General features: G+C 42.1%; 9 protein-coding genes and 1 long non-coding RNA gene across 11 annotated transcripts; 6 read left to right on the top strand and 4 right to left on the bottom strand.

The window, feature by feature from the left end:
* Positions 1–9,841: 9,841 nt before the first annotated feature.
* LOC131467037 (nidogen-1-like) lies at positions 9,842–31,886 on the bottom strand. Its single transcript, XM_058640724.1, has 19 exons — positions 31,132–31,886; positions 25,045–25,335; positions 24,670–24,893; positions 23,250–24,010; positions 23,029–23,169; positions 22,285–22,530; positions 21,968–22,168; positions 21,650–21,883; positions 20,388–20,525; positions 19,935–20,078; positions 19,549–19,677; positions 16,344–16,589; positions 16,082–16,254; positions 15,513–15,639; positions 13,592–13,763; positions 13,344–13,501; positions 12,746–12,869; positions 12,544–12,656; positions 9,842–12,214 (listed from the first exon to the last, which is right to left on the bottom strand). Exons 1-19 carry the CDS (start codon positions 31,357–31,359, stop codon positions 12,093–12,095), a joined length of 3,972 nt encoding a protein of 1,323 aa, XP_058496707.1. The 5' UTR covers positions 31,360–31,886; the 3' UTR covers positions 9,842–12,092.
* On the top strand, positions 31,303–36,907 carry gpr137bb (G protein-coupled receptor 137Bb). Its single transcript, XM_058640806.1, has 8 exons — positions 31,303–31,391; positions 32,420–33,088; positions 33,519–33,568; positions 33,672–33,894; positions 34,807–34,956; positions 35,041–35,169; positions 35,252–35,373; positions 35,515–36,907. The coding sequence occupies exons 2-8, from the start codon at positions 32,660–32,662 to the stop codon at positions 35,627–35,629; spliced, it is 1,218 nt and encodes a 405-aa protein (XP_058496789.1). The 5' UTR covers positions 31,303–31,391; positions 32,420–32,659; the 3' UTR covers positions 35,630–36,907.
* A 324-nt stretch (positions 36,908–37,231) lies between these two features.
* On the bottom strand, positions 37,232–49,718 carry ero1b (endoplasmic reticulum oxidoreductase 1 beta). The gene is made up of 16 exons (XM_058640857.1): positions 49,194–49,718; positions 46,071–46,190; positions 45,855–45,938; positions 45,735–45,776; positions 44,421–44,503; positions 43,748–43,821; positions 43,345–43,465; positions 42,871–42,917; positions 42,269–42,280; positions 42,143–42,169; positions 41,865–41,957; positions 41,506–41,752; positions 40,571–40,640; positions 40,352–40,438; positions 39,409–39,542; positions 37,232–39,154 (listed from the first exon to the last, which is right to left on the bottom strand). The coding sequence occupies exons 1-16, from the start codon at positions 49,362–49,364 to the stop codon at positions 39,094–39,096; spliced, it is 1,473 nt and encodes a 490-aa protein (XP_058496840.1). The 5' UTR covers positions 49,365–49,718; the 3' UTR covers positions 37,232–39,093.
* Positions 49,719–49,837: 119 nt separating this feature from the next.
* Positions 49,838–51,036, top strand: LOC131466777 (E3 ubiquitin-protein ligase TRIM21-like). The gene is made up of 2 exons (XM_058640218.1): positions 49,838–49,846; positions 50,107–51,036. The coding sequence occupies exons 1-2, from the start codon at positions 49,838–49,840 to the stop codon at positions 50,638–50,640; spliced, it is 543 nt and encodes a 180-aa protein (XP_058496201.1). The 3' UTR covers positions 50,641–51,036.
* A 619-nt stretch (positions 51,037–51,655) lies between these two features.
* gtpbp2b (GTP binding protein 2b) lies at positions 51,656–58,188 on the top strand. Its single transcript, XM_058640770.1, has 12 exons — positions 51,656–52,047; positions 52,991–53,017; positions 53,242–53,426; positions 53,970–54,081; positions 54,165–54,362; positions 54,607–54,781; positions 54,919–55,138; positions 55,429–55,564; positions 55,932–55,990; positions 56,269–56,440; positions 56,567–56,731; positions 56,810–58,188. The coding sequence occupies exons 1-12, from the start codon at positions 51,853–51,855 to the stop codon at positions 57,002–57,004; spliced, it is 1,839 nt and encodes a 612-aa protein (XP_058496753.1). The 5' UTR covers positions 51,656–51,852; the 3' UTR covers positions 57,005–58,188.
* Positions 58,189–58,842: 654 nt separating this feature from the next.
* Positions 58,843–72,524, bottom strand: LOC131467041 (apoptosis-stimulating of p53 protein 2-like). 2 transcript variants are annotated; one of them, XM_058640731.1, is made up of 18 exons: positions 72,050–72,524; positions 67,758–67,908; positions 67,384–67,497; positions 67,214–67,284; positions 66,608–66,688; positions 66,165–66,354; positions 64,705–64,910; positions 64,007–64,171; positions 63,445–63,649; positions 63,241–63,363; positions 62,921–63,048; positions 62,392–62,779; positions 61,425–62,200; positions 60,978–61,115; positions 60,762–60,895; positions 60,511–60,677; positions 59,597–59,796; positions 58,843–59,224 (listed from the first exon to the last, which is right to left on the bottom strand). In XM_058640731.1, the coding sequence occupies exons 1-18, from the start codon at positions 72,056–72,058 to the stop codon at positions 59,183–59,185; spliced, it is 3,288 nt and encodes a 1,095-aa protein (XP_058496714.1). In that variant the 5' UTR covers positions 72,059–72,524; the 3' UTR covers positions 58,843–59,182. The 2 variants fall into 2 exon arrangements, with proteins under 2 accessions (XP_058496714.1, XP_058496715.1); XM_058640732.1 differs by having other exon boundaries at positions 62,921–63,027; positions 72,050–72,522.
* Positions 72,525–73,554: 1,030 nt separating this feature from the next.
* rrp36 (ribosomal RNA processing 36) lies at positions 73,555–77,459 on the top strand. The gene is made up of 8 exons (XM_058640821.1): positions 73,555–73,705; positions 74,873–75,243; positions 75,749–75,884; positions 75,974–76,040; positions 76,175–76,279; positions 76,376–76,453; positions 76,732–76,849; positions 76,949–77,459. The coding sequence occupies exons 2-8, from the start codon at positions 74,892–74,894 to the stop codon at positions 77,089–77,091; spliced, it is 999 nt and encodes a 332-aa protein (XP_058496804.1). The 5' UTR covers positions 73,555–73,705; positions 74,873–74,891; the 3' UTR covers positions 77,092–77,459.
* Positions 77,460–81,684: 4,225 nt separating this feature from the next.
* LOC131467126 (uncharacterized) lies at positions 81,685–83,469 on the bottom strand. The gene is made up of 3 exons (XR_009241474.1): positions 83,196–83,469; positions 82,361–83,036; positions 81,685–82,197 (listed from the first exon to the last, which is right to left on the bottom strand). It is a non-coding gene; the product is annotated as an uncharacterized LOC131467126 (long non-coding RNA).
* Positions 83,470–84,727: 1,258 nt separating this feature from the next.
* On the top strand, positions 84,728–99,037 carry LOC131467039 (protein jagged-1b-like). The gene is made up of 26 exons (XM_058640730.1): positions 84,728–85,101; positions 86,273–86,578; positions 87,687–87,744; positions 88,811–89,080; positions 89,209–89,269; positions 89,834–89,964; positions 90,057–90,176; positions 90,854–90,967; positions 91,048–91,161; positions 91,507–91,623; positions 92,263–92,309; positions 92,664–92,837; positions 93,041–93,191; positions 93,727–93,891; positions 94,011–94,124; positions 94,203–94,316; positions 94,768–94,881; positions 94,954–95,070; positions 95,811–95,838; positions 95,936–96,021; positions 96,401–96,514; positions 96,609–96,718; positions 96,869–97,099; positions 97,417–97,548; positions 97,628–97,787; positions 98,261–99,037. Exons 1-26 carry the CDS (start codon positions 85,036–85,038, stop codon positions 98,785–98,787), a joined length of 3,741 nt encoding a protein of 1,246 aa, XP_058496713.1. The 5' UTR covers positions 84,728–85,035; the 3' UTR covers positions 98,788–99,037.
* Positions 99,038–103,307: 4,270 nt separating this feature from the next.
* Positions 103,308–106,097, top strand: tmem187 (transmembrane protein 187). The gene has a single exon (XM_058640833.1). The coding sequence runs from the start codon at positions 104,036–104,038 to the stop codon at positions 104,822–104,824; it is 789 nt and encodes a 262-aa protein (XP_058496816.1). The 5' UTR covers positions 103,308–104,035; the 3' UTR covers positions 104,825–106,097.
* The last annotated feature ends 3,393 nt before the right edge of the window (positions 106,098–109,490 follow it).

Here is a 109,490-nt window from a genome sequence, read left to right as displayed (position 1 = left end):
AAAAAAAGTCATAGTTTAGTACGTCGTCCAAAAATTGACAAAAAAGTCATAGTTTATTATGTCGTCCAAAACGTTATAAAAAAGTCATAGTTTAGTATGTCGTCCAAAAATTGACAAAAAATGTCATAGTTTAGTATGCCATCCAAATTGAGACAAAAAAAGTCATAGTTTAGTATGTCGTCCAAAATGAGACAAAAAAGTCATAGTTTAGTGTGTCGTCCAAAATGAGACAAAAAAGTCATAGTTTAGTATGTCGTCCAAAACGTTAAAAAAAAAGTCATAGTTTAGTATGTCGTCCAAAAATTGTCTAAAAAAGTCATAGATTAGTATTTCGTCCAAAATGAGACAAAAACGTCATAGTTTAGTATTTCGTCCAAAATGAGACAAAAACGTCATAGTTTAGTACGCCGTCCAAAATGAGACAAAAAAGTCATAGTTTAGTACGCCGTCCAAAAATTTACAAAAAAGTCATACTTTAGTATGTCGTCCAAAACGTTATAAAAAAGTCATAGTTTAGTATGTCGTCCAAAACGTTATAAAAAAGTCATAGTTTAGTATGTCGTCCACAATTAGACAAAAAAAGTCATAGTATAGTATGTCATCCAAAATTAGACAAAAAAGTCATAGTTTAGTATGTCGTCCAAAAATTGACAAAAAAGTCATAGTTTAGTATGTCCTCCAAAATTAGACAAAAAAGTCATAGTTTAGTATATCGTCCAAAATGAGACAAAAAAGTCATCGTTTAGTACGTCGTCCAAAAATTGACAAAAAAGTCATCGTTTAGTATGTCGTCCAAAATGAGACAAAAAAGTCATAGTTTAGTATGTCGTCCAAAAATGGACAAAAAAGTCATAGTTAAGTATGTCGTCCAAAATTAGACAAAAAAAGTCATAGTATAGTATGTCATCCAAAATTAGACAAAAAGTCATAGTTTAGTATGTCGTCCAAAATGAGACAAAAAATTCATCGTTTAGTATGTCGTCCAAAAATTGACAAAAAAGTCATAGTTTATTATGTCGTCCAAAACGTTATAAAAAAGTCATAGTTTAGTATGTCGTCCAAAAATTGACAAAAAATGTCATAGTTTAGTATGTCGTCCAAAATGAGACAAAACAGTCATAGTTTAGTATGTCGTCCAAATTGAGACAAAAAAGTCATAGTATAGTATGTCGTCCAAAAAAAGTCATAGTTTAGTATGTTGTCCAAAAATTGACATAAAAAGTCATAGTTTAGTATGTCGTCCAAAAATTTACAAAAAATGTCATAGTTAAGTATGTCGTCCAAATTGAGACAAAAAAGTCAAAGTATAGTATGTCGTCCAAAATGAGACAAAAAAGTCATATCTTAGTATGTCGTCCAAAATGGACAAAAAAGTCATAGTTTAGTATGTCGTCCAAAAATTGACAAAAAAGTCATAGTTTATTACGTCGTCCAAAATGAGACAAAAAAGTCATAGTATAGTATGTCGTCCAAAATGAGACAAAAAAGTCATAGTTTAGTATGTCGTCCAAAAATTGACAAAAAAGTCATAGTTTAGTACGTCGTCTAAAATGAGACAAAAAAGTCATAGTTTAGTATGCCGTCCAAAAATTGACAAAAAAGTCATAGTTTAGTATGTCGTCCGAAACGTTATAAAAAAGTCATAGATTAGTATGTCGTCCAAAAATTTACAAAAAATGTCATAGTTAAGTATGTCGTCCAAATTGAGACAAAAAAGTCATAGTATAGTATGTCGTCCAAAAAAAGTCATAGTTTAGTATGTTGTCCAAAAATTGACATAAAAAGTCATAGTTTAGTATGTCGTCCAAAAATTTACAAAAAATGTCATAGTTAAGTATGTCGTCCAAATTGAGACAAAAAAGTCATAGTATAGTATGTCGTCCAAAAAAAGTCATAGTTTAGTATGTTGTCCAAAAATTGACATAAAAAGTCATAGTTTAGTATGTCGTCCAAAACGTTATAAAAAAGTCATAGTTTAGTATGTCGTCCAAAACGTTATAAAAAAGTCATAGTTTAGTATGTCGTCCATAAATGGACAAAAAAGTCATAGATTAGTATGTCGTCCAAAAATGGACAAAAAAGTCATAGTTTAGTATGTCGTCCAAAATGAGACAAAAAAGTCATAGTTTAGTGTGTCGTCCAAAATGAGACAAAAAGGTCATAGTTTAGTATGTCGTCCAAAACGTTAAAAAAAAAGGTCATAGTTTAGTATGTCGTCCAAAACGTTAAAAAAAAAGTCATAGTTTAGTATGTCGTCCAAAAATTGTCTAAAAAAGTCATAGATTAGTATTTCGTCCAAAATGAGACAAAAACGTCATAGTTTAGTATGTCGTCCAAAATGAGACAAAAGTCATAGTATAGTATGTCGTCCAAAATGAGACAAAAAAGTCATAGTTTAGTATGTCGTCCAAAAATTGACAAAAAAAGTCATAGTTTATTACGTCGTACAAAATAGACAAAAAAGTCATAGTATAGTATGTCGTCCAAAAATTGACAAAAAAGTCATAGTTTAGTACACCGTCCAAAATGAGACAAAAAAGTCATAGTTTAGTATGCCGTCCAAAAATTTACAAAAAAGTCATAGTTTAGTATGTCGTCCAAAACGTTATAAAAAAGTCATAGTTTAGTATGTCGTCCAAAACGTTATAAAAAAGTCATAGTTTAGTATGTCGTCCACAATTAGACAAAAAAAGTCATAGTATAGTATGTCATCCAAAATTAGACAAAAAAGTCATAGTTTAGTATGTCGTCCAAAAATTGACAAAAAAGTCATAGTTTAGTATGTCGTCCAATATTAGACAAAAAAGTCATAGTTTAGTATGTCGTCCAAATTGAGACAAAAAAGTCATCGTTTAGTACGTCGTCCAAAAATTGACAAAAAAGTCATCGTTTAGTATGTCGTCCAAAATGAGACAAAAAAGTCATAGTTTAGTATGTCGTCCAAAAATGGACAAAAAAGTCATAGTTAAGTATGTCGTCCAAAATTAGACAAAAAAAGTCATAGTATAGTATGTCATCCAAAATTAGACAAAAAGTCATAGTTTAGTATGTCGTCCAAAATGAGACAAAAAAATCATCGTTTAGTATGTCGTCCAAAAATTGACAAAAAAGTCATAGTTTATTATGTCGTCCAAAACGTTATAAAAAAGTCATAGTTTAGTATGTCGTCCAAAAATTGACAAAAAATGTCATAGTTTAGTATGTCGTCCAAAATGAGACAAAAAAGTCATAGTTTAGTATGTCGTCCAAATTGAGACAAAAAAGTCATAGTATAGTATGTCGTCCAAAAAAAGTCATAGTTTAGTATGTTGTCCAAAAATTGACATAAAAAGTCATAGTTTAGTATGTCGTCCAAAAATTGTCTAAAAAAGTCATAGATTAGTATTTCGTCCAAAATGAGACAAAAACGTCATAGTTTAGTATGTCGTCCAAAATGAGACAAAAGTCATAGTATAGTATGTCGTCCAAAATGAGACAAAAAAGTCATAGTTTAGTATGTCGTCCAAAAATTGACAAAAAAAGTCATAGTTTATTACGTCGTACAAAATAGACAAAAAAGTCATAGTATAGTATGTCGTCCAAAAATTGACAAAAAAGTCATAGTTTAGTACACCGTCCAAAATGAGACAAAAAAGTCATAGTTTAGTATGCCGTCCAAAAATTTACAAAAAAGTCATAGTTTAGTATGTCGTCCAAAACGTTATAAAAAAGTCATAGTTTAGTATGTCGTCCAAAACGTTATAAAAAAGTCATAGTTTAGTATGTCGTCCACAATTAGACAAAAAAAGTCAAAGTATAGTATGTCATCCAAAATTAGACAAAAAAGTCATAGTTTAGTATGTCGTCCAAAAATTGACAAAAAAGTCATAGTTTAGTATGTCGTCCAATATTAGACAAAAAAGTCATAGTTTAGTATGTCGTCCAAAATGAGACAAAAAAGTCATCGTTTAGTACGTCGTCCAAAAATTGACAAAAAAGTCATCGTTTAGTATGTCGTCCAAAATGAGACAAAAAAGTCATAGTTTAGTATGTCGTCCAAAAATGGACAAAAAAGTCATAGTTAAGTATGTCGTCCAAAATTAGACAAAAAAAGTCATAGTATAGTATGTCATCCAAAATTAGACAAAAAGTCATAGTTTAGTATGTCGTCCAAAATGAGACAAAAAATTCATCGTTTAGTATGTCGTCCAAAAATTGACAAAAAAGTCATAGTTTATTATGTCGTCCAAAACGTTATAAAAAAGTCATAGTTTAGTATGTCGTCCAAAAATTGACAAAAAATGTCATAGTTTAGTATGTCGTCCAAAATGAGACAAAAAAGTCATAGTTTAGTATGTCGTCCAAATTGAGACAAAAAAGTCATAGTATAGTATGTCGTCCAAAAAAAGTCATAGTTTAGTATGTTGTCCAAAAATTGACATAAAAAGTCATAGTTTAGTATGTCGTCCAAAAATTTACAAAAAATGTCATAGTTAAGTATGTCGTCCAAATTGAGACAAAAAAGTCAAAGTATAGTATGTCGTCCAAAATGAGACAAAAAAGTCATATCTTAGTATGTCGTCCAAAATGAGACAAAAAAGTCATAGTTTAGTATGTCGTCCAAAAATTGACAAAAAAGTCATAGTTTATTGCGTCGTCAAAAATGAGACAAAAAAGTCATAGTATAGTATGTCGTCCAAAATGAGACAAAAAAGTCATAGTTTAGTATGTCGTCCAAAAATTGACAAAAAAGTCATAGTTTAGTACGTCGTCCAAAATGAGACAAAAAAGTCATAGTTTAGTATGCCGTCCAAAAATTGACAAAAAAGTCATAGTTTAGTATGTCGTCCAAAACGTTATAAAAAAGTCATAGATTAGTATGTCGTCCAAAAATTTACAAAAAATGTCATAGTTAAGTATGTCGTCCAAATTGAGACAAAAAAGTCATAGTATAGTATGTCGTCCAAAAAAAGTCATAGTTTAGTATGTTGTCCAAAAATTGACATAAAAAGTCATAGTTTAGTATGTCGTCCAAAAATTTACAAAAAATGTCATAGTTAAGTATGTCGTCCAAATTGAGACAAAAAAGTCATAGTATAGTATGTCGTCCAAAACGTTATAAAAAAGTCATAGATTAGTATGTCGTCCAAAAATTTACAAAAAATGTCATAGTTAAGTATGTCGTCCAAATTGAGACAAAAAAGTCATAGTATAGTATGTCGTCCAAAAAAAGTCATAGTTTAGTATGTTGTCCAAAAATTGACATAAAAAGTCATAGTTTAGTATGTCGTCCAAAAATTTACAAAAAATGTCATAGTTAAGTATGTCGTCCAAATTGAGACAAAAAAGTCATAGTATAGTATGTCGTCCAAAAAAAGTCATAGTTTAGTATGTTGTCCAAAAATTGACATAAAAAGTCATAGTTTAGTATGTCGTCCAAAACGTTATAAAAAAGTCATAGTTTAGTATGTCGTCCAAAACGTTATAAAAAAGTCATAGTTTAGTATGTCGTCCATAAATGGACAAAAAAGTCATAGATTAGTATGTCGTCCAAAAATGGACAAAAAAGTCATAGTTTAGTATGTCGTCCAAAAATGGACAAAAAAGTCATAGTTAAGTATGTCGTCCAAAATTAGACAAAAAAAGTCATAGTATAGTATGTCATCCAAAATTAGACAAAAAAGTCATAGTTTAGTATGTCGTCCAAAATGAGACAAAAAAGTCATCGTTAAGTATGTCGTCCAAAAATTGACAAAAAAGTCATAGTTTAGTATGTTGTCCAAAAATTGACAAAAAAAGTCATAGTTTAGTATGTCGTCCAAAACGTTATAAAAAAGTCATAGATTAGTATGTCGTCCAAAAATTTACAAAAAATGTCATAGTTAAGTATGTCGTCCAAATTGAGACAAAAAAGTCATAGTATAGTATGTCGTCCAAAAAAAGTCATAGTTTAGTATGTTGTCCAAAAATTGACATAAAAAGTCATAGTTTAGTATGTCGTCCAAAAATTTACAAAAAATGTCATAGTTAAGTATGTCGTCCAAATTGAGACAAAAAAGTCATAGTATAGTATGTCGTCCAAAAAAAGTCATAGTTTAGTATGTTGTCCAAAAATTGACATAAAAAGTCATAGTTTAGTATGTCGTCCAAAACGTTATAAAAAAGTCATAGTTTAGTATGTCGTCCAAAACGTTATAAAAAAGTCATAGTTTAGTATGTCGTCCATAAATGGACAAAAAAGTCATAGATTAGTATGTCGTCCAAAAATGGACAAAAAAGTCATAGTTTAGTATGTTGTCCAAAAATGGACAAAAAAGTCATAGTTAAGTATGTCGTCCAAAATTAGACAAAAAAAGTCATAGTATAGTATGTCATCCAAAATTAGACAAAAAAGTCATAGTTTAGTATGTCGTCCAAAATGAGACAAAAAAGTCATCGTTAAGTATGTCGTCCAAAAATTGACAAAAAAGTCATAGTTTAGTATGTTGTCCAAAAATTGACAAAAAAAGTCATAGTTTAGTACGTCGTCCAAAAATTGACAAAAAATGTCATAGTTTAGTATGTCATCCAAATTGAGACAAAAAGTCACAGTTTAGTATGTCGTCCAAAATGAGACAAAAAAGTCATAGTTTAGTATGTCGTCCAAAACGTTATAAAAAAGTCATAGTTTAGTATGTCGTCCAAAACGTTATAAAAAAGTCATAGTTTAGTATGTCGTCCATAAATGGACAAAAAAGTCATAGATTAGTATGTCGTCCAAAAATGGACAAAAAAGTCATAGTTTAGTATGTCGTCCAAAAATGGACAAAAAAGTCATAGTTAAGTATGTCGTCCAAAATTAGACAAAAAAAGTCATAGTATAGTATGTCATCCAAAATTAGACAAAAAAGTCATAGTTTAGTATGTCGTCCAAAATGAGACAAAAAAGTCATCGTTAAGTATGTCGTCCAAAAATTGACAAAAAAGTCATAGTTTAGTATGTTGTCCAAAAATTGACAAAAAAAGTCATAGTTTAGTACGTCGTCCAAAAATTGACAAAAAATGTCATAGTTTAGTATGTCATCCAAATTGAGACAAAAAGTCACAGTTTAGTATGTCGTCCAAAATGAGACAAAAAAGTCATAGTTTAGTATGTCGTCCAAAACGTTATAAAAAAGTCATAGTTTAGTATGTCGTCCAAAGCATTATAAAAAAGTCATAGTTTAGTATGTCGTCCATAAATGGACAAAAAAGTCATAGTTTAGTATGTCGTCCAAAAATGGACAAAAAAGTCATAGTTTAGTATGTCGTCCAAAAATGGACAAAAAAGTCATAGTTAAGTATGTCGTCCAAAATTAGACAAAAAAAGTCATAGTATAGTATGTCATCCAAAATTAGACAAAAAAGTCATAGTTTAGTATGTCGTCCAAAATGAGACAAAAAAGTCATCGTTTAGTATGTCGTCCAAAAATTGACAAAAAAGTCATAGTTTAGTATGTTGTCCAAAAATTGACAAAAAAAGTCATAGTTTAGTACGTCGTCCAAAAATTGACAAAAAATGTCATAGTTTAGTATGTCATCCAAATTGAGACAAAAAAGTCATAGTTTAGTATGTCGTCCAAAATGAGACAAAAAAGTCATAGTTTAGTATGTCGTCCAAATTGAGACAAAAAAGTCATAGTATAGTATGTCGTCCAAAAAAAGTCATAGTTTAGTATGTCGTCCAAAAATTGACATAAAAAGTCATAGTTTAGTATGTCGTCCAAAAATTTACAAAAAATGTCAGAGTTAAGTATGTCGTCCAAATTGAGACAAAAAAGTCATAGTATAGTATGTCGTCCAAAATGAGACAAAAAGTCATAGTTTAGTATGTCGTCCAAAAATTGACAAAAAAGTCATAGTTTAGTACGTCGTCCAAAATGAGACAAAAAAGTCATAGTATAGTATGTCGTCCAAAATGAGACAAAAAGTCATAGTTTAGTATGTCGTCCAAAAATTGACAAAAAAGTCATAGTTTAGTACGTCGTCCAAAACGTTATAAAAAAGTCATAGTTTAGTATGTCGTCCAAAACGTTATAAAAAAGTCATAGTTTAGTATGTCGTCCAAAAATGGACAAAAAAGTCATAGTTAAGTATGTCGTCCAAAATTAGACAAAAAAAGTCATAGTAAAGTATGTCATCCAAAATTAGACAAAAAAGTCATAGTTTAGTATGTCATCCAAAATGAGACAAAAAAGTCATCGTTTAGTATGTCGTCCAAAAATTGACAAAAAAGTCATAGTTTAGTATGTTGTCCAAAAATTGACAAAAAAAGTCATAGTTTAGTACGTCGTCCAAAAATTGACAAAAAAGTCATAGTTTATTATGTCGTCCAAAACGTTATAAAAAAGTCATAGTTTAGTATGTCGTCCAAAAATTGACAAAAAATGTCATAGTTTAGTATGCCATCCAAATTGAGACAAAAAAAGTCATAGTTTAGTATGTCGTCCAAAATGAGACAAAAAAGTCATAGTTTAGTGTGTCGTCCAAAATGAGACAAAAAGGTCATAGTTTAGTATGTCGTCCAAAACGTTAAAAAAAAAGGTCATAGTTTAGTATGTCGTCCAAAACGTTAAAAAAAAAGTCATAGTTTAGTATGTCATCCAAAAATTGTCTAAAAAAGTCATAGATTAGTATTTCGTCCAAAATGAGACAAAAACGTCATAGTTTAGTATGTCGTCCAAAATGAGACAAAAGTCATAGTATAGTATGTCGTCCAAAATGAGACAAAAAAGTCATAGTTTAGTATGTCGTCCAAAAATTGACAAAAAAAGTCATAGTTTATTACGTCGTACAAAATAGACAAAAAAGTCATAGTATAGTATGTCGTCCAAAAATTGACAAAAAAGTCATAGTTTAGTACGCCGTCCAAAATGAGACAAAAAAGTCATAGTTTAGTATGCCGTCCAAAAATTTACAAAAAAGTCATAGTTTAGTATGTCGTCCAAAACGTTATAAAAAAGTCATAGTTTAGTATGTCGTCCAAAACGTTATAAAAAAGTCATAGTTTAGTATGTCGTCCACAATTACACAAAAAAAGTCATAGTATAGTATGTCATCCAAAATTAGACAAAAAAGTCATAGTTTAGTATGTCGTCCAAAAATTGACAAAAAAGTCATAGTTTAGTATGTCATCCAAAATTAGACAAAAAAGTCATAGTTTAGTATGTCGTCCAAAATGAGACAAAAAAGTCATCGTTTAGTACGTCGTCCAAAAATTGACAAAAAAGTCATCGTTTAGTATGTCGTCCAAAATGAGACAAAAAAGTCATAGTTTAGTATGTCGTCCAAAATGAGAGCTTTAGCGTGAACCCTGGTAATGATTTTCCTGCCCTGTGCAGTGTATTCATGTTCTTATAGCTTGAGATTAGAACAGCGATATTCAATATTTAATTTCAGCAACCACCAATGTTTAGTTTCTGCAATATTTTATTTTCACCTTACAAAGGAGATTTCAATCTATGGACAGACCTTTAGTGAACGGTTTATTGTCCCTCACATGGTCACCATGGTTCACATGGTTCTGCAGCCCACAGTCTAACTGACTTTCACCAGAGTTTTCTTCTGCAGCATCAGTCTTTATAAACCAGCAGCGACTCATTTCATAAATGTACAGTTTATACAGAGGCAAATTACCACGGGTGCGCCTGTGGCACAGATCTGTGCCACATGAGCACTAAAGGTTAAAATCCCAAACCTGTGACATGTTTTCACCAAGGTTCATGAAACTTGGTGGAACTTATTTTCTGCTTCGTCCGCGTCTTCTTTCCGTCTTTTCTTTCTTTCTGTGACGTTTTACTGACACTGAACAGAAAAAAGACTCACATGAAAAACACCAGACGAGTTTGTTAAAATGTTTTATTGAGGCTGTACAGGTGGTTAACGAGGGTAAGTAAACATGTCCAGAACTGCACAACATAACTCACTACTGCCCCCACAGGACAGGAGGCGCAGGTGAATGGGTGAATATTTATTTCTTCACAAGTGATTTAAAAATGATTTTCCTCCCTGAAAGATTTTCATGAAAAAACAAACCTGAGCTAAGTTTAAATCTTCTGTTTTTAAAACAATGAAATGGTTAAAGGTTTGTGATGCGAGCTAAGATGGCCGCCACCCCCCCCCCCCCATGCATGACTCAGCACTTTCAGAGACCACAACAAGGTAAATGCTTTAAAAACAAGTGACTTTTTAAGTGGTCATATTAGATACTGACACAGTGCTGACGAAGCTGAGAGCGCCCCCTGGCTGCCAGCAGAGACACAAGGATAAAAAACTGATTTTAGCCATTTAATGAAAAACTCCTGTAATAAAATCTACATCAGTTTAAGTTTCTACGATATCTACGTCACATGATCACGTCTTTATCTCACTGTTAGACAGACTTTTCCAACAGGAAACTGACGTTTATAAACCAGTGATTTTAGCTGGCGTGGACACAGGAGTTGCTGGTCCTCTACTGCCTCGTGTGGTCACTTTGTGTTTCTGAGGTCAATCTGAACAAAGGATTTCAAACACTTAAGTGACAAAATAAGACATTTGAACTTAGTGACGGAGGCAGCAGTGGATCAACAACTCCTGTGTGTGATGTTAAAATCACTGATTTTCTCTATGAGGTTTGGTGTGTGAGAGTGAGTGATTTACAAACTTCAGTTTAACAGTGAGATGTGACGAAGATATCAGAGACTTAAACTGATGTAGAGTGCTTTTTATTAAGTGACTAAAATCTGTTTAATATAATAAACATCCAGATAATTGTCAGGAAAAAATTTGGAAAATTATTGGAAATTGAAAAAGAAATTAACTTCTGTATTTCTTACAGTTACAGACCTTTAATAACGTGTTTTGTGTCCAAACTGTTTTTTCTTTGGTATTTAATTAACAAATTAATCCTGAAACCAGACCATCAACATCATTAGTTAATGTGAGGTGAACATCAGCACCATAAAAAAAATAAAATCAGAGAATATCAGGTAATTATTTACAAGTTCATATAAAAAATACAAACAAAACAATAAAAAAAACACTTTTTTAGTCAAATATCAGTTTTGTGAAAGGAAAAAAGAAAACTTGTGTAAAATTAAAATATAGAATAATTTAAGTGAAAAACTTCATTAGTGTTTGATTTTATATGTATTTGGATACAAAAGTGTCTCAGCCAATCAGATCACACACGTGACCTGTGACATCACATGTTTAAAGCACCGCAGGTCAGCTGACGTGACGCAGGTAAAAATACAGCCCACTGTATCCACTTCCTGTTAAAGCTCCGCCCCCAAATCTCAAGTTCTTTTTGGTAAAATTCATGTTTTTTTTGTTTTTTCGTTCATTGTGTTTTTGTAACATCAACATTTTGTAAAAAAAAATTAAAATCATCACGTTAACATCGAGTACGGAAGAAGGCTCCGCCTCTTTTTGTTTATAGAGATAATGTTTAAGCTAAACTTAACATGGATCAGTGACTTTTTTTATAACTTTCATGACAAAAGTTTTTAACGTTACAAAAATTTGAAAGATTACGCTCCGACCTTTTCTACTTTATGAACAAGCCTTCAAGCTCGCGTCAGTCACTGTGGAAATGCTAGTATTCCCTCCCATCAGCCCTCTGGTCAAAGCTCCGCCTACTGGAGGTCGTTTTTTTATGTTCAGTGTTTTTGTAACAAAATTTGTAATTTTTTGTAAGTTTTGTAAAAATGTGAACAAAAATATATGTTAAAACAAAAAATTTAATTATTGAAGAAAGTTTGTAAGAATTGCAAAAAATTGTAAAAAAAAAAAAATTGGGAAGATTTTGGGAGGTAACTTCAGTGATATTGATAGACAAACGTTTTTAACGTTATAAAAACATAACTGACAATACAAAAATATCTAAATCAAAAAATTTAAAGATTACGTACACGCACTGAACACGTGACCTGATATGTGACATCACGACGAAGTCACAAAGACATCACAATGACGCCAAGACGACATCACCATGACGTCATAAACAGTGTGAGGTCTGACCAGCGTTCATTGTAAAAACGTTCAGTTCGAGTAAGAAAAGTAACAAAAACGCAGATTCAGTTACGTGTTTTTTTTCAATTTTTCTTGTGGTCTCACGGGTTTCTCTCTTCGCATCGGTCGTTGGCGGCGACGGCGTCGGGGCAGCGGCAGGTGAAGCCACCGTGTCTGGGCAGACACAGGTGAGAACAGCCGGCGTCTGCGCAGTAATTATAAACTGAAGGAGACAAAGAAAATCTGATCACATGATCAATCACAGGGAAAAACAAACATCTGATCACATGATCAATCACAGTGAAAGTCTGTGGTTTTTATTGCGATTATTGACAAATAACGAGTTTCAAAACAAAGGGGTGTGGTTTAATCTTAATTTAATTTAATTTAATCTGTTTTATTTAATTTATTATTTATTAATTTAACCTAATCTAAAGTCATTTTCGGTAATAATCTAATCTGGATTCACGTTTTCTAGTATATATATATACTGATATACTATCATCATAAAAAAGACAATCATGAGTGATTAAAGGTTGAGGCGACTCGTACCTTGTGGACAGTGTGTGGTTGCCGTGGCGATTCCGTACAGACGGGAGCGTTTCTGTGGCAGGAACTCTTCTGTCTCCGTCTCTGAGCTACGGTCTACGGCGACCACGGCCTCCCTGTAAACAGCAACCATGACGTTACACACCTGAGCGCGATGCTGTTAAATGTGAGCGTTTCCATGGAAACCATGTGTGTGTGTGTGTACCTCCTCCAGTCAGTGTAGTAAAGTTTCCTTCCAAAGGAAACGAGACCAAACGGGTACTGGATCCCGTCGAGGATCCGCCTCCTCTGCCGCTGGTGGAGATCAAAACACTCAACCACACGAGTTCCTGTCGAGCAATCAGAGAAGAGCCACGACGTCACATGACTAACGGTCGCTTTTATTCAACCATTTCTGAAGGTGTTTCTCATATCGCTCACACACCAAACCTCATAGAGAAAGGAGTTGTTGATCCTCTGCCGCCTCCATCACTAAGTTCAAATGTCTGATTTTGTCACTTCAGTGTTTAAAATATTACATTTAGACTTAACTCAGTGACACAAAGTGACCACACGAGGCAGCCGAGGACCAGCAACTCCTGTGTCCCCGCCAGCTTAAATCACTGATTTTCTCTCTGGGCTTTGGTGTGGGAGAGTGAGATAAAGACGTGATCCCGTGACGCAGATATTGTAGAAACTTAAACGGACATAGATTTTATCACAGGAGTCTTTTGTTATCTTTAAAAACCCTGAACTATCCCTTTAAAAACACAATAACAGTGACAGTACGTGTCATGTGACCTCTGAACCAGAATATTCCTCACCTGCGTCGGCCCAGCACAGCTGTTGGGTGTCGAGGTCAAAGGTCAGGCCGTTGGGAAGGCCCAGGTTGTCCTTCACCAGGATCGTCCGCTCTGTCCCGTCCATGTTGGACATCTCGATTTTGGGTCCGTCCCTGTCCCAGTCCGCCCAGTAGATCCGCCTGAACCCAACAGAACCAAAACCACATCAGAAAAACAAAACGCTGTCGCTTAAAAAACATCGTAAAGTCATCGGCGTGTTGGCGACTCACCCGTATGCCGGGTCAGCGACGATGGGTCGAGGGTTGACCAGGTCGCTGTGGAACAGGACGCGGCGGTGGCTGCCGTCCAGCCTGGACACCTCCACCGTGTCCCGCATGGAGTCTGTCCAGAAGAGGAGGCGGGACACTGGGTCCAGGGCGAGGCCTTCTGGACTCTGCAGCTCTGAAGACACAAAACACGGAATTACATCCACTTCAGGACCGGAGTTCAGAACCACGCGTCCAGATTCTATCATCGTAGTTTTACGTAGACTCATTTCACAGATTTGTTCCCGACATTTTCCACAGTTTGTTGACGTGATGAACGCAACAGGCCAGGGGGCGGAGCCTGAGCCTTTTACACATATATATTTTGTTTGGTACATATATCATTAGTTTAGTATGCGTATATGTTGTTTATTTTATGTATCTATGTATAATATAACATATGATATAAGGTGAATATATAACGTGAATATACAACGTTAATATATAAGGTGAATATATAACGTTCATATATAAGGTGAATATACAACATTAATATATAAGGTGAATATACAACGTTAATATATAAGGTGAATATACAACGTTTATATACAACATTAATATATAAGGTGAATATAAAACGTTAATATATAAGGTGAATATATAAGGTGAATTTAATATATAAGGTGAATGTATAACGTTAATATATAAGGTAAATATATAAGTTGAATATATAAGGTGGATATAAAAGGTGAAAATATAACGTTAATATATAAGGTGAATATATAAGGTTAATATATATAAGGTGGATATATAACGTTAATATATGGTGAATATATAAGGTTAATATATAAGGTGAATGTATAACGTTAATATATAAGGTGAATATACGTTAATATACAACATAAATATATACGGTGAATATATAACGTTAATATATAAGGTGATTATACAACGTTAATATACAACATTAATATATAAGGTGAATATATAACGTTAATATATAAGGTGAATATATAAAGTTAATATATAAGGTGAATATACAACGTTAATATACAACATTAATATATAAGGTGAATATACAACGTTAATATATATGGTGAATATATAACGTTAATATATAAGGTGAATATAATATATAACGTTAATATATAAGGTGAATGTATAACGTTAATATATAAGGTGAATATACACCGTTAATATATAAGGTGAATATACACCGTTAATATATAAGGTGAATATATAACGTTAATATATAAGGTGAATATACAACGTTAATATAGAAAATTAATATATAAGGTGAATATATAACGTTAATATACAAAATTAATATATAAGGTGAATATATAACGTTAATATATATGGTGAATATATAAGGTGAATGTATAACGTTAATATGTAAGGTGAATATACAACGTTAATATATAAGGTGAATATACAACGTTAATATACAACATTAATATATAAGGTGACTATATAACGTTATTATATAAGGTGAATATAATATATAAGGTGAATATATAAGGTGAATATATAAGTTGAATATATAAGGTGGATATAAAAGGTGAATATATAACGTTAATATATAAGGTGAATACATAAGGTTAATATATAAGGTGGATATATAACGTTAATAAATGGTGAATATATAAGGTTAATATATAAGGTGAATGTATACGTTAATATATAAGGTAAATATATAAGTTGAATATATAAGGTGGATATATAACGTTAATAAATGGTGAATATATAAGGTTAATATATAAGGTGAATGTATACGTTAATATATAAGGTAAATATATAAGTTGAATATATAAGGTGGATATAAAAGGTGAATATATAACGTTAATATATAAGGTGAATATATAACAATATATAAGGTGAATATAAAAGGTGAATGTATAACTTTAATATATAAGGTGAATATATAAGGTGACGTCTCTTGTACCTTTAGTGATGACAGGAAGGACGTCTCCTCCGCTCAGACTGGCTTTACTGATGGACGGCCCGGTGATGTCCGTCCAGTAAACCATCTTCTCCACACAGTCGTAGGCCACAGCGATGACCACACGGTCCTGCAGGACACGAGAGGACAAAGACACGTTCATTCACGAGGAGACATTTTCAAAGAGTCCTTTGTCTGGAAGGACAGAGACGAAGACGTTTAACGACATTCCTGAGCAACACTGACTGCGTTTGTCCGTCAGCTGCTTCCCATACGACATAAAGCCAGGTGCACACAGGAAGTCGCTGGTTGCTAAGCAACAGAAAGTCCTCTGAGGGAGGGAGTTAAAACGCTTTGATCAACACTAAAACACATGAACTTTTCAAAATAAAAGTCTCAGTTTCTGTTGGCCCACGCAAAAAAAAACAACCTATAGTTTTCAAAATAAAAGTCTCAGTTTCTGTTCGTCCATGCAATATCACAAACTATAGTTTTCAAATAAAAGTCTCAGTTTCTGTTCATCCACGCTAAAACACAGTGCAGTTTTCAAAATAAAATGTTCCCAGTCTCACAGGAATGTGCAGCAGAGCTTTGGCCTCGTCCTTCTTCATGTCGTATCCGTCCAAAGGAACGTGTTCGATTTTCCCGCTCTGAGCAAACAGCAGGGCACTTCCTGGGGCGACAGGGTGGACGTCAGGCCGGGGGGTCGGTCCCACAGGGGGCGGAGTCACGGCCTGGTCAATACCTGTGAAGGAAGAGGGCGGTGTTTACAGAGGTCAGATGTGAGTTTAGCTCAGCTTCATGATTCTCATGAGTGTTATCGTGAAGACTCACACAGAGGCGTGCTGCCCGGTCCGGTCCGGGTGTTCGGGATCTCCTGACCGTTAGCGTCCACACACCAGCACTGCTGGATGCTGCTGTGACACTGTGTGGACTCAAAGGAGCCGTGTTCGTCACACTGTGGGATGTACTGAGAGATGGCCGGCTGAGGACGGAAGAAGGAAAAGAAGCGGGAGGTGGAGGCTGAGGCGGAGGCAGAGGCGGAGTCTCTCTGACGCTCACACAGCGTCTTCTCTCGCTCTGAGGAAACAAAATCACAGTCAGAGTGAGATGTCTGCGCTTCATCAGCAACACGAACGTCTTTGTACTACAAAACCGTGGTTTTAGACACAGTTTACAAAATAAAAGTCTTGGTTTCGGTTCTTCATTTTCAAAATAAAAGTCTCTGGGTTCCCAAATCCATCTTATTTGTTAGTAATAAGAAAGAAAGAAAGAAAGAAGGAAAGGAAGAAGAAAACATAAATATTTGCTAATTTCTTTTTAGTAAATATTCTAAAATTCAATATTAATGTTTTCATAATTTATATATATATATATATATATATATATATATACATATGTATATATTATATACATATATATAGAATAGAATAGAATCTAAGAAAACTGGATTCAAGTGTTAATATAAATAATGTGTGTGTGAGCAGAGATCAAAGACTCAGGAAGCTCTTCATGTCACTCTTATCCTCGGGGCATCGACAGTTTGTGAGACACAACAATCATGTCTGACAGACGAGGAGACACAGAGAGGACGAAGATCAAAGGCAGACAAAAGCAAACAGAGTAAATGATAACGTTCAGGATCATAAAGACACGAGTGTGGAGTGAAGCTGTAATGAGCCGTTCTGAGCTCTGAGTGCTGAGCTCGTGACACCTGGAAGACACACGACCACGAGGACAACGACACCAACAACAGTTCAAACACGACGGTGATGACACAGTTTTCAAACTGTCTTTCTCTCAGCGTTAAACTGAAGTTTGTAAACCACTCATTCTCCCACACCAAAGCCCACAGAGAAAATCATCTTCACTTAAACTGATATGGATTTTATTTTGTAAAGTGGATCAAATCAGTTTTTTTAACATTTAACCACAGGAGGCAGCAGAGAAGCAGATAAACTTTTCTGGACTCATCAGGACCAGAACCCCCTGCAAAGAGGCGATCATGATATTCTATCTATTCTCCTGATCCCCCTAACAGACCACTTAGGTCCCAAAATACAGTTTTACTTGTGATTCCCAGAGTCTGTAAGAGCCAAATGGGAGGCGGAGCCTTCAGTTACCAGGCTCCTCCTCTCCTGTGGAACCAGCTCCCAATGACAGTTCAGGAGGCGGAGCCTCTCTCTGTATTTAAAGTTAGACTTCAAACTTTCCTTTTTGATAAAGCTTATAGTTCGAGTTAGTTCAGGGAAACCTGGACCATCTCTTAGTTCTGCTGCTATAGACCTAGACTGCACTCTCACACTCAGGGTATGAATATGACTTTTTATATGTCCTTAACTGTGTTCTTTCTCTCCTTAGTTTGTGTCTTTCCGTCCTTTCCTCCCTCTCTCTCTCTCTCTCTCTCTCTCTCTCTCTCTCTCTCTGTGTCCTCATCTTGCAGGTTGCAGATCCAGTTTGGAGGCTATTACTATCCTACATATCATCCCCATTATTAATGTGCTATAATTAAAAGTCGACATCAGTATAATTTTTTATCAACAATCTCTGCTGCTGCTAATATTAATGACATCATAGTTGTATAAACATCATCACTGAGTCAGAACTGCTCTGTATAAACGTATAACTTGATACAGTTGTTGTGTATCTGCCCCTGGTCTCTCTCTTCTGTCTCTACCTCACCTCTCCTCTCTCCCCCATTTTTCCTTTCACCCCAACCCAACATCTGTGGCCGTTTCTCAATACTCAAGTAAGCAAGTATGTACTTGCTTACTTGGGAAGTATATACTTGAGAAGTACGCTGGGAGTATATACTTGCCAAGTACGGGAGTACACAAGTATGTGGTTGTTTCTCAATACTCAAGTATGCAAGTATGTATGTATTGTTCTGCTGTTTGAATGGTGGCTGGCGCCAAGTGCTGCAGCCTCATTACCGCCACCTACAGTGTTGATAAATGAACATATGAAATACTTTTAATAAATACATATATATGTTGTTATTATTTTTACATTTTAAATATTTAACTTCATTTATTAATTTATTTCTATTAAAATACACATTACAAATAATACAATGTGGAAAATAGATATATTACAGCATTGTAGAGTAGTATATATATATATACAGTATATGTATGTATGACATATATGTACGTGTACAAATATATACTACTCTACATACTATACTATACATATCTAATATTTACATATTATATTTAAATATAAATCTCGACTTTAATATAAATCTAAAATTCAAAGTTAAAATAAATAAAACATTAACAATATACAAACTTTCTAACTGTCAGGTCAAAACGTTTCCATTAAAAACAAAATAACACGTCAACAACAAATCTATGGATCACACCAAACATCTAATGACAGCGACGTCTGAGCCAGCGGATCATTTCTTCAGGATAGGCCGAGGTAACGCTGCTCTGTGCCGGGCACAGTGAGCGCCGAACGTCCGCAGAGGCGGAGCTGATCACCTCCGACAAACGTCGCTGCCAAACTATAAATACGTCATATCTTCATACACAAACCACATGTTTGAATTCTATATGACTCATTTCTCGCCTCAAATGATGTTAAAACTTTGTTCCGGGACACAGAAAAATATTTATTTCAGATTTATATTTCTATTATCTGCTGCTATGCTCCGCCGAAATGTATTCTGGGATACATGGCCATCGCAAGTACGCTTAAGTCACCTCCGATGCATACTTGGTAAAAATGGGCGGAGCGAGAACATTTCCGGGTTTGAGAACCGTCCTCGCTGTTCGCTTACTTGAGAATTGGAACAGCACTTGGACTGAGGCTGATGACGTTTTCACAAGTACGGGAGTACGCAAGTACGCTCAAGTACGCACAAGTATGGATATTGAGAAACGGCCTGTGAGTCTGGTTCAGAGATTTCTTCTTCTGTTAAGAGGGAGTTTTTTTCTCTCCACTGCCCCCTAGTGTTTGCTCATTGTGATTATGATTTGGTGCTATACAAATAAAAATGAATTGATTTGAATCCTCTCTGTTTGTGATAACTCACCTGTGGACATGGGGCTGCACTGGAGTCCGTCGCCATGGAAACCAGGGTGGCAGCGGCAGACGTAGGAGCCCGGCGTGTTGGAGCAGAAGGCGTCGCGGTGACATGGACCGTGACGACACTCGTCTTTGTCTGACAGAGAGAAGACAACACTTATTACACTTCCTAATAAAGATAAGTTTCCTCTTAACTGTCAACCAGGAAGCTGTGAAAGTGACTTTAAAGTGGTTAGAAGAAGAAGAAGAAGAAGAAGAAGAAGAAGAAGATTCTGATCTTCTGTTTGATCTGTCAACGTCTTTTTCAAACCAAAACATTTGTGACTTTGTCTCATCTTCTTGGTTAGTCTGCACTCTGACACCAGTCATAACAACACACACACACACACACACCTCGACAAACCCGTCCGTCGCCCTCAAAGCCCGGCAGACAGGAGCAGGAGTAGGCGGAGCCTCCACTGTAGGTGCAGGCCGCTCTCTCAGGAACGTCGCAGTCGTGACTTCCTGTCTGACAGTGATCGACCGCACGAACTTCCTCTGCAGGAACAACACAAAACACTTTTTACTCTGATCCTGATCCTGATCCTGATCCAGATCCGGTCTCTGACTTTATTAACAACACAAACCTTAATTTAACTGAAACTGAAACAGTGTTATTTAGTGTTTCTGCCTGTAGGGGGCGTGTTTGAACAGCAGGTAAAAAAAAAGTTGTGAATTTTTTTATTCCCGTCAAAGAATTTTACATAAATTATTTAAATAAATTGAATAAAATAATTGTTGAAAAATCAAGGATGAAAGAAACAAAAAACACAAGATTCACATGTATTTTGTGTGTATGTGCGTTACCATGACAATAGCGTCCGTCTCCAGTGAAGCCGCTCATACACACACAGGTGAAGTCCAGTCCGTCACCTGACCTGCATGCGGCGTTTATGTCGCAGCCGTGACGACCTGTGAAACACGGATTCTGCTCCGGAGCGCCACCTGTAGACAAACATACAAACTGCTTACCACCGTGATGACCACTGTGTGGCGCCAGAGAGAGAGAGAGAGAGAGAGAGAGGGAGGGAGAGAGAGAGAGAGAGAGAGAGAGAGAGAGGCCAACAATAATCATTGATGTCAGCACAGGTGGAAACTGAAGGTACTTCCTGTTTCCAGCAGGTGGCGCAATCACAGTTTATTATCGAACCTGAGAGTTTGAGAATACGAAGAATAAAGTTACAAAGCTACGGTTCACGTTCTCTGTTGTTTGTCCGTCTGTCGTTTGTCTGTCAGTCGTGTGTCCGTCTGTCGTGTGTCCGTCTGTCGTTTGTCCGTCAGTCGTTTGTCCGTCTGTCGTTTGTCCGTCTGTCGTGTGTCCGCCTGTCGTTCAGAGTGAGTGTGCTGAGTGTCCAGCATCAAAGCAGGACAAACAGAGTCTGTTGGTGTCGTCTGTTTCCTCAGCTGTGTCTGTGTTGGCAGGAGGTAAAGGTCAGAGGTCGTGGAGATACCAACCTCCGGGAGATTTGGGGGGAGGGGCTTCAGTGCTGTGGATTAGGAGTGCTGGAGGTAACAGAGCAGGTGGGGGTCGTTTACAGGAAGTTCACGAGTTACACAAACAAACACGAGGAACATCTGTGTCCAGTTTCCCGAGGAGGAAACTTCAGAATCACAGCGATGAACGCCAGTTTCTGTCAGAACTAAAGCACAACTACAGCCTGGAACCAGAACCACTATGATCCTGCATCCTACACAGGAAAGAGCTGACGATGATGTCACAGCCAACAAAAACGACAAAGATGGTGTTTTAGTATGGATAAGACCTTAGTTAATGGTAACTAGTCTCATGAGGTAACGACAACAAACTAACTAACCACTCAGTGTGTGTGTGTGTGTGTGGTCAATTTGTATTTAAAAGAAACTCAGAGCTTATTTAGACAACAGTTTTTTTCCATTTACACATTCACTCACACATTCATACAGCTGAATGTAGACTAGCGGAGCTGGGAATCAAACCCACAACCTGGGACCTGACAGACGACACACCGGCCCCCAACATTCACCTTAAAGAGACAGTTCAGGTTTTTTTGAGGTTGCTCTGTGAGCGCCCTCCTGCTGTCTGAACTCACTGTGGATTTGGCCGATCTTATTAGTCATGGCGTAGCGGATCAGCTCGTTCTGCTCGTCGAACCACGCAAAGATCTGGTCCACGCTGAGCTGCTGGGTGGACAGCGCCGCCCTGGTGGCCTCATTGTGTGGGCAGGTCTGGAAGGTGATGGTCTGGCGCCACTGGTAGGTTCTGGCCTCGACGGTGCCGTCGGGGAAAGTGACGGAGTAGTCGCGGTTGGAGGAGGAGGTGATCACTTGAGGAGAGGAACGTCAGAAAAACGGTGAAAACCTCATCAGCTTTTCCATTGTTTTTAGTTTCAGTTGTTATTTATCCTCACAGTTCCGGTCGTAGTGGTAGATCTCTTTGTACGGGTCGATCTGGACTGACGACCCCAGCGGTAGGGCGGGTAGGCTTCCATCCAGCTCCGTGCTCACCACCAGGTGGTCGTGTTCGTCGATTCCTTCAAACTTCTGCCTGATACTCAGACGTTCGTTCCCGGGCTGAAAGATAACATCAGCCTGTCGCGAAAACACGGCACCTGCGCGGAAACAACACCAGCGATATTTTAGCTGCTGCTATTCTACAAAAAATATTTACAGTCCAACTGTGCTAAACATGTTAGCTTAGTAAGAAAACAACAAAAGACCTCCTGACCAATGAGACTGAAGCCGTTCTCTGACTCAGGCTGCTCCAGGGCGAAGGCCCAGCCGATGACTCCGCCCAGTGAGGACAGAGGTTGCAGCGATGGTCCCACACTCTTGGGGATGTTACTGATGGCCACGTAGGCGCGTCCGTCGTTGATCACCACATACGAGTGAAGGTCGTTGTTGCTGAGCTCCACCGGAGTCCCGCCTACAAACATGCGACCGTTCACCTTCCCGTTCATCCTCTGAGGTTTGCCTGGAAAACAAACCAGAGTCAGAGTCCATGTAGTTTGGTGTTAACGACTAGTTAACAGTGATCAGGTTAAGCGACATCAAGAGACAGTCAGGGGAGGTAGCTAGCAATGAAAAAACATACTCTTTAAATGCGTGATGTCACAAAAGCTTGTCGAGATTCTGCCAACATCCTGATGTTTGGTCAGAAATGAAGACAGTTGGTGTATGTGTGGGCGTGGCCAAAATAAAGGTGGACTACCTGCTAACATCTGAAAACATGTGTGTGACCGTGAACGTAGCTAGCTGTAGCATTAGCCACAGGTGACTAGTCACACTCGTACACGTAATCAACGATGTTCAACCAGAAACCAACACTGTTGTTTTCTTCATGAAAATAATAAATAATAATAATACTAATAAATTAATAATAAATAAAATAAAAATAGAGCTCGTATGATCTGTCGTCTACAAAGGTTACAAGGTATATTTGTTATTTGCTAGCGCTGAAGATGCTCCTTACCGTCTGGAACACAGTCCTTCCCGTTACCATAGTAACCGGGCCGACAGTGGCAGCAGTATCCGTAGCTGTAATCCTGACAGTCTGCGAAGGCGGAGCACTTGTGCCTGTTGTGGACACACGTCTCCGAATTGTACGCAAATACTGCGAAAAAAAGATGGAAAACTTAATCAGCGCCAACAGAAACAAGTGAAGGAACTTGTTCTGAATCGTTAGTGATTTACCGTTTACGTCCAGATCTTCATCTTCATCCACCACGATGATCTGGGGGTGATAGGGATGGGAATGAGGTGGCACTGGTCGGGCTGGTTCAGGGTTGATGTGTCGTGGTTGGACAGGATCCGAGTCAGGGTACCATGGCTTGACTGTGGAGTATTCAGGTTCACTGGGTTCAGGACTGGTGTATTGTGGTTGGACCGTATCAGGATCAGGGTACCCCAGCTTGACTGTGGAGTATTCAGGTTCAGTGGGTTCAGGACTGGTGTATTGTGGTTGGGTCAGAACAGGATCAGGGTACCCTGTCTGGACTCGGGGATATTCTTGTTTACTGGGATCAGGGCTGGTGTACGGCGCCTCAAATGTGGGGACTTTAGTCTCAGTTGCATAAGGGTCTGTCAACTCAGTTTGGTCTGAGTAACTTGGGCGAACCGTTTCTGTGTTGCTGTATGTTGGTTTGACAGTCTTGAATCCTGGGAATTCTGTCACAAACTGGTCCAGTTCATCCTCTGTCTCTGGTCTGCCATTCCCAGATGAGATGGTCTCGTCTTCTGGGTTATCAGTTTGGTCCTTATTGGGAGTCTCAGTTTCTTCTGGCATTTGGTAAGTTGTGAAGTCAGTCTCTTCAGGTTGCCTTGGCAACATTGTCATAGGAGATTCAGTAGTACCCTTCTCCTCCTCCAGAACAATTCCTGGTATAATGGTGGTTAAATACCCTGAGGGACCAATCTCATACACCCAGACTCCTTTTCGACCAGAGTTTGTCTTCCTGGTTGGATGTAAAAAGTAAATAAAATCAGTGTGAGTGAAGGAAATCATCAGAGACATTCTGTCTGTCTTATGTTAAGTCTTTCAAGGGACAGAAAAGCCAGGAGTTTGGAGTCATGAGACCACAGTCTTAACAACGTGGATGACAATTAACTCCTGACAAGAACTTCAGCCTCAAAAAACTTGTTTGGTATTTCAGCCTCTGGTTCAATGACCAACCTTCTAAGGGTCATACCCTGGGCAGGTCCAGTCCAACGTATTCTCACCTACAGTCAATTTAGAGTGTCCAACCGCTGCATGTTTTTGGACTGGATTTTTTGGCGAGATCATGCAAACTTGACAAAGACAGGCCAACGGTCGAACTGGATTCAAACCAGTGACCTTCGCACTATGAGCAAAAAATGCTAGCAACTGCCGTGCCATGTGGCCCTCAGACAAGAACTTCAGCTTCTGGTTGCTTGTTCAAAGACCAACCTTCTCAAGTTCTAAGAGACTCTGAGGATTCAAGCAGTCAACCTTTCCACTGTTCTCACCATTAGATGATTTAATTCGTAGATTATACATCTACCAAATAGTTTAAGACCTCGCAATATGGCATCGTAATATTTATCCAGCACAAAACAAACTAACAGCTGTTAAAAAGTAACAACAGATTCATACTTGGTAAGTTCCCTGACGGAGGCCTCTTTGTCGGTGGTGGTCTGGAAGTATGTCCCCTTGGGATTAAACCAGCTGTTCACTAGACCTTGATTGAATCCAGCTTCTAGGAGCTTCCTATCACCCCCAATGGATGTGTAGAGGAACTGCAGGCCGTCTGTGGGATACAGGAGAATGGCGCAGGAGGACGACTCCATGAGGACCACGACCAGCTGGAAGGTGTTTTTCTGAAAGTACAAACAAAATGTTGCTAAACAGCAGTTCTTAGTTTTGGCCTTTGGATGGCGTAGTCATTTAGTTCACACTGGACCAGGTCTCTAAGACGACTGGTTTACTGGTTCTAAGCTAAAGTACTCAAAGAAACTCAACATGGCTGACCTTAGCGTCTGGTCCAGGTGAACCCTGAGCGGTCATGTTGACCCATGTGACCACGAGGACACTGTGCGGCTTTGCTTTGTTGTCTCTGGGGAAAGCTTGAGCGATGTGTCCGCTGGCTCGGCTCAGAGCGTCCTCGCTGCTGTCCAGCCTGTAGAAGACGCTCCCCTGTCCATCGCTGTGGTCCAGGTCTCCCAGCAACGCTGCCATCATTTGGAACTTGGCCGGCATCTTCCCCAGGTACTCGGTCTCTGCCGCAGGTTTGACCACCGACACAAATCCATTAGTGTTAATCTGTAGAACAACAGAAGGTTCATGGTTTTTATTAAAACTACTTTGTTTTCTTATCATTTTACTTATAAAACCTCTTTGTGCTCCATGTTAAACACATTTGTCCAAATTTTGAACAAATGAAGGAATTATTTAAGTGAAGGATTTTCCATCGGCCGCAGAAAAGTAATGTCAAGGTCATTAATCAATTTGTGTTATGTATTAAAACAGTAAAAGTGAGGAAAGGAAGTGAGGAAACAGAGAATTAAATCAGTGCATCAGTAGAAGTGAGTGAATCCATGAGTTGCAGTCATGCAGGGATGAATGAGTTAATGTTTTTCTCCAGTGGAAACTGCAGTGAGACGTTCAGGACTCTGTGTCCACCCACAACAATCCTGCACAATAACGTCTCATTCACTCAGAAGAAAAGGATCTTTTAACCTCGTCAGCCTGAAAAATGCCTCTGATTAAGGAACAGCTGTGACCATGAAGTGTGTCCTCTGTGTGTCGGAGGACGAGGACGAGGACCAAATACACTCACTTCATGTCTCATATCAGCTCTGAATAATCAGACTGTTCCTTTAACTGACGCAAACACTCAAACTCCAGCTTCTCCAGGTCACATGAACGTTTGTATTATTTTCTCTAACCACACAAGCACATGATCGGTGAAAACAAAATGGCTGCCAGTAGAGTAACGTGGAAAAAAACAGGTTTTAGCCACTTCACAAAACACTTGAATTTGCGTCAGTTAAAGTCTGCGATATCTGCGTCACATGATCACGTCTTTATCTCACTGTCTGTAAACCACTCACTCTCCCACACCAAACCTCATGGAGAAAATCATTGATTTTAACATCACACACACACACACAGGAGTTGTTGATCCACTGCTGCCTCCATCACTAAGTTCAAATGTCTTATTTTTTCAGTTCGGCTTTAAAAAATCCTTTGTTCAGATTGACCTCAGTGACACAAAGTGACCACACGAGGCAGCAGTAGACCAGCAGCTCCTGCGTCCCCGCAGCTAAAATCACTGATTTTCTCTATGAGGTTTGGTGTGGGAGAGTGAGTGGTTTATGAACTTCAGTTTTCTTGTTAGAAAAGTCTGTGTAACAATGAGATAAAGATGAAGTTACTCATGTGTAAAAACACAACAACAACAAAACCAAACTTGTAAATCAGTCCTGATACATTTCTGTTTTCCATCGAGTCAATAAACACTTTAACCACATATTTAAATATTTGACGTTGACTAACAGCTGAGTGTAAACAGTGGTGTGGTCGACAGTTAATGTCCCACATGATGATTATTGTCATTACTGCTATTATATTTACTGGAGGATGACGGGACTGTGTTTTCCAGAACGGCCTCAGGGGGCGTGTCTCTTCACACAACCATCCATCAAACTGAGGGCGACGCCCACATCTCACGCGCTGTCACTTCACGACACCAAAGTGTTGGAGTGAGCAGTGTCAACACGAGGTGAAAGAGTGAAGTGAAGCAGTGAAATCAAACCCAACAACATCTGCTCTTATTGTTTGTTGTCTTCAGTCCAACGAGAGTCTTATAGGATATTTATTATAGTTTGAGTGCAGCTGTGCAAACATCTGCAGCTCCTTTCTCTTCGTGTTCAAACTCACTTTTCACTCTTTCATTCAGTTTAACTCAACACAAACTAGTCACCATTTTCATCATCAGTTCATCTGTCCACGATTTTTTCCATTAATCCATGAGTTGTTTGGTTCAGAAAACGTCATCAAATTTTATTTAAAACTATGTTCTCAACCTAAAATAATTCAGTTTGAATGATTTATTTGTTTTAGGAAAGCAATTAGAATATAGTGACATTTAACAAGCTGAAAATCACAGAAACTTGATTTAATTATTAAAAACACAAACTGATTCATCGATTCATTTAGTAAAGGATTAATAATCAGTTCATCATTGCAGCTTTACATGTTTTAAATGAGAGGGTTAGTCTCTGTGTGTCGCGCTGGTTCTCAGCAGCAGGGGGCGCTCACCCACAGCACATTCAGTACTGACTCAAACAAACAGATGAACTCTGACTCTAAAGGAGTTCCACAGGGCTCCGTGTTTGGTCCCCTGACAAAGACGCTCACATCTGTTTGTCCTCATGTTCTTAACATTTGACTCCAGGCGTAAACTGTTGATCTGAAACTCGTAAACATTTCACTGCTGTCAAACAGGAAGTGATGACACCACCACGACTGGGGTTTTACATTTAAGCATTTACCAGACACTTTTATCCAAAGCGACTTACAACAGAGGAATAAACTACATCTTAGAAAGAACTCCACTAGATAAGAACAGTGACAGAGGGTGAGAGAGCAGAGGTGGATCCAAGTGCAAGGGAGGGGGAGGGGCTAAGGTAAGTGCTAGGACAGAAGACTCCTGGAAGAGCTTGAAGACAGAGATGTCCCTGTTCTGGTAAACGGGGGTTAGATCAGAGAAAAACATTCAGATATTCAGGACTCAGTTCATACAATCCTTCATATATATATATAAACTGTATATATATATACACATTATATATATATGTATGTGTGTGTGTGTGCGTACATTGACGTGTCAAACAGAAGGACAGAGAGGACAGAGGACGATGAACAGACTCAGCTTGAGCTTCTCTGATGTTTACATTCACGTTCACTTTCGAACGTAAACATGAGCGTAAACATCGCAAACTTTGTCTTTCACGTGTACGAACGAGACGCCGTCACGTGTCGCGAGGCTCCGACGTCTGGCTAACGTCAGTGTTTACGTTTTTCCCGTTTACATTTTTCTGTCGTTTCTGCAGCGTCACAGATTTTGCGATCGCTGACAAAAAAGTCAGATTTTTAAAAAACAACAACATTGATCGTTGTGAAGTTTGCAAAAAACAATCACGGCTAACGGTTTTGCTAACAGCTGAACGTGTGCTTTTGCGTTATGACACGAAATGTCGCAGAAACTCGGCCAAAGTGAAGCAGAGGAAAAACAAGTTGGCGTTCAGTCTGGACTTGTGTTCAGACTAATGTCGATAAAAAACAGACGAGTCATTGCTGAGTCATCTGAGCCGGTCATTCACTCTGGTTTAAACCAGATTAAACTGGTTTTTGTGCAAAGGAAGTGTGCTAGCTGTGTAAGCTAATGCTTGCGCACGCGCAGTCACTGAAACACAGAAATGTAGTCAGACAATACTGCGACGTGGGCGGGGCTTCGTGTCATTTCCGTGGTTGTGACAAAAATACAAGACTCCCTTGACAAAACCAGTAATTCAGCCTCACAGGAGACAGGGGGCACTGCTCTGCAGTTTCTAGGCATTCGTTTTTTTGCTTTTGTTGTTGTTTGAGTTTCGGCCGAGGACAAAACGATCGGAATGTTTTTACGACGCACAAACCCAAACAAATCAACAGCTGTGGAACCAGAACTACTGTGTTTGTGAGCTAAAATCAGTGATTTTGTGAATGGAGTCTGGCACAGCACTGAAAAACAGCTGCATCATGTTTTTCTTCTCAGGCACAACAAAGAAACACAGAATATTTGCCGAGTCATTATATAGTTGATGAATTGACAAATTGTTTCTGGTCTTAAAGACCTTCAGTTATTAATCATGACTCATCAATATTTGATCATTAAATCAGTGAGTTTTGGTTTGGGATAAAGGTGACATGTCATTTTATTGTATATGTGTCCTCCTCCTCCTCCTCTCCTTCTTCTTCTTCCTCCTCCTCCTCTCTGGAAACTTGCCAGGACGCCGCTGACATCACACATGTCTGACCTCTGAGGTCATGGTTATCAGCGTGAGAACGGAGGAACATCCTGAACGCTGCCATCTGCTCTGTGGAGGACAGATGTCTCTCGTCTGTCTATGAGTTCCAGATGTGGATGCCGCGGCGCCGACGCTGCGTCAACGTCCCACTGATGATTAGTGAGTGTCAATCACTGTGTGTGTGTGTGCTTTACAGACGCCACACACACACACACTCGTGGAAACACCTGATGTTTTGTACTGACAATCTCTACACTAACATTCTTTAGAGAAGGGAAATCTAAAATATCTTCAAAGTAAAAGCCTTAAGTTTTTACTATTTTCTTTGCTTCATTTAACAAAACAAATTCAACTGAATCATTTGGAATTTTTTTCTTTATGATTATTCAAAGTCAAAGTGAACAGATTCAGCAGCAGAACTTTAATATTTAATGATGATGATGATGATCACAGAAGAGAAGAAGAGTCACGACACAACGAGACGTCGCAAAACTGTCGTACAATTCAAATTCAGACAGGAGGTGTGTGTGTGTGTGTGCTTCCTGTTCGACATGTGAACGCGACCTGGCATCACACCTCTATGTGTGTGTGTTGACGGGGGAGGGGAAAACAAATGGTGAGGGAGGGGCTTAACTGTTTCAATCTGTTTCAACAGAGAGTGAAGGATTTTAAATGCCAAAATAAGACATTTGAACTTAGTGATGGAGGCAGCAGTGGATCAACAACTCCTGTGTGTGTGATGTTAAAATCACTGATTTTCTCTATGAGGTTTGGTGTGGGAGAGTGAGTGGTCCTGGGACGAAGGCTCCTCCCACAGACGACTTAAGGTAACAGCTACTTGTCTGAAAGGCTCCGCCCACATTGACAGCGTTTTACTCTATTTTACTGTTTGTGTTTGATTAAGATGCAATCAGGATTAACAGTCACATGACCTGAGGAATGCACTAACACACTGTGTGTGTGTGTGTGTGTGTGTGTGTGAGGAATGTGAGTCATTGCAGATAAGGCACACACACACACACACACACACACAGATAAATAAGTTTAAACAATGAATGCAGGTTTAATTACATTAACAGAAACTGATCAATCAGATCGAATAGAAAACCTTATCAGGTGTCAACACACACACACACACACACACACACGCACACACTGATAATACTCAATGACAAAAAGCTTCACAATGAAATTCCCTGAGAAAACAATCCGAAGTAAAACAAAGAGAAAAAAACACTGAAACTCACTTAATTGATGAGTAAAAACAATCAAATGTTAAAGCCAGGTGTTTTTCTTTGTTAACGTCATGTACGAGACTCCATCGACAAAAACAGCGACAGAACGCGTTTGTTTGAGTTTACTGCATCATCATCGACAATCTGGACGTTTGACGCAACCAAACAACAAGAGGAGCTAAATTACTAGTTTTGTCAATGGAGATACACTGTGATATAAGAGCCACAAAAATGATTTTAGTCTTCAATGACGACAAAATGTTCTGCAACACTTTTGTCACTGCTCACGACTCCGCCAAGTGGACAGAATTACATTTCATGTAATTGTCACTCATGATATTATGGTAAAAACTCGAATGTCTCATAATTTCCACTTTTCTAATAGTTTAATTTTAAGATTTCCTCAAACAACACATTTTTTTGACTTTCACAGTTTCTCTCATGTTTTTGACTTTTATTTTATGAGATTAAAGCAGAAATTGGCGGGGGGGGGGGGGGGGGGGGGGTTGTTATTTTAAATTAGCAGAACAGAGTTTTTTTACCAGGGCCCCTAAAATGCTTTGAAGGGGCCCTGCTGAGGAGAACGCACGGTTTCGTGCTCATGGAAACAAATAAATAATCGATAGTTGCTGAACTTTTAAGAGTCAAAGTTAAAGTTGATTTGAATGAAAGAGATTTTGATTCTGTTTTGAGTTGATGTTGTAAAGTTAAATTGCTGTTAAAGTGAATGAAGTTTCGTTTGTTTGATAAGTTCATTTAATGTGGATTGAAATCATTTAAATGTAACGTTAATAAAGTGGATCTGGACTCACGTAGACCCGCTGGTGCTGGTCGCTGAAGAAGAACAGCGATCCGTTGAGACGCAGCTCGGCGGTTGAATCCTCCCCGGGATGAAGCTCCTTGTCTCCGGCTTCTATGCCGAACTCGAACAGGTCCTGAAGATCCAGAGCTGAGCTCAGGTTCAGGTTCAGGTTCAGGTTCAGACTCAGGCTCAGCAGAAACCAGCAGAACCAGAACCGGCTCCGGGACCCGGGACTCATGATGATGCAGCAGCAGATACAGCGGGAACCAAGTGAGTGAGTGAAGGAGAGAGAGAGATGAATGAAGGGATGAAGGGGGAGGAGAGGGGGGGGGGGTCTAACTTTAGTTTCAAAATAAAAGTCTTTGTATTCAGAAAGTTTTCAGTAATTTAAAAAAAAACGTTTTATTTAGTCACAGATAAAAGTGTCTGTGTGTGTGTCTGTGTGTGTGTCTGTGTGTATGTCTGTGTGTATGTCTTGGTTTGTGTGTGTGTCTGTGTGTATGTCTGTGTGTGTGTCTGTGTGTATGTCTGTGTGTATGTCTTGGTTTGTGTGTGTGTCTGTGTGTGTGTCTGTGTGTGTGTCTGTGTGTATGTCTGTGTGTGTGTCTGTGTGTATGTCTGTGTGTATGTCTTGGTTTGTGTGTGTGTCTGTGTGTGTGTCTGTGTGTATGTCTGTGTGTGTGTCTGCGTGTATGTCTGTGTGTATGTCTTGGTTTGTGTGTGTGTCTGTGTGTATGTCTGTGTGTGTGTCTGTGTGTGTGTCTGTGTGTATGTCTGTGTGTATGTCTGTGTCTATGTCTTGGTTTGTGTGTGTGTCTGTGTGTGTGTCTGTGTGTATGTCTGTGTGTATGTCTTGGTTTGTGTGTGTGTCTGTGTGTATGTCTTGGTTTGTGTGTGTGTACGTCAGCCTCAGGCACCGCCCTCGACAGCTGATCAGTGTCTGTACTGCCCCCTGCTGGACACACACATGTTATACAGCACTGACTGTTTCCTTTTTTAACGGATTATAATTTAATCTACAGTCAGATTATTATTAATATTTATGTCAGCTGTTCCTAATGAACTGAGCATCTGTTCAAACTTTAACACCTGACAACTGATGAGGAGGAGGAGAAGGAGGAAGAAGATGATTGGCCTTCATTGACTTCTTTGTTTTCATGATTTATTTATACAATTCTTTAATTAATAAAAAAAATTACATTTGACCATAAGAGACTCTATCCCGCTCTCTCTCTCCCTCCCTCTCTCTCTTCCTCTCCCTCTCTCTGTCTCCCCCTCCCTCTCCCCCATCTCTGCAGCATCCTCCTCCAGCTCAGCCAATCACGTGCTGCGCAGTCTGTCATGTGACCAGCTGCCGCCGCTCACACTCCACGAGGCACCGGCAGAAAAGTGGGCGGAGCCTGTGACCATCTTCCCTGAGTGTGATGATGATGACGGATCCCACTTTTATTCTTCATCATCATCTTTAGACCTCACTCACACACACACACACACACACACACACGCACTCTCTGATGACTGAGTGAGTGAGTGAGTGAATGAACGGTGAGGTGATGGAGGGAGAGCCGGCACCGCAGCAGCAGCAGCAGCAGCTTCTCTCCTCCTCCTCCTCCTCCTCGTCGCTCGCGCTCCTCCCGCCTCCTCCCACTATCTCACCGGCGGTTCCTCCGGTCGTGAAGCTCGGTCTCACCGTGGTCTACACCGTGTTTTACTCGCTGCTCTTCGCCTTCGTGTACGCGCAGCTGTGGCTCGTGCTGCGTTACCGCCACAAACGCTTCAGTTATCAAACTTCGTTTCTGTTTCTGTGTCTGCTGTGGGCCGCGCTGCGCGCGCTCCTCTTCTCCTTCTACTTCAGAGACTGCGTCACCGCCAACGCGCTCGCGCCGTTCGCCTTCTGGCTGCTCTACTGTTTCCCGGTGTGTCTGCAGTTCTTCACGCTCAGCCTCATGAACCTCTACTGCGCACAGGTGAGAGGGGGCGGGGCGGGGGCGGGCACGTGACGTGATCAATGTTCGTCTACTTGACTTGATGTCTACCTGTTACAAAGGCTGTTTCCATGGTTATGTTTAAGGTGAGGGGTTTCACCGGTAGTAGCCACACCCACTACTGACTCCGCCTCCGTGCATTTAGGAAGGGAAACGAATGACTCAGCATTATTAAATCATGGCGTCTGTACGTACAAAACCAAAGAATACAGCTAAAAAACCCTTTTAATAAATAACATATTTTGTTGATTGTTTCTTGCTGTGGCCACAGGGCGGTGCCACGGCACAGCATTTGATTGATGTGTGTCGCGTGTCACTGCCCGACGTTTGGCAGAATCCAGATTTGTTTCACGTGTTCAGAGCACAAGGTGCAGATCTTTGTCCCTGAACTAATCCTTCTCTTTTCTTGCAGGTTTACTTTAAGGCTAAGTCCAAGTATGCGCCTGCTCTGCTCAAGTACAGGTAAGTTCTGCGAACTCCGCTAGCTTCGATTGTAACTCTAGTGTTCAGGAATTAGCAATTAGCCAAGTTTGATGTAAAGACTTGCACTCCGTCCGTCCCCCAGACTCCCTCTGTACCTGGTCTTCCTCGGCGTCAGTCTCCTCTTCCTGGTGGTGAATCTGGTCTGTGCCCTGCTGGTGAAGATGAGCACCACCGACGTCAAGACCATCGTCCTGGTGAGGGTCACCATTAATGACAGCCTGTTTGTCCTCTGCGCCGTCTCGCTCTCCGTCTGCCTCTACAAGGTCGCCAAGATGTCGCTGGCCAACATTTACCTGGAGTCAAAGGTAACAAACCATGAGATATTATGGGGGGGGGGGGCAGTCACACCCTGGACAGGTCGCCAGTCCATCACAGGGCACGTACTCAGAGTGTCCAGAGTCTCCAGGTAAAACCCAGAGAATATGCCTGGTCCTTGTTCTGACCGGGTCGCAAACCCAGGTCTTTTTGCTGCAAGACGACAGTGCTGCTGCCACTGCACTGTTCCAAAGAACTGATTCAAAAGAACTGATCTAAAAGAACTGATTCAAAAGAACTGATCTAAAAGAACTGATCCAAATGAACGGATCCAAAAGAACTGATCTAAAAGAACGGATCCAAAAGAACTGATCCAAAAGTATGACTCCAAAAGAACTGATCCTAAAGAACAGATCCAAAATAACTGAGCTAAATGAACGGATCCAAAAGAACTGATCTAAAAGAACTGATCCAAAAGAACAGATCCAAAAGAACTGAGCTAAAAGAACTGATCCAAATGAACTGATCCAAATGAACGGATCCAAAAGAACTGATCTAAAATAACGTATCCAAAAGAATAGATCCAAAAGAACTGATCCAAATGAACTGATCCATATGAACAGATCCAAAAGAACTGATCTAAAGGAAGGGATCCAAAGGAACGGATCCAAAAGAACATCTAAAAGAACTGATCCATATGAACGGATCTAAAAGAACTGATCTAAAGGAACAGATCCAAAAGAATAGATCCAAAAGAACATCTAAAAGAACTGATTTAAAAGAACGGATCCAAACAAACAGTTTCAAAAGAACTGATAAATTGTGCCACTTTGAGGCTCCAGTCTCTAGGGGAACCTGTCCTGGAGTGTCCACAGTTTGCCGGACATTTTTCAGAGCTCACATCTGAAGTGGTCGATGTTTCTTCCATCACGTAAGTTAATTCGGACACTCCTGTGTTTCAGGGGACCTCGGTGTGTCAGGTGACTCTGATCGGCATTATGGTGGTGCTGCTTTACGCCTCCAGAGCCTGTTACAACCTGGTGGTGCTCGCCCTCGCCAACATCGAGACCGTCAACTCCTTCGACTACGACTGGTACAACGTCTCCGACCAGGTGAGGGTCACGTGTTCTTCGCGTATTCTATGATTAAACTCCCTGACCTCTGACCTCTGACCCCTGACATGTTTCTGCCTACAGGCGGACTTGCGTTCGTCACTGGGAGACGCCGGTTACATTGTGTTCGGCGTGATCCTGTTTGTGTGGGAGCTGCTGCCGACCTCGCTGGTCGTCTTCTTCTTCAGGGTCCGGCGTCCTCCTCAGGACCGGGTCAGTCCTCCTGACAGGGTCACATGACCGCTTTTTTTTTTGTTTTATTACATTTTCTTTTTCTGATCTTGTTTTGTCGCAGAGTTCAGCCGGGATACCGAACCACATCCTCTCCTCCCGTGGTTACTTCTTCGACAACCCGCGCCGCTACGACAGCGACGATGACCTGGCATGGAGCATTCCTCCCCAGAATGCATCAGCGAGGTAGCAACATTAGCAATTCACACAATTTTACTGTTTTTTCAAAAGTTCATGGCTATGAATTCTGGGTGATGGATGGTGTGAAAAAGAAAAGCGACTGCGATGTGCGTGATTTTTGTTGAACGTCTGTCTTTTTTCTGACAGTCTTTCGTCGGACTGTTACGACTGGAGCAGCCGCCACAGCAGCTTCACCGTCCACATCGGCACTGACGACCAGCACCTGACCGCCACCGCTGGAGAGCTCCACCCCTACCCGTGACTCTGCCCCCCTCTGCACTTCTCGTTTGTTTATCGTCACTCACGTTTGTCGCAGCGTAGAAAAAAACGTAGAAAAGATGCGAGGATGTTTGAAGAGGTTTCCTACACGGATCTCACACACACACACACACACACACTGCAGCGCCACCATCAGGCCAACAACTGCGGTGTAAACTTGTACCGATTGTAGTGGCGGGGCTAATGTGTGATTGACAGCTAGTACTGTAAAAGTGGGGCATTGTTGCAGGTCATGTTTGTCAGGCTCCACCCCTCTACTTCCAAATATGGTTACTTCTATACTTCTCCAAGACGTCACTGATTAAAATATTTGTGGGCGTGGCTACACTGTGACTGACAGAGCGTTCCAGTTTCACAGATGCTAATCGGGTCAGGTGCTTGCTAATCTTAGCATTACAGCTAGTTTTGCTAACTAGCAAGCAAATCTAGCCAGTGTGCTAATGTTAGCATGTTAGCTAACATGATTAATATTAGCAAGCTAATCTGGTTTAATAAACAGTGTTCGATACAGAGAACAGGGTTAGATGGAGGAGTTTCATTCGCTGTGGTGACCCCTGAAGGGAGCAGCCGAAAGGAAAAGAAGAAGTTAGCATTACTGCTAGTCTGCTAGTTAGCGAGCTAACTTGGTTTGATAAACACTGTTAGCATTGAAATGTTTATCGTAAACTCACTGTAGCAAAAGCAGCTGTTAGCCGTTGATTCTCAGGGCAGCCATTTTGAATTGCAAACTGCAAGCTTGAAGAGCGTGAGCTGCACCTTTAACCTGTGTTTGCAAAACATTTGGTGCTATGATGGAAAAATTACAAATGAAAGACGAGTGAACGTGTGGTGGTTTCCATGGTAACGCCGTGTAGGAACTCTGCTTCATAGACGTCCATATTTGTGTAAAAAAAAAATTACTTATCGCAATGAACGTCACTCACTCATTCATGTGAAATAATGAACTAAAGTGTTTGTTGAGTGTTTGTTTTATTTAAAAAGGATAGAATTAAGTGTGTAGAAAAGAACTCAAGAATCAAAAATAAAAGTAAAAGTAAATATTTTTAAAATAAAAAACTACCTGACGCTGAGGAAAGCAACGGATTGGTAGAAAGGCTGAAGGGGGCGGGACTTGTAGTATGTGGTTAAAATGGACTGAGAAAATGACGTAAACTCTATATTTGTAACAGGTTTTTGTAAATGATTTGTACAGTTTGTGTTTTTCTGTGTGTTTGGTGATTCCCAAAAACAACAATAAAAGGACAACGTTCTGTCATGTCAACCATGTTTTCATTCTATAAACCACTGACTATAGTAGTATATCTATCTATATATATATATATGCACTGTATATACTGTGCATACATATTGAAAATAGTATGTAGGATGAATGCCTACATATATACAGATATACGTGTACATATATGAATGATTCAGTATATAGACAAATTTATATATATATATATATATATATATATATATACATACATATATACATACACACATATATATATACATACACATATATACATATACACATATATATACATACACATATATATGGATGGATATATAAGGATGAATGAGTGAATATAAAAACAATCAGTTGTGTCCAGAAATATTTATTCATCTTTTCAAATAAATATAATCAACAGGTTCACACATTTACATGGTGAAACGTATACATATATATATATATATTTGTATGTATATACTCGGGGGATCTGAAGGGGGGGGGAAACTGGATAGATTTGAATGAAAATGTGGTTTGTAAAGTGTTTTAGTTTTTAAGGCTGATGTGCACACGCGCACACAATGACGTAACATTAACAAACTTAAATTTTAAGCATTTATTTGATACTTTTTAAACTTGATTCCGTGTTTTTTTAAACTAACTACAGAAATGCGACGTATACGAGAAAAAAAATCTTATTTCATCATCATGACTCTTTCTCCGAACTGTTCAGAACATGTGGTTAAAACGATCAATAAAGTTTTTTGCTAGCATCACGAACAAAAAAGTTTTTCAAATAAAATTCTTTGGTCCATTTTTGTTTTTCGTCCACAGCAAAAAAAAACAACAAAAAAATAAAATGAGAAAAAAGCAGAATGGACTGAAGCTGCCTTTACAAACGTGACCGAAGTTTACTTAAATCTTCCCCCATTTTTAAATCAGTTTCTGAGAAATCTCAGGATTTGATTGACAGGTGTCTCAGCTAATCACAGCACGTTTCTGTGCTTTACCTGCAGGGGGTGCCACTCACTTTTTTGTCGTTGCTCAGACTTCGTAAATGTAATCTGCAGGTTCATCGCGATCGTCACATTGCAGATGAAATGAAGGAACTTCGTATTTTTCGTTGCGTAAAACAAAAACAAGTTTCGTGATCAATACAAAACTATTTACGTTTTTTTTTTATCATAAAGACGACGCTGAAATAAAATAGGCAGCACGCGGTAACGTCATGAAAAACACTGGAAAAAGCAATTTTAAAATGATTATTTGAGATTACAAACACAGGGGGCGCTGCAATGAAAATTATAGCAACTGGAGTCTATCAAACTGGGCGACAAAGTGAACATAATTAGGGAAAAAAAAGGCAACCTTTTTTAAAATAACTATTAAACAGAGTTAGCGTCAAACACGAGCAGAATCTTTAATCTGTAATCGATAATAACTTACAAGTAAAACTATTGTTACATTTTTTAACGATAGAATCAAGTCATAGTCCATGAGATTATAGCTGCAACTGCTGACACACACACAGGCTCCGCCCCGTCACTACGTTAAATATTTGAGTTTTATTGTCAAACAAAAAAAACGTCTGTTTGTCGTAAAGAGAACGCATTGTTCTGAAAGCCAACACCGTTAACACTCATGCTGAATAAAACAACGTACAAAGCAGATGCAAATTTTGTATCAGTCGACGCCGACTGCGACCAATTCGCTCCAATCGGACGTCAGCTAAACTTCAGCGCCACACACACAAACACACACACACACACACACACACAGACCTAGCTAGCTAACATAAACAGGCAGATCGGGCCAAACAGGGAATGGTGGAAAAAAAACAAAAAAAGAAACGGGCAGCGGTGGCGTCACAACATTTGGACGCTAGACAGTGAATGTTGAGTCACAAACGTCTGAATCAGGGTCAAGAGGTCAAAGTCAGACCGGATGTGATGTCAGCAGAGGGGCGTGATCAGCAGAGAACGACTCGGTCACTTCGATGACTCGTCCAGACGTCTGCAAAAAGACGGACTGCTCCTTTAATCACACCTCAAAGAGGGAAAAAAACTAACCGGATCAGAATCAGGAAGTGGACGTTAGGGAGGGAAAATGAGAATTATGGGAACGCCACTGCTGATCCCCTCATCCAGAATAATATTTTTTATTTTCTCCCCGGCTCAGGTGCAGTTCTCCGTGCGCTGGCGCCACCTACTGGCCAGGTAAAGCAGCAGCTCCTGTTACCTCTCCTCCTGCAGCAGCTGGCGGAAGGTGTGGAGCTGGTGGATACTGGTGGACAACCTGAGGACAGAGACGGATGAGATTCAGGATTCTGATTCCACGACATTTTAGATTTGTTTGGGAAAAAGAAGCGAGTTCATCCTGAGGCAAAGAAAAATCCAGCGTCACAAATCTGGTAAACGTGACACACGTGAAACTCCTGTTACGTCTGCGAGGAACAATAAAGATTCACTCAAGAATTCAACGTCTGCGTTTGTTATTCAAACTTCTCGGCGACAGCGCCGTCACGTTGACGCAGAAGTGAACGCACAAACCTTCCGAAGGCGTTCATCAGCGCCACGATCTCCTGCCGCGTGAGCTGGAAGCCTTTCGACAGACTGTGTTCCCCAAGATTCTTAATCTCTTTCTCAGAGAAGAGGATCTTCAGAGCCGTGCCCAGACCCTGAATCTGCGAAAAAATACAAACATGTTTACTCAAAAAAACAAATATAATAAGATTAAAAAGGTACTATTATAAGGGTAAATGTGTTGTAATGAGGTTGTCTTTTTAAAATAAATAATAAGAAGTATTTAATAGGAATTTTAAAGCGTATACATTTTTGGTCTTAAAGTGCCGAGTGTTACAATAAAACAGTCTTTGCTGGTGAAAGAGCAACAAGATTAAAAAAACAGTAAATAAAAATGTAGTAATAACCAGTGTTTGGAATAACACCGTTTAAAAGAACAAAGTTATTTTTTCAGTAACGGGGTAATCTAACTAATTAATTTTCCCGTCGTTACAACGCCGTTAACGTTACTGGACGTAAAATGCGGTGCGTTAATATGCATTGATTGAATAAACTGTGTAATCCCAACGCACCCCTGGCTCACAGCTAGTGAGGAGGCGGGTTAATAACGAGCTAAGCGATTATGATTGACCAAGGCAGAATCACGTTTCCAGCACCATTCAACTGACTTGTGAAAACTACACAAAAAAATCCAAATTCTTTGACATATAGCAACTTTTCTTTTTAACAGTAAGGCAAATAGTTACTTTCCCTGGTAAAGAGTTACTTTCAGTAAAGAGTAATTCAGTTACTAACTCCGTTACTTTTTGGAACAAGTAGTGAGTAACTATAACTAATTACATTCCCAACACTGGTAATAACGGTGGTGACGGCGTCAAAACTTGCTCCAAATTTTCTGAATTGTGTCGAGTTTCCTATGTCAGCACCTAGTGGCCGTTTGAGGAAGTGCAGCCGTGGTTTGGAGACCCACCTGCAGTTTCCCCCACAGACGACATTTGCTGCAGCCGACACAGTCCATGATCCTGGAGATGTTTTTAAAATGGAGGCGAAATTCCTCCTGACGACAAACCAGAGGAGAAACCACGACGTTAGCACGGGAAGACAATCCACACAGAACAGTTTTCAAATAAATAAACAAAACAAAACAGGAAGTGTTTTCTCTTGTTGACGCGTTGGACGCTGCTCTCACCTTCAGTGTTTTGGCTTCTATTTTGTGTCCAGCGAACATGGACTTCTCATCAAAGTGCATGGGAAAAGCTCTGGAGAAGAAAAGAACTAGTCAAATTAACTTGACTAACTTTTCACAAGAGACATCACTTAACGAAAGACTTGGCGAATAAAATCTACGACAGTTTAAAGAGGAACTAAACCCCTGTTCTGAAGCTGACTCCGCCCAATGCCTGATTTTATTTTCTGCTTTATTCTGCTGAATTTATGCACCAGAATTCGAGTGCTGCATATCCACTCCGAGTCCCCCCCCCCCACTGCTGTGTCTCTGGGGGTGTGGCTAGAGGAGGACAGTTAGTGGCGACAACATGGGAAGAGCCAGCTAATACGAAAATTCATATGTAATGGGAGGTGTTTATCCAGAGAAGGCAGTATACGCCCATTTTTAACACAAAATATGTAATTCAAATACTTACCAAGAGTTGGACCTGGATCAGTGAATAATATTATTAGATCACCTTATGCACTAGTTTTAACCTGAAAAAAGTAGTTCAAGTCCACACCAAACCTCATAAGAGAAAATCAGTGATTCTAGCTCAAGGGGACACAGGAGCTGTTGGTCCTCTGCTGCCTCGTGTGGTCACTTTGTGTCACTGCAGTATGTCTAAATTAAATATTTTAAATGCTGAATTAAAAAAATAAGACATTTAAACTTAGTGATGGAGGCAGCAGTGGATCAACAACTCCTGTTTACTGGGATGTTAAAATCACTGATTTTCTTTATGGGGTTTGGTGTGGGAGCGTGAGATCAGTCTTTTATTAAGCGACTAAAATCTGCAATGTTCTCACTGAGTGAGCCTCAGTGTATGAGGCTGGTTTTTAGCAGCAGGGGGCGCTCACGGCTCAAAAATCTGTAGCCCAGGGGACTGGCGAGAGAGTGCTCTGTGTGTTTCTTACTTGATCTCGTTGAAGACCTGCAGCAACAGCTCCTTGGTGTCTCCGTCCTCTTGAGCGTTTCCAGTGTACAGGTTGACGATGGCGCGCTCAAAGTACGGCGCCACCTTGTAAAGCGCCCGCAGCTCAATCAGGTACAGGAAGTAGAGGTTCTTCAGGCGCCGCGTGCCCTCGCCCTTCGTCTCGGCGTTATCGAAGCGCTGCCGGAACTCACGGACATTTGATCCCCACACTGAACGACCCCAGCCCTCTGAGGAGGAGGAGGAGGAGACACACACACACACACACACGTTTACCATCTTTAACCACGTCGTCATTTAGTCTTTGATTCCATGTGAATGACAGATTAGGATTAGTCGTACCGTCCAGCAGGTACTGAGCACACAGGTGGATGTTGATGCTGCTGTGGAGGCCGGAGATTAATCTGTAAAACACTCTCTTCTCCAAACACAAACCTGGAGACAAAACGAGATTTAATTCCGGGATTAAACCCAGGAACATGGGTTTTTAATGTCAGGATTAAACCCAGGAACATGGATTTGTAACATTAGGAATAAGGAAGCTTTTATTACATTTAATAAAAGTCAGGTTTTAACAGAAAAGTTTGACATGTGTCAGACAAAAGTGAAGTGAAACTCACCTTCGAGCCACTTGTAGAAACCTTCTCCTGCAACAGCAGATTAAATCATTAATATTACATCAACACACACACACACACGCACACACAATATTATATTATATTAAAGTCAAGTGGTGTTTGACTCACCGTCGTCGTCTCCTGAAGACACAGAGACAAGAAAACACAAGAAAATCAGGTCAAGTGAAACTTTTTCATTATGAAATGATGGACAGATGAATGGATTATGAGAGAATGATAGACAGATGAATGGATTATGAGAATGATAGACAGATGAATGGATTATGAGAGAATGATAGACAGATGAATGGATTATGAGAATGATAGACAGATGAATGGATTATGAGAGAATGATAGACAGATGAATGGATTATGAGAGAATGATAGACAGATGAATGGATTATGAGAATGATAGACAGATGAATGGATTATGAGAATGATGGACAGATGAATGGATTACGAGAATGATGGACAGATGAATGGATTACGAGAATGATGGACAGATGAATGGATTATGAGAATGATAGACAGATGAATGGATTATGAGAATGATGGACAGGTGAATGGATTATGAAATGATGGACAGATGAATGGATTATGAGAATGATAGACAGATGAATGGATAATGAAATGATGGACAGATGAATGGATTAAGAAATGATGGACAGATGAATGGATTATGAAATGATGGACAGATGAATGGATTATGAGTATCTTGTGTATAGACTGACCTCTGCTTGGAGCCAGAGGGTTCAAAGGTCGGTACACTGATCTGGGTCTGTCCACACAAAAACACAAACATGTCAACACAACAACATTTACACTGATGATTACATGCATTCATTAACTACATTAATAATCAATTCCTCTGTGATGAAAAAGAGAAGGCTCCGCCTCCTCAACACTGATCTGGTCAGGACCAGTCATCCTCATGGAGACCAAAACCTGGTCCTAATGAGAAAGAACCTTGTTTCTGAGGAGCTGGTTAAGTTTAGGATGAAGGAAACATTGATAGTGTTCACATTATTAATGTCTCTGTGACAAGTCTCTTCTAACTGTCTCTCCATCGCTCTTTTCTTCAGTTTAGGGTAAAGGTTAAGGTTAAGGTAAGGGGTTAGAGAATGCATTATGTCTATGAGTGTCTACACAAAGAAAGTGAAACCAGCGTGTGTGAGTGAGTGAGTGAGTGAGTGAGTGAGTCTCACTTGAAGCAGTTCTCCTCATAGATGCTGTTCCAGACTCTCCAGGCTGAAGGACCTTTGTATCCAGTGAATCGTTCTGGGTTCAGCAGCAGATCCACATACTCAGCGTCTGGAGACGTCTCATCTGTGTCAAACAGAGACAAACACACACAGTCTCAGAGTCTGCAGTCATGACAGAGGACTTGTTTGTCTTTCCGTTTTCTTGGATTATCAAATGCACCTGAAACTGTTCTAACACATGAAAGTTTCTTGTATTATCATAAATATCAACATAATTAATAAATATACAAATGAATCACCATAGGCTGTTTATATATACACAGACTTCTATGGCATTGGGGGCAGGGTTAGCCTCAGAAGAGGAGGAGTTTAAGTTAGCGTTCAATGAGAAAGAAACCATCCTCACCATCGAGTTCACAGAAGTGATCCTGGGCGTCGTCGTGTCTCGCCCAGTCAACAAACGCCTCTTTACTCTGATTACTGAAAACACACACAACCATGACTCAGCAGAATAATAAACAACAAGAAACAGAAATAAAACAGGGTCTAAAAATCACACCACACTCATGACTACATCAAGGACAACCATTAAAAACAATCTATGTGTGTAATGTGACTGTTTCTCCAGCAGGGGGCGTAATGAGAGAGAGAAATCGGATCAATTAGGGTCAAACTAATGTATAAAGCATTCTAGAACAACTCATTATTTGGCAGTCAGTCTCATGGTGGATGTGTAGAAGAGCTCATTATTTGGCTGCATTTTAGTCTCCAATGATTTTCCCTTGCGGTCGTTTGAGACTTTCATGATAGTGTTTCCTCATTTCCTCCTGTTCCTCAATTCTTTTCTTTTCACTTCTTCACTTCCTCTTCACTGTTTTACGAGCAGCCATTTGACTGCCAAATAATGAGCTCTCCTATACACCCACCAAGAGACTGACTGCCAAATAATGAGCCGTTCTATCCACCAGATTCTCAGGGTGAGTGTGTCGTAGCAGCAGCACAAACAGGTGTTTAACCATCAGCTGCTGAGTGTGTGTGTGTGTGCGTGCATGCGTGTGCATGTGTGTGTGTGTGGTTACCTCAGTGTGCTGTTGATGGCGCCGAGCTCCTGCGCCTGCTCACAATCTGACATGTCGGCTATGATGTTTGCTGCCTGAGAATACTGAGACAGACAGAGTGTTAGCATGTCAGGCTAACAACAATGCTAACCTTACAAACATGACCCCACACTTTTCAAAGTAAAAGCCTCAGAATGTGTTAAATCACACTAGATTCTGCTCATGCATGATAAAAACAACTCATCAATTTTCAAAATAAAAGTTTTAATTCATGTTCATCCCCACTGAAACACAAACCTGCAGTTTTCAAAATAAAAGTCTCAGTTCATGTTCATCCACACTGCACACTGAAACATAACCCTAATGTTTTCAAAATAAAGGTTTCCATGGTTGTTCATCATCCAGGTTTTGAAACTAAAACAGGAAATCAGGTAGAACCAGTTTAGGTCACGGTTGAGCTGTTGAGATCCACATGGGTTTGTTAAGATTTTACATTCTGAGACTTTCCTCACACACACACACAGACACAGACACACACACACACTATAGCTACTGACTTTTCAAAGTAATAGACTCGACCTTGATGAGTTCAAATGTCCAAACAGGTTTGATTCATGACAAGACAAACATCAAGCTGTGGCAAACACTCGCTCACTGCCTGGAAACTGTTCAGAGATAAGCTGTATGTGTGTGTATGTGTGTGTGTGTGTGTGTGCACATGTGCACTTCACTGAATCAGCTGATGACACGAAAAACACTGGAACAAAAGCAGCTGCTTCAAACTCGACGTGAAGAAATGAACAGGAACAAACATCACTTTGGCTCGGCATTGACGCTGCGTTCACTGTCGGCAGATTTCTATCCTTATTACCAATTCAATGTGACGTTAGTTGAACATTAACGTAATTTAACCCAGTTACTGTGCGTTTACCTTTACTCTGGCGTACAGAACCGGGTGCTTATCCCGCACATGGTCAAACATATGACTCGTATTTCCTCCTATGATTTTCGTTCCGGGCTTCCGGCATAATGTTTTCTGACGGTATTGAGGAAACATTGCGATTAATATCCCGTAACATTTAATACCACAATTAATAGTAAAATCAAGTCATCGTGACATCCCCAGCACATGATCATTTCCACTTCTATCGTGTGTGAACACTCTTCTCCTTTAAAATAACACACTTCCTTTATGACATAAAGTTTTTCAGTGAAAACTTTGTTACAGGCTTATTTTCCACTGATGACAAAAGAAGCACGAACACCTGCTCAGGTCGGAGATACAGTCGTTATTAAACTACTTTGTTGAAAACATTCTGACGGTTGACCTCTCACCTTGTTGTAGTTCCCAGACTTGATGCCAACAGGAATCTTACTCTGGAGAAACAAACATACATGAGATATTTATATAAACAGAGGAGAAGTTTATCAACTTTGACATGGTTGACCTCTGACCTCAGGACAGGGCTCCACATGACAGTCTTTGATGGAGCAGTGTCCGTCATCAGGCCAGAAAGGACAAGGTCTCTTCAAGTTCACCTGCAGAAGAATAAGAATAAGAAAGAAAATCAGACGTTCAAACACAGCACTAAAAACAGTGTGTGTGTGTGTGTGTGTGTGTGTGTGTGTGTGTGTGTGTGTGTGTGTGCGTGTGTGTGTGTGCGCTCTGACCCTGTAATATCTGAAGTAGTCTCTCTCCGTCAGTTTCCTGACTCGAGGGTAAAGCTTGAAGTTGTTGAAGACGTCGATGCTCTCGACGTCACAGAAGCAGTCGTCCAGAACACCAGTGAGCTGAAAGACAACATTAAAGGGACTAAATATACAAATAAAATATATATATACAGTATATATATATATATATATATATATATATATATATATATATATATATATATATATATATATATATATATAATATTGTGATAATATCGTATCGGGACTTGAATATTGTGATAATATGGTATTGTGACTTAAATATTGTGATAATATGGTATCGTGACTTAAATATTGTGATCGTTATTTTTATTTAAAACACAAAAACGTGCAATATTGCAGACTGAGCAGTCAATATGTTTATATTATGTCAAATACAGGTGTTATAGAAAACCCCAGAGAGACATCAGGAGACCAACACACAGCGCCACCCGCCTCTCCTCTCACACATTACACATCCACCTGTCACACTCTGCTGTATCTGTGTGAAAAACAGAAGCTGCACCAATGTAAATCTGATTATATTACTATGGTCTGTCAACACCAAAGACCTGAGACTGAGTTTCAGAGTAAACACCTGAGAGCACCTGCTCTGAACACACACACACACACACGATAACAAATTTTGCTGGACGATATATTGTCCCCGAAATTATTGATATGGATTGATAATACTGTCGTTCTGAGAACATTTCATCAAATATGATGATACAACTTTGGTGTGGGAGAGTGAGTGGTTTACAAACTTCAGTTTCCTGTTGGAAAAGTCTGTCTAACAGTGAGATAAAGACGTGATCATGTGACATAGATATCGTAGACTTAAACTGACAAAGATTTTACTACACGGGTGGTTTACAAACTTTTATTGTAAACCACTTTCAAGAAAAATACATATGTGAACTATCCCTAAAAGAAGAACATCAGTGTCTGTGATGAAGTTTGTTGTATTAAGACATTTTGATGCCATTAAAAAACAATAATAATATAAAGTTTGTTCTGTGACGTTTATAAAGCATCTGTTCCACCTTTGTCTCCTGAGCAGATAATCAAACTGACATCTGAGCTCTGACACTGTAAAAGGACCTGATTAGAGTTTTTACATGTGTGTAAAACAGCCTGAACATTAGAATAATCAAATATAAAACGACTTCACTGCAGCAGATTGTTGTTCATAATATAAGCTAAATGTAAATTAAATGAGGAAAAATCACATAAACTGGTTTAATTATTTATAGAAGATTCATAATAAAAATAAAAAAAATCATGAAATTGTAAATCGTAAATGTTCCTTAAAATGAGGAAAAGTTGTGTTCTTATCACAATCATGTAAGAAATGTTTACTTCAAATCAATCTCCCTTTAGTTGAGTGGACTTAATTTGAGAATTTATACCTTACAATTGCACAATCTGTGATAGTGAATTTTACTTTAAGTTTATAATTTCTTTCGGAAATTAGATTTCTTCTAGTGCAAAACTTGCTTGTTGTGATTCATCTGTCTTATTTTTTATTTTTGTCATGTCCGTCACAGCTCAGCTTCAGGCCAAATGTAACATATGGAGGCAACACGAGGTCATTTCAGCTGTTTTTAAGAGTTAAAACACAAACTTTTCTCCAGTATTTTGGTTTAAAATAGGGGGGGGGGGTTCTTGGTTATGTCTAATTTAAGGCAATATTTTCATAATCAATGAATCTGTCCATTATTTTCTCGATTAATCGCACTTGTGCAGTCCATAAAATGTTGAGCAGTGTTTGTCAAACCTGGAAGTAAAGATGTTCTTAAATGTCTTGTTTTTGTCCACAAACCAAAATGATACAATTTGAATGATTTCTTTGTTTTTATGAAGCAAAGAAACCAGAAAATATTCACATTTAAGAAGCTGAAAAATCACACAAACTTGATTTGAATTGGTTAAAAAAAGAACCTACCTGATAATCACTTATCAAAGTAGTTTTAATAATGGAATAATCATTATTTGAAGCGTTTACATGTAAATTTGAACTAAAAAGTCAGAACGTTATGTTTGGGTGGGGGACCCAAAAATCGTCACCCATAAACCATATGGGGGTAACAACCCAGACTTTGGGAACCACAGAACACAAACGTGAGCTGACCTGTAAGTGCAGCAGCTCGCCGAGCGTCACGAGAGACAGCAGGAGTCCCAGTCCTGCCAGCGACGTCAAAATCAGCCTCATCTCTGCGGCTTCTCTGCCACTGAGTGTGTGTTCATCACTGTACCACATGTGACCCCGCCCCCCAGCTGTCATAACACTAGCCCCGCCCGGTACTTTCCGCTGTGTAGTTCTCTGCTGTGATTGTGCTGCTGAGAGCAGCGACGCACAGGACTACAAGTCCCGCCCAGAACCCGGAAGTGGCAGTGCTCCCGGCGCAGCCAATCAGAGGACACCACGCTTTTCTAGTCAGTGTTCAGCTCAAACCTTAAACCATCACAAACGTGTCCTAGAAAACTTGAGTTTCCACGCTTTTTTTCTTTGTTTAATTTGTTTGCTTTCAGATTTCCCCGTGAAGCCTCAAACTGGTGAACGTGTTGACATGTCTGAACTGAAGACTGTGAACTTGTGAACGTTAAACCCATTCATTGAGCATTCGTCCGACACCACTGCACTTTTCACGTACTTTCCAAACAGTGGATTGTTTGTAGTGCATCATTTAAATATTCATTCAATATTCACCGCTGACGATGATTTTTCCGCTGTAACAAGTGACTAACACCAGACTACATGCTTTTACTTCTGTCTAAATACGTTCATATTGTTTATAATTGCACTATTTAACATACTTTGTTTTCATATTACACAACTTGACTTATATAGTTGAAATGAGCTCGGTTTGTTAATTGCGGAGTTGAAATCAAATTTGAGCTAGCATCACACACACACACACACACATAAACAAGGGCGGTGACGTCACATGAACGTGACAGTAGAAAATGCTAGAAAACTTCCTGGATTGAAAAAAATGTCGTGTCTGCATTAACACGATACAACCCGGGATTTTAAAAAACAAGATTAACGGCGGGTTTGGTTTAGACGGAGCCCCGGGAGGGGGCGGTTACACTCACGTGGCAGAGGCAGCTCTGCTCCGGCCTCACCGACTCTGAGCCGCCGCTCGGATGAGCGCTCTGCGGGGCTGGGGGTTCTACGTTGTCGCGTTGAAACCAGCCCCAAACAAAGTTCCCGAAGAACCAGGCCAAGAGCAAAACAGCGAACGCCCGCAAAGCTGCTCTCCACATCACTTCCTGTGCTGGCGGGCGCCGGTGGAAAAATAAAAACAGAGAAAAAACAGCGAGACTTCAGCAGCTCGTCCTCCAGCTGCTGCCGCTGCTGCTGATGCCGGGGAAGCTAAACACAGGCGCTTCTTCGGGCTAGCTGACACTAGCATCCGCAGGCTAACGGTGTGTGAGCGCCCTCGAGCGGACACTTGGAGCTCTAACTCCCGCCTCACAGAACCGAGGTCACCGCATTACGATGCTAACGTGTCCTGGAGAAAAGTTTCCGTCTAGGCTTCAATTTCACCCAAGTAGTCACATTAGCATAACAACCCCTGCTGCTCCTTCCGCCCGAAACCGTCAAAACAAAAGTTTCTACGGAAGCCCAAAGAAAGCAAAAAAAAAAAAAAGTAAATGATGAGATCATTACATCATCAGGAAGTTCTGACTAAAGTTTAAAGATAGATTCTACTTACAGAATGTAATGAAATGTTGAAATGGTGCATGTCAAATTAAAACGAAACTATGACAATTTAGATGATGATCTCATAAAATCCATGGAAATTATAAACAATAATCATCTGCAGTTGTTGTGTGAAGTCATTTTGTATTTGATTATTAAATATTCAGGCTGTTTTACACACATGTAAAAACTCTAATCAGTAAAGTTGGTTAGTTATGCATCTGTGGAGTTGCTCTTCATTGTAGTAAAGCTGCTGTAGACATATGGGCTGACCCTTGGCTAAAGGACATTTAACAGGTGTAGTTTAAGTTGAGTGATCCTGATACAGCATATCCCAGGCTCATCCTGTCTGATGATGGAAAACAAGTCACATATGGTGACGTGATGAAGAACATTCCTGACAACCCAAAGAGATTTTCCTCTTATCCAAATGTCTTAGGAAAGCAAAGTTTCTCCTCAGGCAAATTTTACTTTGAGGTTCAGGTCAAAGGAAAAACCGAGTGGGATTCAGGAGTCGCCAGAACATCAGTCAACAGGAAGGGAACGATCATACTGAGCCCCAAGGATGGATTCTGGACGATTTGGTTGAGAAAGGTTAATAAATCTCTTCTTGGACCTGCGGGCTGCTTCTCTCTGAGGCCTCAGCCCGAGAAGGTGGGTGTGTTTGTGGATTATGACGAGGGTGTGGTCTCCTTTCATGACGTAGGTACTGCAGCTCTGATCTTCTCCCTTACTGGCTGCAACTTCACTGACAACCTCCACCCCATCTTCAATCCCTCCATGCAAAATGAAAACTCTGTCCCTCTGATCATCTGTCCTGTCAATCAAACTACCTGACATCAACCTCGAAAAGCCTTGTTTTCACAGAGTGGAACTGTTCAGTTTGATATTTCTTTGCGTTTCCTCTCGGAACAGAATCAAAAAAACCAGCACCCTTCCCTTGGGGTACCAGAGTAAAATGGTATGGTACGGAGCCAGTCTAGCTCCACCCATGACAGTTAGCTGCTGGATATCCTCCATTGTTGTCTGCTGTGACGTGCTCCATGTCGTTGTTCGTTGTCAACGCACCGGTACAACGTCACACAATGCAGCCATCGGGCACAGTCCACCACCCGCCTACCAAATAAAGATACTGTTCTCAGTCGAAACGCAAGTCTATCCCAGGACTTTACCATTCCAAACCGAACTGTACCATAATTGAAACACAGCATATCAGATGATCACATTACCTTTACGCCCTACATCTTCTCCTTTTTGATAATCGATTAATCGGTTTGAAGCTTTTTTCATGATTAAAACAATTTTTTTCGATTTGTTTAAGCTTCTTAAATGTGAATATTTTCTTCATTTCTTTGCTCCACATAACAAAGAAATCATTAAAAGTTTATCATTTTGGTTTGTGGACAAAACAAGACATTTGAGAACATCATCATTTCCACTGATCAACATTTAAGGTTTTTTGATATTTTATGGACTAATCGAGAAAATAATGGACAAATTAATCGATTATGAAAATAATCGTTAGTTGCAGCGCTATACTGTATGTACATGTGCATGTCTTTCATGATCATTGATGTGGTTAGAAGTTATAACTTGTTTTTTTGACTTGGTCAAGCTGTAGTTTAGAGCAGAATTAGCTGTTAATGTTGAGCTAATGATGCTAAATCTAAATGTTAAAACTACACTTCTATCAAAATTTTAAATGTTAATTTTAAAACTATACTTAAATCTAAATAATCTAAATGTTTAAAATTAGCTGTTAGCGTTTGCCGAGTTGTGTTTTTTTATTTTGAAAGTCCTGACCGGAAGCAGGTGAAGCGGCTTGGACAGCGGTGATGGTGCTGAGGAGAGAGAGAGAGAGAGAGAGCGCATCCTCCGCTGTCGCTCCACACACACACAAACACACACACACACACACGGGTCGTGTGTGTCGGTAGATGTGATGTCACCGTTGCCGGTACATGTTATTTTATTACCGTGACTCCCTGCCTCCCTCCTCCCTCCCGGTGACCTCCGGCCCCGGCTCCCGCTCCCGCTCCGGCCGCAGAGATGGTGGATTTGTCCCAGACTGGCGCAGTGTCGCCGGGACACAGTAGAGGCGGGCAGGGCTGCTCCGGCTCCGGGAATAACGGGAAGAAAACGTCGAAAAAGTCGAGAGCAAGAAGAGGCAAACGAGGCAGGAAAAGACGGAACAAGAAGAACAACCGGAACAACAAAACTCCACCGCCGTATTTACCGCCGGAGGTATTTACCTGCCGCGCGTTAGCGTTAGCCCCGGGATTAACGGGACATCCAGCCCGCTAGCTACTTAGCATGCTAGTTAGTAGTGCCGCAGTAAACGAGCTACTCGTAGAAGGCTAAGTTCTGCTAGCGCGCAATAACACATTTATTAAAACATTTATACATATATAATATATATATGTATAAATATGTTAGTTTATACACATCATTACCCCACACCGCTAACACTTGCTCTTCTCTGTGCTGCTGAATACGTCACACCAAAACTCCACTCACATATCTGACAATTAAACACATTTGTGTCTCCGTGATAAAGGCGCAGAGTTCACAGACGTTTCAAAACATGTTTTCTAAAACTGTGACTATCACTGAATAATTCGGCACATACTGTGACATCTCATGTGTTACCAGTTACCAACTGTAGCTTCTCACTTTTTAAGGGAAGAGGGTTGTCAGTGAAATGCTGCTACTGTACCTTTGTCTGAACGAGGTGGACACATTATTTTATTTAAATCATACTAGATTAATTAATTGTAAACCGAATTGAGAGGTTAATCCTGTTGGTGTATGACAAGGTTTGATTCAAGCATTAATTACTAATAATATTTTCCTTGTTATTTTGTTGTTGCCTTGGAATGAGCCCCCTATATACTGTTGTACTGGCAGGTTTGTAAAATAGCACAGCATGAAGAAATTAAAACTGGTTCAGATAAGGGACTCTTGGGTTTTTATGCAGCTTGAAGTAGTTTTTCATACACTCATATTTTTGGCGGACAACACAGACACTGGGATTGTGGATCAGTGAGTTGCAATGTGCAATTTCACCCCTAGATGTCACTAAATCATACACACTGACACTGTAATGGGAATACACTGGATTCACTGCACACCTTACTTGATGACATGAGTTTAACTAACGTCCTCTATCTTCTGTCTCTGTGTCCAGGCTGAAGAAGGAAACATTGAATATAAGGTAATTAAATCATCACATTAATTAAAATTAACCCCAGAACACGACAACAAAAGACTCTACTGCTGCGTCGTGTGGTCACTTTGTGTCACTGAGGTCAATCTGAACAAAGGATTTTAAATGCAGAATTTTACAAAATAAGACATTTGAACTTAACTTAAACTTCAGTTTATACCACTCTCACTCTGTGGGTGTTTGCTCTTCTGCATCATCTTGTGTCGTCACAGCTGAAGCTGGTGAACCCCACTCAGTATCGCTTTGAGCATCTGGCCACGCAGTTAAAATGGCGGCTGCAAGAAGGCCGCGGCGAGGCCGTCTACCAGATCGGAGTGGAAGACAACGGCCTGTTGGTCGGTCTGACTGACGCCGACATGAAGGCGTCACTCAAGACTCTGAAGAGGATGGCAGAGAAGTAGGTCTCCTCGTGTTTGCCCCTAACCACTGCTAACCATCGCTAATCACCACTAACTATCACTAACCACTGCTGATCACTACTAACTTTTTGTCTCTATTGTACTAGAAATGCCTCTTTTTAATCTTGTCTATGATGTTCCTTGTGTCATTTGTCATTGTCTTTTTAAGGTGCATGGTGGCTCTGTACCTGTACAATGACAATAAAAGACTATTTTATTCTGACCATCACTAACCACGCTAACCAGTGCTAACCACTGGGGGGTTGAAATCACCAGGGACACCACGGTATTTGTGAAATCATATAATCTGATTATACTCACACAACAGCTCTAGTGAGAGTGAGCACTTGGCTCCATCTAGTGGACGGAAACGACACAAAAATCTTTTAAAAATTATATTAAAAGAAAATACAAAACACAAAATATCGCATTGTTTTACTGTATCGACCCTACCACTACTAACCACTGCTAACCATCACTAAACATCACTAACCACCACTGCTAACCAGGATAAATAAAACTGCGTGAGTTTGTCTCGTCAGAGTCGGAGCTGACATCACTCTCCTCCGGGAGCGGGAGGTCGACTACGACTTGGACAGAAACAGTCGTAAAATCGCAGAAGTTCTCGTTCGAAAAGTTCCAGATGACCAGCAGGTGAGACTCTTTCCTCCAGGTTTGTCCTTTGATCACATTGGACCCACCTGATGGTTATCATGTGATCTGTCTCCTGCGGACAGTTCCTGGACCTGCGGGTGGCCGTGCTGGGGAACGTGGACTCGGGTAAGTCCACCCTGCTGGGTGTCCTGACGCAAGGCGAGCTGGACAACGGGCGAGGACGAGCGCGTCTCAACCTCTTCAGACATCTTCACGAGATCCAGACTGGACGCACGTCCAGCATCAGCTTTGAGATCCTGGGCTTCAACAGCAAAGGAGAGGTAAACACACGTCCTCGCATGTCCTGTTTCGAACCTGCGGACAGACGGACGTGACCTTTGGTCCTCTGACCGTCCATCCACTCGTCTACACAGCACATTCCAGAATGTTCCATGTTTCCAGAGGATCAAACCATTTTATCAGAGGAACTGAGAAGACCTTATTTACGTTTACGTTGCCAGAACATTCTAATGTCCTCATCGTCCTCTCCTGTCCTCTCCTGTCCTGTCCTGTCCTGTGGTGCAGGTGGTGAACTACAGCGAGTCTCGGACAACTGAGGAAATCTGCGAGAGCTCGTCTAAGATGATCACGTTCATCGACCTGGCCGGACACCACAAGTACCTGAAGACCACCATCTTCGGTCTGACCAGCTACTGCCCCGACTTCGCCATGTTGGTGGTGAGCGCCAACACGGGCATCGGTGAGCCCTGACCACACCCACAGGAAGTACCAATATCAGACCAGTTCCTGTGCATCAATAGTAGTCAGTCATTAGAGAAGAACAGTAGAACCTGTGTGGTGTCCTCTGGGTCATGATGTGGGTTCTCCTCCGTCCAGCTGGAACCACGCGGGAACACCTGGGTCTGGCCATGGCGCTGAAAGTTCCCATCTTCATCGTGGTCAGTAAAGTGGACCTGTGTTCCCGTGGTACAGTGGACAGAACAGTCCGACAGCTGCAGCGAGTCCTGAAGCAACCGGGCTGCAACAAGGTTCCTATGGAGGTCTCAAACCCTGACGACGCCGTGACCGCCGCACAACAGTTTGCACAGTCCACCAGGTTAGTACTGGTGCTAGTACTGATTCCAAGTTCCGACTACAAATGGAATGCACCCCGAGGGCCCAGTGCCACTACAGATAAGAACTTCCTGTGTTTGGGGGGCGGAGCTTTGACCAGGATGTTAGCGGTTGTAACCTGTTGTTGTCGTTAGCTTCTGTTAGCTCTGAGTCGTACTAAAGTTCAGGTGAAAACGTAAACAAAAACATGATGATTTTGGGGGCGGAGCTTTGATGTATGTTGTTTCCAAACTTACTGACCCTCTCTGTGTGTGTGTGTGTGTCTGTGTGTAGCATCACGCCCATCTTCACTCTGTCTGCTGTGTCTGGAGAGAGTCTGGACCTCCTGAAGGTTTTCTTGAACATTCTTCCTCCACTGAGCAACAGCAAAGAGCAGGAGGAGCTGATGCAGCAGCTCACAGAGTTCCAGGTACACACTCACACTCACACACACACTTATTAACCCTCTCATGAGCATCATGAGGATTTATTTAGATCTTCTAAATAAATCTGCTCCATAACTGTCAGTTACTCACCTGTTTACTGAGAAGCTGATGTCACAAACGTGTGATGGTGAATCTCGTCTGTGATTGGACGCTCGTTCCTCTGAAGTCTTGAGGTTCTACCGTACTATATGAGAACATGAGGGCCACAGGGGGCGCTGTGTCAATCTCAGCTGACATAGGGCAAGAGGCGGAGTCACAAAGCTACAAGTTAGAATGTGGTCTTCACCAAATTCCTGTGTGTGTGTGTGTGTGTGTGTGTGTGTGTGTGTGTGTGTGTGTGTGTGTTCACAGGTAGATGAGATTTACTCAGTTCCAGATGTTGGGACTGTGGTGGGAGGAACTCTGTACAGGTGAGATCACACCACAAAAACACTGAGTTCATCCACTGAACTAAAAGACTTGTGTAATAAACTCTACGTCAGTTTAAGTCTACGATCTCTAAGTCACATGATCACGACTTCATCTCACTGTTAAACTGAAGTTTGTAAACCACTCACTCCCCCACACCAAACCTCATCAGTGATTTTAACATCACACACACAGGAGTTGTTGATCGGCTTTTAAAATATTTAATTTAGACTTAACTCACACTGTGTGTGTGTGTGTGTGTGTTTGTGCGTGCATACAGTGGAGTGTGTCGGGAGGGTGAGCGGCTCGTGGTCGGTCCGACAGACGAGGGTCGTTTCCTGCGTCTGAAGGTCGGCAGCATCCAGAGGAACCGCTCGGCATGCAGAGTCCTGAGAGCCGGACAGGCGGCCACACTCGCTCTGGGAAACTTTGACCGTTCACTGCTGCGTAAGGTCAGAGGTCAAAGAGTCTTGTTCTTAGTGGATGATTCCACATTGTCGTTGGGTTGTGCTCTGCAGAGCTGTGGTGCGTGACACCGCTGTCATGTGACACTGCTGTGCTGTGATTGGCCGTTGCAGGGCATGGTGATGGTCAGCCCTAAGATGAACCCGACCATCTGCCGTCAGTTTGAAGCCGCCATCGTCCTGCTCTTCCACGCTAAGACGTTCCGCGGCGGCTCCCAGGTCACGGTGCACGTCGGCAACGTGCGGCAGACCGCCACCGTCGAGTGTCTTCACGGGAAGGTCCGTTTGTAGATTAACGTGAAGTGTGCGAGCATGTGACCACATCACATGACCTCTCTCTCTCTCTGTGTGCTGCAGGACGAGCTGCGGACAGGTGAACGAGCCGTGGTTCGTTTCCGCTTCATCAAACATCCCGAGTATCTGCGCCTGGGCGCTAAGCTGCTGTTCAGAGAGGGCGTGACCAAAGGCATCGGCCACGTCGCCCGCTTGCTGCCGCCCTTCCAGAACCATGACCAGAACCAGAACCTTGACCAGAACCTGCCGCTGCATTAACTCCGCCTCCTTCACCGACAGGCGTCACACTTTGCGGGAACTTTGACCGCTCAGATGTGTTCGTCAGATAAATCCGTTGTTGTTTCATCATCATCTCCGTTTTAATCCCGCTTGTTTAATCTGATCGATTTCAGAGGATTCAGTTGAGGGAGAAGAGACTTTGTTGTCAAACATGACACAGGAAGTGTTTACGTCTGAAATCTGAAGACGATTTAACTCAACATTTCCAACTCTGACCATGTTTTTCTGCACTTTTCTCCAGTCGTGGATCTGTTGTCATTTTAAATGAAACGCTGGCTCCGCCTCCCACTGAAATCTCACCCACCGTTAGCGTGTTCAGGACACTAACGTTTTTAGCCGCGACATCGTTCGCCCACTGGAGTAGAAACTGCTCTTTCACAAAAACCCACGTCTTTAAATCTGAGTTCAGTTCAAATCACTTTGAAAACGTGACGTCGTAGTTAGCATCAGTTAGCATCTTCACTTTTCATGCAAACTTAAAACTCGTAGATTATATTTTCAGTGACTTTTCCTGAAACTTTATTTAAAAACAAGCAAGTTTAAAAAAGAAACAACAGATTTTTGGACGGAACAAACCACGAGGTTAAACATGAACTTTTATTCCACGACATTACTCCGCAGTTAGCTTTGTCGCGATGCTCTGCCTTTTCTTTTGCACTTTATTGCGTTTTAATAATTTTTACGAATTCCCGATGTTCAGTGACAGTGAACAAACACCGACGTTTGTTCCTTTACTAAAGTTTATGTTCATCGCAAACAGCACAGTTAGCATCATCGGGTAAAGGTGTCAGTGAATCAAAAATGTTTTTTCCACCTCGCCTTACGTTGACCGCGGACGCCTGCGTGTTCGTGTTTACACTGAAATATTTGCAGTTTGTTACGACTTGTGTGTTTTTTGGCAAACGTAAACGTGTGAAGCTGAACGTTGGCTGCATGCTCCTCCTCCTCCTCTAACTCAAACGTTGTTTCCTGTGAATCCTTGGACGTTTTCTGTTCAAACTGAGTCACTGATGACTTTGCACTTTTGATTCTGACTCTGCATGTGTGGGTGTGTGTGTGTGTGTGTGTGAGGTCAAAGTGTCTTGACCTCAGAGATGCTAAATAGTGACATCATCACGTTGTTTTCCCTCTGATCAATAAACTGCAGTGAAAATAACATGAAACACCCGTTTGTTTTGAAGCTGAATTTGTTTTCAAATCAAAATGATTTGAACGTCAACGTACTCCCATCATGCCTTTCGCTGTTTATGGACGCGCCGAGCAAAACGAGAACGCGGACAGCTCGTTCACAGAGCCGAAAGGCATTATGGGAGTAACACTACTGCACATCCTCTATGGGCCGCACACCCGGAAATAAACGTGGAAGTAACTTTTTTGGCATATGCGCTGGGTGAGCAACTGAATGAATGAACAGAGCCAAAGGGGCGGAGCTCTATCCAGATCTTATAATACATCCATGGTTCATCCCCCTTTTCCCTGTTGGCGGGTGGAGGGTAAAGCCTCTCCTCATGAAAGGCCCCACCCCTAGTGGGTGGTGATCTCCCTAGAATTGTCCAACATTCAAACTAAACTGCCAGCTGGGGCTTTTTGTACATTTTCCCTCTGCCTTTAAATGTGTTTAAAGGCAGAAGGTATCTTTGGCCTATGGACTTTGGTGAGGGAGAGTGAGTAGTTTACAAAGAGATATCTACGATAAATCTAAGATATCTTAAACTGACACAGATTTCATTACAGGAGACTTTTGTTAAGTGGATCAAATCTGACCCTCAACCTGAAACAACCGGAAAAATCACTTAAGAAGAAAGAAATCCATGCTCCTTTTAAATCAAGTGCTTTATACTGAAATGTTTGGTTTCAGGAACATTAATGACATAAATATGAAAAACAGGAACAAACTCAAGTTAACGCTGCAGAACAAAAAATGAGCCCAGCAAAAAAAACATGGACTATTCCTTTAAATACTCAAATAAAGGAAAACAGTTGACTCAGCAACATCACAAAATAAAAGTGTAAAAAAGAAAAATCTACTTATGTGTCGGCTGTTCACGACACTTTGTGCTGACGTGGAGAAGATGCTCCGCTGAGCGCTAACATCGCGTCCACAGGCGTAAACAACCAAAGCTCCGCCCTCATTCTCGTCCATTGCTGCCGTCGGGTTTAAGCGAGGCTCCTCTGTCGTGGTTTGATCCTCAGGTACAGCTGCGAAAATCAAACACAAGAGTTTAAATCAGGAAGAGTTCACTCAACGCTGTCGCTTAGCAACAGAGCTGCTATTTTTATTGAAAGTATTTTTGGGGGGAATTTTGTGAACATTCTACGAAGGATCCACTTGTTTCCAAGTCACAGTGGTTTGTGTTGCAATTGTCCTTTAAAAGCAACCCCCAAAAGAAGGCGGGGCCTGGATTGAGACACAGCCCACCTGTGAGAGGCGGTCTGGTTTCATTAATTTGACAAAATATTTTTGTTTCCTTCACCAATAAAAAATCCAGAGAAATCTGAGAGAGTGAAAGTTTGATCTGAGGTGTTAGCAGTCGAGTGTGAGCCGCCTGCAGGTAAACCGGGTCAGCTCACCCCCAGCAGGTTTCGGGGGATGTAGCCCTCGTGGTCGCCACATCTCGCCCACCACCAATCCGCCTCCACCTCGTCCTCCCGTCTTAGCACTGTCATGCAGTCGCCGACGCTGAAGCCAAGCTCGTCGTTGCTCTGAGGCTCGTAGTCCCACAGGGCGTAGACCACACCACGGTTCATCACGCCCATCTTCTCCTGAACGCCTACCGAGAAGAAGACAGAGGGAGAACCACTCAAAACCTGGACCGTCCAAACAATATTTAACAGTGCTGTACAGTTAAATCCTGGAACCTCCTGACAGATCCTGGAACCTCATGACTGACCTTGAAACCTCTTGAAAGAACCAGAAGCCTTCTGACAGACCCTGAAACTTCCTGATTGACTCTGAAACCTTGAAAGAACCAGAAACCTCTTCACAGACCATAGAACCTCTTCACATACTCTGAAACTTCCTGACAGACCCCAAAACCTTCTGACAGACCATGAAACCTCCTGATAGACCCTGAAACCTCCTGACACATCCTGAAACCACCTGATGGACCCTAAAACCTCTTGAAAGAACCAGAAACCTTCTGACAGACACTGAAACGTCCTGATTGCCTCTGAAACCTCTTGAAAGAACCAGAAACCTCTTCACAGACCATGGATCCTCTTCACATACTCTGAAACTTCCTGACAGACCCCAAAACCTTCTGACAGACCCTGAAACCTCCTGATAGACCCTGAAACCTCCTGATAGACCCGTGAAACCACCTGATGGACCCTAAAACCTCCTGATGAACCCTGAAACCTTCTGACAGACCCTGACATCAAACACTCCTAGGATCCTATGTTGACCTAAATCACTTCACTGGGACCCGAGAGACAGCGTGCGCCTTAAAAAACAGGTTTAAGTCGACAGGAAAAGGAATCCTCACCATAGAGGAACTGGGAGCACTGGGCGTAGCCGTCCTCCATTTCTTCACATTTGTCGGCAGCTGTTTGCAGGTCGCTGTAGGTGGTGGCAAACACAGCAGCTCCAGATTCCACCAGGAACTTACAAACCTGAACATTGTTACAGGAGGCCGCGCAGTGTAGAGGAGTCCTGGAGACAAGGGGACAAAGACAGACTTGTTAAAGCTGATGGACTACAACAGCTTCAGGACTGCTCATTCTGGTTTGGACTCACCAGCCATCGCTGTCAGCTGCGTTAATGTTGACCCCAAACTGAACCAGAAACTTGACGATCTCCGTGTGACCGGCACAGACTGCGTTGTGCAGTGCGGTGATGCCCTCGTCGTTTGGCAGACTCGGGTCCTCCACCTACAGACGTCAAGAGTTCATCTGCTCATTTAAACCATGCTCATCTTTTATTTATGTCAAACCGGACAATGGCGTGACTCACATCATAAATGACTCTCTGGACGAGGTCGTACTCGCCCTCCAGAGACGAGTCCAGCAGCAGGGCCAGAGGGTTGAACTTGACCCGCATCCCGCAGTTGATCCGGTCTGACCCCACTTTACGAAGGATAGACCTCTTACCCTGAGAGGCAAAACAGAGTCAGATAACTGATCCTTTACGAAGTAAAATTTCAAATTTAGTACAGGTCTTCGAAGGGATTCCAAGACCTGTCCTAAATCTGGTACCGCTACCTCTTAGGTGAGTCTGAACCAACAGTAACTGCTGATGCCACAGTGTGTTGTCAAAGAGTCTGCCCTCTAGTGGTGAGGTATGAGGTTCACAGCCCTGCGCCCCCTTCCTCTGTGATCAGGCTAACACAGATAGGTATCGGTATCGATAATCAGTATCAGTCCTGATAAGATTTGTCAGAAAATATCATTGTTGTCTCACCGGCGGCACTGTGACCTGTCCTGTGACCTCTGGCGGCTGCAGATTAAGGGTGTCATCTCCTGGCTCCGCCTCTTCAGCACAGGGGTACGGTGGGGGCGGGTACGGCGGGAACTCCTCAAGAAAGGGGTCCTTGTGTCTGAAGGTTGGACACGCCTCTTCTTCCTCCTTCTCTTTGTCCTCCAGGGACAGGCACAGAGAGCGACAGGAGGCAGGGTCAGGGATGGGTGAACGAGGCAGCAGAGGGGGCGGGGTCAGGGAGTCCTCTGGGCTCTCAGTGAGCAGCCCGTTTAAGTCTGTGGTGTCGTCGACCTTGGACGTAAAGTCAACCCCACCCAAATTCTCATCATGGACTTCAGACCGAATGTACAAACCCGCTGGCCCGACCGTCTCCATGGGGATGGTTTCCATGGCAGCCAGAGTGGTTTTCTGGTAGAGCAGCTTCTGGATGTTGGGTCCACCTGGGCCCTCGGGCTCCGTGATGGAGCTGCGTTTCTTCAGGGGCCGCGGGGCGTGGTGCAGCCGACGACGAAGGGCCTCCAGGTCAGCATCGCTGGGGTTCCTGTGAGGGTTGGACAGGAAGGGGAGGAGCTTGGTGGGACTGAGCGGTCGTGGGGTGGCACGGTCTGCTGTCTCTCCTCCGATGCCTTCACTGTTGCCAAGGCAACTGTTGTCAACCTCGCTCCCATCACACAGAGTGGAACCAGAGTTTACAATAGCAGTGTCTGAGGAAACAGACTGCTGACCCCCGCTGGCTGGGAGGATTGGTTTCCCATACACTGTGATGAGACAGAGACACTGACGTCAGAAGCAACATAATCACTTTCTAACAAACAGACGCTTTAGTTAGTAGTGAACTGTTAAAAGCATAAATATCATTTGATTGGCCAACGCTGTCAAACAAACATTTTTAAACTTTGTCTGTGTTTTCATAAACATGGTGCGTGTGATGGTAGCGTTGGTGCGTCACCTCGAGGCTGACTGCGGGGCAGCGTTCCCTGACTGCTCGGCTGGTAGCCTTTCCCCTGGGTGTACATGGAGTAGATGGAAGACGCAGTGACAGTCTGAGGTTTCTGCAGAACATGGGGGTGGAGCCCGTCTGAGAGGTCAGGGGTGTAAGGTCGGACGGCGGCAGCCGGCGGGCTCTCCTGCTTGTTGGGTAGAGGGAGTGTGTTGCAGTGGCTGGAGACGACGCCTGGAGCGCGGAGGTGAGCACCGACCGACTGCGCCTTACCAGGGAAGGTCCCGGTGCTGTAAGCGGGCTTGGAAAAGGTGGGCGGGCCTGACAAGGAGAAGGGTTTGGGCTTACTGGGCACTGGAGGTGGCACCACCATCTTGGAAAGACCTTTACTTGAGGCCTGAAGGTGGAACAGGTGTCAAATTTAACAATATTGTGACAGTGTCACATGTTCACATTTATAACGCGTTACATTGCAGACGAGATAAAAATCGCACCAATCAGGAATCTTCACGTTCAAACCCGACAATCAAAGTTTTACCTGATTGTCCCTGAGCAGGCTGTCAGTGTTGTGATTGGTCCGTGCAGGGACAGGGGGCGGGACGTCAGACCCAGGGACGCCCTTCTGATCTGTGAGCGTCTCACCACCTACAGGACAAACGTTCATGCCTGTCATGATGTCGTTAATCGCCTCATCGACCAATCGGGATGCAGGAAATAATCACATTCATGAGACGCAATAATACGAAGATTTTGTTAAACCCTTTTTTACAAACACAATAATGGACGTACGCAGATATTCTGTCTCAGTAAAAGACTGAAAGTCTCATGATTTGGACAGGAATTGCTTGGTAAACTGACCTGAGTTGCGTCGGCTGATATTGGACATGCGCGGCAGCGTGGAGGCGTGGCTATAACCACCACTGGAGTCAGGAGAAAGTGGACTGTTCCAGTCAGAGAGTTTGATCTTTGAGGAGCTGAAACCTGTGAAGAACAGAAACAAAAGGTACTTCAGACGGAGAAGTGGACGACAACATTGTCTTCCAGTTGTAACAACATGAACACCTGAGGCAGGTTTGGCGGGTCTGGGCGGCGGCTTCAGCGCCGAGTCAGGCATTGGCAACGTGGCGGTGCCGTCTGGGTACGATGGCTTCACCAGAACCTCTTGGCGAGCCGTGACCGGAGGCCCCTGAGACGATTGGATGTATGGCCCCACCGCGGCCACTCTGGAGCCTACACCATGCTGAAGGGCGGGGCCTTCTGACGCCACCTGCAGAAAACAAACATATTTACCTGCTGGACAAACGGAACTCTGGTCGTAGCTAATGCTAACCTTGATTCTAAGTATAATGTTTCTTTTCCATCACAAAGTTCTAACTCGACTCAGATTAGTTTCAGTCTCGTTGTTTTCCGTGACATCATAGCTCCTCCTCTGTGTGGGCGGAGTCATTGTGGCTAAATGGAGATGAACGCATGTTTTCAGGATTTTCAAGTCTTTTTTAACTTTGATCTACAGCTTTGTCGTCACGCTCATGACTCTTCGGTGAGGGAGGAGAAGAAACTGAGTGAAGTTAGAAGTAAAACATGTGGAGCTTCATCTTTATCTTGATGTAGCTCCAGGACTCACGGGCAGGTTCTCCTTCTGCTGCAGGACAATCTTCTTCTTCCAAAGACGCTGCCTGAGCTCAGCGAGCCGCCGGTCCATCGTGGCCACCTCCAGGTTCCTCTTGTTCAGACTGTCTCTCTGCTGCTGCAGCCTGGAGCTCTGGTCCTGGTTCAGCTTATTCCTCAGCTACAGAGGAGGAGGAGGAGGAGGAGAAGAAGAAGAAGTAGACGGGAGGAGGCGTCAGTCAAAGGAAAAAAGAAGAAGAAGAAACAGGAAAGAAAATCTCTCTTTAGTTAGCTTAGCCTAAACTGCTACACTCTGCACTCTTCTTCAGTGTTGATGGTTGAAAAGTGTCCACACTGCCCTCTAGTGGTTTTCATGATCTACTGTCCTGTTAGCATCCTAAACTGTTAGCCTATGTCGCGTCACATTTAAACTGACAGTTCAGGAATGATTGATTTCCTCCACCTGGAACCATGCAGCCAATACTGTATTTACCACTTTATCCTCCACTGGAGGGCCGCGCGTGGGGGGGCTGTGCCAGACGATCAAAAACCCGGTTTGCTCTGCAGGAAATGTGCTAATGTGCGGCTACTTCCTGTTACTGCTAATGTTCCACCATAGTTGTAGAATAAGATAAAAACATATATTTTATTTTGTAAGAATAACGACTAACATGAAAGAACAAAGGTCAAAGGTGACGGTGAATGAGCTCTGACCTGCAGCTCCTTACAGAGACGCTCCAGCTCTGCTGTGGAGGAGGAGGAGGAGGAGGAGGTGTGGTGGTGAGGAGGGGGAGGGGCCTCTCTCCTGTTGCTCCTCAGCACCTCCAGCTGGTCGCTCAGCTGCTCCACCCTCGCAACGGCAACCAGCAACTCCCTCTGCTTCTGCTGGAACAAACCGGTCATCTGCTCGATCTCCTCCACTGACACACACACACATGCACACACACATACACAGAGACACACACACACACACGTTAATCCGTCATTTCATAATGATGATCCAGAGTCAAATATCTGGTGTAATTTGGTTTAATCTGACGTGTCCATCATGTCATCATCATGACAGGTCATAGGTCTCATGACGGGTCACAGGTCTCATGACAGGTCACATGTCTCATGACTGGTCTCATGTCTCATGACGGGTCACAGGTCTCATGACAGGTCACAGGTCTCATGACGGGTCACAGGTCTCATGACGGGTCACAGGTCTCGTCTCATGACGGGTCACAGGTCTCGTGACAGGTCACATGTCTCATGACTGGTCTCATGTGTCATGACGGGTCACAGGTCTCATGTCTCATGACGGGTCACAGGTCTCATGACAGGTCACAGGTCTCATGACGGGTCACAGTTCTCATGTCTCATGATGGGTCACAGTTCTCATGTCTCATGACGGGTCACAGGTCTCATGACTGGTCACAGTTCTCATGTCTCATGATGGGTCACAGTTCTCATGTCTCATGACGGGTCACAGTTCTCATGACTGGTCACAGGTCTCATGACGGGTCACAGGTCTCATGACGGGTCACATGTCTCATGACAGGTCACATGTCACATGATGGGTCACAGGTCTCATGTCTCATGACTGGTCTCATGTCTCATGACGGGTCACAGGTCTCGTCTCATGACGGGTCACAGGTCTCATGACTGGTCACAGGTCTCATGACGGGTCACAGGTCTCATGACGGGTCACAGGTCTCATGACGGATCACATGTCTCATGACGGGTCACAGGTCTCATGACGGGTCACAGGTCTCATGATGGGTCACAGGTCTCATGACAGGTCAAAGGTCTCATGACGGGTCACAGTTCTCATGTCTCATGACGGGTCACAGTTCTCATGTCTCATGACGGGTCACAGGTCTCATGACTGGTCACATGTCTCATGACGGGTCACAGTTCTCATGACTGGTCACAGGTCTCATGACGGGTCACAGGTCTCATGACGGGTCACAGGTCTCATGACGGGTCACAGGTCTCATGATGGGTCACAGGTCTCATGATAGGTCACATGTCTCCGATCCTGGCTGCTGATTGGACAGTTTTAATGACAGTCACTGATTTAAAGCTCACGTCAGTAATAATCTGATTCACAAACTCATCATCGTTGACCTTTGACCCTTCACACATATTAGTGCAGATTGTTTATTGTGATTAGTTAAATAAACACTCACCCAGTTTGCTGTTGCTCAGACGTTTCTGCTCCACTTGGCCCCTGAGAGCCCGCACACGCCGCAGCTTTGCCTCCTGATTCACAGCGTTTTCTCTGAGCTGCTGCAGTCGCTCCTGTTCACACACTTCCTGCTGCTGCTGCTGCTGCTGCTGATGATGATCCTGCAGCTTCAGGCACCGCAGACGCTGCTCCTGTGACACCAACACAACGATCAGGATCAGATTCAGCATCAGTCATGTCTAAGTGCAGCCTATAGAGGTCAGCACTGACACTGTTACACACACACACGCCGTCCATGTCCACACACTCGCCGTCTGGACGATGTCCTCACTTTGTCGCATGCTGTTTACGATGTTCTTACAAGAATACAACAAGATTTCACACGGATTCATCTTTCATGGTGACCGCACCCACCAATCCAGTCATGTGACCTGTGGGTCGTACCTTAGAGGCCAGAAGCTGCTGCTGAGCATCGATGTCCTGCTGCTGACGACACGCTAGTTCCTGTAACTCACTGAGGGACACCTGAGAGAGAGACACACACACACACACACACAGGGACATGAATGTGCTGACTCAGTGTCTTCATCCTCTTTTATTGTTATTATTATTTTTAATTAAAGGGCCTTGAATTTTTTTCTTTCAAGGATTTCCCTCCGCTGAATTTGGGAAAAAAATTCAAGGACCTTGAAAGTTTTTGAAAATCACATTGGTCATTGAAATAGTTTTTCCCAAATTAACAAACTTTCGAGGATGTCAAGGACCCGTCCGAACCCTGAAGGGCACATCAGCTGATGGAGACATGACTTAGAGTGACTTTCAAAAACCTTCAACGTCCTTTTTTTTTTCAAAAACGTTCAAGGATTACAAGGACCCTTTGCGAAAACCTTCAAGGGCTTGGAATTTTGACCCATGGTCCTTGAAATCTAAATATTAACTTAACTTCTTCAAGCACTTTCAATGACCCATGCAATTTTCAAAAACATTTAAGGATTTCAAGGCCCTCCTGTGGGAACCCTGTGAGACACTGACGTTTTAACAGCTTCTCACCCCGTTCTCCAAACACCTGTCTGCAGCAGTTTTCACCTGGTTCCTCTTGGTCATGTGACCTCTGGATCCACCTGGAGACACGCACACATGCACACACACACACACGTGTTGAAACATTATTAAACTGCCTCTGTGTTGAGCGTCAGTTTCTTGTTTAGTTTGTTTCTCACCTGCCTCGCGTCCTGGCGCCCTCTGGTGGTGAAGGAGGTAACGCACCTCCCCTCTCTGCTGCCCCCACTGCAGTAACACCTCCATCATCCGCTCACCTTCTCCAACAACTCGATCTGATGCGTCAATAAAAACATTTAAAAAAACGAAACATACAGTTTCATTCCATTTGGACTCGGAACTCGGAGCAAAAACACAATCCTCAGTCTGGTGACTTGAGCGTACTTGGGAAAGCCATGTATCCCAGAATGCATTTCTGCGGAACACAGCAGCAGATAATACAAATATAAACCTGAAGTAAATATTTATCTCTGTCCCGAAACAAAGTTTTAAGATCATTTAGAATTCAAACTTGAGTATTGGGCGTGTAACTCACCTGAGCCTCTCCACATCTCAGACAGGTAACAGTCGCCCTCTCCTGGCTCCTTACAGAACTCCACCACGTCTCTGCACAGAGTCTCAGGCATGACGGGAACTTCAGTGACGAGACGGCGATCTTTGTTACTGAGAAAAACTGTGAGGAAAATCTGTAACACAACAGAGAGACATCACTGTGGGTGTGGTAACTGTGGTAACACTGATCAATAACAGGATTGATTTATTGATATATATATATATATATATATATATATACATATATATATACACACACACACATATATATACATATATATACACACACACATATATATACACACACACACACATATATATATATATATATATATATATATGTGTGTGTGTGTGTGTGTAAATCTGTGTTCCTGTTCTATTTCAGACATCAGATATTTAAGGACATAATTCCCATGATGCACTGGGCCATCTGTTTCTCCAGCAGGACGTCTGCTGACAGGCTCTGAGCCAGAGACACAGAGACACAGAGACAGGGAGACAGAGAGACACAGAGACACAAACAGAGAGACACAGAGACAGAAACAGAGAAACAGAGAGACAGCGACACAGCGACACAGAGGGAGAGACAGAGACACAGACACAGACAGAGACAAAAGTATAATGGAGACACTTTTTCACATTTACACGTGTGGGGGATCACTTCAGACCAGATGGCTCTGTGTGTGTGTGTGTGTGTGCGTGTGTCAGCAGTGATAATCCAGATTACTGTTCCAAAACCAGAGAAACACAGAGCATTTTCAGAGCTCGTCCTCAAACTCTAAACTCACTTTGATTTTGTGAAAAAGTGCAAATGAAATGTTCTCATGTCATCGTCTCTGAAAAAGACAAGTGTCTCGTGTCCTCGTCTGTCACTGCTCTGGAGCGCCACTTACAGGCAGAGTATTGAATTGTCTTCAGTAACCAATCACTCGCTGTGTTGCTAACATGCCAACACTTCCTGTCATGTGATCTACGGTGGCCTAGCATGGACTAATGCAAATCTCACAACAGTATTAACACAGCAGGACGTCTCACTCCGCCTCCTCCTCTGTCCTGCCACGCCCCCTCCTGCTGTGATTGGCTTTCCTCGTTCCTTGGTAGACCACAGCTCTTTGATTGACAGCAGTGACCCACTTTGTGTGTGTGTGTGTGTGTGTGTGGATGAGGACAGTGATGCTCCAGTTTTCCTGCAGAGCTGAATGTAGGACACGTTGTCCCCGAATGTCTTTAACTGAGGACAATTCAAAGTTTCAAAGAGTCTTCAGTGTTTCTGTGAGCAAACTGCGACAAGTTCAACGACAAAGAGCTCAAATGAAAAGTTATTAAAAGCGTGACATTTGGCTCGTGTGTGAGTCAGAATGAGATCTGCGTGGTTTGCAGCGAGGTTTTGTTTGTTTTTGCGTGAATATCGTCACCAGTTCTTCTTCTGAGGTAAAACTTCGCAATAACTGGTTGCAGCAAATGTTTCGCTAAAAAGTCGTTCAGTATGTTTTTGTGTGTAAATGTGTCACTTTATCGTATGTTTAGTAATGTGATAATTCATCTAACCAGGTCATCGACAGAGACACCACCATACGATAATATCACGATATTCAAGTCACAATACCATATTATCACGATATTCAAGTCACGATACCATATTATCACGATATTCAAGTCACGATACCATATTATCACGATATTCAAGTCACGATACCATCATATTATCACGATATTTAAGTCACAATACCATATTATCACAATATTCAAGTCACGATACCATCATATTATCACGATACCATATTATCACGATATTTAAGTCACGATACCATACTATCACGATACTCAAGTCACGATACCATATTATCACAATATTCAAGTCATGATACCATCATATTATCACAATATTCAAGTCACAATACCATATTATTATCACAATATTTAAGTCACGATACCATCATATTATCACGATATTCAAGTCATAAGACGATACTATCACGATGTCACAGTTTGCGTATTTGTGTAATCATATATTGCGATAAACTCACAGTTCTAGTGAGACTGGGCACATGGCGCCATCTAGTGGACTGATGATTTTTTTCTATGCTAATCCACAGAAAGTTTGTTTATTTGTAACTTCAGTAAAAAAACAACTGATAAATATTGTCATTAAACGTCTCAGTTTGTGTCAAATTACAATATCTTTATTGATACAAACAAAACTCATGATCTCAGTCTCTGAGGCTTCAGCCGTTAATCTGCCGAGGAATTAGCGTGAGAAGAAGCCCCTCCCCCGTCAACCTGTCTGACCCAGTTTCCTCTGATCTTTATACGTTTACTGATTATTATAATTAACTCTATCATCATCATCATCATGTGACATCACTGTTTCTAAAGTGATGTCACTTCATTTAATTAAACGTCCGATGAAGACGTTAAATGACTTTTGTTCTAGTCGTGGTTTTTTCAAAAGGAAACATGGATGACATGTGGACATATGGTGGATTAACACACACACACACACACACACACACACACACACACACGCACACACACACACACACACACGCACACACGCACACACACACACAGCCTATGTTGTTTTTGAGCAAAAAAAACGTTATTTTACTGTTTTAATGACTTGTTTCTTTTATTAATATTTAGTTTACACATTATTTTTTTATTAAAGATTTTATTGAAAACACTCATTATCATGTAGATTGTAGAGATTACAGCGTCGTTCAATAACTGAAGTTATTCAGTGAAACTTTTTCTCTCCCACACCAAACCCCATAGAGAAAATCTGCTGCTGGTCCTCTGCTGCCTCGTGTGGTCAATTTGTGTCACCGAGGTCAATCTGAACAAAGGATTTTAAATGCTGAAGTGACAAAATCAGACATTTGAACTTAGTGATGAGGGCAGCAGACAACACAACACCTCCTGTGTGTGTGATGTTAAAATCACTGATTTTCTCTGTGGACTTTGGTGTGTGAGAGTGAGACTTTAGCCACTTAACAAAATCTTATCAGATAATATTTGCGTCAGATTAAGTCTATGATATTTTAGGAATATGTTCACGTCTTTATCTCACTGTGAGACGACTTTTTCCTTTTGGATTATTCTTCATCGTTTTTATCAGACAGAGAATAAAAGTGTTAAAACAAGACCTGGATGATGAGTGTGATCATTTCCTGCTTCATTTCCAGCACAACGAGACGATGCAGTGATTTTAACAAACACATGTTTTTAGGTGATGAGCGTAAAAGGGGTGGAGCTTTAAAAATGTTTGGTTAACCGCGCGGTAACGCTGTGAGTGCGTCATAAAAATGATGATTCACGTGTATTTATATATAATATTTCATATCTGAACACGACAACGTCACTCCTCACAGAGGAACCACATGACCTTCAACAGCATGCGTGTGTGTGTGAGTGTGTGTGAGTGTGTGTGAGTGTGTGTGACTGGTCACTGTGGCAACAGTTACTAAGCAGCATAGCTCCACTGAGTCTGGAAGATGATAAGAACACACACACACACACACACACACACACACACAGACTTCATACATTCTCCAGACTCTTAACCTCAACCACCACAAATAAATACCTACTCCTGACCTTTGACCTAAACCCAATTCTAACCCTGACCTTAAAACCAGGTCATAACCATGAAAAAGCTCTTAAAAGACATGAGGACCAGACAAAAATGTCCTCACTTCCTCCCTCCCTGTCTGTCTCTCTCTCTCTCTCACACAGACAGACAGACAGACACAGAGAAGTTGACTTGTTCCTCTTCATTGAAAACACACTCTTCTTCCTCATCTGTCTCCACGTTCCTATCTCTGACTGTTTAAAGGACAGTTCAGGGTTTTTTCACGTGTGCTTTTAAAGCCGTCAACACATTTGTCATCGTTTTTCCCCCAGAGACAAAATGCTTTACGACGTGTAAACATGTTAGCACGATACGAAGAACACATTTGAGTGTCTACGATATCTACATCACATGATCACGTCTTTATCTCACTGTTAAACTGATTTTCTCTATGGGCTTTGGTGTGGGAGAGTGAGTGCTTTACAAACTTCAGTCAGTCTGTGTCTCAGCAGCAGGGGGCGCTCACAGCACACATGCTCCAAAAATATGTTAGTCTCCCTTTAATCTGTGAAGAATCCTTAATTTGATATAAAAAACCCTCAGATAAAATCAGCTCAGTCAGAGGCGGAGCTGAGTTAAGCCTTTATTTCCCATTAGCATTTACCTTAACGTGTGTGTGTGTGTGTGTGTGTGTGTTCACTCACCGGCATCATGTTGTCTCTTCTTCACTCTGTCGCATCCAGACTGCAGATCTGCAGATCATCAGATCCACCTCCTCCTTCTCCTCCTCCTGCTGCTCGTGTCTCCTCCTCGACCTGTTGCGGTGGGTGGAGCTTCAGCCTCGTCCTACCTGTCCATCAGTGACGGTGCACGGTTTGTTTTATGAACAGGAGCAGCGGGAGACAAAGAGCGGCGGGCGGAGAGGAAGCTGCTGCTGCTGCTGCTCATCAGTCCGGATTCACACTGAAATCGCTCTGCTGCTGCACGGAGGTTTAAGACGCGGAGATCCGGAAACGAGCCGCAGCGAGTGAGAGACAACATCCGGTGAACCTCTTCACAATAAAAGCGTAATTTCTTTAGACAAAACCGTTTTACATTGAAATAAATGTATAGAAATACAAATCTGAACTGATCTGCTGATCTCACTGTAAGACAGACGTTTGCAAACCACTCACTCTCCCACACCAAACCTCATAGAGAAACTCAGTGATTTTAGCTGGCGGGGACACAGGAGCTGCTGGTCCTCTGCTGCCTCTTGTGGTCACTTTTTGTCACTGAGTCTAAGTCTAAATTAAATATTTTAAAAGCCGAAGTGACAAAATCAGACATTTGAACTTAGTGATAGAGGCAGCAGTGGATCAACAACTCCTGTGTGCTGTGATGTTAAAATCAATGATTTTCTCTATGGACTTTGGTGTGGGAGAGTGAGTGGTTTGCAAACTTTAGTTTCCTGTTGGAAAAGTCTGTGTAACAGTGAGATAAAGATGTGAACATGTGACATAGATATCACGGACTTAAACTGACGCAGATTTTATTACACAAGTCTTTCGTTAAAGTGAATAAAATCTGTTTTTCAGCCATGTTTACACTGAGTGTCTGTGTCTCAGGTGATTATCAAAACCCCAAACAATAGACACATAATCCATAAAATCATAAACAAGATGCAAATTCAACGATTAAAATAACAATAAATATATTTTAAATATACCGTAGTTAAAACATTTTTTTAAGAAGACTTTTATTCTGAAGGGCAATTTACACACAGTGCCATTTTAACAGATCTAACTTGACCAGCTGTTCAGCGGTGTCTCCTAGCAACGGGAATAAACTCCTCCTCGTTCATCCTGGTGTGTGTGTGTGTGTGTGTGTATTTGAAGGTTAAGACCTGGGGTTTCAGACCAGAACCTGGATCAGATGAATCTTACTGACACGAAGGTGTCAGTTCGATTTTTTGTTACTGACTCAAAATCACAGAAACACATTTGTAGTAATGACTGGGTCACACCAACAGAGGGCAGCACTGTCAAAACACGTCACCCGCTTCCTGACAGGAAGTGGTTTGTTGCCGGAAGTATTTTCCCAACAAAATACAACTTTAGAAAAATATCAACTGAACAAAAATGTAATGAAACCTGAACAATAACGCATCATTATTATTCATTCTAAATATTATATATATGGTGATGCGCGTTTTCTCTTTTACGTCACGCAATACCTTAAAATAGTAATCAGTGATACATTTATTTTGAAAAAGGAAGTGCTTTGTTTATTACTATCTAACAGTGACGCTTGCAGTCATGGACACACGTGGATAGTGGAGCTCTGCACAAACGCGACTTAAACTTTAACTGGATATTCAGGTAAATTAAACCTTTAATTCTACGACTGAGTCTGTGACGAAGTTAAAAAACGTTAAAATGGCCGCTGTTTGCTGCGTCACTGAATTACGATTTTAAGATGTCACTCGTTTTTCAGCGAAGTTATATCATTATTAAAACTATATCTACCAACGCCTGCTTTTCTACAATATCTATTTTTTTTGTTAGTCTTCGTGTTTTATTATCCGAAGAAAAAAAGACGTTACTTACGGATACGGCCGTATAAACAACGTGAGAAAGACGGTAGCTACCACGAAACCACAAAAATTGAAGAAATTGTACAGATAATGCATCTACATCATCATTCAACATAAACCGAACACACGTGTAACGTTTACAGATTTGTGATATATAAAGTTATATGTTTATTTGTAAAAGTAAGAGCGAACAAGCTAGGATTTCTCAAAAATACTCCGTTTTTGCATGGAGTTTGGTTCTGGACAGAGCTAAGGTTACGGCGATGGCGAATAAAATAAGCAGTGACGTTTTACATATTTGTGAACGTTATCCAGCAATAACAGATTCACGCCATAAATTGCTTTATTTCAATATAACTACGTATATCATATTGTACAGTTTTGGTTTACAGATAAAAACAAATGAGCAGTTTAGCTGCTCGGCTGTTAGCGGCACCTGTTGCTGCGGAAGCGATGATTTCAGACGTTAAGCGATAGTATCGTTGTTTATCTGAGGTTTGGTGAAAATACAAAGCCATACGGTGAAAGACTAACTTCTCTGCAAAAGTTCGGCTGAATCCTCGTCAACGTTTGAATGAAAAAAACACGTTAAAAAAGGCTCAGTTTAATTTTAACTTACTTGCTACAAACACCGACAAATCCAAGATGGCGCTGCTGTGTCGCTCCGCCGCTCAGTGCTGCCGCTGGTGGTGGGAGGCTGAACTACAACAGTTTACAAGAAAACGTCGTTTCACTTTTGTTTTCATCTTAAATTTGGTAAATAACAAATATGAATCACTTCACTTCTTTTATCGTCCATATATGGATTAATGATCTAATAGTCAGCTGATTTCAGATTGTATAAATTTCAGGAAACAAACTAAATATGTATAAACATGTAAACACTCTGAGAAGCTCTGCTGTACAGGTGAGGAGAGTTTAAATGATTTGAGTTATTTTTTATTTCTCCCAGCTGAGTCACAAGAAACAAGATGAAGGTGAAAGAGAAGCAAAAGCTGACGAGGATGATGAGCAGCAGCAGCGACGAAGACTCTGACGTGGAGAAGAACTTTGCTCTGCTCACAGAGAGAAGAGGAGGAGGAGAGGGCGAGGAAGGTGATGATAACAACAGAGACAAAGAAGAGGAGGAAGAAGAGGAGGAGGAAGGTCCTGATGGTGCAGAGGAGGAGGAAGAAGAAGAAGTTGGGGAGGCTGAGGGAGAAGGATTAGAGGAGGATGACGACGACGACGATGAAGAAGACGACGACGACGATGACAGTGATGAAGATCTAGAGGCTGTAGGGGGCAGCAGTGAGATCCAGACCAGAGAAGACTTGAAAAAAGGTGAAACTTTAATCTGTGATCAAAGTTCTATCTGATTTACATACATTTCTGGATTGGAAGATGTCAGTTTAAGTCTCTACGATATCTACGTCACATGATCACGTCTTTATCTCACTGTTAGACAGACCTTTCCAACAGGAAACTGAAGTTTGTAAACCACTCACTCTCCCACACCAAAGCCCATAGAGAAAATCAGTCATTTCAGCTGGCGGGAATGCAGGAGCTGCTGGTCCTCTGCTGCCTCGTGTGGTCACTTTGCGTCACTGAGGTCAATGCTGAAGTCATAAAATCAGAATCAACAACTCCTGTGTGCTGTGATGTTAAATCACTGATTTTCTCTCTGAGGTTTGGTGTGGGAGAGTGAGTGGTTTACAAACTTCAGTCTCATCATGTGACGTAGATATCGCAGAGACTTAAACTGATGGAGATTTTAGTCTTTTGTCTCAGACTGGTTTTCAGCAGCAGGGGGCGCTCACAGTCACTGCTCTGTGTCTCTGTCCCACAGAACTGTCCACCATGTCTTTTGAGGACATCATGAAGCTGCAGAAACAAGTCGGAACTAAAGTTTACAATAAGGTCGCGTATGGCGACGACGACAAGAGACGGGCGACGGGCAAGAAGAAACGTCGGAACAAGAACAGGTGAGCAGCGGCGTCCTCCGATGACGAGGGGCGTCCTCCGATGACGAGCGGCGTCTTATTATTTTTTAAATCTTGTGTGTGTTTTTCAGACCAATGGAAATCTCAGCAAAGAAACCAGCGCCGTTTCTACGTCAGGTCGTTCCTGTGAGGAAACCGGTGAGTGACGCACGCACTGATGTCATATCACGAATGATGACTCTGTGTGTGTGTGTGTGTGTCTTGTGTCTAACGACTGTGTGTGTGTGTGTGTGTGTGTGTGTGTGTGTGTGTGTGTGTGTGTGTGTGTATAGACATTGAGAGATCCTCGCTTTGACGACCTGTCGGGAGAATACAAGCCTGAGATTTTTGAGAAGACGTACAAATTCATCGACGACATCAAACACGGAGAGAAAGAGGTGAGTGGGCGGGGCCACGTCACGTCTCGCGCACCAGTTTAACGTGTGTGCGTGACTTTAACGTTGTTAAATGAAAATGGTGTCGTGTGTCGACAGGAAGTGCGACGTCAGCTGAAGAAGACGAAGACGAGCGGAGAGAAGAAAGAGAAGCTGCAGTTTCTCCTGAAGAGGATGGTGAGGATTTTAACACGACGTCACGCAATTACGACATCAACGCAGGGATGACTTCAACGTGAAACCTTATCAATGCTTCATTCTAAATCTGTGGTGTCGGCTTTTTAATCGCAAGTTTCTTGTCGCGACTTTCTCGTCTCTTTTAATCACGACTATCTTGAGTATTAGGGCCAAAAAAAAACAAAAACGTGGTCAAGCCGGATTTTTTTATTTATTTTTTTGGCTGGCCCTAATACTCCTTCGTAGTTTAATCACAAGTTTCTTATCTGTTTTTGCAGGAGAACCAGGAGCGAGCGAAGACAAGTCGAGAGCAGCAGAGAGAGCGAGAGCTTCAGCTGAAGAAGCAGCAGAGAGAACGAGCCAATCACGGAGCTCGACCGTTCTTCCTCAAGAAATGTGAGTGGACTCTGATTTAAATTCTCAAAGTTAAAAACAAATTAATGTCACGAACCAAAGAAAACAAACAAATCTTTTCTTTGTTTTTTTTTTCCTCAGCTGATAAGAAGAAACTTGAGTTGGCAGAAAAATACCAGGATCTGAAAAAGAGCGGGAAACTGGAGACGTTCCTGAGTAAGAAGAGGAAGAGGAACGCCGGGAAAGATCGCAGGAAGCTGCCACCCAACCACGAGACTTCATGAGACTTTGTGTTCACTGACCAACAAACAAACAAACAAATTAAAAGCCTGACTTCTGACAAACAAACCTCTGTGAGGTTCTGTAATGACACACATTCACCTGCAGGTGGAGCTAAGTGAAGTGTGTCACATTTTCAGACATGAAAAGAAACAGTTGAAATATTTTCCCTCAACATTTTTTTTTTATTGAATCCAAGTATTTTAAGATTAAAGAGTTAAAAACTCTGTGGTGCGTTCAGTGACGCTGGGACATTTGGACTTCAGGACAAACATGAATGGGAGCGCCGCATCTGTGCAGACACCAGAGCGTCCATGAACGCAACACAAACACTGCTTTATTGTTGTTGTTTAATAAACTTGTATAAGTGGAAGTATGTGCTTTTATTTTGTTAACTGTTCCATCAATTCTTTTTAATATAAATCAGATTAATGTCATGAAAAACTTTTATAAATGAGCAAAAATTATAAAGGATATTCTTCCAGGTGTGGTTGTAGGAGGAAGTGAGATTGTGATTATTTAGACTTGTGTAATAAAATCTACGTCAGCTTAAGTTTCTACGATATCTAAGTCACATGATCACGTCTTTATCTCACGGTTAAACTGAAGTTTGTAAACCACTCACTCTCACACACCAAACCTCAGAGAAAATCAGTGATTTTAACATCACAGCACACAGGAGTTGTTGACACTAAGTTCAAATGTCTTATTTCAGTGAATTTGGCTTTTGAAATCCATCATTCAAACTTAACTCAGTGTCACAAAGTGACCACACGAGGCAGCAGAGGACCAGCAGCTCCTGTGTGTGTGTGTGTGCTCTTTCAGTCACTCACCCTTAAGTCGATTAGCAGTGTGTAATGAGAACACACACTCTGACAGGTGGCATTCATTCATTCATCTATTCATTCATTCACTCCCACAGCATAACAAAAGAGGGGCAATAATACAGGGCTTTATATTCATGAGCTAATGCACTCTATTCACACACTCACACACACACACTGTCTTTGTCACTTTATCAAATTAGAAAAAAAAAATTTAAATAATGAAACTTCAAAAAAATAATGACAAAAATAAAATGTTACATAAATTCTAGTGTCACTGTTTATTCAAGTATTAATTCATATTTTATGTCAATAAATGTCCTCACTGGGGACAAATGAAGAATGATCTTATTTTTATCTTTAAATACAACAAATGAATTCAAGGCAAAAAAACAAACAAATAAAATAACATTTAAATCTTCATCTCTTTTCATTTTTTTATTGATAAAATCAAGTTTTATTTGAAGAAAAGAAGGTAAAAATAATTAAATCAGGTTTTAGTTTCTTATCATTGACCTGAGACGTGTTGACTGAGATTTAAAAAGGTCACATGACCTTCATTATAAATGTATGATGTTTTATCTGCCTACGTACAATCTGAGATTATAAATACAATGGGATTGTTAATATAATCTGGGATTATACAAATACAATCTGGGATTGATGGCAGTTATTAATCCCAGACAAAATTATTTTAAAATAAATTTAAAAGGTCCTGAAGACTGCTCATCAGAATAATATTAATATCTCTAATAAAAAGCTGTCACATGATTAAATTGTTTTGTGAATTGAGAAAACAACACAAACAGGAAGTCACGTCGCTCTGGACTCTGAGTCTCCTCAGGTGGACCAGCCCCCCCCCAGTTTTCATGTCATTCATGGCTCATTGTCGGTGCTGAGAGCTTGTGCGTCATGAATAGCTGATTAAAGTCCACCACATCTTCACGGTGAATGGATGGTGAAGGAACAACCATCTGTCGGCTCCGCCCCCTTCTCACGCGGTGAATGAGATAATTGAGTGTGATGAAGAACGGGAGAAAAGAGCCAGAGGTTTGACAGCTGCACATCTGCGCCCTCTGCCTCTTTCACACACATTCACCGTGCCGTCCATTAGCACACTCAATTAAACTCCCATAATCCCCTTAGCCACGCCCACCGCCGACAAAGAGGCAACAAATGAGACTTTAGTGACTGTTTCCTTTGACTAGAAGAAAAAGAGGAGGAACAATGCGGAGAGAAGGCAGCGACTCCTTCAACACGTCAGTGTTTGAGAAGCAGCAGCAGAAGCCGACCAACTAACCTCACAACTAAGTAACTAACTAGTAAACAAGTCACTAACTAACTAACTTAAAGTGATGTAGATTTTTAAGTCAGAGTCTTTATTTAAAAATAAAGACGATCTGTGGTCGAAAGAAAACCTCATGAAAGTATTTTTTTCATGAGATGAAAGAGTGAGGATCAGGTTTCAGGTCTGTGACCTTTGACCTTTGAAAATAATCAATAACCTGCTCATCCGCCCTTAAAGGGATGGTTCTGGGTTTCTTTGGCTGGTTCTCAGCACACAGTCTGCTCTGCATCAGTCCGTTAAACACCTACTGTCCCTTTAAGCTGCTGAGGAAAAGATGAATAAATTTAAAATAAATGAATAAATTCAGAGTCCCCGGTGTCCTCTCGTGTGGACAGACGCTCCGGTCTCCCAGATGTCTCCCGGGTAAACCCGAGTGTAAAGTGGGTCAAAGGACGTCGTCTTCCTGTCTGCTGATGTCATCGTCTCCAGAGAAGCTCTGACCTTTTCAACATGCATGTGAAGTCTCTGAGAGTGACAGGGTGAAGGAAAAGAACCAGGCAGAACCAGACCCTGTCCTCATGAGGTCCTGGTTCTGGAGGCCACGGGAAGTTCTGGTTCTGTTTATGTGGTCACATGTGAACGTGACACCAATCAGGAATGTTTGATCTCCTCATGAATCTTCACTTCTCACTGTTTTCAAAGAGAAACACAGCGCCACACACAGGCCTGGCATAGGAACTACAGCGTTAAGAGGGTTCTGTAACACAGACAGACAGACAGACAGACAGACAGACAGACAGATTGTTGAAGTAAATATGTCTCAGTTTGTCTTGATGATGATGAAGATGATAATGATGATAAAGGTGAAGATGCTGCGGAAGATGAAGATAATGAGGAAGATGAAGATGATGATGAAGACTCCTGATGAATAATGTAAAGGCTCTTCAGACAATAACGTCTCTATTCTGTTGCCGTGGGAACCGTGTGTCTGTGTCTGCTGTTGTTGTGGAAACAAAAACAACAACAGAAGAAGACGATGCTGCAGATTCACGTCGACATGTGGACGACCTGCTCCACCACTGATCCACTGTCACCAACAATCTGGAAAAAAACTTTGTCCCTCTTCAAAATAAAATGAACTGTTCCTTTAACCAGATTCTTTTTTTCCTCTATGTTGTTTTGAGCTGAGGCTCCGCCCCACTTCATTTTTTAAGCGTTATTTCTGTGTCTGCGTTTGCAGCTCAGTTTCCCACGCAGCACAACATCATGTGATCTTTGACGGTGGCACAGACAGAGGGTCAGTGTCCGCTTACCACGCAGTGCACTCTGGGAAAAAAAGACACGCAGCCTCAGGGCAACACAGACACTGGATTATCTCTAAGTTATTAAGTTAACATTTTTACCAACACACTCACTTTCAGAATCAAGAAGGTGTGGGTGTGTGCACGTGAGTGTGTGTGTGTGTGTGTGTGTGTGCGCACATGTGTGCGTTTGTCCTCTGATAATTAACGTCACCTGACACTGCTCACTCTGCTGACTGCCAAATAGTGAGCTATTCTACATATCCACCAATACACTGACTGCCAAATAGTGAGCTATTCTACATATCCACCAATAGACTGACTGCCAAATAGTGAGCTATTCTACATATCCACCAATAGACTGACTGCCAAATAGTGAGCTATTCTACATATCCACCAATAGACTGACTGCCAAATAGTGAGGTATTCTACATATCCACCAATACACTGACTGCCAAATAGTGAGCTATTCTACATATCCACCAATAGACTGACTGCCAAATAGTGAGGTATTCTCTCCAGCTGGAATGGAAAGCACATGACGTCTAAGTGGAGAGGTAGAAGTGGAGCACACCTGGGACACCAGGTGTCGCCATTGAGCTCTCTGGAGGAGTCATGGTCTATCAGTGAAACACCTTGATATGGCTAGTGACACACACAGGCCTGGCACATGTACTGCAGTGTCTGGAGTGATTTGGTGAAACAATGTCGTGTTTATGGAAAACTAAACAAAGAAAAAGATTCTGATGTTTCGTTATGTTTGTGTGGATAAGATTTTAGTGGGGGGAGGGGGGCTGGAGTTTGGGGTGAGGAGGGAGGCGGGGTTTTTGTCTCTCTCTCTTTCATTGACAACAGCCCAATAATCTATTCATGGGGTCCTCGAGGGGAAAGAGCCCAGCTGCTCTAATTTGAGAATAAAGAGGTGGAACCTTTGTTCTTCCACCCCTCCTCCTCCTCCTCCTCCTTTCATTCCTCCACACCAAACATTTCAGCCCAGATTTACATCATCTATGTTTAAATCTACTGCCTCATATTTAACAGTATTTTATTGATGCTCTTTTTAGAAAAATTCCCATTCCTTCAACATAAACACATAAAAACAGTGAAATATGAAATATAAACATTAAAACTAGAATTTGGGATAAAAAACAGTGAAATGAAAAAAAAATTATAAGAAAAATTAGGTTGGAAAAGATGAAAACAGTGGAATTATTTTATTTAGACATTTTTCTTTAAAACAGTAGTTTTTGCGACCTACTGTAGTGTAACCCAGGTCTCATGTAGTGCGGTTGTTAAGAGTTCTGTAGCTGATACAGATTCTTATAGTCCAGTTCTTCTTGCGAACTACAACGATTGGTGAGGCGTAGGGGCTACGGGACCCGGTGATAATTCCAGCGGCCAGCAGTTGTTGTATATGTCGCCTCACATCATCAATGTCTGCAGGAGCTAGTCTCCTTGACCTTTCTCTGAAAGGCCTGTTGTCATGCAGTCGTATGTGATGTTCAACCCCCTTGGCCAAGCCAACATCCCACTCATGCAGTGAGAAAACATTCCGCCTCTCAGCCAACTTCCACCGAAGCCGACTCTTCCACTCTTCAGGGATGGGGGAATCCCCGAAATTGAAGAGGTTTAGATCTAAAGTATTAACTGTGAGGTCGGAAGGCTGGATTGGGGTAACGGTGTCCACAGCACACATCTCTGCAATGACAGTTCCCACTGGAATGAAGGTTGTCTTTTTTGATTCATTTTGAACTAGCACAGTGAAACTGTTACTGTCTACATCAACATCTGAGACACACAGAAGACCATTTGTCTTCACCAACTCCCATAAGCGGTGGAACAGAGATGTATTGGTTCCTACCAGCACAGGGGTTTGTTGTTGGTTTCCTTGCTCAGGACAAATCAGAGCGAGCACTTCCACTTGTCCCAACACACCAGTGATCTCTTCTGCAAACTCCATCTCTACAACAACAACATACCCTTTGTAAGGATACTCTGTATCAGCAAGACCCCAGAGTCCAAAACCAGAGAGGGGTTTTATTGGGACATCTAGTAATTGCTATACCAGTTTTTAAAAATAATAGTCACATTAGATCCACTATCAATGAGAGCATCACAGACCACATCATTAACTTTGATGGTGTGAATAAACGATGGACCTACAAGACCTTCAGGTGAGTGGCCCACACACCCTTGCAGTTATAACACACACTAACGGAATAATATTGAAACCCGTCACAGGCCTGATAATCGATGCTGGGGTACGGTGGGGCCTAAAACTGTAAGGGCCACTTCACTCCGAACTCAGCCATAAAAAACATATGCAATGGTTTGTTAGTACTCACGAATCCCGGGATGGATTAGTAGGGATTACGTTGAAAAAGATGGTCACCTCATGAGGTTCATGGCGATGGTAATGGCGATGACAATGGCAGTCACAGTTCTCACACACACACAGCAGCAAAGTCCAATGAAGACGATAAAAACAGCAGTCCGTTGGAAACCCGTCTCGACCTCTCTTCTTCTCCCACGTCCGTCTAATTACAGAATATTATCCAAATTGAGCCACAATATTACATGACATCTCTTGTTGAATTAGCATTAGCTCTATATGCTACCGCTAGCTAGCATTTCGCTAACTAACACTATAACAGTTAGCTATAGCACAAAAATACCGGCATACGTATCATATTTACCTCTCGCAGGTCACACAGAAAGTGTATTTTAGGCCGACGAGTAGTCAGTCTCCACGAATAAAACAAAAATGCTCCCCACCCCACGATGCTTCTGACTTAGCTCTCTGGTCGAAAAACGTCTGCGTCTCTGTCACCAATTACCGCTGCGCCAGACTACTCTGCGGCGCTAGTCCCGCCCCTTTAACAATAAATGTACCCTGATTGGATTGCTAACAACCAATGACAACACAGAAATGAAATGATTGACAGAAAGACAGGTAACAGGTTAGGTTCACACACGTACACTGATATTTTATAAAAAGTAATGAACTTAAAAACCCATATATATTTATCTTTTAACTGTAAATAGTCTAATTTATTAAACTCTGCACATATATATATTAAATACTTAAAATACCTATATTTAAATAATTACCTACTTACATACCTGTCTACCTACCTACTGACCAACCTACTTACTTATTTACCTACCTAATGACCAAACTACTTATTTAACTACCTACTGACCAACCTACTTACTTATTTACCTACCTACTTATTTACATACTGTACCTACTGACCAACCTACTGACTTACCTACTTACTTATTTACCTACCTACTGACCAACCTACTTACTTATTTACCTACCTACTGACCAAACTACTTATTTAACTACCTACTGACCAACCTACTTACTTATTTACCTACCTACTTATTTACATACTGTACCTACTGACCAACCTACTGACTTACCTACTTACTTATTTACCTACCTACTGACCAACCTACTTACTTATTTACCTACCTACCTACTTATTTGCCTACCTACTGACCAACCTACCTACTTACCAAACAACTTACTTATTTATCACAAATGCTGTGTTTTGTGATAAGCTTAAATAAGTCCTCTCAAGGCCATCGTACAGGAAGAGAAGAAATCATTTAAAGAACAGTAAACATGATCTTCTTCTTCTTCTTCTTCTTCTTCTTATCATTCCTGCGTTAAACTCCTCTCATGTCAGTGAAGTTACTTCTGCACCTCACTGTGAACTCAGTGTAAACAAACCGCCGCTCATTAATATCAACAAACAGGTTTGGGTTTGTGCGTTACTTTAAGTCTGTGATATCTTTAAGAAAGTGTTCACGTCTTTATCTCACTGTTAAACTGACGTTTGTAAACCACTCACTTTCCCACACCAAACCTCATAGAGAAAATCAGTGTCTTATGTTGTCACTTCAACATTAAAAATCCTTTGTTCAGATTGATCTCAGTGACACAAAGTGACCACACGAGGCAGCAGAGGACCAGCAGCTCCTGTGTTCCCACCAGCTAAAATCACTGATTTTCTCTAGACTTTGGTGTGGGAGAGTGACAGCAACACAAAAGAGCATTTATATGATTAGACCTTTAACTTCTTCTTCGTGAGTTTGTATAAAGATGATTTCTCCTCCCATGTCGGTGTTTTGGGGCTTTTTTTGCCTCCATATGTGAAAGTACTTCTGCACCTCACTGTGAACTCAGTGTAAACAAACCTCGGCCAGTGGGCGTGGTCACACGGTGCACGCCCCTCCCTCGCGGGGGTGGATATTACCCAGCCTCCTCCGCAGGCAGCGCTCACACCGCTGTCCGGGATCCAGCTGCAGTTTCTCGGCCGCTGTGTGTGAAGGTACGCGGGACAAACGCAGACAAAGGTGTACGGCAGGACAGAGGGTGGAGGCGGCCAGGACGGAGCGCTGTTTTCGGGACTTTTGTGGAGGTTTGTGACCGGAGAAGGACGCCGCGGGTCGGTGTATGTTCCAGCCGGAGGCAGCGACCATCAGAGAGTCGTGGGAGCCGCCGGGCAGCAGCGCGCCCCCGGCATGACCGTGACCTGGACCCGCGTCCTCCTCCTGGAGCTGCTGCTGCTACTGCTGCTGAGAGTGCAGGTACATCCAACACCTGATCGATCAATAAGTGATCACACACACACACACACACACACACACACACACAGCAACCTGATCAATTTACAACACAAGTCCATTCATTTATTAAAGTTTCAGGTTTTTTTTTTTATTACAACCAACGATTAACCGATGACTAAATTAATCTCTGTTTTGATGCTTGATTTATGAGTTTGAGAGTTTGTTTTTTGTGTGATTTTTCAGCTTCTTAAATGTGAATATTTTCTGGTTCTTTGCTCCATAAAAACAAAGAAATCAATCAAACTCAATCAGATGTTTATTTTCCTCTTTGAGCTAAATTTGAATGATAATTTTATTGAGAAAATAAACATATTAATAAAATCAATGCTCATCAAATCACATTTTCTTTTTGCCTTGTCTTCAAACAAGAAAATAATCAACAGATAAATCTTTATTTAAAATAACCATCAGTTGCAGTCTGACACAGTGTCAAATATGATACTGATAAAAACATAAAAAAAACTGATTTCAGCCACTCAACAAAATACTAAACTGATAAAAATCTACGTTTAAGTCTACGATGTCTACGTCACATGTTCACGTCTTTATCTCACTGTTACACAGACTTTTCCAACAGGAAACTGAAGTTTGTAAACCAGTAACTCTCCCACACCAAAGCCCATAGAGAAAAAATGAATTTAATATCCCAGCACAGAGGAGTTGTTGATCCACTGATGCCTCCATCACTAAGTTCAAATGTCTTATTTTGTAAAATTCGGCTTTTAAAATCCTTCATTTTGATTGACCTCAGTGACACAAAGTGACCACACGAGACAGCAGAGGACCAGAAGCTCCTGTGACCCCACGAGCTAAAATCACTGTTTTCTCTATGAGGTTTGGTGTGGGAGAGTGAGTGGTTTACAAACTTCAGTTTCCTGTTGGAAAAGTCTGTCTAACAGTGAGATACAGACGTGATCGTGTTCTGAAGACATCGTAGACCTCACCTCTGACTATGTGCACATGTGCAGAGCAGAGGTCGTCACAGGAATCTTCATAAACCTGCTGAACATAAATCATTTTTAAGACCAGAGAGAATCTAACAGAGTCAGGATCTGGTCATCAGGACCCTTGAGGGTTGAGGATCCTGTTGAACCTGGTTCTATTGACCCACCTGTCCTCTCCTCCTCTGCAGGTGTCTTCGGCCTCGGGAAACTTTGAGATCCAGATCCTGTCGATGCAAAACTTTAACGGACGCCTGCAGAGCGGCGCCTGCTGCGACACGCTGCAGTACGCGGGGGATCAGCGGTGCAACAAGGCGGACGAATGTGACACCTACTTCCGGGCGTGTTTGAAGGAGTACCAGCTGAAGGTGAACCCGACCGGGCCCTGCAGCTTTGGCTCCGCATCCACGCCCGTGCTCGGAGGGAATAGCTTTTCGTTCCCGAACTCCAGAAGTGATGACGCCCGGATTCTGGTCCCGTTCAGCTTCGCGTGGCCGGTGAGTGTTTGAATCCTCTGTATTCTCCTGAATGTCCACCAGGAGGCGAGTGTTCCTCACATAACATTATAAAAATGATAAACTTTTGTCACGTATTGTTTTTATTAACGTGATTCTTGTAATGTTTTTATTAAATAATGGAACTTTTAACTTTTTAAAAATAAAATTGATAACATGAAGTTAACGTCAAAAACCGTCCGTTTCCAAAAACAGTGTGGTGACATCTCCACAGACACCAGTAGGGGGCAGTATGACGTATAAAAGACACAAACAAACAAACAGCCAGCAGAGTCGCCCCCTGGTGGCTAACTGCTGCTTTCATCGTAGATTCCGAGGCTTTACTTTTCTGCGTCTGTTTTTATAAACATTTGTGTTTGACATTAAATTGATTACATTAGCTTATTAAGCTAGCAAACATAGTTACAATGCTAACATTCACAACTAAGGGGAACAGGAACGCACTTAACTTAACTTAACTTAACTTAACTTCACTGAGATGTGACGTCACAGAGGCAACAGGAACGCACGGTAACATTCAGGAGGAAAATGGCCGCTGGTGAGCACCGCTAATGTTAGCACTGCTAACGTTAGCCACAGTGTTGTCTCAGTTGTGCTTCAGTGGCGTGGAGATAAACATCTGTGTGAACGCTGAAGATGACGAGCAGCCAGCGACCATGACTCAGCAGTTTTTCTTTTATTAAAGTGTTGAAGAGAGTCAGAGATGGCTAAAGGTCAGAGGTCAGACACGGTTCTGCCTCTGTGATCTCTGACGCTCCACAAACAAAGCTCACGCCAACGCCAGAATACGAGCTGCACCTCCTTCACCTCCTGGACCACCCGCTTCTCCTCCTGTTCCACCTCCTTCTTCAGTCAGGGTTTGAAAGAAGATTATTTTATGATTATTATTCTCTTTACTAATCGCTGAATCGTTAAAAATATGAATCAAACTCTGGAAATAATGATGTTCTCAAAATAAAATGATTTGTTTGTTTTTATGGAGCAAAGAAACTTAAGAAAATAATCACATTTAAGAAGATGATAAAACTGAAAGTCATTTAATCATAAAAAGCAGTAAATTATTATTTATTATTGTTCTGTGTGTTTGCAGAGATCATACACACTGATCATCGAAGCCTTGGACTTTAACAACGACTCGTCTTCAGCCAGTGAGTTTCATCTTCATCATCTTTATCATCTTCATTATTATTTAAAACAAATTCACACAAATCTGAAATAAAAAGGTTGATTTGTTTTGGGACCCAAAAACCCCTCCTGTGACCCACCTGTGGGCCCCGACCCACAATTTTGGGAGCCACTGGTTTACAATATGATAAAAGAAAAGAATAATTACAGAGTTGAAACAAAAATACAAACAGAAAGCAAAGAAGAAAAAATGTTATTGATTTAAATATGAAGAACGCACAGACACACACACACAGACACACACTCACAGACATACACACACACACACAGAGGTGTTTACATGTCATGTGTGAACCTCATTCAGAAATCTGCTGTGTATGTGTGCGTGTGCGTGCGTGTGCGTGTGCATGTGTGTGTGCGTGTGCGTGCGTGCGTGTGTGTGTCAGTGCTGTATTTGACGTCCAGCAGTGAACCATTATAGTCCTGGTGTAAAGTCCACTGATGCCGGCGCAGGTGGGTTTTCAGTGTGGGGTCAGTGGGGGCGGGGTTGTGAGGGGGGGCGGAGTTATCTGAGCACTGTGGTGGTGGCAGAGAAGCGTCGTCTGAATCTGTGTGAGATTTTAACAAATCCATGTTAATAATGAAAGTGTGAACAGTGCAGTACAGCAGAGTGACACAGGGGGCGCTGCAGCGTGAATTCAGCGAGTCAGTGTCAGATTTGATATTTGTTCAAATGTTCAAACAGATCCAGAACTTTCTGTTTTTACCTCTGTGTCACTTTAACACTTTCTCCTCCTCCATCACTGTGTAAACACTCACAGGACCACGTTAGGACCTGGTCCAGGTCAGGACCTGGTCCACATCAGGTCCAGGTCAAGATTTAGAACACAGACTTTCTCTATGAGCTTTGGTGTGGGAGAGTGAGTGGTTTACGGTGAGATAAAGACGTGATCATGTGACGCAGATATCACAGAAACTTTTCTTTTGTTAAGAGGTTAAAATCAGTTATTCATGTTGTCACTGAGGCTGACAACTTTAAAAATAACCCTGTCTTCTCTCAGACTGATGTGAAAACGCTTGTGTCCTCAGGTTCTGGTCCTGGTTCTGGTTCTGCTGTGATTGACAAGGCCGTGCACTCGGGGATGATCAACCCCAGTCGTCAGTGGCAGAACCTGAGACACAACGGTGCAGTGTCTCAGTTCCACGTGCAGGTGCGTCTCACCTGTGACGAGCACTACTTCAGCTTCAGCTGCAACAAGTTCTGCCGACCGCGCGACGACTTCTTCGGACACTATGAGTGTGACCACAACGGCAACAAGACGTGTTTGGACGGCTGGACCGGACCAGACTGCAACACTGGTCAGTCCTCCTGTCTGTCTGTGTCTCTGTCTGTCTGTGTCTGTGTCTGTGTCTCTGTGTGTCTGTGTTAAAATGCACTTATTGTAAAGTTGCTAAATGACAAGTAATGTGTGTGTGTGTGTGTGTAGCCCTCTGCAGACAGGGCTGCAGTAAACATCATGGCTCCTGTAAAACACCTGGAGAGTGCAGGTGAGAAACAACGATACTGGACTTTTTACTGACATCCCATAATATATATCAGTAAAAAAAAAGGTCCACAGATGACAGTAGGGGGCAGTGTACCGCTACGTGTACCGCCATAGAGTGTTATAAAATCTACATCAGTTTAAGTTTCTATGATATCTATGTCACATGATCACGTCTTTATCTCACTGTTAGACGGACTTTTATAAACCACTCACTCTCCCACACCAAACCCCATAGAGAAAATCAGTGATTTAACATCACAGCACACTGGAGTTGTTGATCCACCGCTGCCTCCATCACTTAGTTCAAATGTCTTATTTTGTAAAATCTGGCTTTTAAAATATTTAATTTAGACTAAACGCAGTGACATAAAGTGACCACACGAGGCAGCAGAGGACCAGCAGCTCCTGTGTTCCCGTCAGATAAAATCACTGATTTTCTCTATGAGGTTTGGTGTGGCAGAGTGAGTGGTTTATAAAAGTCTGTCTGACAGTGAGATAAAGACGTGATCGTGTTGTTAATGTGTTGTTAATGTGTTGTGTGTGTGTGTGTGTGTGTGTGTGTCAGGTGTCTGTATGGATGGCAGGGTGAATACTGTGATCAGTGTATTCCTCATCCAGGCTGTGTTCACGGCAGCTGTGTGGAGCCGTGGCAGTGTCTGTGTGACACTAACTATGGAGGACAACTCTGTGACAAAGGTACACACACACACACGCACACACGCACACACACACACACACACACACACACACACACCGCTCTAACTAGCCCTCGTTCTCTCGTCCCTCAGATCTGAACATGTGTCTGACGCGGCATCCATGTTTGAACGGAGGCACCTGCAGCAACACAGGGCCAGACAAATACCAGTGCTCCTGTCAGGAGGGCTTCTCTGGTGTCAACTGTCAGAGAGGTGAGAGGAGGAGGAGCAGGAGGAGGAGGAGGAGGAGGAGGCACATTTAAACATGAAATAAGAAGCTCAGGAACCAGAAATAATAAAATAAATGTCACACTGAGGTTGAAACCCAATGAAATGATGGAGATTTCACACGAAATCACTGTTTTCTGAATTTGAAATGATCTGAAACCTAATTTTTTAAAACTTAGTGACTTTATTAATCATTCAAATGAGGCAAAGGTGGCGACGAAGAAGACGATGTTTTTAATCCTTTCACAGTTTTATTGTCACGTAAAAGTAATAATAATATAAATGTTACGATGATTTATGAGATGTTTTTACTCTGCAGTAAAAACATCTCATAAATCATCAAGCAGCTGTGGAAAAAACCCAGCATTGTCTGTCAGTGAGGAGCAGTGGAAACCAGAGGTCAGAGGTCAGGGAGGGGTATGTGTGTGTGTGTGAGTGTGTGATGTTAAAATCACTGATTTTCTCTCTGGCCTTTGGTGTGGGAGAGTGAGTGCTTTACAAACGTCAGTTTCACACTGAGATAAAGACGTGAACGCATTCTTAAAACATCGCAGACTTAAACTGACATAGATGTTCAGGCTGGTGCTCAGATCCATGAGACACACTTGTTACCATGGTTACTGTATTGTTACGTGTGTGTGTGTGTGTGTGTGTCTCCACAGCAGACCACGTCTGTGTGTCTCACCCCTGTATGAACGGAGGCAGCTGTGTTGAGACCGGTCAGGGTTTTGAGTGTCTCTGTGGTCCCGACTGGACCGGACCCTCCTGCTCCATCAGTAAGTTCTTCTTCTTCTCCTCCTCCTCCTCCTCCATGTTAGTGTTGTGTTGACCGTGGACGTTGATGTTTGTGTCTCAGATGTGGACGAGTGTCTGCTGAGTCCCTGCAGTCATGGAGGGACGTGTCAGGACCTGGTCAACGGCTTCACGTGTGTCTGTCCCCCTCAGTGGACCGGGAAGACCTGTCTCATTGGTCAGTCCATTTGAAGTGATTTACATTTTTGGTGTGTGAGCGATCAAAGTTACATTCATAAACAGAGGTGGGTGGAGCCTAATGTCTCTACTCGACACGCGTTAAGTTTGTCATAAAAACATGTGACAAAAAAACACATGACTTTCAGTGTTTTAAGGGCGGAGCTTTGACCAGAGTGCCAGCAGGAAGGGATGGGGCCTGCTAATGCTAGCTTTTAGCTAGCACTTACTTATCCAAGCTTTAAGTTTGGACGATTTAAACATGAAGTGTTTGATTCCTCTCATGTCATTGTCCGTGTGTGGTGATTGACGCCGGCCGTGCATCAACTCTCTTCCTCGTCCTCAGATGCCGACGAGTGTGAGGACGGCGACCCCTGTGTCAACGCCAAATCCTGCCGGAATCTGATTGGCGGATACTTCTGCGAGTGCCTGCCTGGGTGGACGGGTCCGAACTGCGACACGAGTGAGTCACAGAAGCTTTTATCTGATGACACGGAGCAGACGCTTTGTATCAGAGATTTCAGTTTTTTGAAGTGAGGTTGTGAAGCAGTGCTGACTGTGCTGTGAGCGCCCCCTGCTGCTGAGAAGCACCTTCACACACTCGCTGAAGGACGTGCGTTATAAAAATCTACGTCAGTTAAAGCCTCTGATATCTACGTCACATTTTCACGTCTCACTGTTAAACTGAAGTTTATAAAACACTCACTCTCACACACCAAACCTCATAGAGAAAATCAGGGATTTTAACATCACACACACACAGGAGTTGTTGATCCACCGCTGCCTCCATCACTAAGTTCAAATGTATATTTTGTCACTTCGGCTTTTTTAAATAATCATTTTAAATTGACCTCAGTGACACAAAGTGACCACACGAGGCAGCAGAGGACCAGCAGCTCCTGTGTCCCCGCCAGCTAAAACCACTGGTTTTCTCTATGTGGTTTGGTGTGGGAGAGTGAGTGCTTTACAAACTTCAGTTTAACAGTGAGACGTAAAAATGTGGTTTACAAACTTCAGTTCAGCCGTGTTTTCAGTGAAACCCTCAGATGTTCAGGTGAAGACAGTGTTTGACGTTAGACTTGTTGTGATTTGTTCTCTGCAGACGTCGATGACTGTGGCTCTCAGTGTGAGAACGGAGCGCTGTGTGAGGTGAGTGTGTTTGTTTTCTCCTCGCTCTTCGTCCTGCGGTGGAGCGGCGAGCACACAAGAAACGCCATGACAACGACCTCTGTCTCTTTGACCTCCGTCTGTGTGACCTCTGTCTTTGACCGTTGTCTCTCTGACCTCTGTGTTTGACCTCTGTCTCTTTGACCTCTGTCCGTGTGACCTCTCTTTGTCCTTTGACCTCTGTCTTTGACCGTTGTCTCTCTGACCTCTGTCTCTTTGACCTCTGTCTCTGTGACCTCTGTGTCTTTGACCTCTGTCTCTCTGACCTCTCTTTTTGTCTTTTGACCTCTGTCTCTGTGACCTCTGTCTTTGACCTTTGACCTCTGTCTCCTCCAGGACCTGCTGAACGGTTACAGGTGTGTGTGCGCGTCGGGGTTCAGCGGTGAACACTGTGAGAAGGACGTGGATGAGTGTGACAGTGGACCTTGTCTCAATGGCGGCCGCTGTCAGGACCGAGTCAACGGCTTCCACTGTGTTTGTCCTCCTGGTGTCTCCGGGAGTCACTGTCAGGTGACTGCACGCTTAGACACGCCCACTTTTTTTAAAACAGTAATGATTCATAAACGACGTCTTTAAAACTAAAGTGTTTTTCTATGTAATCGTCAAAATGATCATCAGTTCCAGGTTTGAGAAAACATGTGATCATCAGACTCATGTGTTCATCACATTCATGTGATCATCACACGTCTCTCTGTCTGTCTCTCTGTCCACAGTTGGACATCGACTTCTGCGTCGACGCTCCGTGTCAAAATGGCGGAAGGTGCTTCAACTTGGCGAGCGACTACGTTTGTGAATGTGGTGAAGATTACGACGGCAGGAACTGTTCCAGGCTGAAGGACCACTGTCTCACTGCGTCCTGCAAAGGTTAGTGTCCTCTCTGTGTCTACTCTGTGTCTACTCTGCGTCCTCTTTGCTTCCTCTCTGCCATAACTCACGTCCACTCTGCGATGATCTAAAGTCCTGTCTGACGCCTTTAAAGCATTTGTTTTTATCGTGTAATGAAAGGAAAGTTTGCAGCTTTTTGTCACGATTTCTGACAATGATTATGTGAAAAAGAACCAAAAAATTATAATTCTAACGTAATCTCACGATAAAATCCCATCGCTGTTTACTTATATTATTCATTTGAGGAGACAGGCGGCAACTATGCTAAGTAGCATTAGCCTATTTTTCCTTTCCTTGTCCTCCTCCGCATCTAGTTAGTATTAGCATCACCCATCACTACTAACTTTAACCATAGTCCTTTAACCTAGCATCAGTGAAAAAGTGACATACCTCGCTGTTATACCTCAGCTTTTCCCGCCCTTTTTGCTAAGCTAACTATTTAGCTACAGTTAGCTAAACTTCTAGCTTCATTTTTACTGCGTAGACATAAATGTTTTCTCCTCCTCTTTCTCAGTGATTGACAGCTGCACCATCGCGGTTGCGTCTAACAGCACGTCCAGCGGGGTGCGCTTGGTTTCGTCTAACGTGTGCGGCCCACATGGATGGTGCCGCAGCGGCACTGGGGGACAGTTCAGCTGCGAGTGTGAGGACGGCTTCACAGGAGCAAACTGTCACCAGAGTGAGAATGTCCACATACACATGAATGGGAAACTTTGGAGCCTCAGTGTCGTCATACATTTCGCCACAGAATTTTCTAGTTATTTATTTTTAATTTTCTCCTTCCCTTTCCTTGCTCAGACATTAACGACTGTGAGAGCGCCCCCTGTCTGAACGGAGGCACCTGCATCGATAGAGTGCGTCAGTATCAGTGTATCTGTGCTGAAGGCTGGGACGGCGCCACCTGTCACAACAGTGAGTACTTCGTCCTAAGCAGTGTAAATATGTCGTCGACAAGAAACGCGTTGTTGATGCTGTTTCTTTTCCATGCAGACGTGGATGACTGTGGCTCCGCCCCCTGTCAGAACAGAGGCGTGTGTCACGACCTAGTGAACGACTTCTACTGCGAATGTCGCGATGGCTGGAAGGGAAAGAGCTGTCAATCAAGTACGTTTAACTTTCACACGCTCACCTGCAACACTGCGTTCCATTTGTAGTCGGAACTTGGAGTTTCCGAGTTTGTCGTGAAACTTAAGGAAACAATGCTAACAATTACGAAACTAGTCAAAACTAGTGACACTGTTTAGTTTGAATTTGGTGTTAAGATGACAAACGTGTCCTGTCTTAATGTTAAGCTAGGCTAACATAACCGGAACGTTCCATTTGTAGTCAAAACTTGGACTTTGAGTTAGGATTCAAGATGGCTGCCACTTATACGAACACTGCTACTTTTGCTAGCAAAACACAGTTGGCCTATAATTAAGCTAATAGTACGAGTACGTAGACAGGTTTTTGTCTGCTTTCTGTTAACAATAAACCGGATTGCAGCACAAGTTTCCCAGGATGCATTGCACTCCTGTCTCATGCTGAACGTTGTGGGTTTTTTTCATCGCGACAGGAGCGAGTCAGTGCGACGCGGCGACCTGTAACAATGGAGGAACCTGCTATGACCAAGGCCACGCCTTCAAGTGTGCGTGTGACGCCGCCTGGGAGGGAGCCACCTGTAGCATTGGTGAGAGTCTGTGTGTGTATTTAAAGTGTTAGCATGTTAGCATTGTGGCTAACGTTGCGTCCATCTCTGCAGCGAGGAACAGCAGCTGCTCGTCGAGTCCCTGCGAGAACGGAGGGACCTGCGTCGCAGAGGGAAACTCCTTCAGCTGCGTGTGTAAGGACGGCTGGGAGGGCGCCACCTGCAGCCACAGTAAGTCACTGCACGACACCACACACTAATGTACACACAACGTAAACATAACATACATGGATCGTCAGGACTGATCCTCCATGAAACATAACAAACACACCACAGTGCCCTCTAGTGCAGCGTTTCCAAAGCAACTTAAGCCCCACCCCCACACTAAAACATAACTGACCAGATTTCCGTCCAGATCTGACTCTCTGTCAGATTTTAACCAGATTATCCTGTTGTGTGAGGGATTAACAGACACCCTTTTGAGACTTGAACAGGGATTTTTGTGGGCGTGACCAAAAATCCCCGCAATATCAATGACAGCGAGTCGACCGGGATCTCACACAAGACGAGTGGACTTTGTCTTCTCAGCCATGACGTCATCAAATATGAATATAACTGTTAAATAACGTCTGTTTATGTTCTGAAGTCACGTTAAATCACGCAAGATTCTGTGAGATCCCAAATACCTGAAATGGTCTGGTCCTGGTCTGGACTGGACTGGACTGGATTGTCTTGTGTGTTCTCAGGAAATCTGTGTCTGATGTCTGTAAAATCTTGGATTATGTTAAAGCCGTAATCTGTGAATATATTTTTTTTAATTGGTAAACAAATAATTTCCAGTGGTTTTTAATGAAAACTTTATTTTAAAACTTAATTTTATACAAAAATCTCCCGTGACCCATCTGTGGGTCCCGACTCACTGTTTGAGAACCCCTGAACTAGCATAACACTCTGTTTTCTTTATTTCACAGATAGCAACGACTGCAGTCGTCATCCATGGTGAGGACACACACACATACACACACAGATTTAAAGGGACAGTTAGGTGTTTTGTCTCTAACTCCTGTGTCTCCTGTGTCTCATGTGTCTCCTGCAGTTATAACGGAGGACGCTGTGTGGACGGAGAGAACTGGTATCGGTGTGAATGTGCCGCAGGTTTTGCTGGAGCCGACTGCAGAATCAGTGAGAGTTTTTTGTCTTCACTCTATTTAAATGAATGGGGAGGGAGAATAAAAGTGGGCGGGTCATTAAAACTCTATATAAGAAACCATCAGTCAAATTTATTACAAATAAAAGCGTTGATGTTTTATTTTGGCGAGCGCAGATTTTTAGTGTAATCGTAACATATTTGTTTATGAACGTAAGAAACTGATAGAAGATTGTTATTAATCATGTGATCAGAAATCTACAGCTCCCCCTTGTGGCATCTTCGAATAAATCACCAGGACTGTGTACTGACGAGTTTGAAGTCATTTTTGCAATAAATGATTTTCTCCCTTTGCTGTTATCGCGATAATGAGTGTTTTTTAATCGAGTTTTTATCAATCACTTTCTCTTTCAGACGTTAATGAGTGTCAGTCGTCGCCGTGTGGCGTCGGCTCGACCTGCGTGGACGAGATTAACGGTTACTACTGCGTCTGTCCACCAGGGGGCGCCGGGCCTCGCTGTGACCGAGGTAAAAACCTCGTCTCGACACAGGTCAGAGTCTCGTTCTGTGATCTGTCGGTGAGTGACGTCGGTGTTTTCTCTTTTTTCTCTTTGTGCTGCAGCTGCAGGGGGGACGTGTCGGGTCAAAGGTCAGGTGGTTGTGGACGGACACCGGTGGGACGAGGACTGTAACAGCTGCCGCTGCCATGGCGGACGAGTCGCCTGCACCAAGGTAGAACCAGACTTTATCAGAAGTCTCACTGTCGAGTTCGGTAACTTAGAGCAAATCTGTGACAAAAAAGTCGTTAATGTACGAAGTTCTGTCAACGAGGTTTGAGTGGAGAGCTAACCCGGACACTTGTCCAACATTTGTCTCCGTTAGCTTCGGTGTGGACCTAAACTCTGCAGCCTCCCCGCTCAGACTCGCCGCTCAGGTTGTCCACCCGGTCAGACCTGCGTCGCCGTCCAGGACGAACGCTGCTTCGTCAAACCCTGCCTCAGTCAGGGGGAGTGCTGGAGCCCCGCCCACCGGGCCCCGCCTACAACCAGGTGTCACCCAGAGAGCGGCTGTGCCAACGTCACCTTCACCTTCAACAAGGACGTCATGGCAAAGGTCAGTGTGTGTTTTCTTCTCGCTCTCAGAGAAAAACTGATTTTTTTTTTCTCAGAATTTCCATTTTTATTTGCAATGACTTCCAAACAAGAAATGATATCAGTTACATTTTTGTGGTTTGCATACGTACATGTATAACTCTATATTTGCTGAAAACAAAGAACAACAAAAACTGAACCAGATGAGGAGTCAAAAACCACATAACCCAGTATCTTGCCTTAAAGTAGTTAAAGATAAAGTTTATCCAGGTTTTCCAGGATCTCCCAAACTTATCTTGTTCAAGCCTGAGAATGAATGTATAAAAACCTGGTCTTCAGGGCGTGATGGTGGAGCAGGTTTGTCGTGAGCTCAGGACTCTGTACGTCCTCCAGAACCTGACATCAGGCTCCTCCCTTTCTGTGACCTGCGAGCCGTCACTCAGCGCTAGCAACGAGATCCACATCGCTATCGTAAGTCTGCGATCTTCAGATTGTTCCGTACGGAGGTCGACTCTGACCGTAACCACCGTGCTTCTGCTGAATGTTTCAGACGACGGACGAGCAGGCGCAAGGTCGGACCTCTGTCATGGAGGTCACGGACAGGATTGTGGATGTAGTCAGCAGAAGGCGCAGTAACGGCACCATCATCAGCGCCATCACAGAGGTCCGTGTCCAGAGAAGACAAGACCAGAACGACCAGAACCCTAAAGGTGAGTCGCTGAGGAAACAGGTCCAGAGCCTGCCAAAGATTTTAACGTCAGAATATTTTTGACGATCGTGAACTGAAACTGAAACTGTGTTTTTGTCCGATTTCTCTCTGGAACCAGATGAACCTCAGCTCCGACTTTGGAATGCAATACTATAGCAATAGTAGCTACAACCGATAGGTTTTTGTGACGTCAGTAACGTGTTTGTATTTCATTACAGTTTTTGTTTTTTTTAACATTCTTGTGACGCAGAAAAGTTTGCAAACATGAGTGAATGTTAAGATCTTTTTCGGATGTGAAATGACTGTAAAAGATCGCACATGTCCTGTTGTTGCTTTCGCCGTTTGCGTGCGTGAACTTCGGCTTGACGACACTCCCAGTTTCCGACTTCCGATGTAAATGGAAGGCAACATGAAACGGAGATTGAAGGTTGTATAAAGTGTGTTGTCTGACCTCGGCGTCTCTCTCTCCATCAGACTTCCTGGTTCCTCTGCTCGTCTCCATGGTGATCGTCGTGTGGGCGTTGGCGGTCGCGCTGATGTCGCGCTGGTGCTTGAAGAGACACAGGAAGTCGAGCGCTCACACGGGCACCAGCGCGCAGACCTCGACGTCTTTGACGGACGACAACAACGCTCTGCACAGCAGTGTTAGCTCCGCCCCCGAACAGCTCAACCACATCAAGAACCTCGTCGAGAAAAACCAAGCGAACCACCAGCAGCAGAAGCTTTTCCACCTCCGTCATCATCATCATCATCATCATCATCATCATCAACGCCGCCTCCACGAGGACAAGAACGCCATCATCGCCACGGTCAGGAAGTCTGACGGTGGCAGCCAATCAGGCGAGGACGAGGTGGACAAGCGGCTGCAGAAGGCGCGGTCGTCACGGGAACCGCTGGCGTATTCACTGGTAAACTTTGAGGAACGACATCATCGTCACTGGACGGACAAACAGGACAACAGACAACTGCGGTCTGTAAACAGGGCGGAGTTTATCGTCTAAGTGACCGGGACTTTGGTGTGAGAGAGTGAGTGACTTTACACTCTGTGTTCACTGTGTTCTCAGCAGCAGGGGGCGCTCACAGCTCACAGCACAGTGACTACTGACTGAAGTGTCTCTGTACAGAATTGTGTATATTTGATTTATTAACTTAACATTTTCCTCTTTAATTTATGAGTTCGCTGTTAAACGGTTACTTTTTTATATACATTTGTATTTTTGTGCCTCCATTAAATGTTTTATACATTTTTCATCAGTTGTGACGCAGTTTTGTTCGTACGGCAACGGAAAAACCCCGGAGTCAGATTTGATCTTTTTATATAAAACAAAATGGCAGCAAACAACGTGTTGTTTTGTAACATTTTGTATTTTTTTGTTCGCTGTAAAAAACCGTTCACTCCGTCACGTGACTGTTGTCGCAAACATGAGGCAGTGATTTTAGTCGTTGAAAAATAAAATTGTTTGTATTTGTTTTTCAGCTAAATCTGGTTTGTTTGTTTAGTCGATGAAGACGTTACATGACAATCTACTTTATTACAATTAGGAATTTTAAGTAGATGTTTAAGTCTTTTAACTTTGACTCTTCAGTGACGACGACCTTCAGGCTGATGACATCACAGTTTAGTATCGGCGCAGCTGAACCTCGTCAGCTTCTATCACTGATGGAAAAACGTCATTACACTCTTTTGAAGGTGACATAGACCGGAAGCTCCAATTAACGCTGCGTTTGTGTGTGTATCTGCGTCATTACCTCGTTTATGAAACCCTAACGTTTCAGAACAAACAGTTCAGCCACTGCTGAGAAAATAGTGTTGTATTGTTTTCCTGGGCTCTGCGAAGCGGATCGACACTTCCTTAATTTGATGTCGTCATCAGAAATCCTCACCACCGTAGCGCCTCCCGGTGCAGGCACTAGTCCGGGCACATCCGGTTGCGTACATTCAACCGCAGAAGAAGAAGAACTAGTCTCGTTGTAGCTGCTGAGATGCAGAGCATCCACCGTGCCAGAGGGGGAGCTGTGTATCTGAGAGCTGGCCTATCTATTACGTCACTTCCAGGTACCTGGCCAATCACAGGACAGTTGTAAAGCTCTCGTTGGCTGGCCAATCACAGCAACTGTTTGGTCTGAAACAGCGTGGCTGACGAGAGCGTCAGTGAGGAGATATTTTGATCGGCTCGTTTGCAGCGATTAGGAGGATTTTAATCATGAAAACAAGTTAATATATGTAAGTAGACCTCCATAACTAACATATATGTGTGATACAAGCATTCTATGTCGCCTTTAAATGTCTTAACTCAAACAACTTAAGCATAAGAAAATAATGTTTGTTACGATAACTTGGGTACGATGATGTGCAATGCCTCTGGGCTCCAGTAGGGGGTTTCTTTGTGTCATCATCAGGGAGTGTGCCGCAGGTCAAAGGTCACACACTTACCTCCTGACTATTCTATCCTTGTTTTTACACTTCAATTTAAAACAGACAGAGTTTAAATCTCATTGAAAGCAAACAAACGGATGATTTTACCGTTTGTTTTTATAAATGTTAAATTTACACACAAACTGCTGGTGACCGCTGCTTTACTTTCAGGGACAAATAAAAACAAAGACTTTTCTGTCTCGTCACTTTTCTGTCAACATCACTGAGAGTAAAATCACTTTTCTACATACTTCAGTGGCGAGGGCCTTGCTTTACGATGGCGGCCATCTTGTGCCGCCAGTTTCTACGGCGGCAGACAAACTGGACACATCGCGTCAGATTCCACCATCTTTATTCCCATAATCACTTCAGACTTCAGACTCAAAACAGCCACATCAATAAAGAGACAATATGCGAGTCAGCTGAAGCCTTTAACCATCAAAAATAATTTAATATCGTCATTTATTTCACGCAAAGTTTGTGGATCAAACTCATCATGACTCAACGATCCACGATCAATAATCAATCAACAGTCAGTCCAGTCTGTCCTCACCACTTTTCTGCCTCAGTGTCTGCCCAGAGTGGGCGGAGCTTCTGGCAACTCGCTGCATCAGCCAGACGCCGATGTGGATGGAGACGAAGGCGCCCCCAGCTGCCAGCAGCCAGTTCCTCCTGATCCAGCTGTGAGGCTTCATCCTGGTGATGAAAATGAAATGAAGTTAAGTTACACTGAACGTTGGTTTCCACAACTCACAGCAGCTCAGTGACCAAACTGTGTCCTAACACCACCACTTAGTGGCCTGTTTGAGGAACTGCAGCTCTGATCTGAAAGTAAGTTTGTTGATTCAAATCTTTATTTTCTGACATCTATTTATAACAATCTATTTTTCTTTCTTTGACACTGAAAACTCGACGTTAAAAAACTACAAAGACAGAAGAGTTAGTTTCAGCTTCATTTAGATTTTGTTTAATCCGTGACCATTTTTAAAGCTGCAACTAAGGATTATTTTTAGTTGATAATTATTCACATTTAAGGAGCTGAAAAATGACAGAAACAAGAAAATCTTCACATTTAAAAAGCTAAAAAATGACTATTAATGAATTATTAAAAACAACACCTATTTCATTTTGTTAAAGAACTTATTTTGACCTCTGAACCCTTTAACAAGATCAGTAAGGTCATGTCTAATCTAATTTAGTCTAAATAACCTAATTTGTTTGGGAATAATTCACAACAGGGAAGAGGACTGGCTCCACCCAGGCTCCGCCCCCTCACCTGAATGTTTTGGACATTCATCTGCAGTTGTTTTAATCTGTAAAGAGAACGTTAGTGTGGTGTTTGTTACCCTGACGCAGGAACCAGAACTCGTACCTGAGGCCACTTCACTTGCTCTCAGCAGCAGGAGCAGTAGGAGCAGTAGGAGCAGCAGGAGCAGCAGGAGCAGCAGGAGTCAATGACGACAGTGAATTTAAAACGTTTGAGACGAATTTCGACCAAATTCGATCAGGAATGTGGTCGTTCTCGGATCGCAGCACAGGATTGGAGTTGAGGACGAACCAGCCCCAGTGGATCAGACCCAGACTAGGACACATCACAATCAGGACTTTGTTTCTGTGCCAGAACTGACGCAGGCCCATGACGGAGCTTGAGACGGACGACACACAAGATGGAGGTCAGTTCTCTGAGCAGACTGAACACAGCAGCTCGTCTGTAAATTAACCAACAATTATTAACAAGTAATTATCCTCCATTAAATGAATCATCATCTGTCTAAATAATCAGTTTGTTTCAAAAAGGGATAAAGCAAGCCTTTTTTGGAGTGAGAGGATCGAAGCAATTAACACAAGATTGTGCGACAGACTTTTCCAACAGGAAACTGAAGTTTATAAAACACTCACTCTCCCACACCAAACCTCATAGAGAAATTCAGTGATTTTAGCTGGTGGGGACACAGGAGCTGCTGGTCCTCTGCTGCCTCGTGTTGTCACTTTGTGTCACTAAGGTCAATCTGAACAAAGGATTTTAAAAGCCGAATTTTACAAAATAAGACAATTGAACTTCATAATGGAGACAGCAGTGGATTAACAACTCCTGTGTGTTGTGATGTTAAAATCACTGATTTTCTCTATGGGGTTGGGAGAATGAGTATTTTACAAACGTTCTCTCGTAAATATCTGTCTAACAGTGTGCTTTTTCTTAAAATAAACTCACCTAAACTGCCTTTTTATGCGATTAATCGTGATTATCTTCTTTCTTTCGCGTTTACTTAGCTAACATGCTAGCAGCGCTAACAGTGACCTGTCGCTGGTTAATAACTAACAGTCGTAGTTAACTAACAGTCGGTGACAGTTTACGAAGCTGAGCGGGAGGATTTATTTTAACTTTAATCTCAAACTTAATGTGTAAACGAGGCTGACATTAGAGAAGCACTAACCTTTACAGCACAGCGTCCTCTTCTTCACCTACACCGGCGACCATCATGTGTGTCCGTGACGGGCGGGGGGGGCGACCGAGGCCCCGCCTGAACATCTTCATCAGGCCAAAACACGGCAAACTCAGAAAAACACGTGTATGTTTCTGTAGAAATCCTTGCATTATAAAAAAAAAAACGTTTTAAAACCTGAATGAATATCATTAATATTCATGGCCGAAGTGACATTTTTACAGCAGGATTTATAGTCAGGCTACAGCGTGGGGAGCTATTCTGATCACGTGACACGTAAACTACGGGGGCTTTTTTGGCCGTTTATATGTCTTCACGCTGTACGTCGATATCTATCTATCTATCTATCTATCTATCTATCTATATATATATATATATATATATATATATATATATATATATAGGCTACTCACTCAGTAATTAGTTTGTAATAAATGTCACGTCTGTGGTATTTCTGTATTACGATAAATGCTATTGCTAGCAACAGCAAGCTTAAAGATACGTTTGCTTGTTTTTGAAACATAATTAGAACTCTGAGATGACGTCACTTCCAGTTCTTTAGTTTAGGAATGTCAAATACAGAGCGGAATAATCAGAAAACAGAGATGGATTTTATTGACTCATTGTAACAAGAAACTGGAAGCATTTGTTTTTATATTTAAGAAGAATAAAGAAAAAGTTTCCATGATGACTGAGTTAGTCACTTGACTGTATAAGAACAAATCCTTTGACCAATGATTAAAGGCCCCTCCTGTTTTGGACATTCATCTGCAGTTGTTTTCATGTGTGAAGAGAATGTTAGTGTGGTGTTTGTTACACTGACGCAGGAACCAGAACTTGTACCTGAGGCCAATTCACTTGCTCACAGCGGCAGGAGCAGCAGGAGCAGCAGGAGTCAATGATGACAGTGAATTTAAAACGATTGAGACACATTTCGACTACATTCGCTTAGGAATGTGGTCGTTCTCGGATCGCAGCACCGGATTGGAGTTGAGGACCTACCAGCCCCAGTGGATCAGACCCAGACTAGGACACATCACATGCCAGAGCTGCCGCAGGTCCATGACGGAGGACTGAACACAGAACCTCGTCTGTAAATTAGGCAAAACAATTATTAACCAAGTAATAATTCTCCACTAAATTAATCATCATCTGTTTAAATAATCAGTTTGTTTCCAAAAGGGATAAAACAAGTCTTTTTTTGGAGTGAGAAGCAATTATATCATTTGTATTTCTGTGAAACAGTTTTGCTTTTATGAGGTAGGTGGGCGGGGCGAGCAACAAGGACGACAAAACCAAACACGCCCCTGCGAACCACGTGATCTTGAAGTCCGGAACTTTTGACGCCTGAAGGTAAACAGAGCGGCGGCAGCAGCAGCGGCAGCAGGGATGAAGTGGGCTCTGCTCCACGTGTCGCTGGCCTTCCTGTTGTGCGTGGCCGTGGCAAACACCAGCCTGTTCCACGGAGTCGCAGTGGACTTGTCCTTTGATCACTATGCGGAGCCGCGGGTGGAGGGCGTGCCCTTCTTCCTGTCGATGCCCTGTAACTGCCTGGTGAACGTGGCTTACGTTATCATGGGACTCTACTGGCTGCTGCAGCGGCGCGGAGGCGGCGCGGAAACGCGGCAGAGCCGCTACCTGAGACAGGTGTTTGCGCTGATGGCGGTCTTTTACGCACCCGTGCAGTGGACGCGCTTGGCGGTACTGAGGCGCGCTCCCGCCGTGCTCGACCAGTTGTTCACGCTGCCCATCTTCACGTGGGTTCTGGTCTGGATCGGCTTCATCGAGCGCGGGCCGGCGAAGTGGCGCGCGTCGCACGCGGCAGCGGTGGAGGCGTGTTCTCTGCTCAGCTACGGCCTCGCGCTGGTGCACGAGCGCGGCTTCGAGGTGGCGCTGGGCTGTCACGTGGTCCTCGCGGTGTACCGGGGAGTACGCGTGCAGCTGGCGCGCGGAGACAGTGTCTCGCGGCTGCACCTGTTGCTGGCTGTGCTGAGCTGCGTGGGTTTCGTGGTGTTGAAGCTGCTGGATCACTGGCTCGCTCGGTACAGACTGTTCCAGCGCTTCACTGGACACTTCTGGTCCAAAGTGTGTGACGTACTGCAGTTTCACTTCAGCTTCTGCTTCCTGACGTCACTGACGCAAAGAGCGCAGGAGAAGAGTTCCTCACAGCGGCAGTGAGAGGACAACGTCATGTCCCGGTTTCTGGTGCCGTTCCATTTACATCAGAAGGCCAACGTTGGAATTGGGAGTGACGTCATCTCTGGGTTAAAGCATTCCATTAAAGATGTGGGAAAAAAAATATACATAGGCAAATATGACGAAACCGTTTTAACGTTTAGTCTCTACAGAGTATTCACTACCGATATCTGCAATGTCATTTTTACTAGTCAAAATATCGGTAATTTAGTTTTTACTAATCACAATATTTGTAATTCGTAAAAAAAAAGAAACATTAATAATTGCTGCATCTTTATTCAAAAACTGATGTAGTGAGAAGTAACACCAAGGTAGGCCTGGCTACACTTGTCCAAACATCCATGGTGAGAGCAAGTTTGTTGTTGTTGTTGTTGTTGTTTAAAGCAGTCTTCACTTCATTGAATGTCTGTCCATAAGCTTCCTCGAGGGAAGAGTGTGACCAGGATTCAAGGTGTGAAACATCGTCTCGAAGCCGTCATCTTCGACCATTGACAGAGGCCTCATGTCAGTGACTAGCATGTTAAGGATGCTTTGGGTCAAGACAGATGCTTGCTGTGGTGTACATGATGGTGTTCCAATCAGGAAGCCACTCTTTTCTGCAATGACAAAGATATTAAAAATATGAATATATTAGTATGTAAAACGGCACGAGTTACATAAACTTAATATGCCTCGTTTTAGTTATGAATGATGTTGATTTTGACCCTGTCTGACTACAATCTCACCTGCTTACTACAGAAAATTTACACTTGAAGCTTAATCATTACATTATTAATCAATCCTAAATCGAGGATAATTAAAGATATCTTGAACTTGAATTATGATGATGGTCAGAAATAAGTTATACTATGTATTATATCTGAAACTGGAATTAGAGATATCTGATATAAACAGCTGTGCCACGACGCAATCGTATCTGTTAGCAATACCACAAGTCAGAATTTCTTAGTCTTCCAGTTGGATTTCCAGGATTCCAAGATGGCTGCCACTTGTACAAACACAGTCTGAAACATAGTAGTGTTCAGTTTTTGTTTGTTTCGTTGTTATCGACTGTATTTCTAACAATGACTAACCCGAGATACTTTTGTGTCGATTATTTTTTTCAACTGGAACACGGTCGATGTGGAGGTGACGTCACGCCCAGTTCTGACTTCAGATTTAAATCAAATGCACCATCACAAAATGGGCGGATATTTTTCTACATGTGTAAAGTCTGGCTACTTTTAAATAAAAACATATATTCATATTCCTTCAATCGTAGTTTTGTTTTTACAAAACTAAATACACTTTTTTATTTTAGTGGTTATTCTTTAAAACCAAAAGACGCATCTTTCATTTTCATTCCTCGCATGGACCAGCCGACCACATTTTATGTTCTTCATACTCGCGGTCACTTTGCTTTTCTTGCACATCCTCATTTCCTTTCACCCTGGCTTTCAAAATAAGAGCCACTGACTCTCCCCCACCACTAAAGAAAGGTTACAGTAGTTATTCTTAGAAAATAAAGCAACATTCAATGCAGTTCCAAATGCTTTAAGAAAAAAGCATCATGTGACTTTAACACTTATTGACTGGTTGATCTGTCAAGCATTTTCTTGATTCATTTACCCGTAGTTTGGACCCTAAATGTGAAAAAATCTGTCAGTGTTTCCCAAATCACAAAATGACACATTCTTGTGATCTGTTTCCTGTTATGAGGGAGCAAATAAATATTAACACCTAAGAACTTTTTTTTATTCAAGCAATATTTATATCAAAATAACAGGTGGACAATTTGGTGTTAGATTGCTAATCAATGAATTAACTGTTGTAAAGTCCTTGAGTTATTAAATATAACAGGTTATGAGTTGTGCAGTTACATCTCTCTGTTCAGATTTTCACTTTATTCATTAAACAAGCTTCAACAACTCTTTCCCACATCCTCGTGATGGATTTTATATCTCTGTCATTACTACAGTCCTGCATGTCACCCATGTTTGACACCCTCATTCTAAGTACAATCAGGAAAACTCAACATTTCTCATTGTTCTGCTCTTATAGCTGTTTTTCTGACACAAATATTTACTGTATATGTTGTCACGATAAAACTGGAACTGTGCAGTCATCTGCGACTTTTTCCTCATTCCTCTAGATTGGAATGTTGTGAATGTAACAATCACTATTTAATATGTCTTAATGAGTTAATGACTCAATGACTTTGTTGACAGCGTGACACAAGTGGAACAAGATAGATAGATAGATAGATACTTTATTCATCTCACAGAGAAATTCACCTCTCTGTAAAGTATTCAGCCCGAGGGAGGGAGGGAGAGGGCGAGAGAGAGAGAGGGAGAGGTACTGGGTACTTCATCCGTTTGACGTTTCATTACAATATGCACTGCATTACAGTATACTGAGTGGCTCTGACACTCCTATTAGTGAAAAGGAAGAGTAAAAAACACATACACATACAAAAACAGAGAATGCGCGGAAGGATTCCCGGTCGCCGGTGTACTATGCCGCGCGGCGAAAGTGATGGCCGACACGCGCCGGCCGAGGTGGGATCCCAGAGGGGATGTATTGTATTACCAGCTTGTGCATTTCAAATTGTATTGCAGTTTGAGGATGCTCATGAATTAATTTGTCAATGTCTGTATGGTTTGTTGTGCGCCGTGATTTCATAGCACTGTCCATGGTGAGGGAATGAGCCTCGGTGTCACAGGGTGACCTCATTTCATATTTCCAGATGTTGGCTATGTTTGCACTGTGTATGTTTATTTAATTTCAACTATGTAGTCATAATGGTCTCCAGTTTTATGAAGTCAATGTTGAGAATGTATCTTGTTGCAGAGAATGTTATTGATGTTATGGTCTATTTGTTTACATCCTTGTAATTTAAATCGTAAATTAAAGAATTGCAGTTGTTAAACGTTTTCCATCGTACTGTTGCTTTTTTTCCGCAATGATTTATTTTCTCAGCAATGATGGCTGAGGTGAAGGCCCAGCTGTAGTGCTCACGGTTCGCCACTGCCGTGTGGTGAACACCACCAATATTATAATTAATTAATATTTTCTTGGGTTTTGACTGTGGCAGGACTGGCAACCTGTCCAGGGTGTGACTCCGCCTTTTCCCAGCTGACTCCCCTTGTCAGCTGGGATGAACTCCAGCACCCTCACATAGACAATGAATGAATGCAGAACACGTGTGAATGTGTTGTAATGTACACCGTCAGATGTTTGGATGTGTGATTGTTTTTGTTCGCGATGTCTGTGGGTCTGAGCTAGCATGTCTTACATGTGTTCTCGGATCTCTTAATGATCCCTCGAGGCTCATTCATACACATCCCATGATTGTTATCTTTGTGTAAGGCAAATACCGAGCATACAGCATACATACAATTACACAGATTTAAGTATTGACATAACAACTATTCACTGACTCAGACACACATAGAGACAAACCCTAATGTGCAAAAATTAGGGTTTAGGAAACGGACAACCTAACCTAAACATTTGACCTATTCTCCATATTGTATGTTTTTGGACAGTGGGAGGAAGCCAGAGAAATCCCACTCACACACGGGGAGAACATGCTAACTCCATGCAGAAGGGCAGAAAGGCCCTTGTTCCAACTGGGGCTTGAACTTGCTGTAAAGGCAAGAGTGCTAAGTTACCACTACACCAACCGTGTGGCCCAGTGTCACTAATAACATTTGAAATGGCAGCAACTTCTTTGAAGCTAGCAGAGAAAGTTTAACGGCCTTAAACATAGAAAACAAAATGGGAAGAGAGAGAAGTGTTATGGCCTGGGTTGTGTTTGTGTTATGTTTTGTGTACTTGTCTTCCCCTTTTTCTGTCTCTTGTGTTTTCCTGCAGTGTTAGAGTTACTTACTTCTGATAAGGGCAATGAGGCACACCTTGTTCCAATCCTCACCTGATTCACCTCCCCATAAAACCGGCTCTGACTTCACTCCTGTGCCAGAAAATGTCATCAAATCGGTAGAGCAAGTAGAAACCAGTACCAGCGCTGCCCTGGTAATCGTGCTGCTCTGGAGAGTGAAATAATTGAGCTGCAAACAAATAACATTCTCCAAGTTGAGCAGGTGTTGGCTTCTTCTGGAGTTTGGTTTCTGAAGCAGACTTTCCCACTTTGAAACCACTTGCACAGAAAGTGATGTCTTTTTTTATGAGCACATACACCTGTGAGTCAACATTTTTGACCATGAACACTATCAAGAGGAAACAGAGTCATGTCAAAAAGACAGTTAGATTTACTGTCTGTTATCAAAAAGAGAGAAGAGTTGCATGACACAAAACAAGTCAGAAAAGCCTCCACAAGCGGCGACCAGGGCAGCTGCAGCGGTCATGTTGATGGTCAAAACCGGCTGCGGCAGGAGGCCTGCACCGCAACAGCTAGCCGGGTTTACCGCCAGCCGGAGCAGGAGCCAGCTACAGCGCCAGCAGTGGACCGCCAGGTGGACCACCAACAGCCGGAGCAACAGGTGGGTACCGTGGCATCAGCTAGCACGGTACAACAGCTGGAGCAAGAGGCGGGAACCACGACATCAGCTGGCTTACAGCAGGAAGATTCAAACGCGCATTGAGCGGACAGGAGGGTGGGACGTCCAGCGACAGGTCAGGGATGGGATGCACAACTGTTTGGACAGCA

Source organism: Solea solea, chromosome 10, assembly GCF_958295425.1.
Source record: "Solea solea chromosome 10, fSolSol10.1, whole genome shotgun sequence".
In the NCBI taxonomy this organism is placed as follows: Eukaryota; Metazoa; Chordata; class Actinopteri; order Pleuronectiformes; family Soleidae; genus Solea; species Solea solea.
The sequence above is the reverse complement of the archived record's forward strand: the minus strand, read 5'-3'. Positions and strand labels throughout refer to the sequence as shown.

Coding starts and splice junctions, on each gene's coding strand:
- LOC131467037 (XM_058640724.1), bottom strand. CDS start 31,359: ATGAGTCCCGGGTCCCGGAGCCGGTTCTGGTTCTGCTGGTTTCTGCTG. Junction 21,884..21,967: donor CTACCACTACGACCGGAACT/GTGAGGATAAAT, acceptor CCTCTCCTCAAG/TGATCACCTCCTCCTCCAAC. Junction 20,526..21,649: donor TAAGATCGGCCAAATCCACA/GTGAGTTCAGAC, acceptor GTTTGTCTACAG/GTGGCGCTCCGGAGCAGAAT.
- gpr137bb (XM_058640806.1), top strand. CDS start 32,660: ATGAACGGTGAGGTGATGGAGGGAGAGCCGGCACCGCAGCAGCAGCAG. Junction 33,569..33,671: donor CCTGCTCTGCTCAAGTACAG/GTAAGTTCTGCG, acceptor TCCGTCCCCCAG/ACTCCCTCTGTACCTGGTCT. Junction 34,957..35,040: donor GGTACAACGTCTCCGACCAG/GTGAGGGTCACG, acceptor TTCTGCCTACAG/GCGGACTTGCGTTCGTCACT.
- ero1b (XM_058640857.1), bottom strand. CDS start 49,364: ATGTGGAGAGCAGCTTTGCGGGCGTTCGCTGTTTTGCTCTTGGCCTGG. Junction 43,466..43,747: donor TCACTTCTGTGAACTCGATG/GTGAGGATGGTT, acceptor TGTTTGACACAG/ATGAGACGTCTCCAGACGCT. Junction 39,155..39,408: donor CTGATGAACGCCTTCGGAAG/GTTTGTGCGTTC, acceptor CTCTGTCCTCAG/GTTGTCCACCAGTATCCACC.
- gtpbp2b (XM_058640770.1), top strand. CDS start 51,853: ATGGTGGATTTGTCCCAGACTGGCGCAGTGTCGCCGGGACACAGTAGA. Junction 53,427..53,969: donor CTGAAGAGGATGGCAGAGAA/GTAGGTCTCCTC, acceptor TTGTCTCGTCAG/AGTCGGAGCTGACATCACTC. Junction 54,782..54,918: donor GAGCGCCAACACGGGCATCG/GTGAGCCCTGAC, acceptor TCCTCCGTCCAG/CTGGAACCACGCGGGAACAC.
- LOC131467041 (XM_058640731.1), bottom strand. Junction 66,355..66,607: donor AGCAGCTTCTGGCCTCTAAG/GTACGACCCACA, acceptor TTGGTGTCACAG/GAGCAGCGTCTGCGGTGCCT. Junction 63,364..63,444: donor ACCCGCCAAACCTGCCTCAG/GTGTTCATGTTG, acceptor TGTTCTTCACAG/GTTTCAGCTCCTCAAAGATC.
- rrp36 (XM_058640821.1), top strand. CDS start 74,892: ATGAAGGTGAAAGAGAAGCAAAAGCTGACGAGGATGATGAGCAGCAGC. Junction 76,280..76,375: donor TCAAACACGGAGAGAAAGAG/GTGAGTGGGCGG, acceptor GTGTGTCGACAG/GAAGTGCGACGTCAGCTGAA. Junction 76,454..76,731: donor AGTTTCTCCTGAAGAGGATG/GTGAGGATTTTA, acceptor CTGTTTTTGCAG/GAGAACCAGGAGCGAGCGAA.
- LOC131467039 (XM_058640730.1), top strand. CDS start 85,036: ATGACCGTGACCTGGACCCGCGTCCTCCTCCTGGAGCTGCTGCTGCTA. Junction 86,579..87,686: donor CGTTCAGCTTCGCGTGGCCG/GTGAGTGTTTGA, acceptor GTGTGTTTGCAG/AGATCATACACACTGATCAT. Junction 93,192..93,726: donor TCTCACTGCGTCCTGCAAAG/GTTAGTGTCCTC, acceptor CCTCTTTCTCAG/TGATTGACAGCTGCACCATC.
- tmem187 (XM_058640833.1), top strand. CDS start 104,036: ATGAAGTGGGCTCTGCTCCACGTGTCGCTGGCCTTCCTGTTGTGCGTG.